Raw genomic sequence first — 144179 nt, forward strand, 5'->3', positions numbered from 1 at the left:
TGTACCATCACTCATTCATATATCTTTATGTACATATTCTTTATCCCTTTACACTTGTGTGTATAAGGTAGAAGTTTTGGAATTGTTAGGTTAGATTACTCGTTGGTTATTACTGCATTGTCAGAACTAGAAGCACAAGCATTTCGCTACCCTTACATTAACATCTGCTAACCATGTGTATGTGACAAATAAATTTGATTGGAACTAGTAGTAGTAGGCTACATGATCTGTGTCATTGTGCATGAGTGTGTCTTTCTCTGTGGTTTTCTTCCTACCTCGACTGCACCACAGAAGATGATCTGTCATTTGTCACAGACATAAAAAGCACTCGAACCAGCAGAACCAGAAATTTTTGCAAATAAGTCAGTTAATTTCACACATTTAGTAGCATCAGCCTCAAAACTTTTTTGGTCTCTAATTTATTAGGCATCACCTTTCCATTTTCCGGTTTTGACTGAGTGACTGGCAGAATCAGAGCGGGTTTCATTCTCTTTGATGATGGGTGTTTTACTTTTAATGTGAATTAACGTTTTTATATATTTTTTTGACCAGCCCACCTTAATAGAAGATGGTCCGGCCCTTCTGGCATTTGCCAGAATTGCCAGACCGCCAATGCTTGAAAATGGTTTTCGCAGATCAGGGGGCTCCTTGCTCCCCACAGCCCCAAATCGAAATCTATGCACTGTATTGTGACGTTCTATTGATAACGGCCTATGCAGCAAACTAATAAAAATCATTGTAATAAATGACTTGCACTGGTAGCATTTTGGCTCTGCAAGCATCTTCCTTCCTTTAAAAAAAAAAATATCTTTCTTCCTTTTTCCCCCCTGTTGGTAAAAACTACACGTCGAGTTCTGATTGGACATGGAGCGGCACAGCCTGCGGAGAACCAATCAGCGTGGGCCACGGTAATATTTTGTCGCCCTCTCTTCTAGCGCTGTGCATGACAAGAAATTAGAGAGGTGCACAGGGAACCATGAGACTTTTACTTGGTAAGAAAGTCTAAACAGCTTGTGTTCGGATGTTTTTGTATTATAACTAGGTTAATATCATGGTGGCCATAATACGATGTGTGCAAGATTGCTTACGTTAGCTAGCTATTGAATCAGGTTACAGTTTGCTTCACTGTAGCTAACCATATGAATGTTCGTGGCCTTGTAAACGAACTAACAGTAATGACAGCTACAGGATGGCTTAAAAGACGACCAGCAAAATGAATACCCGATGACGGCTCAAACAGCTCCTGTATTCTAAGCTAACTAACTAGTTAAATAGTTATTTGCAGTTTGGCTTGATGTGCCAACTTTTGTAGCGCTAGCTACCTATGCTAACTAACTAGCTAGCTAGATAGATAGATACTTATTTTTTTCTGCTGAACTGTAGACAATGGAATTGTGCTGTTGTGTTAGTTTGCTTATGTATGCAATATGACAATGTGAACAGACGCATCTCACATTCAGCTCCTTCCTATTTCCCACCAGCTCTGTTGGGGTGTTCCCTGGTCTTTATGGTCCAAGGCTTCTACTCTGCTAGCGATGATGTGGTTGAACTCAACCCCTCCAACTTCAACCGGGAGGTTCTTCAGAGCGACAGCCTATGGCTCATCGAATTTTACGCACCTTGGTGAGTGGTCAAGTCTTCCCTGGGCCCAATGAAATACTGAGAACTTGCTCGAGAGTGAAATTGTCACCAAGCAGTAGTTAGTGTTGTACGTAATCTCCTTATCCCAATATCCTGTCAAGTAGGGACAACCAAAACTGTAGACCTGGGGGCGCATTCAGGAGGGTGTAACATTAGAAAATGTTTAGATTGAAATGTCTGGTGTAGAATGGATTACATTGTCTGTCAGGCAGAATAGGGAATTGTGTCAATTACATTTCTGCAGCTTTCTGATCACGGCACCTCACTAAATACCCCCCAGTTTATAAGGGTCAATTATGACAATGATAAAGAAGTTGATATATTAGTAAACCCATATTCCCTTTGACATGATCTTGAAGCCACTGCACGCATCCTGTCTCAACAAACATCTGTTGCAGGTCTATGCAAAACCAGAATTACTCACTATCCCTCCGATTGTTATGAAACTCTTTGCATGGGATTTGTGTAGACTTCACTTTGTCGATTTTATATCAGGCTGTGTGTAGTCTGGTGCCTCAGACTTAACTGTTTCTCTCCACAGGTGTGGCCACTGCCAGAGTCTGACTGCTGACTGGAAGAAAACAGCTACAGCCTTGAAGGTAAACTGCACATTTGTTATTGCAGTGTTATGACACTGTCTTTTGGTTTAATTACACCAAAATGAGATCAACTTAAGATGTTTTATTACAGTGCTATGTCACTAGAGACAAAGACTGCACATTACTACAGTGAATTCCACATACAGTGATCACAGCTGTGCAGGACAATTTGATCACTACAACTGAATTCACAATAAACGGAGTGTACCTTTTCATGACAACTTTGTGAGATTGCTATGGCCTGGGTGTATATCTTTCTAGTTTTGAGTACAAAACAAATGGAACTCACTAGCACTCTATGAGCTATACCAATGACAGTAACCTCTCGCTTTTTTCTCTTCCCTCAGGGGATCGTTAAGGTCGGTGCGGTGGACGCCGACCAGCACAACTCCCTGGGTGGTCAGTACAGTGTCAAAGGCTTCCCCACCATCAAGATCTTTGGTGCCAATAAGAACAAGCCCGACGATTACCAAGGTACGTCTAATAGCTTGTCAATTAAAAAATAAATACATCTGCATTTCTTATTGGTTCAGGTAGTCCCTCCCTGTTTCAGTCCCATTTTCTTCCTTTTTGTGCCTAATGAACACAACCCTGGGTTTGTATTCATTAGTGCACACCCATAGCAAAAGGTTTTGCAATGGAAAACAAAAATGAGTTCAGTTTATCATCCCTATTTTGGTTTTTATTTTGGTGTCTAGTGTAGTGGCTTCCAAACTGTGGGGCGTTTAGGAAACTGGTGTTAATAATCTTTCTCCCTCCCTCAGGTGGGCGCAATAGCCAGGCCATTGTGGACGGTGCCCTGAATGCTCTTCACACTCTGGTGAAGGACAGGATGAGTGGCAGGTCGGGTGGCTCTGACTACAGTAGACAGGTAACTAACTACTACTTACACCTAGGCTGGGTCATGTTAAGTAGGAAGAAAATGTTTAGAAATGGGGAGTTACTATCTGATCTCGTCCAATAATAACAGATTGTTTTTTTCTGTTACAAAACGTTTTGCTACGTTGTACCCTATTGCACATGACTCCAGTGTCCTACAACATTTAGCCACCTGTTGAAAGAATTTTAAAATGACAGTGTGGGTTTTAAGAATCATGTCAAGTCTCTTTTTGTTGAAACATACAGTGCCCTCTGTAATTATTTGGACAGTGATACATGTGTTGTTTTGGCTCTGCACTTCAGATTTGAAATGATACAATGACTATGAGGGTAAAGTGCAGAATGTCAGCTTTAATTTGAGGGTATTTTCATCCATATCGGATGAACTGTATAGAAATTACAGCACTGTCCCCCCCATTGTTTTTAGGGCACCAAAAGTATTGAGACAAATTCACTTATTGGTATTGTAGTAGTCCGATTTTGGTATTTGGTTCCATATTCCTAGCACACAATGATTACAGCAGACTTGTGACTCTACACACTTTTTTGTGCCAAAGGAAAGGAATGGTAAATAATGTGTCATTTTGGAGTCACTATTATTGTAAATAAGAATAGATGTTTCTAAACAACCAAAACAAACAGCAAATGCATTTAACGAGATTGTAGAGTCAGTCACAAGCTTGATGTAATTGTTGCGTGCTAGGAATATGGGACCAAATACTACACTTTTGACTACTTTAATACACATATTTGAATTTGTCCCAATTCTTTTGTTCCCCTAAAATTGGGGGATTATGTACAAAAAGTTCTGTAATTTCTAAATGATTCACCTGTATATGGATGAAAATACCCTCAAATTAAAGCTGACAGTCTGCACTTTAACCTCAGTCATTGTGTCAGTCAGTTGAAATCCACAGTGCTGGAGTACAGAGCCAAAACAACAACAGCGTGTCCCTGTCCCAATAATTACGGAAGGCACTGTATATTTTGAGCAGAGTGTAAGCGGTGCGTCTAAGTTAACGTATCTTCGTGGTTGTTTTTCTCTAGAGTGGTGGTGGCGGCGGCGGCAGTAAGAAAGATGTTGTGGAGCTGACCGACGACAACTTTGACCGGCTGGTTCTAAACAGTGGTGAAGTGTGGCTAGTGGAGTTCTTTGCCCCCTGGTGTGGCCACTGCAAGAGCCTGGAGCCTGAGTGGGCGGCTGCAGCCTCGGCCGTCAAGGAGCAGACCAAGGACAAGGTCCACCTTGGAGCAGTGGATGCCACTGTGCACCAAGGTCTGGCCAGCCGCTATGGGGTGAGCAGAAAACACCCACCAAAACATCACAGCAGTCAGATACTATCAGTGTAGCCTCACCACTGATGAGCTGTGCACCACTGTCTGTTCATCTGTACACAACAGCAGAAAGTTTAGGAATCACGTTCGCCTATTCATGACATCTCTATCGGCAATGTTCCACCAAGTTTGCCAACTGAACGTGGCCATGGACTGAGGTTTGTCCTGTTTCTCTCTCCGTATCTGCAGATCCGTGGATTTCCCACCATTAAGATCTTCAAGAAAGGGGAGGAGCCTGAGGACTACCAGGGGGGAAGGACCCGAGGTGACATCATTGCCGGGGCTCTGGACCTGTTCTCCGACAATGCAGCTCCTCCGGAGCTGCTCGAGGTCCGTGTCTGCGAGTCCGTGTCTGCATGTACAATATGATAATTTATTCTGATGGAGAGCATAAAAACAAATGTAAATGTTTTTTTTCATTCCTCCACAATTTCGTGATTATGATCTTGTCTCATCGCTGCAACTCTCCAATGGGCTCGGTAGAGGCGAGGGTCGAGTTATGCGTCCTCCGAAAAAACATGACCCACCAAACTGCGCTTCTTAACTTGTTATGGCTGCAATCCCGATATCGGGATAAGTGTCATCAACAACCGCTGAATAGCAATATTACTACAAATATTTATATTCATGAAATCACTAGTGCAATATAGGAAAACACAGCTTAGCCTTTTGTTAATCCACCTGTCGTGTCAGATTTTGAAATTATGCTTTTCAGCGAAAGCAATCCAAGCGTTTGTGTAAATTTATCGATCGCACTACAAAACATTAAGTACACTTAGCATCAGGAAGCTTGGTCGCGAAAATTAGAAAAGCAATCAAATTAATTGTTTACCTTTGATCTTCGGATGTTTTCACTCACGAGACTCCCAGTTACACAACAAATATTCAGTTTGTTCCATAAAGATGATTTTAATATCCAAAATACCTCCGTTTGTTTGTCGCGTTATGTTCAGAAATCCACAGGAAAGAGCGGTCACGACAACGCAGACGAAAATTCCAAATAGTTTCCATAATGTCCACAAACATGTCAAACGTTTTTTATAGTCAATCCTCATGTTGTTTTTAAAATATATAATCGATAATATATCAACCGCAAATGTCTTTCACAGTAGGAGAGGGGAAAACAATGGCTGTCCAAAACTCATGTGACCATTTGACGCGTTGTTATCGTTCTGGCTCACTTTTCAAAATAAAAGCCTGAAACTGTCTGAAGACTGACACCTTGAGGAAGCGATAGGAAAAGGAATCTGGTTCATATCCCTTTAAATCCAGCAGAGGCTATGGAACATGGAGTTTTCAAAATAGAAGCCACTTCCTGTTTTGATTTTCCTCAGGGTTTCGCCTGCAATATCAGTTCTGTTATACTCACAGCCAATATTTTGACAGTTTTGGAAACTTTTGTGTTTTCTATCCAATACTAATAATAATATGCATATATTAGCAACTGAGACTGAGGAGCTGGCCGTTTACAATGGGCACCTTTTCATCCAAGCTACTCAATACTGCCCCTGCAGCCATAAAAAGTTATCTCGATTAACCCGGAAGCCTGCCTCACCAATGTATCAGAGAAAACAACTGACGACCGTAGTCAGCCTGCACGCGCACTGCCCACCACAAGGCGTCGCTAGAGTGCGATGAGCCAAGTAAAGCCCCCGGCACCTGTCTAAGGATCATGCTTTTTAATCAGTTTCTTGATATACCACAACTGTCAGGTGGATGGTTTATCTTGGCAAAGGAGTAATTCTCACTAACAGGGATGTAAGCACATTGTGTACAATGCTTTTTGTGCATTCAGAACATTTCTGGGATCTTTAATTTCAGCTCATGAAACATGGGATCAACACTTTACATGTTGCATTTATATTATTGTTCAGTATATAAATCTAAACACGAGGCCTATAGGCTATGCCTACGCTCCGTTGTATGCCATTGCCTCATGAGTAAATTCTGAGCTGAAAACATTGTAGGGTATTCTGTTAAAACAACTACAGCCTATGCGCACGTTGTAATCAAAATTATAATCTTAATTGGTGATTTCAAAGTATTCTTTTGTGAGGTGCAACCGGGACCAGTAGATGGTGGGATCGATAAACCAGAATTGGAGAGGATCCTACATAATTGTTTAAATCTCCATATTTGGGAACATATATTTTTTAGGGGGTAGATCAGCTTTAATATTGCAGATTGTGCCTTCCATTAATGTCATTTTCTGCATCATTCCCAATCCCCCATATTTAAAAAAATAAATAAAAATAGATTGTCCTTTATTTTCCCTTAACCCTACCACCCTTTTGGGGACATTTTGGCTGCACAGTCGCTTACAATGGCGATGGACAGAGTTGTAGATAAGATGTTTGTATGTTCTCCACTGTTCAACAAGAATAGCCTATGCAGCTTGTTGTTGTCGCCAATCACAAGTCATCAAAGTGCCACTACAGTCATTTTGTATTATTTATTTTTTTCACCTTTATTTAACCAGGTAGGTCAGTTGAGAACAAGTTCTCATTTACAACTGCGACCTGGCCAAGATAAAGCAAAGCAGTTCGACACATACAACAACAGAGTTACACATGGAATAAACAAACATACAGTCAATAATACAGTAGAAAAAGTCTATATACAGTGTGTGCAAATGAGGTAGGAAAAGGGAGGTAAGGCAATAAATAGGCCATGGTGGCGACGTAATTACAATATAGCAATTAAACACTGGAGTGATAGATTTGCAGAAGATGAATGTGCAGGTAGAGATATTGGGTGCAAAGTAGCAAGATAAATACAGTATGGGTATGAGGTAGTTATGGCTGTGTACAGGTGCAGTGATCTGTGAGCTGCTCTGGCAGCTGGTGCTTAAAGCTAGTGCGGGAGATATGACTTTCCGGCTTCAGTGATTTTTGCAGTTCGTTCCAGTCATTGGCAGCAGAGAACTGGAAGAAAATGCGGCCGAAGGAAGAATTGGCTTTGGGGGTGACCAGTGAGATATACCTGCTGGAGTGCGTGAAACGGGTGGGTTCTGCTATGGTGACCAGTGAGCTGAGATAAGGCGGGGCTTTACCTAGCAGAGACTTGTAGATGACCTGCAGCCAGTGGGTTTGGCAACGAGTATGGAACGAGGGCCAGCCAACGAGAGCGGACAGGTCGCAGTGGTGGGTAGTAATGTGGGGCTTTGGTGACAAAACGGATGGCACTGTGATAGACTCTACTGGAGGCTATTTTGTAAATTACATCGCCGAAGTCGAGGATCGGTAGGATGGTCAGTTTTACGAGGGTATGTTTGGCTGCATGAGTGAAGGATGCGTTGTTGCAAAATAGGAAGCCGATTCTAGATTTAAATTTGGATTGGAGTTGCTTAATGAGTCTGGAAGGGGAGTTTACAGTGTAACCAGACACCTAGGTATTTGTAGTTGTCCACATATTCTAAGTCAGAACCGTTCAGAGTAGTGATGCTGGATGGGTGGGTAGGTGTGGGCAGCGATCGGTTGAAGAGTATGCATTTAGTTTTGCTTGCATTTAAGAGTAGTTGGAGGCCACGGAAAGAGAGTTGTAATGGCATTGAAGCTCATCTGCAGGTTAGTTAACTTCATTGGGATAGGGGGCAGCATTTTCACTTTTGTATGAAAAGCGTGCCCAGAGTACCTGCTACTCAGTCCCAGATGCTAATATATGCATATTATTAGTAGTATTGGATAGAAAACACTCGGATGTTTCTAAAACTGTTTGAATGATGTCTGTGAGTATAACAGAACTCATGGCAGGCAGAAATCTGAGAAAAAATCCAACCAGGAAGTGGGAAATCTGAGGTTTGTAGTTTTTCAACACGGCCCCTATTGAAGATAGTGGGATATTGGTCATCTTGCACTTCCTAACGCTTCCACTAGATGTCAACAGTCTTTCGAATGTTGTTTCAGGCTTCTACTGTGAAGGGGGGCTGAATGAGACGGGAATGAGTCAGAGGTATGCCAGCAGCCACGAGCTTGTGACGCGCGATCATGTGAAAGTTACCTCGCGTTCCATTGCTTTTCTACAGACAAAGGAATTCTCCGGTTGGGACATTATTGAAGATTTATGTTAAAAACATCCTAAAGATTGATTCTATATATTCTATTCGTTTGATATGTTTCTACGACCAGTAATATAACTTTTTTGACTATGTCTGACCTTTCCTCTGGAAACGCACGCGCGTTTGAATTTGTTTACCAAAAGCCCTAACAAAAGGAGGTATATGGACATAAATGATGAACTTTATCAAACATTTTTTGTGGAACTGGGATTCCTGGGAGTGCATTCTGATGAAGATCATCAAAGGTAAGTGAATATTTATAATGCTATGTTGACGACACAACATGTCTATACGGAACTGGTCGTCCTCGGGCCTGTTCGGAACGGGTCTCTATATTGAAAAATGTATTAATACATATTTGTTCTGGTGGGAAAGCCCGACGTCCATTTCGGAACGGGTCCAACTTTTTAAACTTCAAGAGGCCCAATTTAATGACCCCTGTCACAACAGACAATGCCGGTGACTTTGTGAATGATGTCACAAACTGTACTTGGGCCAGAAATAGGGTGCTTTTTAATTTAGCCAAATAAACTACAATTAACTACAATAACTGTTGGAATTTCATTTTTCCGCAGTGCTACACCCGAACCGTGACGTACTGAACTGTGGGTTTGGTGAACCGTTACACCGTTATTGTTTTATGCTCTCCGGATGAAAGTTAATTAGAACAATAACATATTTTAAATGGATGTCTTCTAACTTTGATGTTTAGTGTGTTTTTCTTCTGACAGACAGATTCTGAATGTGTGTGTGTGTGTGTGACTCTCAGATCCTTAATGCAGATGTCCTGAAGAAGACCTGCGATGATTACCAGCTCTGTGTCATTGCTGTGCTGCCCCACATCCTGGACACAGGTTAGATGGAACTACTCTCTTCAGTTAGTCCCCTGATCACGTTTATGCTTTTATTCTCAGGCTGTTTGATATGGCACGTGGCGTTGTACCTCATGACGGTTCATTGATTTTTGCAATTTTGAATCTGTACAAAACTGTCCCTTTCTTGACTCGTTGCAGGTGCAGCAGGCAGGAATGGCTACCTGGAGGTGATGATGAAGATGGCAGAGAAGTACAAGAAGAAGATGTGGGGGTCAGTATATAGAAAGAGCCTGCATTTGAACACATCACCGACTGATATACAAGTTATTTTATCCTATGTTAGTACTCAATAGGATTTGTGGATTAGCCAATGCAGTTGATCTCAAACGCACACAACTGTCTATGAATGATTTTGATCTGACTGTGGATTAATTAATTTAACCCAGTATAAATTCATCCATTTAGTTTGATTAGCAATGCAAGTCTTCTCTCTCTAGCTGGCTGTGGACTGAGGCTGGTGTTCAGATGGAGCTTGAGGCATCACTGGGCATTGGAGGGTTCGGATACCCTGCCATGGCGGCCATCAACGCCCGCAAGATGAAGTTCGCCCTGCTCAAGGGCTCGTTCAGCGAGACTGGCATTCACGAGTTCCTCAGGTAGGGGCGCCCATTTAGTGTTTTATACAGTATAGTATAGACCATGGATGCATCCTAAATGGCACCCTATTCCCTATATAATGCACTACTTTAATAGTGCCTATAACTGGAATAGGGTGCCATTTGGGACGTAGTCCATACCCAACCCTCTTCCTGTAGAGCTACTGGGTCACAAAGGCTTTTGCTCCAACTTGATTTAGCTAATTAGGGTCCTGGAGAGCAGCTAATCAGGTGTGGTACAGTATCATTTTAAGGAAATTTCTCTTATTTTTTTTTTTTTTAGGGATCTGTCTGTAGGCCGTGGCTCCACTGCTACCGTCGGGGGCGGGGCTTTGCCTAATATCAACTCTATCGAAGCCTGGGACGGCAAAGACGGCGAGGTGAGTGGGAGTGGTCAAAGGTCACATGTGATCCTCCGAGGTCCTCGTACCATAATACAGTTTTGGCTGGACTAGGTGATTTGAGCTTTACCCAAGTCTTGCCTCGGGCCAGTTCATGACGATGTAACGTTACAGAACATCCAGATAGAGATCGTGTAGAACCAATAAGATGTCCAAGAGAATAGTTTCACCCCACTGAATACACCACAGGGTCTTATTCATTTGTGCACATCATTGGGAATATTTGGGAACAGAATAAGTTGTGCAAAAAAGTTAACCCCTCCCAGTTTTGGTTCGCTTTCTTACGTTTGGTTTCTAATGAATATGTTATATTGTTTGCCTGCCCAGTCCTCGATCCTCTCTCTCTCCTCTTTTATCCCCAGCTTCCCGTGGAGGATGACTACGACCTGAGTGACGTGGACCTAGACGACAACTTTGGCAAGGACGAGTTGTGAGCCCAGCGTTCCGGTTTGACGACATCTTGTCTGTCTGGTCTACCTCGGCATGGCCAGTCTCTCCTCTCCCGTGGAGCAAGTTGGAGACTGGGTCGCCCCGTTACTGAAATACCCCAGAAGATAAAATACATTTAAGAGAGTGTGGCCCTGTTGAGAAATGCATTCTTCCCTCTGTTTCCTTCAGGTTAACACAGATCTATAAGCGATTAGAGAGGTGTTAGGAAGCTTACCACCCGTTTACTTTCATCAGTCCAACAAATTCAGATCTGTGAGTACTTCAAAGAAGGTTGGAAAGACGCAAGGATGCATTGCTGAAGTAATTGAACCACAGGAGGCTGCTGAGGGGAGGTTGGCTCATAATAATAGCTGTAACGTTACAACCATGTGTTTGAGTTCGATACCATTCGACTTCTAACGTTCCAACCATTACTGTGAACCCGTCCTCCCCAAGTTAGATGCCACCAACCTCCTGTGAATTGAACAGGGTCAGAAAGTCACCTGCAGCTTCTCACATCGGCCGAGTTCCACTGCTTAGATATTGCAACGCCTGGATAGGTAAAATACTTATGAGCTGTCGATGTCTGTAAGACTCCGCCTCACAGACCTGCTGAATATTAGTCACTGCATTAATTATGCAGGCCCTACCTTTTTGGAAAGAGTGGAGGCGTTTTCTGGATATGGCTGTCCAGTTGGAACATTCCTTTCTGCAACCGTCCCCTCTTCCTTGTTTCGCCACTCTGACGTCAAGCTAATCAGACATGGTTGTATTCGATTTCACTTTCATGCCCGGCCTGATGTGACTATATATATTTGGGGGATTTAGTTGTCGTATTTTTATTTTATTCTGTCGGTGTCTGTGCAGGACAAAGGGCAATACCGTGGGACTTCTTGTTTTTCTTATAAAACTTTATTTAGATTGTGTGAAAACAAAATGAAATTTTTGTTACAAAATAAAAAGAGAATACTGTTTCATCATTATTTATGTATGTGTATTCTGTGTTGTGAAATGACCAGCTTCACTGTCAATGTAATTTTAGCTAGGAACACAAAATAATTGAGTTTCTCACTTTAACAATGTACCATTGCTGTAGCACAGGTATTTTGAAAAATAAATTTTTATGGCCCCCAACTGTACTGGTAGTTCCAGTGTATTAAAACCAGTATGTTGTCATCTTTTGCAGATACTGGTTTGTTTAACTCCACAGGGATAGAGGTCATTCACAGCCATGGCCGTAGTGAATCTCTAACCCTGAAACTAGACTGCAAAGGTTGCATATGTTTTTCGGACTTTAGTCGCCTGTAATGGACACGCTAGCTACAGAAACCATAGAAGCAGCATTTCACCGAGACTTGTGTTGCATAATCTTTTTACAGTACAAGTCTACTTCTAGCACAAAGACGTGTGTCTGAGAAGTGAACAACTGATAGTTGCTTATGTTTTTTTCCCCTATTCTGATGCTTCTGGTGGAGCAAGCTAAAAACAACGCTAAGGGAACGCACACATTTGCATTGTAGTCTTCAGGGTGCGTATCCCCAGTGTTTCCTTATTGGAAATGAGTTTATCCTTTCGAGTTAAACAAACCAGTGACTGCAAAAGATGACAAGATACTGGTTTTAGTACACTGGAACTGCCTCTACAGTTGGGGGCAATAAATTCATTTTCGAAATACCTGTACATTGTGAAAAACTCTTGTTCCTAGCTAATATTACAATAAGAATAAGGATGTTTAATATACAAAATATTAGTTTTGGTTGATTTCGTCTTACCGTAACACGTCCATAATACATACAAGTGTAATACATTCAGTACAAATATTACGATTATTAAGCACTTCACTTTGACTGAAGTAAGGCAAGTAAAAATAAAACCTTAAGCATTTAAACATTTGCAAGGAAATGTAAGAGTCTATCAGTGGTACTGTGGATGCAGAATGGGATGTTTCATAACGGAAAACATTATTCGCTGTAGGAAGCATTTTTCAGACTGCTGCATTTGGGATATGGGAAACTGCCAGTTTGGTCTCAGATCTGTTTGCATGGAGTTGACAAGACAGCACAAACAGATCTGGGATCAGGCTAGGGAACTACTGCTAATGTAAACAATAATACATGGAATAAGGTATGAGTGTTGTAACGACAACTGAACCTCTTCCACCTCTTTCTTGTGTGAACTGTGGTTGTGTGTGTTGGATGGGGGATGATACAGGGTCCATCTGTCCGCTTTCCTGTGTTCAGGACTGTGTGTGGTTGTCCATTTGTCTTCAGAACTAGCGAGAGGTTCCCTGGTCAGATTGCAGGAGCCGGACGATGGAAGGGTCACTCTTGGCACCTTTGATGAACTCCTCCAGAGAGAGTTTGCCTGCATTCCAGAAGAGACCCCGAGTTAGCAACATACAATAGACTATGGACATCAATCTCATTTTGCATAGCGGCAGGCAGAATATTTTGAACGAGGACACCAGAAATGTCATATAAGAGCCCAAGTGAAATACCCATTCAAGACAATACAGTGGGGCAAAAAAGTATTTAGTCAGCCACCAATTGTGCAAGTTTTCCCACTTAAAAAGATGAGAGAGGCCTGTAATTTTCATCATAGGTACACTTCAACTATGACACAAAATGAGAGAAAGAAATACAGAAAATCACATTGTAGGATTTTTTATGAATTCATTTGCAAATTATGGTGGAAAATAAGCATTTGGTCACCTACAAACAAGCAAGATTTCTGGCTCTCACAGACCTGTAACTTCTTCACAAAATGATCACAAGAACAGTGAGCAAAAATCCCAGAACCACACGGGGGGACCTAGTGAATGACCTGCAGAGAGCTGGGACCAAAGTAACAAAGCCTACCATCAGCAAGGGCATTGAAGATGAAACGTGGCTGGGTCTTTCAGCATGACAATGATCCCAAACACACCGCCCGGGCAACGAAGGAGTGGCTTCGTAAGAAGGATTTCAAGGTCCTGGAGTGGCCTAGCCAGTCTCCAGATCTCAACCCCATAGAAAATCTTTGGAGGGAGTTGAAAGTCTGTGTTGCCCAGCAACAGCCCCAAAACATCACTGCTCTAGAGGAGATCTGCATGGAGGAATGGGCCAAAATACCAGCAACAGTGTGTGAAAATGTTGTGTAGACTTTCAGAAGACGTTTGACCTCTGTCATTGCCAACAAAGGGTATATAACAAACTATTGATATAAACTTTTGTTATTGACCAAATACTTATTTTCCACCATAATTTGCAAATAAATTCATAAAAAAATCCTACAATGTGATTTTCTGGAGAATTTTTTTATCCTTTTGTCTGTCATAGTTGAAGTGTACCTATGATGAAAATTACAGGCCTCTCATCTTTTTAAGTGAGAACTTGCACAATTGGTGGCTGACTAAATACTTTTTTGCCCCACTGTATAGGCTTGGGGTTTTGACAGTAGACTCAAGTTTACACTGTAAATTCAGTGCCACTAAGTTCCAGCTCGGGAATAACGGGTAATAACTATGTATTTACTAGGTAATTAGCTAGTACACCTTGAGTGGCCTAGTTACAGGATGCACCGGAGCTCCATTGAGTCTCATAGCTAAGGGTCTGAATACTTATGTAAATAAGCTATCTGTTTTTTATTTTTAATACATTTCCAAACATTTCTAAAAACCTGTTTACGCTTTGTCATTATGGAGTGTTGTGTGTAGATTTGAGGAACATGTTTAATCAATTTTAGAATAAGGCTGTAACGTAACAAAAACTGGAAAAAGTGAAGGCGTCTGAATACTTTCCAAATGCACTGTATGTCCTTGTAAAATGACACAAAATTGCTATGGCGTGACAAAGCCCAGTTGACATTATTCGCTTTATGCTAACCAAATGTAGCTTTCCTAAACGCTAGCTAGCTCTAGGAAAGTGGGTTTCAGGTACTGTTAGCTTAGAAGGTTTAGAAGGTAATGGTTGTAGCATTGTTTAGCACAGGCCTCCAGTCATTTGTAGCTTTTGAAAATTGACACACTATATACAGTGGGGAGAACAAGTATTTGAAAACTGCCGATTTTGCAGGTTTTCCTACTTACAAAGCATGTAGAGGTCTGTAATTTTTTATCATAGGTACACTTCAACTGTGAGAGACGGAATCTAAAACAAAAATCACATTGTATGATTTTTAAGTAATTAATTTGCATTTTATTGCATGACATAAGTATTTGATCACCTACCAACCAGTAAGAATTCCAGCTCTCAAAGACCTGTTAGTTTTTCTTTAAGAATCCCTCCTATTCTCCACTCATTACCTGTATTAACTGCACCTGTTTGAACTCGTTACCTGTATAAAAGACACCTGTCCACACACTCAATCAAACAGACTCCAACCTCGCCACAATGACCAAGACCAGGGAGCTGTGTAAGGACATCAGGGATAAAATTGTAGACCTGCACAAGGTTGGGATGGGCTACAGGACAATAGGCAAGCAGCTTGGTGAGAAGGCAACAACTGTTGGCGCAATTATTAGAAAATGGAAGAAGTTCAAGATGACGGTCAATCACCCTCGGTCTGGGGCTCCATGCAAGATCTCACCTCGTGGGGCATCAATGATCATGAGGAAGGTGAGGGATCAGCCCAGAACTACACGGCAGGATCTGGTCAATGACCTGAAGAGAGCTGGGACCACAGTCTCAAAGAAAACCATTAGTAACAAACTACACCGTCATGGATTAAAATCCTGCAGCGCACGCAAGGTCCCCCTGCTCAAGCCAGCGCATGTCCAGGCCCGTCTGAAGTTTGCCAATGACCATCTGGATGATCCAGAGGAGGAATGGGAGAAGGTCATGTGGTCTGATGAGACAAAAATAGAGCTTTTTGGTTTAAACTCCACTCGCTGTGTTTGGAGGAAGAAGAAGGATGAGTACAACCCCAAGAACATCATCCCAACCGTGAAGCATGGAGGTGGAAACATCATTCTTTTGGGATGCTTTTCTGCAAAGGGGACAAGACGACTGCACCATATTGAGGGGAGGATGGATGGGGCCATGTATCGCGAGATCTTGGCCAACAACCTCCTTCCCTCAGTAAGAGCATTGAAGATGGGTCGTGGCTGGGTCTTCCAACATGACAACGACCCGAAACACACAGCCAGGGCAACTAAGGAGTGGCTCTGTAAGAAGCATCTTAAGGTCCTGGAGTGGCCTAGCCAGTCTCCAGACCTGAACCCAATAGAACATCTTTGGAGGGAGCTGAAAGTCCGTATTGCCCAGCAACAGCCCCGAAACCTGAAGGATCTGGAGAAGGTCTGTATGGAGGAGTGGGCCAAAATCCCTGCTGCAGTGTGTGCAAACCTGGTCAAGAACTACAGGAAACGTATGATCTCTGTAATTGCAAACAAAGGTTTCTGTACCAAATATTAAGTTCTGCTTTTCTGATGTATCAAATACTTATGGCATGCAATAAAATGCTAATTAATTACTTTAAAATCATACAATGTGATTTTCTGGATTTTTTGTGCCTATGATACAAAATTACAGACCTCTACATGCTGTGTAAGTAGGAAAACCTGCAAAATCGTCAGTGTATCAAATACTTGTTCTCCCCACTGTATATATATATAGAATATAATGTAGCCTCTTGATGGTTTTTACAATGCAAATATATTTTGCTACTAAATACTACTGATTGAATAACCTCAGATTATATGGAATATTGATTTGAACATTAGTGATAGGTAATATGTGAATGTGTAGATGTATGGCAATAGTTTTTTGAATTTGTGACCTTTATTTTTTATACTGAAATGTGGAATGTAACGACGTAATACTACAATGCAATTGTAATGTGTAATTGATTTTGACAACAAAAATATTTAAAAAAGAGAACAATATTTTAATAAATCTTGGAGAAGGCCTACTATTGAATAACACTACCGTTTCTCTGTCTCATAATTTTATCCTGTTAATTCATGTTTATTATTTGCTGACCACTTCCGAGGTGTGTAACACTTACAGCATGATTATAGCGGGTTTACTAACGTGTTATCTCTAGTAGCTATGTTGACTATGACGTTAGCTAAATATGGCTGTGTGAAGTGTTTAGCGGTTATGATAGGTTTTGCTTGGAATATTTGTTTTGCCTGGTCACAGACAACTGATGTGTTGTGCACTGAAGTCCACAAGCAAAGAGAAAAGGTGAGAGGAGCAGAGCGTGTAGATGCAAGAAGGAATTATAGAACAAGAAAAGTGATCATGCAGTTTGTATGTGGCTGCCTTGAAAGTGTGTTTGCATATGATCAGGGGTATATTCATACCACCAAATCTGTTGAAAAACATTTCTTAAATGGAAGAAAACAGAATGAAATGGGGATAAACTTTAATTTGTTCAATAGAAACTCTCGTTTGCAACTGTTGTAATGATTGCACCCTACATGCAGGCAAGAGTGTGCAAGGTGGTATTGAATGTGTCACTGTCTGTCACCTTGATTACTCCAATTTTTCAATGGCTATAGTTCTTACATGTTTTACGTTTAAGCTGCTTTTGAAAGCAAAAGTCGAATTGAAAACATTATTGGCTTAGCTGAATTAAATGTTCATATTACCAAGCTAAGATGGGTGGTTTAATTAGCTAAACTAGCAAGTCGTTGTTTGGTTAACAAGGCAACTGTCACGAATACCACCGAAGGTGGCTCCCCTTCCTGCTCGGGTGGCGCTCGGCGGTCGTCGTCGCCGGTCTATTCGCTGCCACTGATCCCTTTTTCCTTTTCGTTTGTTTTTGTCTAATTGTTTTCACCTGTTCCTTGTTGGGGTTTTGGGATGGGTGTTATTTAAGTTTGTTTTGCCCGCTGGTGTTTGTGCGGGCTTGTTGGTTGTTACGTTTGGTGATGTATCGTGTTTTGGTTTTGGGTTTTTCGCTGTCCAGTGTGTGTCTAGGTTTTGGGTTGGTTTAGCGCCAGTGTTTTGGGCATTCACCCATGTTTTGGACCTGTTACGATTTGAAGGACATTAAAGCGTTTTCCCGTTCATTTCACTCTCTGCATCGGACTCCTCACTCATTTCACTCACCCGTCGTTACAGAAGCCCGCACCACCAGATGGAGTCAGCAGGAGCAGCGACCACCCCTCTCCCCACGTTGGAGGAGAGAGTCCTTCAGCATACGTCCATCCTCCATCGCATCGGATCAGCAATAGATCAAATGATGGAGAGGATGGATCGTTGGGAGAGGAGTGGTCTCCCTACTACCCCACCTACTTTCCCACCAGTAACTCTACCATCTCCTCCAGCGGGATCCGGTGCCAGCGCTCTGCGCATCACGCCTCCGAGGGAGTACGATGGAGCGGCGGCGGGGTGTCAGGGCTTTCTGCTACAACTAGAGCTCTACCTGGCCACCGTTCGGCCTGCTCCCTCGGACGAGGAGAGTGTGAGTGTCCTCGTCTCCTGCCTGACAGGTAGGGCCCTGGAGTGGGCCAACGCAATTTGGAACAGGCCCGACTCAGCGAGGGGCGATCATGTGTGCGATCATCCTGTGTCATCATCCTGTGTCATCCTGTGTGCGATCATCATGTGTGCGATCATCCTCCGGAGGGCCGAGCGGCGGGTGAGAGGTTGTTCCATCTCCGGCAGGGGACGAGGAGCGTGCAGGACTTTGCTTTGGATTTCCGGACTTTGGCCGCTGGGTGGAACGACAGGGCCCTGATAGACCATTATAGGTGTAGCCTAAGAGAGGACGTCCGCAGGGAGCTGGCTTGTCGGGACACTATGCTCAGCTTGGATGAACTGATCGACATGTCTATCCAGCTAGACCATCTGCTGGTGCTGGTCTGCAGTGTGCTGGTCTGCTGCTCGCGGACGTTCTGAAAGGGTCCTGTCTTTTCCACCACCTGCCCCCCCCCCCCCCCCCCCCCCTCCTGCTCCAATCCCGATGGAGCTTAGGAGGGGCTGTGTCTAGGGAGACGGGAGGAGGAGGCTCCTCCTGTACCCATTGTGGCCGGAGAGGGCACACTTCCGGTCGGTGCTGGAGGAGTCCATCTGGGAGTCGAGAGGGCAGGCAGAACACTCCTCGGTCACCCCAGGTGAGTCAGCACCACTCTCTCCCAGAGCTTCTTGTTGGACACATGTTTTTGTTAATCTGTTTCCTTAAGTTTTTCCCCTCTCTCCAGCATAAGGCGCTAGTCGATTCAGGCGCAGCGGGGAATTTTATAGATCGCGGACTCGCTCAGAAGTTGAGGATTCCGTTAGTTAAGGTAGACCCCCCCTTCCCCGTGCACTCCTTAGATAGTCGACCGTTAGGGTCAGGGCTGGTCAGGTAGGCCACAATTCCTCTGGAGATGATTACGCAGGGGGATCATAAGGAACGGATTAGTCTGTTCCTTATCGATTCACCTGCGTTTCCGGTGGTACTGGGGATTCCCTGGCTGGCTATTCACAATCCTAAACTTTCGTGGAGACAGGGAGCTCTCCAGGGGTGGTCTGATGAGTGTTCAGCCAGGTGTTTAGGAGTTTCCATCAGTGCGAAAACGGTGGAGAGTTCAGACCAGGTTTCCACCGTGCGCATTCCTGCTGAGTATGCCGATTTGGCTATCGCCTTCAGTAAGAAGAAGGCGACCCTATTACCACCCCATCGACAGGGGGATTGCGTGATAAACCTCCAGATAAATGCTGCACTGCCCAGGAGTCACGTGTATCCGTTGTCCCAGGAGGAGACTTTGACTATGGAGACATATGTCACGGAGGCTCTGGGACAGGGGTACAGTCGGCCCTCCATGTCACCCGTCTCCTCGAGTTTCTTTTTCGTGAAGAAAAAGGAGGGTGGTTTGCGTCCGTGTATTGATTATCTAGGTCTAAATTCCATCACTGTGGGTTTTAGTTACCCACTACCTCTCATCGCTACGGCGGTGGAATCATTTCACGTGGCGCGATTTTTCACGAAACTGGATCTCAGGAGCGCGTATAATCTGGTGCGTATTCGGGAGGGAGATGAGTGGAAAACTGCATTTAGCACCACATCTGGCCATTATGAGGTTATTAAACAATGCTCCAGCCATCTTTCAATCCTTCGTTGATGAGATTCTCAGAGACCTGCACGGACAGGGTTTAGTGGTGTATATTGACGACATCTTGATCTACTCCGCTACACGCGCCGAGCATGTGTCTCTGGTGCGCAAGGTTCTTGGGCGACTGCTGGAGCATGACCTGTATGTGAAGGCAGAGAAATGTGAATTTTCCAAACGAGCCGTTTCCTTCCTGGGTTATCGCATTTCCACCTCGGGGGTGGTAATGGAGGGTGATCGCGTCAAGGCCGTGCGTAATTGGCCGACTCCCACCATGGTAAAGGAGGTGCAGCGGTTCTTAGTGTTTGCCAATTACTACCGGAGGTTTATCCGGGGCTTTGGCCAGGTGGCGGCCCCTATTACCACTGCTGAAGGGGGGGCCAATGCGTTTGCAGTGGTCAGCAGAGGCGGATGGAGCGTTCCGCCGTTTGAAGGCGCTGTTCACCGAAGCGCCAGTGTTGGCGCATCTGGGCCCTTCTTTGGCATTTGTAGTTGAGGTGGACGTATCCGAGGCTGGGGTTGGAGCTGTGCTCTCCCAGCGCTCGGGTACGCCAACGAAGCTCCGCCCCTGTGCTTTTTTTTTTCGAAGAAGCTCGGGCCAGCGGAGCGGAATTATGATGTGGGGGATAGGGAGTTGTTGGCCATGGTTAAGGCTCTGAAGGTGTGGAGACACTGACTTGAGGGGGCTAAGCACCCTTTTCTCATCTGGACTGACCATCGTAACCTGGAGTATATCCGATCAGCTAGGAGACTGAATGCTCGTCAGGCAAGGTGGGCCATGTATTTCACCCGATTTTGTTTTACGATCTCGTATCGACCAGGTTCCCTCAATACTAAGGCCGACGCGCTGTCCCGCCTATACGACACTGATGACCGGTCCATCAATCGTACTCCCATCATTCCGGCTGCCAAGCTGGTAGCACCGGTAGTATGGGAGGTGGACACGGACATCGAGCGGGCACTAAGGGAGGAACCTGCGCCTCCACAGTGCCCGGAGGGTCGTAGGTACGTGCCGCTCGCTGTTCATGATCAATTGATTCGATGGGCACATAGTCTACCCTCATCAGGTCACCCGGGTATTTCGAGGACGGTGCGAAGTCTTAGAGGGAAGTACTGGTGGCCTACCTTGGTGAGAGACGTGCGATTCTATGTCTCCTCCTGTTCGGTATGCGCTCAGAGTAAGGCTCCTAGACATTTGCCACGAGGGAAATTACAACCCCTCCCCATTCCACAATGGCCGTGGTCCCATCTATCGGTGGATTTTCTTACGGATCTTCCCCTGTCTCAGGGGAACACGACGATCCTGGTCATTGTGGATCGGTTCTCTAAGTCCTGCCGTCTTATCCCATTGCCCGGACTCCCTACGGCCCTGCAGACTGCGGAGGCACTATTCACCCATGTCTTTCGGAACTACGGGGTGCCCGAGGATATCGTTTCTGATCGGGGTTCCCAGTTTACGTCCAGAGTATGGAAGGCGTTTATGGAGTGGACGGCAGAAGAAGAGCGCTGACCGTGTTTGCACCGGGGCACAGGGTCTGGCTCTCGACCCGAAACCTGCCCCTCCGCCTGCCCTGCCGGAAGCTGGGTCCGCAGTGTGTAGGGCCATTTATAGTCCTGAGGAGAATAAACGAGGTGTGTTATCGATTGTTACTCCCTTCGTATTATCGCATTAACCCCTCATTTCATGTGTCTCTCCTCAGGCCGGTGGTAGCTGGTCCCATGCAGGAAAGTGAGGTTCCGGAGGTCCCTCTGCCCCCTCTGTACATCGAAGGACATTAAAGCGTTTCCCCGTTCATTTCGCTCTCTGCATCTGACTCCTCACTCATTTCACTCAAATGTCGTTACAGCAACTAGCTACTGTTGCAATCAAGTAAACTTGCTAGCTACTTCAGTGGATGTTGAACACATTTCTACCTGCAAATGAACACATTTCTAGTGGGAAATGTGTTAAATTATAGCCTGATATGAAAGATAATCAACTCGGGCCTCTTGATTAAAATAAATAATAATAATAAATAAATAAAACGAGCTCAAACTGGGAAACATCGTTTTGAACGATCATCCAACTCGGCAGTCCAAGGGCCCGGTTTCCTAAAAGCATCTTAAGTTCATCGGTAACTATAAGTTCATCGTTATCATTATAGTTCATCGTTAACTATAAGATTGTTTTGGGAAACCAGGCCCTGGTTGTAAACTGTGCTTTGTTTGTCATGTCATAGCAATTGTGTGTCATTTTACAATGACATATATAACTGCTAAGTTATGTTTGTTATGGGGAAGGGATATAATGGTTGAACTATTTCCAGGTAACAACCATGGGCTGGTTGGGATATTTAAAGGGATAAAACGGTAGAGAAAAAGGTAATGTTGCATTTTCCAGCACTGTTCAGCGTTATTACATAGAACTACCATCTCTGTTTCCAGGTAACAACCATGGGCTGGTTGGGATATTTAAAGGGATAAAACGGTAGAACTAAAGATAAACAGGTAATGTTGCATTTTCCAGCACTGTTCATCGTTATTACATAGAACTACCATCTCTGTTTCCAGGTAACAACCATGGGCTGGTTGGGATGTCAGGAAAGAGGATTGGTTGAAACAACATGGTAACTACTAGTGGTAATTACATAGTTCTTACCTGGTTATTACCAAGCTGGAATGTAAATTCTTATGTCACTATAAAAAGTCGAATTAGAGGTTTAAAAACAAACAAGACTCACCATCATTGTCTACATCCATCTGTCTGAAGATCTTATCTGTCCGTTTCTCCGGTGTCGACTCATCTTCTGGCATCTTCATCACTGAGGACACCATCTTGTAAATCGCCTGCAGAAGGAAGAACAATTGACCTTGGGTAAGAGAGAGTTGCACAAAGCTCATAAGGTTTTAGAAACAACATTCTTGAATGTGTATACAGTCTACCACTAATGACCATTAAACAACAAAGTAACTTCCAAATAGTGCCTTTAACAAATAATACAATATTCTCTGTCAGAATGGAACTATTCTACTAGTTACCTATGCAGTCAGGTTACCACCTGGAAAATTCATCACGGTTCTCTGGCTTTATAAAAAAACAAGGTATTTGAGCCTAACACCAATGAGACGGGAACTGAAATTTCCATCCCTAACTATAACATTTTCTGACAAGATAGAACTGCCAAAGGGGACGGAGTTGCAATCTACTACAGAAATAGCCTGCAGAGTTCTGTCATACTATCCAGGTCTGTGCCCAAACAATTCGATCTTCTACTTATAAAAATACACATTTCCAGAAACAAGTCTCTCACCGTTGCCGCTTGTTATAGACCACCTTCTGCCCCCAGCTGTGCCCTGGACACCATATATGAATTGATTTACCCCCATCTATCTCCAGAGCTCGTACTGTTAGGTGACCTAAACTGGGACATGCTTAACACCCCGCCCGCCCTACAATCTAAAGTAGATGCCCTCAATCTCACACAAATGATCAATGAACCTACCAGATACAACCCCAAATCCGTAAACACGGGCACCCTCATAGATATCATCCTGACCAACCTGCCCTCCAAATACACCTCTGCTGTCTTCAACCAGGATCTCAGCGATCACTGCCTCATTGCGTGCTTCTGTAATGGGTCTGTGGTCCAACGACCACCCCTCATCACTGTCAAACGCTCCCTAAAACACTTCAGCGGGCAGGCCTTTCAAATCAACCTGGCCCGGGTATCCTGGAAGGATATTAACCTCATTCCGTCAGTAGAGGATGCCTGGTTATTCTTTAAAAGTGCTTTCCTCACCATCTTAAATAAGCATGCCCCGTTCAAAAAATGTAGAACCGGGAACAGATATAGCCCTTGGTTCACTCCAGACCTGACTGCCCTTGACCAGCACAAAAACATCCTGTGGCGTACTGCATTAGCATCGAATAGCCCCCGCGATATGCAACATTTCAGGGAAGTTAGGAACCAATATACACAGGCAGTGTATATTTTTTTTCAAACAGAAATGTGCATCCTGTAGCACAAACTCCAAAAAGTTCTGGGACACTGTAAAGTCCATAGAGAATAAGAGCTGAGGCTAGGAAACACTGTCACCACCGATAAATCCACCATAATTGAGAATTTCAATAAACATTTTTCTACGGCTGGCCATGCTTTCCACCTGGCTACCGGTACCCTGGTCAACAGCCCTGCACCCCTCAAAGCAACTTGCCCAAGCCTCCCCATTTCGCCTTCCCCCAAATCCAGATAGCTGATGTTCTGAAAGAGCTACAAAATCTGGACCCCTACAAATCAGCCGGGCTAAACAATCTGGACCCTCTCTTTCTAAAATTATCCGCTGCAATTGTTGCAACCCCTATTACTAGCCTGTTCAACCTCTTTTGTATTGTCTGATATCCCCAAAGATTGGAAAGCTGCCACGGTCATCCCCCTCTTCAAAGAGGGAGACACTCTAGACCCAAACTGTGACAGACCTATGTCTATCCTACCCTGCCTTTCTAAGGTCTTCGAAAGCCAAGTTAACAAACAGATCACTGACCATTTCGAATCCCACCGTACCTTCTCCGCTATGCAATCTAGTTTCCGAGCTGGTCATGGGTGCACCTCAACCACACTCAAGGTCCTAACGATATCATAACCGCCATCGATAAAAGACAATACTGTGCAGCCGTATCATCGACCTGGCCAAGGCTTTCGACTCGGTCAATCAGCACATTCTTATCGGCAGACTCAACAGCCTTGGTTTCTCAAATGACTGCCTCGCCTGGTTCACCAACTACTTCTCAGACAGAGTTCAGTGTGTCAAATCGGAGGGCCTGTTGTCCAGACCTCTGGCAGTCTCTATGGGGGTGCCACGAGGTTCAATTCTCGGGCCGACTCATCTCTGTAGACATCAATGATGTCGCTCTTGCTGCTGGTGATTCTCTGATCCACCTCTACGCAGACGATACCATTCTGTATACTTCTGGCCCTTCTTTGGACACTGTGTTAACTAAACTCCAGACGAGCTTCAATGCCATACAACTCTCCTTCTGTGGCCTCCAACTGCTCTTAAATGCAAGTCAAACTAATTGCATGCTCTTCAACCGATCACTGCCCGCACCTGCCCGCCTGTCCAGCATCACTACTCTGGAAGATTCTGACTTAGAATATGTGGACAATTACAAATACCTAGTCATCTGGTTAGACTGTAAACTCTCCTTCCAGACTCACATTAAGGATCTCCAATCCAAAATTAAATCTAGAATCGGCTTCATATTTTGCAACAACGCATCCTTCACTCATGCTGCCAAACATACTCTCGTAAAACTGACCGTCCTACCAATCCTTGACTTTGGTGATAGCCTCAACACTCTACTCAGCAAATAAGATGCAGTCTATCACAGTGCCATCCATTTTGTCACCAAGCCCCATATACTACCCACCACTGCGACCTGTATGCTCTCGTTGGCTGGCCCTCGCTTCATATTCATCGCCAATCCCACTGGCTCCAGATCATCTATAAATATTTGCAAGGTAAAGCCCCGCCGTATTGCAGCTCACTGGTCACCATAGCAGAACCCACCCATAGCACGTGCTCCAGCAAGTATATTTCACTGATCACCCCCAAAGCCAAATCCTCGTTTGGCCACCTTTCCTTCCAGTTCTCTGCTGCCAATGACTGGAACAAATTGCAAAAATCACTGAAGCTGGAGACTCATATCTCCCACACTAACTTTAAGCATCAGCTGTCAGAGCAGCTCAGAGATCATTGCACCTGTACAAACTCATCTGTAAATAGCCCATCCAACTACCTCATCCCCATATTGTTATTTTTTTTTGCTCCTTTGCACCCCACTATCTCTACTTGCACATTCATCTTCTGCACGTCCATCACTCCAGTGTTTAATTGCTAAATTGTAATTATTTTGCCACTCTGGCCTATTTATTGCCTTACCTCCCTAATCTTACTTCATGTGCACACACTGTATATAGAATTTTCTATTGTGTTATAGTCTATACGTTTGTTTATTCCATGTGTAACTCTGTGTTGGTGTTTGTATCGTATTGCGTTGCTTTATCTTGGCCAGGTCGCAGTTGTAAATGATACTTGTTCTCAACTGGCCTATCTGGTTAACTAAAGGTGAAATAAAAATACATAAAAAAATGGTCTGAGGACTTTAACAAGAGAATGTGTTCACTTGTGTCACCACCACACACAATCGCCTGAGTCAACACTGATACGGGACATGCTGCTCTGGCCACAGTGCTCAGTTTCTAATCCATTGAACCACCGGAACCAACTCATTCTCATCTCAACTCACCTGTACGATCTCCAGCATCTCAGCCCGGCTGATGTAGCCATTCCCATCCAGGTCATACATGCTGAAGGCCCAGCGCAGCTTCTGCTCCAGGCCGCCGCGCGATGTGACACTCAGCGCGATGATGAATTCCCGGAAGTCGATGGTGGCATCGCCGTTGGTGTCGAACGTCCGGAAGACGTGCTCAGCAAACTTGGAAGCGTCGCCATACGGGAAGAAGTTGGCGTAGATCTTCTTGAACTCTTCGACTGTCAGGTGGCCCGTTGGGCAGTCTTTGAGGAAGCCTCGGTACCACTCCTGGAGCTCATGGTCGGAAAACTCTGTGTTTTCGCGCAGGTCGTTCAGCACTTCAGGCCGCAGTTTGCTGTTCTGTTTCCCCATGACGGCCCACTGGAACGGGGTTTCAAACCTCAAGGGCCTTTTCTGGTTAAAGGAAGGTGAAATTAAATGTGGAGCCTCTCACAGTCAGCTCTGCTATTAGTCTTGGAACCTTATCTCCACCACGCAGGACTGTAGGTCCCCTTCTGCTCTCCTTACGATGTCTGTCTGCTGGCTGGCTCGCTGGCTGCTCAATCTGCGTCCTCTTCCTCTGTTCCTACGGGAGATTGAACACTCTTATTAGGAACATCAAGTGAAACACTCAAGTGATAAATTGGTTTAATCTAAACCGCATCTGGATGTTGCATTATACTGTAACTCGAGAGGTAGAAGAACCACCTCAAATAGCCCAATGTTGATTCATATTGAATTATGGTTATTATAATGTAGAGGCTTTAAACAGCCTATGAGCAGCAGCAGAGTGAAAATGATAAGATGACAACTGAGATGTTCTGAGTGCCACATGGGAGGGTGAGGCCTGGTCTCCATGGACACCATTTACATCCCCTCGCAATGTGAGGATTTATTTATTGACCGTTCGCCAAGTGGTGGAAGGAGAGTGTCCGGGATCATTCTAGGCTTCAATAACTCAGTCTGTTGCCTCAAAAGGTCAGCACGGCACAAGAAGCTAAGGTTGTTACTTCAGAACTCAGGTAACCATTAGAAAATCCAGGCACCTAAGTTAGGATGCCACATGGGAGACAGTCACACACACAGGCATGCGTTTTCAGCTGTATGTGTAATAAATGTTACTGGAAAAGTAACACATAGGTGGAAAAACCATCATGCATGCACATGGCACACATTTAATGACACGTCATATAACACTTCCACTCCCTCCGCTTTACCCATAAAGCTTTTATTGGCCAGAGAGAAAAACGGTCACGTGACCCTGTTCTTGCTTTACCTCTCTTTCTCTCTCTCTGTTTGTCTTTTTTTCTCTCTCTCCTCTCTGAGATTATTGGCCCAGGACAGATTATATCAGAGACCTGAGCGGAGGACAAAGGAGGGCAGCAACTAATTGTTTGTTTGTGTCTGACTGTGCTCCAAGAGCTTTCTAGAAAGAGTCGAGTTCACTCCGAAATCTTTAATGTAATTTCCTGCAGTTTCCTCGGTCTGAGTTGCAATTAACAATGCAAGATGAGAGCTCTAAGGGGGAAAGCGGACTGGGAGTTGCCTACATTCCCTCTGACACACCAACACCACCCTTAGCTTGGTTTGCCAGGCTTACAGGAGTGCACAGCTGGGAATGAGACACCACACAAACACACAGCCACAAACGCACACACACACACACGAGCACACGCCCATCCAGAACCCGACCACACCCCCTGGCCCAGAGCATAACAGGACCAGGATGCAACTGGCAGCACGTCCCCTGGACTGGGTCGCATGGTCACATGGACAGTTTTCCACTAAATCTCACTGTGGTGGCAGGGCCAGGACAGACATAAACACGGGCGTTGCTATTTATTCTCTCTCTGCACACAAACCCACAGAACATCCAAAAAGTGGTGGATATCCCCGGTGGCTGGTTTGTTGTTCTAATTTTAAAGTTGGGTAGAAGAACACTTACACTCCAAAAGATGCCCATGGAGTTATACACTTATACACTTATTATACAGTTGTATGATAATGCATTCCATTTCTATTGCAAAAATAGCATGTTGTATTTTCAAAGATTGCTTGATAACAATGCAGGTTCACACACAGTGCAGGACAAAAGATAACCGAAAGGTTGATAGGCATAGGTTTGTAAAAAGCAATGGGAGACAGGCGCAGGAATGCGTAATATTTTTTTTTACTGTACCCAAATTATGGTGTGCCATGTAAAGGCAAGGGGACGAAGACCAAACAAACACGTAACAAAAACACAGGGTAGTAACCCAAAACAAAAGAGCGACGAGTACCTTGAATAAATAATACACTCGCACGATGATTAACACACGGGACGAGACCCGTAATCATCTGCGCAATCCACAAGGGCACGAAAGCACAAAACACACAGCACAGGTACTCACACGCACCAACGGACATTGTAACAATAATCGACCCCCAATGGAAACCAAAGGGCACATATATACAAATACTAATCCGTGGGAATAGGGGACAGGTGTGTGTGATGAAAGTTCCGGAGGGATCCGTGACATGTTTTCATAGCTGGAGCCTTAGCCTAATATTGGCAATTCCAATTAAGTATTCAGTGCAGTGAACAGCAGTAGGGATAGCAATCTAGCCCTGTTTTCTTGTGTATAGAAAGTATTTGACCAGAATTCAAACAAACCGTAATGCGCAAAATGGCACTGCCCTTAACAAATAATTCAAGCTTGAGCAGACATCAACAGCTTTTACCACGAGAAATTGCCTTAAGTCAAGTTTAGTGCGACATCAGTCCAATACGGTTTGTTTGCATCCCCGTCTTTGTTAGAGAACTTGGGACTATAAGGTTCTATCTGTATTTTTGTCCTGTTAGACATAGCCTTATTCTATTCAATGTTCTCTATCTAAATTCAGTAGGACTCCATTTCGTGCAGACGGTTTGTTGCGCTATCTGAGGTAAGATTATACTTTTCCACTCAATTCAATGTTTTTTTTGGTTAGTGTGTGTTTTTATTTGTGGATAGAACCACAGTTTGTGTATGTTAGGGGGAAAAGAACAGGCCTTACTAAATTCACATATGACCGCCAATGAAATCCATTAGGCCTTTGTTTTGAGATTGTGAAACAGGTTATCCCTAATGAGCCTAGATTCCTTCCTCAGCCCTATGGTCCATGGTCAAAAGGAGTGCACTACATAGAGAATAGGGTGCCATTTGGGACACAGAACACATCTGCTTATCCCCTCAGTTACACTGCAACAGTCTTTCCCTTGTCGGTCTGGCTCTGCCACTTACTGTAGTCTGAAGAAGCCGCCCTGCCCCCATCCCTCTCAACTCTTCCCCAATAACTATGGCTGTTATGGTTCCACTTTTTCCACTAGCTAATGAGAATGTTTCACACAGCTTCCAGATTCCACACACTCACACGGCATGTGTTTCCCCTAAGGCCAACTGGGAGTCCTTGCCCTGTCCCACCTCTGACTCCCCTAAAGTTCCACTTGCAGGCATACAAACATAGTTTTTCCCTTGGATGCCACCAACAATAGGATCACACAAGACAATCATTAGCCTTAATGTGTCCAAGCTGCCAGAGCTAATTTATCCATGCATCCAGGAAAACCCCATAAACCTAATTTTAGTTAAAAAGTGTGCATGTTTGCCTGTGTACGTGCGTGTGTCCGCATCCTCTCACACTGACAGGTATATGAAATATCATCATGTCCAGTAAATTATACATTAAACATGACTCTAGTAACCCCTAACCTCAGTATCGGTGATCGTTGCCTTAGAGCTTGCTATGCTAAACATATCCCCTGGCTACAGGTAGGCTTAGTGACATCATGACATGACAGTGTCAAAATATCCCCCCCCCCCCCCCCCCCAACGTAAAGCACCATATTTCTCCAACTCCATTCAACCAGATGACCAGTTAAAACAAACAGCCGGCTGCATACCCCCGGAATAGCATTGTTGTTAATGGCGCTCCATTTAATGATGTCTGTCAAGGGGGTCAACATGTACATCTCCCATCGCTGAATACTGCTGCCGAGATGGATTGAACTGAGAAAATATTTGGGCCGTCTGTATTTATGGTAGCGTCTTGATAGGAATGCAAATGACGTAGTTTCATGTGATGTGCTTTGGGCAGAGAACCAAGCTTGAAATATTCTGAGTAACAGTCTCTAGCTAACATTCCATTTCAGCAATCTCAACATTCAATATGTGCTGGATTTACAGTGGAGTTGCTCATTGGTTGTTGGAAATAACATTCATATTTTCCATGAAAACATGTGGAGCCTCAAAATTACTGCAATTCCTAAAAAGGTTGGAATTGCAGTATATATTTACTTTGGACAGATTGGTTTCATCTGGACAAACAAAAAATGGTTGCTTAGCATACAGAGTTCAAATATTTGCATAATCGTTGTGATTGGAGGATAGCTGTAAAGGTGATCGAATCAGGATCAAATCCTTGGTTCTCCTCGAGCTCATTAATTATATAATATTCATACTTAAAGATGGCAGATAGGCCAGTCTTTTTGGCGAATGGCATGAAGTACAGGGAGTGAATTAGCTAAAGAGACTAGTACACAGGCTAAATTTGACAGCCTTCTAGCATTGAAAAGCTCATTACTTTAGCGTGCTGTGAAGCCGACTGTGCTTCAATGATGTAGGACTAGGATTTTATTGGTAATGTGTAGGGTACTAGGGCCCGATTCCGACTCAGGAAATTACGGCTTTCTTACACAAGCCTTTCCTACGCATTTCTCAGTAGTTGGTATTCAGACTTACCTCATTAACGTGCGTAACAGGCTTTGAGTGCACTGAATATATGTAATTAAATCGCTTAAAACCCTCCCACTTGCTGACCAACAGATTTTCTCGTGGAGTTTTCATTCAATAGGGTTTTCAGTATATTTATTGCCATCCCTTTAAATACAATGTACATTTAATTACAATTTTGTTGACAGATTAGAATACATTGAGAGAACGGGTTCAGAAAATAGGGATCAAAGAAAGAATGCCATCTATGCATCTTTTTCTCCGTTTCAGCACCAACTGGTAGATTTAAAAAATACTCTGTTCTTGTAAATTATTTAGGCAAGTTTTAGGGTTAGGAAAGTATATACTGTATGAATCATTAAAGATGCAGAAGTCGCTCCCGCCATTTCCTGGTTGCTAAAATTCTAATAGTTTGCCTAATTTCAGTTTGTGACAAATCAAGCAAGTATAGTGTTGACAATCATTGTACCATCTAAACCGCTGTGAAATATATTTTCCATAACCAAAAATATTGTATTTTTAGCTGTTTGAAGCTGGTGTACAAACCTGAAAGTAAAAGACACAAAAAGAACGGGAAGCATATAAATAGTGCACATATAACAAATCTACTGCTTCTTAGACTTGCTTTTGATGAGAATGACAGATCTATAACTCACATTTCTATGTGAATTTTGTCAGGTCGCCCAAAAAGTTACACAATGCAGATAAAAAAAAAGGTTTGGAGAGCCTTGACATACAAAATATATGAATGAATAAATAAATACAGTGGTTTGCTTCATCCTGAAATGTGTCATATTCAAGTTCAAGCCATGAAATATTTGAAGGTGCAAAAAAGTGTACAATAGAGGTTGAACAATAGTCCTATAAATCTAGCCTAATTCTCACTAATAATAGAACTGTGTGACAACGGTCCAGTCATCGTGAACCGTGCACCAGGCTTAACCTGCCACGTGTGGTCTGAGTTCCATAATGATTCAAATAGGCTACTTATGCTAAATTATTGCACGTTAGCCTAAAATGATCCAGACGTGACAGAAGAAAGATGAACGGAACGTATTGGAAGGATGCAAATGGAAGAAAACTAATACTAAGTGACAGTTATAAATGGATTTGGGTATTACTGGCAGTAGCTCCCGATAGTGGCAAATATTTAACATGATTATTTTACAAATTGTAAAAGAAAACGGAGAAAAGCCCGAGCATAGGCTATAATTAAAACATTCTAAAGAGCTTACATCAACTCAGCAGGTTCAGCCATACATAAACCTAGAGCTTGGGTGTTCAAATTTCATCCATACAAATTATGAGTGCACACAATTAAAATTAGGAAATAATGGCACAGCTATTTAGAGCCTATTTCACTGTGGAGAAGGGGCCGCAATACATGTCATGTTGATATGATTTTCAGTTTGCTTCCATGTGGCTGATTTCACATTCATCTCCAGTGATCATAAGGAAACATAATCTAAAACAATTGCTGTTTTTCACAATCCCCTTCTCCAAAGGGATTACTTATTTTCCTAGCTCTTTTAAATAGCTCTTATCCATTTATAAATTGCACTGCATGGAAAATGCTGTTATTTCTATCAGAAAAAAATAAAGTAGAGTCTTTTTCCACTTGGAACCGGCAGGTTCGCTCAACCTTATTCATGGTTTGCTCGCACATAAAGGTGGTGGAGTTATCAGGGAATTAAGTCTTGGTCAGAATAGACACACCTCCACCACACCTTCATTTCTTAGAGCTCCATCCGGAATGAATAGCGGGGTGAATAGCATGCTATTCTAATGCTTAAGTTGTGGGTAAGAATGTGCCTAGAGAGAAAGGTGCATAAAAAGGGTATAATGTTCAAAGGTCGGAATCGGGGCCTAATGAACTGATATATGGAGCAGGAGGATGGTGGCACCTTAATTGGGGAGGACGGGCTCGTGGTAATGGCTGGAGTGGAATTTGTGGAATGGTATGAAATACCTTAAACCCACTGTTTCCATGTGTTTAATGCTATTACATTCCATTAGCTCCATTCTGGGCATTATTATGAACCGTTCTCCCCATGGCAGCCTCCACTGATATGGTGGATTAACTTCAAAGTGACTTGGTCACACCTCTCCATCAAAGTTGACTGTGAAGAGACTTTTGAGAAAACTAGGGAAGGAGGTGGGTGACCCAGTATTTGGTTGAGAAGGAGAAAGGGCATTTCCTAATCATTCTCACTTCCATCCGTGAGTGTGAGGTTTACTGAGGCAGTGTCAGAGAAAACCATAAACTGTATCGGGAGTAGCCTATAGTCCCTTGACACACCCGTCTCCACGGCAACACCAGCAGTGCTAAGGCTGGTTTATGCAAGGGTAAGAGGCAGTAACTACCCAACTGGGGCACAACTTCAACAGGGCACAGCGTTCAATTCATTGCAGACAGAAATGGAGCGTATAGAACCGCATAGTAGTTAAGTGTGTTATTTCTATAAATTATACTTGTTCTGTCTCCAAATAAATTATAGTGACTTGAAAAAAAGACTGTCAGATATGACACAATGTGACAATATATGCTGGAATACGACACATCATCATCAGTGAAGTGGTAAAAAAATAGGTGGTTAAACTCTGATCACCAGTCGCGGATAAAAAAAAGTTTCGCTCCCTATAGGCCTCCTTTCAAAGCAATTTTCCCCAAAAGGTGGATAAATGGTAGGTCAAAAAAGTGTGTAAAATGAATTTACCCTCCACTACACCACTGACTTCATCCATAATATTCCCACATTTTGGGATTATAAATCCCTTTATAATCACTAAAAAAACTATAACATACATTTTGACAATTGCCACAACAGATAATATGCCATTCTATTTTCCTGGTCCATAACCCCATATGAGATTCTCTCTGCTCCAGGCAAAAACACCACTGTGCCAAGATAAACTACATACGCATATCAGATACTGTTTCTCACCATGGCAAGAAAGTTTCCATTTTTTTAAACTAGTCTGAAGGACGCGTAATTACGCACGTAAATGCATCGCCAAATTAGTCACTGATTGAACCAACATCGAGTACATAAACCGACAAAAATAGATATCGAACTGTCAACAAATTCAAAGTTTTATACTTGGTCCTGGCTTACGATGTTGTATTATCCTTTGAAGACGGTTAGGGCTATCCAGTCCTGTCGTGTCCAAGATCCTGCTCAATACCGTTAACGTTTATTTCTAACGCTTCAATAGAAAACTCAATTTAAGCCATTGGCAAAAGTAAAGTAAGGTTGCCCAATTACCTTGAGATGGTATAAGCAAACTTATACAACTATCTTTGAAGGAAGTTTTCAAATATATTCAGAGATCGGCATAAAATGCATCGTTCTTCATGCAGCGCAGTTTCATCATTTTACAGAGATTCGACTTGCACGGCTGTTCGGCTTTCACCGGACTCGCCCAGTTCTCTGGTGGGGGATGGCCGTTCCAACAAATTGCAGTCGTATTTAGTTTAGCTGCCTTTGAGTGGCATTTGTTAGGCTATAATAAACGAGCATTTTCCGTCAATGGAATCTGGCTATTTATGTACTGGCATACAATAATAAATACTCGAATATGTATGTCCAATAGGCCACTCATGCTTGGATATAGAACAATCCACACTCATATACAGATACAGTAGTGGGAATGTAATTGCTGGGTCAAATATGTGGTCAAATGGCAGGTTAGCTGATAGGTGTGGGTATTTAATTGCACATTCTGGATTTGTTTAAACTTTAGGTTTTAGTCCTGCAACCGTCGATTATTGCACTCATTATTAATGTTATAAGAAGTTCGGACTACTTTACTATAGTAAATAGTTAAACACATGCCCTGGGACTTTGGAAAATTGTGCTAAACTATGTCAGTGTTTTTTAAACCTCACGTTTTGGGCTGGGTGTTTGTGTCAGTGTGTATTTCATGCATGCATAATCTATGAGCAGAATTACTGGGGTGTTCCGCTGCCCAGGCCCTGAAACCTGCCAGATCTTACAACGCCTGGATAGGTACAGTGCATTCAGGAGAAAGCATTCAGACCCCTTGACTTTTTCCACATTTTGTTATGTTACAGCCTTATTCTAAAATGGATTCAATTGTTTTTCCACCTCTCATCAATCTACACACAATGACAAAGCAAAAACAGGTATTAAAAATGAAAAATCATATTTACATAAGTATTCAGACCCTTTACTCAGTACCTGGTTGAAGCACATTTGGCAGTGATTACAGTCTTGAGTCTTCTTGGATATGACTCTACAGGCTTGGCACACCTGTATTTGGGGAATTTTCCCCATTCTTTTCTGCAGAGCCTCTCAAACTCATTGCTGCACAGCCATTTTCAGGTCTCTCAAGAGATCGGGTTCAAGTCCGGGCTCAAGTCCGGATCGGGTTCAAGTCCGGGCTCTGGCTGGGCCACTCAAGGACATTCAGAGACTTGTTCTGAAGCCAATCCTGTGTTGTCTTGGCTGTGTGCTTATGTTTGTTGTCCTGTTGGAAGGTGAACCTTCGTCCCCGTCTGAGGTCCCGAGAACTATGGAGCAGGTTTTCATCAAGGATCTCTCTGTACTTTTCCCACTTCATATTGCCTCGATCCTGACTAGTCTCCCAGTCCCTGCCGCTGAAAAACATCCCCACAGCATGATGCTGCCACCTCCATGCTTCACCTTAGGGATGGTGCCAGGTTTCCTCCATATGTAATGCTTGGCATTCAGGCCAAAGAGTTCAATCTTGTTTTTTTCAGACCAGGGAATCTGGTTTCTCATGGTCTGAGAGTCTTTGGATGCCTTTTGGCAAACTCCAAGCGGAGTGTCATGTGCCTTTTACTGAGGAGTGGCTTCCGTCTGGCCACTCTACCATAAAGGCCTGATTGGTGGAGTGTTGCAGTAATGGTTGTCCTTTAGGAAGGTTCTCCCATCTCAACAGAGAAATTAGAGCTCCGTCAGAGTGACCATCGGGTTGTTCCTCTCCAAATGTCTCTCATCCTCTGCAAGCCCTCTTGACCGTGCATCTAGACCTAATAGAATTAAATGCATCAGTCTTAAGTCATGCATATTCATATAATTCATATATAATCTGAACTGTATCCCTTCAAACATGTAATAGGGCCATGTATGCACCAGGAGTAATACAGGAGTAACAAACCTAGTGTTACACGGAAACTACTTTTATAAAACGGCTTCCCGCGTTCTCCTTTGGCATCCCTTCTTTGCATTGTTTCTCAAAATAGTGTCTGTAAAAAGAGCATTAAGCCTTTGAATCACTCTTTTTCCGTGTTTGTATGAACAGAGAAAATTAAGTAAAACATTAACATCCGGGGACATGTTCGTGCTCTTTGACATCACAAAGACACATTGTATCGCTGTAGCTCGTCCACCTTCCACCTCAGATGCGAAAGGCCAACATAGGCAGATGTGGTGGATTGAGACACAGGCCATGCAAAAAAACATATCTCCAGCTTAAATTGAAGGATTTTGATGCAGATTTTTTTATTATGCAACTGATGATGCTTGGGTGCGCCAATAGACCATTTTTAACTGATAATTAACAGACATGGTGGTGTAGCAGGAAGATCTTAATGCCATGAACCAGGAGGTTGTGAGGTTCAAATCCCAGGTGAAGACGTGTTGAATCATAATTACTGTGTAAATGAACATGCTCAATGTAATCATGTATGTCAAAGTGTGTAAAATATGTAAGATGAAAGCACTGTGTGTAGGTATCCCTTACCTTGCCAATAGACACGTTCACAAATCAGGTCCTTGATGGGCTTGGCAACAGTAAAGAGGCGTAATGTGAATTACATTTTTTTGGTAGAACATTTCTTTGGGACCATCAAGTGACGTCCTGACAACTGATTCACAGAAGTGGTCGAGCAACGTTTCCATGAAAAGTGTCTAGAACATTAATAGCTTAGATTCTGAGAACATGGCAACCATGTTCTGTGTATGTTTGGTGGGACGTTGATGAAATATTCTCCTAACCCTCAGAAAACTGGACAGATAAATGTTCTCACCACGTCCCAGAAAATGCATCAAGAACATTAATGTTGTATATTGTAACCACGTTCAAGACAAGTTCTTCTTGACATTAAGGGGATGTTCTCCTATTTTTAACACCAAAAAACATGCAAAACAGTTCTCAGAATGTTTTTGCTAACATAGAATGTTCCCCCAACTAAAAGCACTATGGGTACGTTACAGGTAACATTACAAATATGTTCTCTCTTCCTATAATTGTTAGCTGGGAAGTTCCAACTCATTTCCAATTAATCCATATCTTCCAATAAAACAACTTGAGAGTTCTTGATTGCAGTTATTCACACATTTATTACTCACAAGGTCTAGTTGGTCACTCATTTCCAAGGTTTGGGTAATGAAGACATTGATTGTAAGAGGGTTATTTGAAAAGATTCGAGAACGATAAATGATGAGAAAAAATAAACTTAAAAAGAGCACAAAATGCCTCAACAAAAATGCTAAATCAAAAGAAAACATAAGATATGAAATAAAAAGGACACGGTTGAAAACGCTATCTCTGCTTGGCGTCTATGAAAGTCAGTTCCACCTGTTGCATTTATCTGACTGCAGCCCTCTTCCCAGTTATCCCATTAACCTCTCTGCGCACCGAACCGTTACCGTTACCGGGATTATATTCGACAACATACGGTGATCGCTACATAAATGGTCATATTAAACATTCATGAAAATACAAGTGTCTCACATGGGTCGAAAGCCTAGAATCTTGCTAATCCAACTGCGTTGTCAGATTTAAAAAAGGATTTACTGCGAAAGAATACGATGCGATTATCCGTAACATCACAAATTGCAATAAAATAAATTGTTTACCTTTGACGATCTTCCTCTGTTTGCAATCCCAATGCTCATTGTTACACAATGAATGGTCTTTTGTTTGATAAAATCCATTTTTATAGCCTAACACGAAACATTTTGTGAACCGCTTGTGTCGTGAATTCCGTCTCATTCCATTTTTGAAGACACATTTGCTGTAAATACACACACTAAACGTGACTTTTCCAGTCATGTTTGGTTTCATTGCAATCAACTGGTTTGTTTGTAACACAGCCAAACCTGATGGGTCATTTCGCAGGACGTATTGACTGAAAGAAACCGATTTGAAGACAACAAGTAATCACATCATTGTGCACCAATGATATGACCGCTGTTTCGTTGATTGACTGTATTTTAACCCAATGACCACTGATCGTCTTGAAATATAGCTGCGTAGATAGCCAATGAGCTGAGGTAAACGGCAATATGTAATGTTTATGTGTTGGAAGACCAACCCATGTACTAAACTCCGGCGTAAAGAGGGTCATTCGCCATTGAAGATTCATACCGGAAGGAGCCACGCATGTTACGCACAGCATTGTTTTGGTAAAGCGCATCTTCAGCTGTTTATATATCAATCAGTATGGCGACTAAATCAGGGAAAGCTAAATCTAAGTCTAGATATACAGACGTACACACAAGAAATTGATCGGGAAAGTGAGAATATTCCTCCCCTAATGGATAATATAATGGAGAATATTCCTCCCCTAATGGAGGAATATTTTTTGAACGGAGAGGACATCGTTTTGGACTGATAAGTTCTTCTCATGCTAATGCCGTTGTTTGAAATTAACAATATAAAATATTTTTTGTGATTTTTTTTTTTTTTTAGTAGCAATATATACAAATGTAATGTAATGAAATGTGAGATGCGTGTGTCTGCCGCCCCACCCCACCCCCACGTGAGCCTATTTGAGGCTGTTGAGGGGAGGGCAGGCCCACAACAATGGCCAAAGTGAAATGGAGATAGCAGCTGGTCTGTTGTAATATAATAAAGACAGTAGATCTAGCTGGTCTGTCATAATATAATAGAGACAGTAGATCTAGCTGAAATGTCATAATATAAAATAGACAGTAGATCTAGCTGGTCTGTCATAATATAAATGAGACAGTAGATCTAGCAGGTCTATAATAATATATTCAACCATATGTTCCCTGTACTCTATATATCTGTTTATTATAACTGTTGATACAGGGCTCATATGTGAAACTCTTCTAACTGAACATTTTCTTTCACAGTGACACTGACTCCGAATGGGAGCCCCCAGTGCCAAGGTGTCCATATATTTTTTTCATGTTTTTTTGTCATTTTTGGGGGAGGGTGTGTTAGAATACAATTTTGATAATTTGTATATAGTTATTCCATTCAAAATGTATAACTTCACCAATTTGGTCACTTGGGTACATTTGGGCTACTTGTGTGGAACACCTGGGTGACTTCATGATAAATGTCATGTAGCACACTAATTTTGGAAGTTATCATTCTAAAACTTTGCACAAGTACTGTTGCCCTCTTATGTTTTTCACAGAAATTGTCCCCATCATCCTATCTGAATGTTTGTTTATTCTTGTTCATTTTAAAGATGATGATACAACAATAAAAATGAAAAAAAAAAAAAAAATTCCATTGTATTATCTAAACCAGATCTATTTTGTTGTAGACTCCTACATTCAATTCACATTTACACAAACTTCAGAGTGTTTTCTTTTAAATGAAACCAAGAATATGCATATCCTTGGTCCTGGGCTAAGTCATTAAAACTCGTTTTTCAACCACTCCACAAATTTCTTGTTAACAAACTATAGTATTGGTAAGTTGATTAGGACATCTACTTTGTGCATGACACAAGCAATTTTCCAACATTTGTTTACAGACAGATTATTTCATTATAATTCACTGTATCACAATTCCAGTGGGTCAGAAGTTTACGTACACTAAATTGACTGTGCCTTTAAAAGGCTAGGGAAATTACAGAAAATTATATCATGGCTTTACAAGTTTTTGAAAGGCTAATTGACATCATTTGAGTCAATTGAAGGTGTGCCTGTGGATGTATTTCAAGGCAAACCTTCAAACTCAGTGCCTCTTTGCTTGACATCATGGGAAAATCAAAAGAAATCAGCCAAGACTTCAGAAAAAAATTGTAGACCTCCACAAGTCTGGTTCATCCTTGGGAGCAATTTCTAAATGCCTGAAGGTACCAGGTTCATCTGTACAAACAATAGTACGCAAGTATAAACACCATTGAACCAAGCAGCCGTCATACTGCTCAGGAAGGAGACGAGTTCTGTCTCCTAGAGATGAAAGTACTTTGGTGCGAAAAGTGCAAATCAATCCCAGAACAACATCAAAGGCCCCTGTGAAGATGCTGGAGGAAACAGGTACAAAAGTATCTATAGCCACAATAAAACAAGTCCTATATCGACATAACCTGAAAGGCCGCTCAACAAGGAAGAAGTCACTGCTCCAAAACCGCAATAAAAAAGCCAGACCATGGTTTGCAACTGCACATGGGGACAAAGATCGTACTTTGAGAATTGTCCTCTGGTCTGATGAAACAAAAGTAGAACTGTTTGGCCATAATGGCCATCGTTATGTTTGGAGGAAAAAGGGGGAGTCTTGCAAGCCGAAGAACACCATCCCAACTGTGAAGCACAGGGGTGGCAGCATCATGTTGTGAGGGTGCTTTGCTGCAGGAGGGACTGGTGCACATCACAAAATAGAAGGCATCATGAGGTAGGAAAATTATGTGGATATTTTGAAGCAACATCTCAAGACATCAGTCAGGAAGCTTGGTCGCAAATGGGTCTTCCGAATGGACAATGACCCCAAGCATACTTCCAAAGTTGTGGCAAAATGGGTTAACTTCACTAGGGTAGGGGGCAGCATTCTGAATTTGGGATGAAAAGCATGCCCAAATTAAACTGTCGGCTACTCAGTCCCAGAGTATAGGATATGCATATAATTCGTATATTTCGATAGAAAACACTCTAAAGTTTCCGAAACTGTTAAAATAATGCCTGTGAGTATAACAAAACTGATATGCCAGGCGAAAACCAGAGGAAAATCCAACCAGGAAGTACTATTATTTTGAAAGGCTGTCTTTCCATTGAATGCCTATCCACCATACAAAGACTTAGGACCAGTTCACGAGCTCTGTGTCTTCCTCTACACGTGACCAGTCTTTAGGCATTGTTTCAGGCTTTTTCTCTGAAAAATGAGAGAGATACAGCACTTTCAATCAGTGACCAGTGGAAGTTTCCATTCATCAGCCATGCGCCCTGATCGTGAACGTGCCTTTCTTGTTTCTCCTTTCCTATTGACGAAGCCTTTGTCCGATTTAAATATTATTGATTATTTATGACAAAAACAACCGGAGGATTGATTTTAAACATTGTTTGGCATGTTTCTACTAACTTTTATTGTACGTTTTAAAAACTTTTCATCCTGGAATTAGTGCACGTGCCTTCTGCATTCGGATTACTGGACAAAACGCGCAAACAAAAAGGAGGTTTTTGCTCATAAAGAGGGATATTATCGAACAAAACAAACATTTGTTGTCTGACATGGAGTCCTGGGAGTGCCACCAGATGAAGATCAAAGTTATGTGATTAATTTTAATGCTATTTCTGATTTTTGTGACACTCTTTGGCTGGAAAAATGTCTGTATGCGTTTCTGTGGCTAGCTAACATAAGCACAAAGTGTGCTTTCGCTGTAAAGCGTTTTTGAAATCTGATACAGCGGTTGCAACCTGTTAGGGATAGGGGGCAGCATTTTCACTTTTGGATAAATAGCGTACACAATTTCAACTTCCTGCTACTCATGCCAGGAATATATTATATGCATATGATTAGTAGGTGTGGATAGAAAAGACTGAAGTTTCTAAAACTGTTTCAATCATGTCTGTGACTATAACAGAACTTATGTAGCAGGCAAGACCCCGAGGAATAACTGTTCAGATTATAATTTTTTTGCCTCTGACCGTTCCTTCTGTTGTCTTTGCCAAGGGATATTTGATAGCAACCATTTTACAGTTCCTACGACTTCCACTGGATGTCACCAGTCTTTGGAATTTGGTTGAAGTTAATCATTTGTGCAACGAAGAAGAAGCACATCCTGGAACAACGTTACACTGTTGAGAGTTACTCAAGATGAAAAAAGGTGCATGGTTTGTTTACTTGCTGTATTGAATGCAGATTGCACCGTCCACAATTTGATCGATTATTAACGTTTAAAAATACCTAAAGTTGTATTACAAAAGTAGTTTGAAATATTTTGGCAAAGTTTATAGAAAACTTTTGAAATGTTTTGTAGTGACGTTGTGTTTTGGCAAGCTGTTTTTTTCCGGATCAAACGTGCTTTATAAATGGACATTTTGGGTATACATGGACGGAATTAATTGAAAAAAGGACCAATTGTGATGTTTATGGGACATATTGGAGTGCCAACAAAGAAGCTCGTCAAAGGTAATGCATGTTTTATATTTTATTTCAACGTTTTGTGTAGCGCCTGCTACGCTAGTTCTTTTGTTTACTACTGGTTCAGATGGGTGCATGCTATCAGATAATAGCTTCTTATGCTTTCGCCGAAAAGCATTTTTAAAATCTGACATGTTGGCTGGATTCACAACGAGTGTAGCTTTAATTGAGTATCTTACATGTGTAATTTAATGAAAGTTTGAATTTTATAGAATTTTATTTGAATCTGGCGCTCTGCATTTCCCCAGGCAATTGGCCAGTTGAGACGCTAGCGTGTCCATATCCTCAAGAGGTTTAAGGAGAAGTTTATCTATATTTCCATGAAAACACTGATAAACATAGTTTATCAATGCTTATGATGAGTATTTCTGTCATTTTATGTGGCTCTCTGCAATTTCACTGGATGTTTGTTTGAGACAATGCATTTCTGACCTCAACGCGCCAATGTAAACTCAGATATTTGGATATAAATATGAATTTTACCATGCAAAACATACATGTATTGTGTAACATGAAGTCCTATGAGTGTCATCTGATGAAGATCATCAAAGGTTAGGGATTATTTGTATCTATATTTCTGCTTTTTGTGAATCCTCTCTTTGGCTGGAAAAATGGCTGTGTTATTCTGTGAATAGGCACTCACCTAACATAATCATTTGGTTTGCTTTCGCTGTAAAGCCTTTTTGAAATCGGACACTGTGGCTGGATTTAAAACAAGTGTATCTTTAAAATGGTGTAAAATACATGTATGTTTGAGGAATTTTAATTATGGGATTTGGTGCCCTGCAGTTTCACTGGCTGTTGACGAGGTGGGACGCTACCGTCCCACGTACCCTAGAGAGGTGAAGAACTGCAAAGTCAAGGTATTGGAGTGACCTCAATTTCATTGAACATTTGTGGGCAGATCTGAAAAAGTGTTTGCGAGCAATGAGGCCCACACACCTGTCTCAGTTACACCAGCTCTGTCAGGAGGAATGGGCAAGCTTGTGGAAGGCTACCCGAAACGTTTGACCAAAGCAAACCATTTAGAGGCACTGCTACCAGATACTAATTGAGTGCATGTACACTTCTGACCCACTGGGAAAGTGTTGAAAGAAATAAAAGCTGAAATACATCATTCTATTTACCATTATTCTGACATTTCACATTCTTAAAATAAAGTGTTGATCCTAACTGACCTAAGATAGGGAATATGTGCTATGATTAAATGTCAGGAATTGTGAAAAACTGAGTTTAAATGTATTTGGCTATGGTGTAAGTACATAAGTACAACTGTACATAATCACCTGGGATTTGAATTTACTGGGAGCTAGACACAGGCCACCAGAGTACATTCCTTTGGACCATCACACGGCGTCCTAAGGACTGGTAAAATAAACTTTGAGAATGTCCTCAAAAGGTCCTGACATGGTCCTCAGTGACATCCTCGTAGACAAAGGTCCGCCATGGAACGTTCATTTGGGACCATCACTCGATGTCCTAAGAACTAGTACATTTAAAGTCCTGCAAAATCCTCAAAAAGGTCCTGACATGATCCTCAGTGACGTCCTGGTAACTTACAGGGGACTAGTCAAAGGTCTCCCAGAGAACGTTGCCTTGGGACCGTAAAGCGATGTCCTAAAGACTAGTAAAATTAAAGTCTTGAGAACGTCCTAATAAGGGCCTGACATGGTCCTCAGTGACGTCTTGGGAACTAACAGGTAACTAGACAAAGGTCTCTCAGAGAACGTTCCCTTGGGACCATCAAGCAACGTCTTAAGAACTAGTAAATGTTATGTACTGAGAACGTCCTCAAAACGTCCTGAAATGGTCCTCAGTGACATCCTGGTGACCTACAAGGATCTAAATAAAGGTCTCCCAGAGAACATTCCCTTGGGAACTTCACTCAACGTCCTAGTAAAATAAAAGTCCTGAGAAAGTCCTCAAAAAGGTCCTGACATGGTCCTCATTGACATCCTGTAACCTTTTTGGGATAGGGGGCAGCATTTTCACTTTTGGATGAATAGCGTATCCAGAGTGAACTGCCTCCTACTCTGTCCCAGATGCTAATATATGCATATTATTATTAGTATTGGATAGAAAACACTGTGAAGTGTCTAAATCTGTTTGAATGATGTCTGTGAGTATAACAGAACTCATATGGCAGGCGAAAACCTGAGAAAAGGTTTTAGAGGTTTGTAGTTTTTCAAAGCTCGGCCTACCGAGTACATATTGAGATATGGATGAGGTTGCATTTCCTAGGGCTTCCACTAGATGTCAACCGTCTTTAGAAACTGGTTTGAGGATTCTACTATAAAGGAGGGGCTCATGAGACCTCAGTGGTCTGGCAGAGGGACTTGGTCTCATGACGCACGCTCCCGACAGAGTTACCTCTCGTTCCAGAGCCTTTCTGAAGACAAAGGAATTCTCAGATTGGAACATTATTGATGTTTTATGTTAACATCCTAACGATTGATTCCATACATCATTTGACATGTTTCTAAAGGACTGTAACGGAACGTTTTGAGTTTTTGTCTGGATGAAATGCTCGCACCTCATGAAGATGGATTACTGGGCTGAACACTCTAACAACAAGTGGCTATTTGGACATAAATGATGGAACTTTATGGAACAAATCAGTCATTTATCCCACATATGCTCTCTCTAATTCTCTCTTTCTTTCTCTCTCTCGGAGGACCTGAGCCCTAGGACCATGCCCCAGGAATACCTGACATGATGACTCCTTGCTGTCCCCAGTCCACCTGACTGTGCTGCTGCTCCAGTTTCAACTATTCTGCCTTATTATTATTCGACCATGCTGGTCATTTATTAACATTTGAACATCTTGACCATGTTTTGTTATAATCTCCACCCGGCACAGCCAGAAGAGGACTGGCCACCCCACATAGCCTGGTTCCTCTCTAGGTTTCTTCCTAGGTTTTGGCCTTTCTAGGGAGTTTTTCCTAGCCACCGTGCTTCTTCACCTGCATTGCTTGCTGTTTGGGGTTTTAGGCTGGGTTTCTGTACAGCACTTTGAGATATCAGCTGATGTACGAAGGGCTATATAAAATAAATTTGATTGATTGATTGATTGATTGTGGAACTGCGATTCCTGGGAGTGCCTTCTGATGAAGATCAAAGGTAAGTGACTATTTATAGTGTTGTTTCTAACTTTGTCGATTCCAAAATGGCGGCTATTCCTCGGCTGTTTTGGGTTCTGAGCGCCATTCTCAGATTATGCTTTTTCTGTAAAGTTTTTAAAAAATCTGACACAGCGGTTGCATTAAGGAGAAGTCTATCTTTAATTCTGTGAATAACACTTGTATCTTTTATCAATGTTTATTATTAGTATTTCTGCAAAATCACCGAATGTTTTGGAATCAAAACATTATTGCACGTAAGGTGCCAATGTAAACTGAGATTTTTGATATAAATATGCACATTATCGAACAAAACATACATGTATTGTGTAACATGATGTCCTATGATCAAAGGTTAGTGATTAATTTGATATATATTTCTGCTTTTTGTGACTCCTATCTTTGGCTGGAAAAATGGCTGTGTGTTTTTTTCGACTTGGCGGTGATCTAACATAATCATATGTTGTGCTTTAGCTATAAAGCATTTTTGAAATCGGACACGATGGGTAGATTAACAAGATGTTTATCTTTCATTTGCTGTATTGGACTTAACGTGTGAAAGTTACATATTTCAAAAAAATGTTTTTGAATTTCGCGCACTGCCTTTTCAGCGGAATGTTGTTGAGGTTTTCCGCTAGCGGTATCCCTGCGCTAGAAAGGTTAACTTACTGGGAACTAGACAATGGTCTTTCAGAGAATATTTCCCTGGGACCTTCACGCGACGTCCTATGGACTAGTAAATTTTATGTTCTGAGAACGTCCTCAAAAGATCCTGACATAGTCCTCAGTGACGTCCTTGTAACTTTCAGGGAACTAGACAAAGGTTGCCCAGAGAACGTTACCCTGGGACCATCCCGTGGTGTCTTAAGGACTAATACATTTTAAGTCCTAAGAAAGTCCTGAAAAGGGCCTGATATGGTCCTCAGTGACATCCTGGTAACTTACAGAGAACTAGACAAAGGTCCCCCAGAGAACATTTCCATGGGACCGTCATTCAATGTCCTAAGGACTAGTAAAATGGAAGTCCTGACAATGTCCTCAAAAGGTACAGACATGATCCTCAGTGACATCCTGGTGACTTACAGGGAACTAAATAAAGGTCCCTCAAAGAGCATTCCCTTGGGACCATGACTCAATGTCCTAAGGACTAGTAGTATAAAAGTCCTGAGAACGTCCTCAAAAGGTGTGTGCATGGTCCTCAGTGACATCCTCGTAACTTACAGGAAACTTGACAAAGGTCCCCCATAGAACGTTCCCTTGGGACCATCCTGCAAAGTCCTAAGGACTAGTAAAATGAAAGTCCTGAGAACGTCCTTAAAAGGTCCTATCATGGTCCTCAATGACATCCTGGTAACTTACAGGGAACTATAACAAGGTCCCCAGAGAACATTTCCATGGGACCGTCACGTGATGTCCTAAGGACTAGTACATTTTATGCCCTGAGATTGCCCGCAAAAAGATCCTGACATAATCCTCAGTAACGTCCTTGTAACTTACAGGGAACTAGACAAAAATCCCCCAGAGAACGTTCCCTTGGGACTGTCACACAATGTTTTAAGGACTAGTGCATTTGAAGTCCTGAGAAAGTCCTGAAAAGGTTCTGACATGGTCCTCAGTGACATTCTGGTGACATTCAGGGTACAAAATAAAGGTCCCCCAGAGAACGTTGGACCATCCCGCAACATCCTAAAGACTAGTAAAATGAAAATCCCGAGGACATCCTAATAAGGTCCTGACATGGTCCTAAGTGATGTCTTGGGAACCTACAGTTAACGGGATTGCAGCCATAACAAGTTAACGGGATAATTGTCATCAACAACCGCTGAATAGCATAGCGCTACATTCAATGAATATTACTAAAAATATTTATATTCATATATAGGAAAACACAGTTTAACCTTTTGTTAATCCACCTGTCATGTCAGATTTTGAAATTATGCTTTACAGCGAAAGCAATCCAAGCGTTTGTGTAAGTTTATCGATCGCACGACAAAACATTATGTACACTTAGCATTAAGTAGCTTGGTCACGAATTTCAGAAAAGCAATCAAATTAATCGTTTACCTTTGATGATCTTCGGATATTTTCACACACGAGACTCCCAGTTACACAACAAATGTTCCTTTTGTTCCATAAAGATTATTTTAATATCCAAAATACCTCTGTTTGTTTGGCGCATTATGTTCAGAAATCCACAGGAAAGAGCGGTCACGACAACACAGACAAATTCCAAATAGTTTCCATAATGTCCACAGAAACATGTCAAACGTTTTTTATAATCAATCCTCAGGTTGTTTTTAAAATATATAATCGATAATAAATCAACCGCAAATGTCTTTCACAGTAGGAGAGGGGAAAACAATGGCTGTCCAAATTCTGTTGCGCGAGCAAAACTCTTGTGACCACTTGATGCGATGTTATCGTTCTGGCTCATTTTTCAAAAATAAAAGCCTGAAACTATGTCTGAAGACTGTTGACACCTTGAGGACGCAATAGGAAAAGGAATCTGGTTCATATCCCTTTAAATCCAGCAAAGGGAGGCTATGGAACATGGATTTTTCAAAATAGAAGCCACTTCCTCTTAGTTCTGTTATACTCACAGACAATATTTTTGACAGTTTTGGAAACTTTAGTGTTTTCTATCCAATACTAATAATAATATGCATATATTAGCAACTGAGACTGAGGAGCTGGCCATTTACAATGGGTACCTTTTCATCCAAGCTACTCAATACTGCCCCTGCAGCCATAAGAAGTTAACTAGACAAAGGTTTCTCAGAGAACATTCCCTTGGGACCATCCTGCAAAGTCCTAAGGACTAGTAAAATGAAAGTCCTGAGAACGTCCTTAAAAGGTCCTATCATGGTCCTCAATGACATCCTGGTAACTTACAGGGTTAGGTCCCCAGAGAACATTTCCATGGGACCGTCACGTGATGTCCTAAGGACTAGTTTTGGAAACTTTAGTGTTTTCTATCCAATACTAATAATAATATGCATATATTAGCAACTGAGACTGAGGAGCTGGCCATTTACAATGGGCACCTTTTCATCCAAGCTACTCAATACTGCCCCTGCAGCCATAAGAAGTTAACTAGACAAAGGTTTCTCAGAGAACATTCCCTTGGGACCATCAGGCAACGTCATAAGGACTTGTACAATTTAAGTCCAGAGAACGTCCTCAAAAAGGTCCTGACATGGTTGTCAGTGACATCCTGTTGACTTACAGGGAAATAAATAAACATCCCCAGAGAACTTTCCCTTTGAATGATGGTCCCATGTCCTAAGGACTAGTAAAATAAAAGTCCTGAGATTTTCCTCAATATATCCTGACATGGTCCTCAGTGAAATCCTGGTAAGTTACTGAGAACTAGACTAGGTCTCTCAAAGAACGTTCCCTTGAGACCATCACGCGACATCCTAAGGACTAGTACATTTCATGTCCTGAGAACGTCCACAAAAGATCCTGAAATAGTCCTCAGTGTCGTCCTTGTAACTTACAAGACAAAGCTCCCCCAGAGTTCTGAAGTTCTGTAAAAGGGACGTCTTTGACTAGTGAGACTACTCTGTGAACATGTATGACTTGTGAGGTTAAGCCAAAAGCCTTTGGTGTGAATTGTTTCGGAAGGGTTTATGACTAGTGATGCTGAAACTGATTAAAACTCTAGGGTGTAGGATATTATCAGTGATTAGATCAAATATAGGTAATGTAAATGTATGAGTTACTGTATCCCAGGAACTAACCCTGAGATAAAAATACAGGTAATACATTGAATAAAACAACACATTGATTAGTGTGTTTTGGGAACAGTACTATGTGAATGTGATATGTGAGAGAATTTGAATTTTGGATAAGAAGAGATTTACATTTGCATAATAAACTGATTGAAATTTGAATAATACGTTTCTATATACAGTGGGGCAAAAAAGTATTTAGTCAGCCACCAATTGTGCAAGTTCTCCCAATTAAAAAGATGAGAGAGGCCTGTAATTTTCCATCATAGGTACACTTCAACTATGACAGACAAAATGAGAAAAAAAAAATCCAGAAAATCACATTGAAGGATTTTTAATGAATTTATTTGCAAATTATGGTGGAAAATAAGTATTTGGTCACCTACAAACAAGCACGATTTCTGGCTCTCACAGACCTGTAACTTCTTCTTTAAGAGGCTCCTCTGTCCTCCACTCGTTACCTGTATTAATGGCACCTGTTTGAAATTGTTATCAGTATAAAAGACACCTGTCCACAACCTCACAGTCACACTCTAAACTCCACTATGGCCAAGACCAAAGAGCTGTCAAAGGACACCAGAAACAAAATTGTAGACCTGCACCAGGCTGGGAAGACTGAATCTGCAATAGGTAAGCAGCTTGGTTTGAAGAAATCAACTGTGGGAGCAATTATTAGGAAATGGAAGACACACAAGACCACTGATAATCTCCCTCGATCTGGGGCCCCACGCAAGATCTCACCCCGTGGGGTCAAAATGATCACAAGAACGGTGGGCAAAAATCCCAGAACCACACGGGGGGACCTAGTGAATGACCTGCAGAGAGCTGGGACCAAAGTAACAAAGCCTACCATCAGTAACATACTACGCCGCCAGGGACTCAAATCCTGCAGTGCCAAACGTGTCCCCCTGCTTAAGCCAGTACATGTCCAGGCCTGTCTGAAGTTTGCTAGAGAGAATTTGGATGATCCAGAAGAAGATTGGGAGAATATGGTCAGATGAAACCAAAATATAACTTTTTTGGTAAAAACTCAACTCGTCGTGTTTGGAGGACAAAGAATGCTGAGTTGCATCCAAAGAACACCATACCTACTGAAAAGCATGGGGGTGTAAACATCATGCTTTTTCTGCAAAGGGACCAGGACGACTGATCTGTGTAAAGGAAAGACTGAATGGGGCCATGTATCGTGAGATTTTGAGTGAAAGAAAACCTCCTTCCATCAGCAAGGGCATTGAAGATGAAACGCGGCTGGGTCTTTCAGCATGACAATGATCCTAAACACACCGCCCGGGCAACGAAGGAGTGGCTTCGTAAGAAGCATTTCAAGGTCCTGGAATGGCCTAGCCAGTCTCCAGATCTCAACCCCATAGAAAATCTTTGGACGGTTGAAAGTCCGTGTTGCCCAGCAACAGCCCCAAAACATCACTGCTCTAGAGGAGATCTGCATGGAGGAATGGGCCAAAATACCAGCAACAGTGTGTGAAAACCTTGTGAAGACTTACAGAAAACATTTGACCTCTGTCATTGCCAACAAAGGGTATATAACAAAGTATTGAGAAACTTTTGTTATTGACCAAATACTTATTTTCCGCCATCATTTGCAAACAAATTCATTAAAAATCCTACAATGTGATTTTCTGGATTTTTTCTCTCATTTTGTCTGTCATAGTTTAATTGTACCTATGATGAAAATTACAGGTCTCTCTCATCTTTTTAAGTGGGAGAACTTGCACAATTGGTGGCTGACTAAATACTTTTTTGCCCCACTGCATAATGGTTATCTAGGGGTTTCCATCCATCACTGCCCATTTTAGTAATATCACAAGGTACTGCAACGTCCGGGACACCAAAGTCTTTGGGTTCCTGGGGGAATTATGGTTGCACAGCTCAAACTTTGCAGCAGTGGAGAGTCATTGGAATGCACATGGAGTGGTGTTGACGTAAGTAGCTAAGATTGGAACGTTATATATGGATTCTGTGCAGGCATGAAGAAAAAAAAAGAAATTGTATGTGTGTATAATCGATTACTGGAGATATTAAGTAATAATAATAATAATAATAATAATAATAATAATAATATGCAAACTTGCACATACCCCTAACCTATAAAACTATAAATGCTTATGGTATTTCCCCCGTCCTGATAACTCATTTTGAAAAAACATATGCCCTGTTAAATGGAATCATTGAAATGTTGAACATGTTCCTGATTTCATGTCTACACCGTCTCAGGCACCAGCCTTATTATGGTCAAAGATCGCCATCTAATGGGGACTGATGGACAGTGCAAAGCCAGTCATAGTGAAAGTTATAATCAGAAAGAAACCTAGTCTCGAGAGCTACCTTAAGTAAACTCCCTCCAAAGTTGAGATTTTCCCTTCTGAAATTGGCAAATGTATTTTATAAATTTGGCGCATTACATGTTCATCTTAAAATAATAGACATACATTTTTTTTTCAATTTAACATTTTATTAAGTTTTCTTGTTTTTCAATCAACCAACAAAACACATTCCACATTCACAGATGTGACAGGCTTTAAAAAAATAAAAAATAAAAAAATAATGATACTTTGAAAAAATAAAAATACAATTAAAATGAATGATAAAGTCAAATAAAAGCATTTATTTTTCTTAATCTATATATTTTCCTTGGTACATATATATATATATACATACATACATACATACATACGCACATATACATACACACACACACACATACGCACACGTACTCAAAAACTAAATTAAAATAAAAACACACACAAAAAAAAACATATAACACTTGCAGCAGCACTATCAAGGTTCTTATCAGCTATTTCAAGCATTCGCTGAGACGACGGGCCAATAATTCGTTTTTAGGTTTTACAGTACCTTACACAACATGTATCTGCGCATTTCCCTAGTCACCCCGTTCACTCTGTCCAGTTTGAAATATAGTTGAATAGTGGAGACCAGAGTTTATCAAACTTGGGCTGTCTCTTGTGGAGGTCATAAGTGAGCTTTTCAAGAGGAAGAAAGTCAACAATCTGGTCAATCCACATTTTAAATGTAGGAGGGGTATTAGAGGCCCACAATAGAAGAATACATTTCTTAGCAAAGTATGTAATAGTCATAAGCAAATTTTCTCTGTCAGGATCAAGAACAAAGTCCTGCTGGGCATTAAGAAGATAGATACACGGGGTCATTTCAAACTGTACATCTAGTATTTTCTGTGCAGCAGTATGTACAGATTGCCAGAATCTGGCAATCTCCCTACAGCTCCAAAATACATGCATATAGGTTCCACTTTCAGAGGTACATCTTTTACAGTTAGGAGACATATCTGTTTTCATTCTATGGAGTCTCAAAGGAGTATAATAAAATTTGTACAAAAATTTGTAATTAGATTCTTTCATTTTTCCACTGGTAGAGGAGCAGTATACCCTGTCGCAAACCTCCGCCCATAACTCATCACTGATAGTCAGACCAAGGTCCTTTTCCCAGATTATTTTCAAAGGAGTAAAGGAGGAGCTTCCTTTCTCAGAAAGGAGTCTATAGATGTAAGATATTTAGCCTTTAATGGATTGTGCTGTGACAAGAAGGGTTTCAACTTCATTCAACTGAGTTCTAAACCTCCTCTTGGAGGTAAATGAGGAAATGACATGTCTAATTTGAAGATATTTTAAAAAATGGTATCTTGGCACATCGAATTCACTGCAGAGCTCTTGAAAGGATTTCAGTGTAGTGGTTTTCTGATGAAATAGGTCTGAAAATGTCCTGATTCCTAGAGTATGCCAAAGATTAAAGTTGGCATGCCTCAGGGCTTTTGGCAAGTCTGGGTTGCCTACTATAGGCGAGTGAGAACATATTTGGGAGGAAATGCCCAGGTATTTCTTAGAGTCCCTCCACGCTAGTAGGGTGCTGTAAATCGCAAAGGTTTTGGCTATGTTGCCCACTTCACTAAAGTTATTAATGAATACAATTGAGCTTAAGGGCAATGAACCACAGGATTGGGCTTCTATCTGAATCCACGTTGACTCTTGTCTGTTTGTGATCCATGTTAGCATGTTGCGGATTTGGGCAGACCAGTAGTACAGTTGAAGGGAAGGAAGGGCAAGACCACCTTTAGATTCAGGTTTTGATAAAGTGGAAAACTTGATCCTAGGTTTTTTATTGCCCCATATAAATTTGGTGATGCTTTGGTTAGTTGTTTTTAAGAAGGAAACTGGGAGATAGCATGGGAGAATCTGAAATAAGTAGTTTAGTCTAGGGAGGACATTCATTCGGATTACATTAATTCTGCCTACTAAGCTAATTGGGAGGGAGATCCAGGTTTGGAGATCGTTCTTGATTCGATCCAGGAGTGGAAGATAATTTTCCTTAAAAAGGCTATTCAGATCTGGTGTTATGAAGATCCCGAGGTATTGAAACCCGTGTGTTTTCCATTGGAAAGGACAAAGTGTCTTCATAGAGCTGGTGAGTGTAATATTGAGAGGGCAGACAGTGGATTTGTTAAAATTGATCTTATAACCTGAAAACTTGCATACTGAGCAATTGTGTCTAAAATGAGAGGGAGGGATTTCTCAGGGTTGGATATGTAGAGCAAGACATCATCCGCGTAAAGCGAAATCTTGTGCTGCAGGCCACCTGCAGAAACACCCATAATACTTGGATTGCTCCTTATCAGCTCTGCCAGAGGCTCCGCCCCCAACAAGTAGAGCAGCGGGGACAGCGAGCACCCTTGTCTTGTGCCCCTCAGTCCATTAGTAGTCACCATGGCATTTGGATGAGAGTATAGTGATTTGATCCATTTAATAAAATTTGGGCCCATATTGAACTTTTCTAAGACTGAAAACAGAAAGCTCCACTCCATCCTGTCAAACGCCTTCTCAGCATCCAGTGAAGCGTTTACTTGATCAATAATATCAAAAAGACGGTGAATGTTATCAGAAGAGTATCTGTCTCTAATAAATCCAGTTTGGTCCGCTTTTATTATTTTGGGAAGAAGAGTGTTTAGTCTTTTGGCGAGCAATTTGGTAATTATTTTATAGTCGAAATCCAACAAGCTTATGGGCCGGAAGGACGAGCAGGATAGGGGGTCCGTGTCCTTTTTTTAGCAACACTGTAATGCGAGCTGTGTGCATTGAGTCTGGGAGAACTCCGTTTTTGCAAAAATCCTCCAGCATTGGCATGAAGATAGGGCTGAGCTGGGGCCAAAAAGCTTTGTAGAACTCTCTGGGGAATCCATCTGGGCCTGGGGACTTATTAGGTGGCATGGAGATAATTGCCTCCAGGATCTCCTCAGGAGGGAAGGGGGAGTTGAGATCTTCCTGGTCGGTCTCTGATAGTTTAGGTAGCGAGATTCCCTCTAGGAAAGAGTGGAGTTCTGCCTCTGTGTGTTCTCTCAGAGGTATATAGTTTGCAGTAAAAATCATGAAAAGTTAAATTGATCTTTTTTGGGTCATATGTGACCTCATCCTCTGCTGTTCGGATAGCCATGATTGTACGCTCTGACTGCTCCTTTTTTAATTGGTAAGCAAGCAATCTACTGGGCCTATTGCTATACTCATGGTATTTCTGTTTAGTAAAGAAAACTTTTTTTTTATCTCCCGAGTGTAGTCCAAATTCAGTTTGGCTTTGGCTGCTTTAAGATGACTCCAGGAGGTGCTGTCTAGGGATTGTTTATGTATTTTTTCACAGCATTCCAGCTCCCTCTCAAGATCTAGCCTGTGTGCTTCCATTGCTTTTTTCTTAGAGGAAGCATATGCAATTAGATTACCTCTTAGTGTGGCTTTAGCAGCGTCCCACATTGTGGCCGGAGAAACAGGAGAGTCTTTATTGTCTTGTGTGTAGTTGTCTATCCATGTAGTTACCAATGTATGGAACTCGTCATTTGATAGCATGGAGGTGTTGAATTTCCAGCTCTTTGACCTCGGGATGTTTTTGCAGCGGTCAAAGCAGAGGTGGACAAAGGCGTGATCTGAAAGTGCTATGGGTCCGATTGTACATGTGGCTGAATTTAGAGCTCGCCCCTCTGCCTCGTCCAGGCGCCCCGCGTTTATGGTTATCTTGTTGTTGATGTCAGGCAAAGCGTTTTCCAGGATTGTCACCTTGCCCCCTATCGCACTGAGCTGAGAATTAATGGCATCTAATTTAGTGTTTAGTTCTGTACATTGGGATCTCAACTCAGTAAGGATGTCTTCGACAGAGTGCGAGGTTGGCATTCGTTGTGCCTCGTGGGGGAGCGGGTTCTCTTGCTCCTGGCTAATGGCGCTAGTTTTTTCTGAAGCTAGCTTCTTCTTGGAGGCTTTTTCCGTCACTAATACTCGAGTCCGGGTAAAAATGTCACCTGTAGTGTCGCCTTTTGTAGCCGCCATGACTTTTATTTAATAAAGCTAAATGAGTGTGAACTTGGAGTGGAGGTAAGATTAGGAATTGGAAACTACTTGTGCGGAGCTCTTAGTTCATGCGGCCATCTCGTTCAAAGGTCACGTGATCCCCCCAGATATACATTTTTAAAAGGGGAGGACAGTGGCCTCCCTGTTAACAGAAGTGTCATGTTTTGTTTTGTCTATAATTTAAAACTTTTTGTTCACCTGGTTAAGTAACCTTCGACGGAGAGATTGTAGATGGAAACAAGTATTTGAGTGGAAGAGAATTGTACTGGGTGATGGTGATTGAGAGGGCTTCTGAGTTGAAGTAAACAGATAGATACGTAGACTTGTGAAAGTAACAAAGAAATTGGGAAAGAAAGGAAATGGGAAGTTAGTTGGAAAGTAAGAATTACAATGTTGAATTGTTTAGACTGATTAAGATTTCACTAAATGTTTATTTTCTCTTTAGGATAGGATGTGGTGTCCAAATCTCTCCCTTTGAAAAGTTTCCGGAGGCTGTTGCCTTGGGAGAGCAGTTAGTGAAATTCTGCAGTTCTATTAGGCATAAAGGTACGCACATCTGGTCATAAAGGGAGCTCCCAATTAAGTAAGGCCTGGCTATTTGTTTGTTTTTGTCCTATGTTTTACCACACATACACCAGCACACACACACACACAACCCATCTTTTATGAAAGGTTTTTTAGTAGTGTTAATACTATGTTTGATTTATTGTATGGGGTCTTTTCATTTGGTTTAGGTGGGTTTTTCACAGGTTAGAGAGGGTGTACCTTAAGGGGCACACCAATTGAATGTTTACACATTTTTATTTTCAGAGTTTTAATTGAACACGTGAATTATTCCTAGGGAAAAAACTATGTAAACCTGGTATACAACATGTATGAAATGTTTGAAATGTTTTTTAAATAATGAGTGAGTTAGAGGGAGAGAAAGAGGAAAGAAACACTCACTTAATGGGGTTGAATGACCTCTGACCTCTGTTCTGACTTTCTGGTGAGGCCTGATCACCCTCACTAGAGAGCCTAGAGATGTTAGGTGAGATGTGAACTACAGTTTGTAAACACCAATAAACACTAGTCAAATTTTACTATTACCTTATGGGATATAATTATTTATTTATGGGGTATTAATTATATTTTGATTTGTTATTTTTATTATTTTTAATTAACCAGCAGTGTTTTTATTTTTTACACATTAATCACAATGTGAGTCATGTGTCAAAAGGGGGGATTACCAGTCCCCTGAGGCTTCATGGTTAAATATGCTGAGAGTTTTGTTCACATGCCTGCCTGTAAAAGGAATAAGTGTATCGAAGGATATATGCAGAAGCGTATGGCTGTTTGTTGTGTTTGTTCTGTTTCTGCCTTGCTTTCATATAAATCTCACCAGATTGGGCCTGCTGGATGGTTGAGATTTCTCCCTAAGAATTAGCCGTCTCCCTGAACCTGTAACTCTGCGGTGAGGTCATCGATATGATTGGGGAGTGTAAGCCAATTTAAAAAATAATAATGCTTTCAACTATGTGTTGTTATTCTCTTTGACATGTGTCTTAGAAATTTGTAATAAGAATATTGGTAGAAGTAATCATTTGTCATACAGTAAATAATTTGTCTGGATTTCTTGAATCAGAAATGCGCTAAACTAAACTGTTGTTCTGATCTGTCCTCTCTCGAGGTTATGGTGAAGGTGACCACAGATGGTATCTAGATGCATAAAATGGACAATTTGATCGAGAACAGTGTGAACCTAAACTCCCTCTAACCGGCTGAAGCAACGGCAAAAATGGCGTTCAGTATGGTCCTTCACCACTTCTACCGTGAGACCTGAGTCCGAGTTGGCCACCTGTACACAGTATCCAGTCAAAGCTATCAACTGCCTGTTATCTCATGCCTTTCTCTCAGGAGTGCGACAAGAGTTCCCGTGGAGTGAGCATGGAGAGAGATCCGTTACAAACTTCTCTCATGTTGCTGGTATACTGGTTGGCTAATGAACAAGACATAATGGACTGTAAAGGTGAGAGACATTATCAAGGGCCATCCACTTGGAACATGTGTGCTATTGGGAAGATGAACTGTAAAGCTATCTGAAGAAGAAAATGAAGAGACACCAGAAGATTGAATACCGGGGCGGGGGGGGGGGGGGGGGGGGGGGGGGGTTTGGTCAACTGTGCCCGTATTGGGGTATGAAGTTGATTGTAGAGGTCTACACACTGCAAAATGTATAGTAATTTAGACTAAGAATGGATTGAGATACTGATCTTTCATTGTCACGTGATGAGAGAGTTAATGCTAGAATTATGGATAACCAGTGGCGTGCCGTGGGCCTGGGGCCTGGGCCTTCAGTGAGGTCCTACACAGTCCCACCCGAATTAATCCACCTCTTATTGCCATCATTATGATGCCATGGCTCTAGTAACTATACATTTAGACAGAAACGCAGTATAACCAGGCGTTGCGTCACCTTGAAATTGACATTTTTATTCAGAGAATTGCAGGGGAAGAGTACAATACAGTACAGTTCAACTAATAGGCAAGAACATAGTCGAGTGCAACAGAGTTATATTAATATTCTTCTTCTATCCATTTCTGGTCCACAAGCTTTGAGCTTTAAGTCCCCCCAAAAATAATACAGTTCCTGTTTACCCAAAAACATGACACAATCAATGAGTCTTTTCAATATTTCCCTATTTTTCTTCACCTTTTCATTGTGCAGCTCCGTTGCCCTGTGCGCTTGTTCGTTGAGCTGTAGATCCACTCGGGTGTCCCCAAAAGTTTTCAAAAGCACCATTGCTTGTAAGTGCCCAGCCGTACTTTGGTGTCTCGTTGCTGCCTTGGTTAGACAACTCAAATTTGCAAAGCCAGTGTGGCTCCAAACACCAAATCGATCACTTGCAAATAATAGGCATTCCCAGCAGTACAGTTTGCAGTGCTTCTCGGAGCCTGTGAGCCATTGATAGCGCTCGTAGTTGGAACTTTGAAAGTGGCGAACAAACCCCTTTCCCGCCTGTGACAGGCTTTGTAGCGTCGGCGTCGGGTGACCTCTCCTTACAATGTCTAACTTTTCTTGAAAAGTTCGTCTTGAGAATGGCGTTATAATTATATCCTCGACCAAATCGATATCTTCTCCTCCTTCCGCCATTGTGGGTTGAAAAAACAGCTTAGTAGTACGCAAATTAATTTGTTTATCAAATTCAGTTTCCTAGTTCTGCATAGACCTGCCCATAGGACTTGCCTCTCAATCTTGGTAATCCAATCAAAAGACGTGCACACACTACGCCTGCTAGTTGGCTCCTGTGTAACACTGGAGCCAGCCAGCAGGCGTACAATAGACAACTCTAAAGCTGATTGGTTGACACTAAATTTTCATTTCCATTCACTTTAAGCTACAAGTGCACGCACTGTTGATTCTGAAGGCCTGAGGGAAGATTTTAGACCCCTTGCAACACATGATGGCTGAATATGATTGGATAAAAGATCTAACAAAGACCAGCCCTCCAAATCTCAACCTGGGGCTGGAAGCAGTGCAACGAAGAGGAAAGCTATGAAATGAAGAGTATAACTCTTACTCTGGGGAATAATTTAATACATATTTGTGGGAAAATATATTTAAAAAATGTTTATATTCTGATGATGTTTAGGCCAGCAGAGAATGCCTTGCTGGCCCTGACGGCCCACCACTGTGGATAACTATACTGCATGTTCTTGTAAAATCTGCTTGTGCCAATGTGTGCTAAGTTGAGGGTTTGAACTTTTAGTGATAGAACCAACGTGAATCACTGAGCAATGTCATTCTAAATTTGGGTTCGATAATTAATTGGGTTTTAATTATGATTTGGAAACTGAATGACTTCCCTGACCTATTCCCAATTCCTGATAACATCTCTGATGACGTGGACCCTGAGGATAAGGACCCAGATGTAGAGCTCATGTTCCACACTGTGTGTACAAAGTGCACAAAGAGGAGTCTCTGTCAATAGTATAGGAAAGGTTCTAAACGAGATGGACATTTCCATCACGCTGACCCCTCTATGTCCTGGGAAATGTTCTTGTTACTTATAACCAACCTCATGCTAATCGCATTAGCCTACGTTTGCTCAACCGTCCCGAGGGGAATCCACCAACAAGATAAAGGTTAAATAAATAAATAAATGTAAACATTTAATAAACAAACTACTTAATATTAATTAATTTTCTCCATATTCTTGCTTTTTTACTCGGACTGGGCGAAAAGATCATGGATGTCCTTGCTGACCCCACCATTGCAACAACTCATGGTGACTACACTACTATGTTTTGCAACTACAAGATGGATGCAGTCATGACTGGCATGAAGACAAGCATGCAAGGAAACATGATCTTTGATTTCAACAGCCATCTGCCAAGGAGATCATGCTTGAGACTACCCCGAAGGCATTCGGCTATAACATGGACATTTTGGAGGTATGAAAAAACAGAAGTATGTTTTTATGTCTAGTAACAGGTTTTCTAGTGTGATTTTTATTATGTATACTCCACATTGCATTGTTCTTTTGTCTATAGATTATCCACAACTTCAACAAGATGGCGAATGACCTTCAGGCTCAGGAGTCCCCGGAAGCCATGGCCTACCTGAGGATCATGGGAACTGACCTTTGATACATCAAGTGCAGTGAGCTGAAGGGCATTGCCCAATATGCAGCCATGTATGCTGAGATCCTCCTCAAGACCATGCCCACAGAGGTAATTCACCTGCATACATCAACCTGTACCTCCAAGTGTGAATAACTCTGGTTTTATGCTATTTCCTGCTGAGAACAATTTAATGTACAACATTTATTATCATAACATTATTTTGAAAAAAATTCTGGGTTCAGGTCATGCAGAAGATGGTGGCAAGCACAAACAATCAATTGTTCGCCCATTATATCATCTTCACGGTGTCACGCCCTGGCCTAGTATTCTGTGTTTTCTTTACTATTTTGGTTAGGCCAGGGTGTGACATGGGTGATTTATGTGTCTTGTCTTGTCTAGGGGTTTATAAGATTTATGGGGTTGTGTTCAGTATAGTTGTCTAGGAAAGTCTATGGTTGTCTGGAGTGGTTCTCAATCAGAGGCAGGTGTTTATCGTTGTCTCTGATTGGGAACCATATTTAGGCAGCCATATTCTTTGGGGTATTTTGTGGGTGGTTGTCTCCTGTGTCAGTGTTTGTACCACACGGGACTGTTTCGGGTTTCACGGTTCTTGTTTTTGTAGTTTGTTCATGTATATTTTCTAGTTATTAAAGAACCATGAACTTCAACCACGCTGCGTTTTGGTCCTCCTCTCCTTCCCATGAAGAAACCCGTAACACACGGACAACAATTTCTCCCTGTCAACTGCCTCTGGCTTCCCTCTTAAGTTCTCTCTGTCTGGTACCTTTCCCCCTGGAGCTAAGGGAAGCCTATGCAGTCAGCGTAACATGGTAAATATCCCACTCTCTGTTATCTACTATCTTTCAGAAAATACTCATTCAATTTTGTATTTTCAGTAACAGTAGTTATAGTTTTTAAACATTCTCAAGCATTTATAACATACGTAATAGTAATACATGAAATATTTACAAGAATTTATACATATAACCAAGTTTTCTAATATACCTGTCACTGCTGTTTTAACAGCAGGAAGTGTCCTTCATTCCCTCTGTGGGAGAGGAGTTTGTCACCCAGATGGGAGTCCACATCCCTGAGTTTCATCTCCGCTGTGGAGATGCACACTAACATGTACCACGAGAGCACAGTCAATGCCAAGATCATGGAGCAGTTCCAGATCAAGCTGAGAATTCCCGCTCCTCGGGGCTCCACCCAGAAAATGTAACTCAAAAAATAAAACAAATGGATTTTCTATTGAGTAAATGTATCAATTGTCATGTGATTTTGTTCATCTGCACTTCTTCAAAAAAAGTAATAGAATGCTGATGGTGACCTCTGGTCAAGCTACTCTGATCACCCCCCATGGATGAGGGCAGGACCAATGTAGTGCAATGCAGCCCTCTCTTCTCTGAAGTGAAGTACTGCACCACCGTCCATTACAACATTGCTGGTGACAACGCTGCTGCTGTCACTCCCTATTTCCCTCTCAATGGAGGGACTAAGTAAGTACAACATTTTTGGGATTTTTGGATGTGTCTATCAACAGTTATTGCTAATTTGCCATATTTGAAGATCACACTAGCAAACTAAACAGTCTCTTAGGTTCGATGTTGACATCCAAGGTACTACGAAGTCTTGGAGTACACTGCCACCACCTATGAGCACCTCCGCGAGGGCAATGAGGGACGCCAAAAGGTTTACACTGTGACAATAATCCTGAGAGCAGAGGGTAGGAACATATCTGTACATTTTCCATTGTTCATGCTTTGGTATTTATCAGCAATATATAGCAGTGGTATTTACTTAAGAATCAAAAGTGAAAGTATAAATAATTTCAAATTTCTTATATTAAGCAAACCCGAAGGTACCATTTTCTTGTTTTAATAATTTATGGATAGCCAGGGTCAGGCTCCAACACACACTGTTTAGTGAGTCTGCCAGTTCAGAGGCAGTAGCAATGACCAGGGATGTTAACTTGATAAGTGTGTGAATTAGACAATTTTCCTGTCCTGCTAAGATTGCAAAAGGTAATAGGTACTTTTGCATGTCAGGGAAAATGCAATGAGTAAAAAGTACAAAACTGTCTTTAGGAATGAAGTAAAGTAAGTTGTCAAATATAAATAATAAAGTACAGATTCCGTGAAACTACTTAACCTTTTGTGACTAGGGGACAGTATTTTCATTTTTGGAAAAATAACATTCCTGTAGTAAACGGAGATTTTGTCAGGACAAGATGCTAGAATATGCATATAATTGACAGCTTAGGATAGAAACCACTCTAAAGTTTCCAACTGTAAAAATATTGTCTGAGAATAACAGAACTGATGTTGCAGGCGAAAGCCTGAGAAATCCAATCCGGAAGTGCCTCATGTTCTGAAAGTGCTGCGTCCCTATTGAGCAGTGAATGGGCATCAACCAGAATCCTTTTTCTCCGTATTCCCCAAGGTGTCTACAGCATTGTGACGTAGTTTCACACCTTTATGTTGAAGAATACCCGTAAGTGGCTACATTGTGCAGTGGTCACCTGATGCTCTGAGTGATTCTCGTGTAAAATAAAGAGGTAGCCATTTTATTCCAATCGGTCCTACTGAAAAACCAATTGTCCCGGTGGATATATTATCAAATAGATATTTGAAAAACACCTTGAGGATTGCCATGTTTCTGTCGCTATTATATAGTTAATTTGGAATATTTTTCGCCGTTTTCATGACTGCAATTTCCGGGCAATTTCTCAGCCAAACGTGAAAAAAAATATTATATTTTTGGAAAAAAGGAACATTGGCTATCTAACTGGGACTCTCGTGAGTGAAAACATCCGAAGCTCATCAAAGGTGAACAATTTAATTTGATTGCTTTTCTGATTTCCTTGACCAAGTTACCTGCTGCTAGCTGGACAAAATGCTATGCTAGGCTATCGATAAACTTACACAAATGCTTGTCTAGCCTTTTAGAGATACTGGTTCCCAGTTGGGAACCAACCCTCCCACGTTCAGCTGGAACGGTGGCGCATGGAACGCAAAAATATTCTTAGAAATATTTGACCTCCACACATTAACAAGTCCAATAGCTCAAATGAAAGAAACACCTTGTTCATCTAGCCAGCAAGTCAGATTTCTAAAATGTTTTACGGCGAAAACATAGCACATACATATGTCAAACCACCACCAGACACAGCTCATTTGAATAGCCAAAACATGCAATCAACAAACGCAGGATTAAAAAATAAATAATTCACTAACCTTTTGAAAATCTTCATCAGATGACAGTAGGACTTTTTTTCTCGCAATAATATGCCATTTATATCCATAAATGTCCATTTACATTGAGTTCATGTTCAGAAATTACTCAAAAATGTCCGCAGGAAATCTAGGTAGCGCGGCAAGATAACGTAAATAGACATCATAAACTTTGACTAAATATACATGTTATACATATAGTTAGAAAGATGCACTGCTTCTTTATGCAATCGCTTTGTTACATTTATTTTTAACGTTACAGAAATCGCACACTATTCAATATTCTGAGACGGCGCTCAGATATAAGCTACGTTTCTCCGTAATGTTGGAGTCAACAGAAACACAGATTTCAGCATAAATATTCCCTTACCTTCGATGGTCTTCATTCAGAATGTTCTGGAAGGCTTCATACTTACCCAATACATTGTTTGGTTTCAAGTCTTGTGCCTTTGTATTAGCTACTGCTAATAACATCAGCTGAAATGCACCCAAAATGTCCTCTGGTCCGGAAAAGTTGCGCATCAACTTCAAAATTACATATTATATGTCGACTAAACAGGTCAAACTAAGTGCAGAAGCAAGCTTTATGATGTTTTAAACACACAAAACAAATTTCAATTCAACCGGTCATCGTTAGCTCTTCCCAGAAGTGCTGGAACAAAGGAATGACCGGGACCAATTCGCGCCCCAACGCACAACATATTTTCTCATGGCACACACTAATTTCACTCCCATAGGGCCAATTCTCGCACGACTTGAACGATTAAAAGCTCTACTGAATGAGGACATCTAGTGGAAGACATAGAAAGTCTCCCCAGATTCATAACTGGTTGGGAAGGGTGGGGGCGACGACGTCAAAGTTGCTCCAACTTTCATGACCACAAACTAGTTTGGAAGAATGCCTGCCCTGTGAGTTCTGCTATACTTACAGACATAATTCCAACGGTTTTAGAAGCTTTAGAGTTTTCAATCCAATAATAATTATTATATGCATATATTAGCAATTTGACAAATTTATTTTTCAGTTTACTAGGGGTACCCAATTCCTCCAAAGGGGGCATAAGTCAGCCATATCCTCAACAGGCTAGCTTTGGCTGTAAAGCATATTTTGAAAATTTGAGCTGACAGGGTGATTAACAAGGCTAAGCTGTGTCTCAATATATTTCACTTGTGATTTTCATGAATAGGAATATTTGAGGAATATTTATGTCTGTTGCGTTATGCTAATTAGTGTCAGTCGATGATTATGCGGGATGGGGAGTCACTAGAGGATAACAATAGTGGGGCTATATACAGGGTGTACCAGTACAAAGTCAATGTGTGGGGGCACCGGTTAGTCGAGGTAATATGTACATGTAGGTAGAGTTACTAAAGTGACTATGCATAGATAATAAGTGTGTTAGAAGCTGTTTAGAAGCCTCTTGGACCTAGATTTGGAGCTCCGGTACCGCTTGCCATGCAGTAGCAGAGAGAACAGTCTATGACTAGGGTGGCTGGAGTCGTTGACAATTTTTAGGGCCTTCCTCCGCCTGGTATAGAGGTCCTGGACGGCAGGAAGCTTGGCCCCGGTGATGTACTGGGCCGTATGCACTACCCTCTGTAGTGCCTTGCAGTTGGAGGCAGAGCAGTTGCCATACCAGGCAATGATGCAACCCGTCAGGATGCTATCGATGGGGGCAGCTGTAAAACCTTTTGAGGAGCTGAGGACCGATGCCAAATCTTTTTAGTCTCCTGAGTGGGAATAGGTTTTGTCGTGCCCTCTTCACAACTGTCTTGGTGTGCTTGGACCATGTTAGTTTGTTGATGTGGATGCCAATAAACTTGAAGCTCTCAAACTGCTCCACTACAACCATGTCGATGAGCATGGGAATGCTTGGTCCTCCTTTTCCTGTAGTCCACAATCATCTCCTTTGTCTTGATCATTTTGAGGGAGAGGTTGTTGTCCTTGCACTACACGGTCAGGTCTCTGACCTCCCTATAGGCTGTCTCATTGTTGTGGCATCAGTAAACTTAATGATGGTGTTGGAGTCGTGCCTGGCCATGCAGTCATGAGCAAACAGGGAGTACAGGAGAGAACTGAGCATGCAACCCTGATGGGCCCCCATGTTGAGGATCAGCGTGGTGGATGTGTTACCTACCCATTCCACCTAGGGGCGGCCTGTCAGGAAGTCCAGGATCCAGTTGCAGAGGGAGGTGTTTAGTTCCAGGGTCCTGAGCTTAGTGAGGAGCTTTGAGGGCACTATGGTGTTGAACGCTGAGCTGTAGTCAATGAATAGCAGTCTCACACAGGTGTGCCTTTTGTGGATCTGTTGGTGCGGTATGCAAATTGAAGTGGGTCTAAGGTTTCTGGGATAATGGTTATGTGAGCCATGACCAGCCTTTCAAAGCATTTCATGGCTACAGACGTGAGGTCTGTAGTCATTTAGGCAGGCTTCCTTGGTGTTCTTGGGCACAGAGACAATGATGTTCTGCATGAAACATGTTGTTACAGTTATAGTTTACAAGCCCTGCCACATCCGATGTGCATCGGAGCCGGTGGAATAAGATTTGATCTTAGTTCTGTATTGACCCTTTGCCTGTTTGATGGTTCGTCGGAGGGCTTAGCAAGATTTCTTAAACATTTCTGAGTTAGAGTCCCGCTCCTTGAAAGTGGTAACTCTACCCTTTTGCTCAGTGCGAATGCTGCCTGTAATCCATGGCTTCTGGTTGGGAAATGTACGCACAGTCACTGTGGGGACGACTTCCTCTGGACTTATTAATAAAGCCAGTGACTGATGTGATGTACAGTGGTTCCTCCTTTAAAAGTTAGAGGTACCCAGTGTCACGGTTTCATTGCTCGAATCCACCGCAAAGGGGAGTTGGAGCACTCATTATGCATTTGGGTCCAAAGGTTTTTGTATGACCAATCATATCGAGTGGTTCCAATGACGAATTTGACGTTATGCCACCCGTCGCTGGGGACTTTTTTCAGCAAAGATGTCTGACCAAAAACATTAGTGGAAGCAAATGTAAGTAATTATAACGTCATAGTGAGTCAAGCAAAAAATGTACAATTGAGAGGAATATGTTAGATAATGTAGAGACAAATGATTGTGCATATTTTTCTGTCGTAAAGTTAATTTATGAAAAAGCATATCCAATACCAGGTGTATCAAACTCCATTCTTTGAATGATTCTGTGTCTGCATGTATGTATTACAATTATACATTTCAACAGTGTTTACCGCTCCTGGGACATCAATGATTACACATTGTAACTATGCAATAGACTAGAAACACTTTAAGTAAAGGCTGATTTGTAATTCATATATACAGGAGAAAAACAGTACACTACACTTCCTATGCATATCTAACTCCCTTCATCTGCATTAATCTGAGGAGGTTCTCCCAGCCATGTCAACGATTGAAATCAGGGCAGCAAAGTTTGTTTGTCACCAGAGCCGTTTGGATAATATTACTATTTGCCTGTGAATAACCTTACCTTCATACAAACGTGCTATGCTGAATTCTTGACGCACAACTGAAGATGCTGCCATATGCTGCCAGCACGCCACTCAAGCGGATAATGACGTGTGGAAGAGGGCGAGGAACGAGATGGGAGTAACAATCCAGGCTATTTGCTCTGAGACCGGCATAATAATGTAATGAAACAAGCAGTGAGCAGGTTTCGAAACCTCAACATTCTAGCCCAAAGTCCAGTACGCTATCGACTGTGCCCAAATGTATTAATTGGTTGGGGCCAATTGTGGTTAAACACTATCAATTGGAAAGGGGACAAAGTATTATTAGTTTTTCACAAGCGTAGCAGGCTGTGAATTCTGCTGACAATGTTACTAGGATGGGCTATTAGCTAAACAATAGACTATTCAACCTTTACTAAATAATTGTCTAATAGCCAAGCTAGGTGACACCCCCCTTCCCCAACTTGCAACAAATAATTTGTATACCTTTCCACATCTACCAAAAGTGTGTGTGTGTGTGTATATATATATATATACACACACATCATGGCTCCCGAGTGGTGCAGCAGTCTAAGGCACTGCATCTCAGTGTAAGAGGCATTACTACAGTCCCTGGTTCAAATACCAGCTGTATCATGATTGCGAGTGCCATAGGGAGGCGCACAATTGGCCCAGCATCATCCGGGTTTGGCCGGGGTAGGCCAGGATTGTAAATAAGAATTGCCTAGTTAAATTAAGGTTACATTTTTACATTTAAAAAAACAACTGGTGGCAACCGCAGCGCAATCAGTAGGAGGTGAACAGTGGTTGGTGCTGAAAATATAGCTAACTTGTTATGCAAGTGTTGCACACCAACAGATGGAGAATACCTACACCAGTCGAGCTATTCATTAAAACAATAATTTTAATTTGACTTTACGTACATCAAGAGGACTTAATTGGAGTCTATCATCTATTGCAATTTCTGCTGTTTTTTTTGCTTTTGGCATAGTTTGGATTTATATCGCTGCCGAGGTCAGCGATCAATCTGTTCGTGGGTGAGTTCACTAATTAGCAGGGGAATGGGGGCCTCCCTCTGATAGCTTGCACAGTATTATTATAATAAAAGTTTTTTTGGGGGGGGTTGTCATTGGAAGTGAAGTGAATGAATCATCAACACTGGATCAGTAATGTGGGAGTTGGATGTCAATGATTATTGACTATTTGTATTTAATATGGATCCCCATATGCGGTATGTTTGTTGCTTCACAGTCCCCTGTTTTTTTTTATCTGTTTATTAAATCTAATTTTACTGCTTGCATCAGTTACTTGATGTAGAATGGAGTTCCATGTAGTCATGGCTGTATGTAGTACTGTGCGCCTCCCATAGTCTGTTCTGGACTTGGACTGTGAAGAGACCTCTTGTGGCATGTCTTGTGGGGTATGCATGGGTGTCCAAGCTGTGTGCCAGTAGTTTAGACAGACATCTCTGTGCATTAAACATGTCAATACCTCTCAGAAATACAATTAGTGATGAAGTCAATCTCTCCTCCAAATTGAGCCAGGAGAGATTGACATGCATGTTATTAATATTAGCTCTGTGTACATCCAAGTGCCAGCCGTGCTTCCCTGTTCTGAGCCAGTTGCCATTGTCCTAAGTCCTTTGTGGCACCTGGCCACACGACTGAACAGTAGTCAAGGTGCGACAACTAGAGCCTGTAGGACCTGCCTTGTTGATAGTGTTAAGGCAGAGCAGTTGCTAAATCTGCTCCTGCTATGCCCTCTACTTCTCATCCTGTCTCCCTAACCTGACGCCACTCCCCCAGTGCTCTCTTCCTCTGTGTGTGATTGTGTGGGTGGAGACGGGTGTGTTGGAGGCAGATCCCCACCTGCTGCAACCTGTTCCATAATCAAGACTTCTACAAATACTCAGCCCTGCCACTTCCACGCTGCCAGATTGTAATCTCTGCTCAGTCAGTCTGCGTTTTTTAACAGTTTGTTCCTGCTTAGATCCTGTTTTTGTGTTATGCCTGTTTTCCCTTACCTGACGCCGTTGTCCTCTCCGCTATAGTTCTGCCCACTCTTACTTTGGCACCTGTCTCCAGTCCCATGTCTCGGCAGTCCTGCTACTCTGTCCTGGACCCCCCCACCCCACTGCGTCCTTGGATTCTTCTGCGGACCTGCTTTCCCAATCCCAACTCCCCTTGCTCCAGCCTCAGCCTCTGCACCTGGCTTCCTGAAACCCGCCTGAGCTTCCCCTGGCCTGCACCCCGTCTTCCCCCTGTCTTTCAATAAATACCTTGGTTACCTTATCCCAGTCTCCTCGTCCAAGCTTGCTCTTGGGTTCACCAGTTCTGCTCCACGTGATAGTACGATCTGGGTTTAAATCTAGGCCAGCACTCAGATTCTCTCCACCAAACCCTCGCCACTCAAGGCACCCAGCTCGAGCAGCATGACCAAGTCCTGAAAACACTTCTGGAGCACGTCAAGGAGATTTCACGGAGCCTTTCGGACCTGCAGGGCTGAACCTTCACCCAGAGCTTGCAACCAGCCCCGAGTCCCTCTTCTCTGTCCCGTGAGCCGTTTGTTCCGACCCCCGAGCGTTACAATGGCAACCTCAGAGCTTGCAAGGCCTTTTTGGTACAATGCTCATTAGTATACGAGTAACAGCCTTACGCTTATGCTAGTGAACGGGCCAAGATTTCCTTCCTGATCGGCAGCTTCCGACAGTCCCACATCTGCTCCTCCTACTCCAGCTTCACTGAGGAGAGTCTTCGACCATGCTGTTTGCTGTAGGGAAGCCGCTAAACAACTCCTGTCCTTCCGTCAAGGCTCCCATAGTGTCGCTGATATGGCGATCGAGTTTCGCACCCTCACCACAGAGATGCTACCTGAAGGACCTCATTCGAGCATTTCAGCAAGCTCTCACTAAGACCATCAAGGATTAGTTGGTGTTCAGGGATGAGCCGGATGGACTCGAAGAGCTCATCTCCCTCGCCATCCGCATCAACAACCGTTTCCGTGAGAGTCGGAGGGAGAGGGCAGGTAGGGTTGCATGCCCCATCACGACATCTGCTTCTTTGCTTGGTCCTCCTCCAACTGCCTCCCTTCCTAAGTCCCTTCCTGAACCCATGCAGCTCGGCCGGGCCTGTCTTTCAGTTGAGGAGAGGTAGCGGCGAATCAGCACTAGGAGCTGCCTATACTGTGGCCAGGTTGGTCACTTCGTCTCCATTTGTTCCCTGCAACCATTAAAGGAAGATGGCTCAGCAGTTGGGGGGATACTGTTGAGACAAATCGCCAGCCCATCTCCCCAGTCCCTGCCGCACCCCTGTGTGGCAAAGCCAGGCTTTTCCTCGGGCACTGACGAGTTTCCTGGACTGAGATGATGTTATCCAGTTGGACATGGACTCTGTTCCACTCGATTCACCCCTCGATGCCAATGCTCAGCTCCTTGCCCGTGTCTGTGAACTGTCCCTTTAATCCTGCATCTCTCTGGGAATCACCAGGAAAGAATCTGTCTCCACATAATCGTTCAGCAAACACCACGCCCTGTTGCTGCTGCCTCAGCCTTACGAGTGCTGTTTTCCAGAGCCTAGTCAATGATGTACCCAGCGATGTGATTGGATGCTTCGTTTTTGTCTATTTGGATGACATTCTGATTTTTTTCGAAGGACTCTGAGGCTCATCAGCAACACGTTCTCCATCGGTAGTTGGAGAATACGTTTTTTGTTAACTTCTTGATTCACCCATTCCGGTAGCGGGATCATTTTCGTCAACCACCGCTGAATTGCAGTGCGCCAAATTCAAATGAAATTACTAAGAATATTTCATTTTCATGAAATCACAAGTGCAATATAGCAAAACACAGCTTAGCTTGTTGTTAGTCCACCTGGTCTGTCAGATTTCAAGAGCCTTTCGGCGAAAGCATACCAAGCGTTTATGTAAGCATCTATCTCAGTAGGCAAAATTTTACAAACAGCTAGCAGCCAAGTAGATTGGTCACAAGTCAGAAAAGCAATAAATTAAATCGCTTACCTTTTGATCTTCGGATGTTTGCACTCACGAGACTCCCAGTTACACAAATGTTCCTTTTGTTCCATAAAGATTATTTTTATATCCAAAATACCTCCACTTGTTTGGCGCGTTATGTTCAGAAATCCACAGACTTGAGCGGTCACAACATCGCGCAGACAAATTCAAAATAGTATGTGTAATGTTCATAGAAACATGTCAAACTTTTTTATAATGAATCCTCAGGTTGTTTTTACAGTATATAATCAATAATATTTCAACCGGAATGTAGCTTCTTCAGAGAGGGGAAAAATGGATGCTCCAAGCTGTTGCGCATACAAAACTCTGCTGTCACCCAGCCATACAATGACGCGATCTTTCTTGCTCATTTTTCAAAATAAAAGCCTGCAACTATGTCTAAAGACTGTTCATACCATGGGGAAGTCATATCAAAAGGAATCTGGTTGACATCCCTTTAAATTGAGCGAAGGCAAGCTATGGAACAAAGCTTTCAGGAAAAACAACACTTCCGGGTTGGATTTTCCTCAGGTTTTCGCCTGCAATATCAGTTATGTTATACTCACAGACAATATTTTGACAGTTTTGGAAACTTTAGTGGTTTCTATCCTCATCTGACAATTATATGCATATTCTAGTTTCTGGGCCTGAGAAATAGGCAGTTTAATTTGGGTATGTTTTTCATCCAAACAACAAAATACTGCCCCCTACACTCAAGGTTAAAGCTGATGCATTTGAGTTCCATGCTTCCTGTGTCTTTCCTGGGTTACATTATTGCACAGGGATGGTTATGCATGGATTCCGCCAAGGTCTGGGTAGTCACAGAGTGGTCTGCGCCCTCAAACCTGAAGCAGCTACAGCGTTTCCTGGGGTTTGCACATTTTCACAGAAGATTCATCCGCAACTCCAGCCATCTGGCAGCACCGCTCACCACTCACCTCCACCTCACTCTGTTCCACTGGACTTCTGAAGCAGAGTTAGCATTCCTGGAACTCACTTCCACTCCAGTCCTCACTCATCCAGACCTAAATCTACAGTTCATCGTGGAGGGTGATGCCTCCAACACCAGGGTAGGTGCTGTTCTGTCCCAGGGGTCCCCCTCTGATCAGAAGCTCCACCCATGTGCATTCTTTTCCCGTAAGCTCTCACCTGCCAAGATATTTTTACATCGATAACCAGGAACTCCTGGCAGTGAAGCTAGCTCTTGAAGAATGGCGTCACTGGCTGGAAGGTTCTATCCTCCCCTTCATCGTGTGGACGGACCACAAAAACCTATCCTACATCCAGACCGCCAAGCATCTGAATTCCCGACAAGCCAGGTGGGTATTGTTCGGGAAATTCAACTTCATACTCACTTATCGCCCCGGTTCTAGGAATACCAAGCCTGACGCCCTCTCCCGCCAGTTCAATGCCGACAACACTCGTTCAGAGCCAATGTGCCATCCACCTGCATCGTCTCCTGGGAGATCGAGTCCCGCATTCGCCAGGCTCAGCAGAACCAGCCTGACCCTGGTAATGGTCTTAGAAATGCTCTGTTTGTTCCAGATTCAGTTTGCTCTGATCTTCAGTGGGCCCATTCTACTCAACTAACCGGACCCTCACATTCCTGCATCAGCGCTTTTGGTGGCCCACCATGGAGAGAGATATCCGGGAGTTTGTCTCAGCCTTCTCGGTCTGTGCCCGGAATAAGACCTCTTCTAAACCTACGTCCGGCCTGCTTCAGCCTCTTCCCATACCCAGATGCCCCATGTCACACATAGCTCTGGACTTCCCCCGTCCAACGATAACTCAGTCATCCTCACCATAATTGACAGATTTTCCAAAGCGGCTCACTTCATTCCCCTCTCCAAGCTTCCGTCCTCCTGGGAGACTGGACCTGCTAGTGTTCCATGTGTTTAGTCTGCATGGCATTCCTACTGACATCGTTTCTGACAGGGGACCCCAGTTCACATCCCAGGTATGGAGATCCTTCTGTTCAGCACTGGGTATCAATGTCAGTCTTTCATCTGGATATCAGGACTAGCAGGACTCAGTCCCAAGCCAACCGTTACCGGGCCTCATCCCCAGTCTACACCCCAGGGTAAAAGGTATGGCTCTCATCAAAGGACCTGCCATTGACGGTGGCATCAAATAAACTTTCCCCCCGAATCATTGGCCCCTTTGAGATTGACCGTTTCATCAACCCCTCAGCGGTGTGCCTGAAATGGCCAGCCTTTCTCAAGATCCCCCCTACCTTCCACGTATCCCTCATCAAACCTGTCAGTTCCAGTCCCTTGTCTCCTTCTTCCAACCCCTCGGCTCATCGATGACCATCCTGCCTATACCGTCCGGCAGCTTCTGGACATGTGCTGTTGGGGCCGCGGCTGGCACTACCTGGTAGACTGGGAGGGATACGGACCTGAGGAGCGCTGCTGGGTTCCCCGTTGTCATATACTGGACCCCTCCCTCTTACGTGCTTTCTACACCTCACACCCAGATAAGCCTGGTCGGGCGCCAAGGGGCACCCGTAGAGGGAAGGGTACTGTTACATCTGCTCCTGCCACACCCTCTACTTCTCATCCTGTGTCTCCCTAACCTACCACCACTCCCCCGGTGCTCTCTTCCTCTGTCTGTGTGTGTGTGATTCTGTGAGCAGAGACACGCTCCACGTGACAGCAGTGTTTTATTATGGACATACTTCAGTCCGGAGCCCCCAGCGACGGCCTCCGGTCCGGGGTCCGCAGCGAGGGTCCCCTCACCAGAGGCGCCACCGCAGATGCCCACCCGGACCCTCCCCTATAGGTTCAGGTTTTGTGTCCGGAGTCCGTACCTTTGGGAGGGGGAGGGTACTGTTACGCCCTGACCTTAGAGCCTTTTTATGTGTCTAGTTGGTTTGGTCAGGGCGTGATTTGGGTGGGCATTCTATGTTCTGTTTTCTATGTTTTTGTATTTCTATGTTTTGGCCGGGTATGGTTCTCAATCAGGGACAGCTGTCTGTCGTTGTCTCTGATTGGGAATCATACTTAGGCAGCCTTTTTCCCTTTTGTCATTGTGGGAAGTTGTCTTTGTTAGGGGCACTATATCCCTTGTAAGCTTCAGTCGTTTTTGTTATTTCTTGTTTTGTTGGACATTTGACTAAATAAAAGGAAACGTACGCTCACAATGCTGCACCTTGGTCTTCCTTGAACGACGGCTGTGACAATTACTGCATACAATAGCTGTAGGATAAATAGAAGTATTCTGTCACGTCCTGATCTGTTTCACCTGTCCTTGTGATTGTTTCCACCCCCTCCAGGTGTCACTTATTCTCCCCAGTGTATTTATCCGTGTGTTTCCTGTCTCTCTGTGCCAGTTCATCTTGTATGTTAGTCAAGTCAACCAGTATGTTTTTCCCCATACTCTTTTTGATACGTTTTGACCCCTGCCTGACTATGGACTACTTTCCCACCTGCCTGATCATCCTGCCTGCCCTGACCTTGATTCTGCCTGCCCTTCGGTACCTTTTGGACTGAACTGGTTTTGACCCTTTTGCCTGTCCACGACCATTCTCTTGCCTTCCCCTATTGGATAAGTAAATATTGTAAGACTCCAGCCATCTGCCTCCTGTGTCTGCATCTGGGTCTCACCTTGTGTCATGATAGTTGTAACTGGCCATGACAGACCCTGCAGACTTGGACCAGCTCCACTACGCTGTCTCCCTGCAGGGAGCCACCATTGGGAGACAGGAGTTGTTGCAGGGCCCTTTTGGAAGGGCTCAGTTCCTTGACGGAACGCCACGACCATGGGATAAAGGCTATTAGGGAGCAAATCAAGGAGTTAGCTCAGAGGCTGCCTGCCACCACTACCACTTTTCCCTATCTGTTTGTACAGCCGATCCCGGCTCCTCGAGAACCCTGCTTACCACCTCCGGAGCGATATTCGGGGAATCCTGGTACCTGCCAGGTTCTCAGTGCTCACTTATTTTCGAGCTACATCCATCTTTGTTTTCTTCAGACCAATCAAAGATAGCGTATATAATTATGTGAATGTTGAGAATGGCACTCTCCCGGGCTACAGCAGTTTGGGAACAACAATCTGCCATTTGCGGTAATTTGGAGAAATTCATGGCAGAGGTGAGACAAGTTTGTCTCTGGTATCCGGGAGAAAGGCAGCCAGCAAACTGCTTGATTTATGTCAACTCCCGTAGTGTGGCAGACTATGCGGTAGACTTTAGCACATTGGCTGCCGAGAGTGCTTGGAATCCGGAGTCTCATTTCGATACTTTTCTGCACGGATTATCTGAGGTAAAGGAACTGCTCGGGAACTGCCGGTGGACCTTGACTCCCTTATCGCCTTAACCATTCAAATTGATGGACACCTAAGGAAACGCAAGAGTGAAAGGTGGTCTGGTCTCAGGCACACTCGTGCACCCGATATGGTGAGTTCACCTCCTATGGAATCCGGAGGTTTCAGAAGGTAGCTCTTCCGAGAGGAGTCGAAGCCACTCGAGCTCTCGTGAATCTACGACGGGTGGGTTGGATACTCCTGAGCCTATGCAGTTATGAAAAACTAGGCTCAGTTTGGGAGCGCTCACGGAGGCTGAATAATAACCGTTTTCTGTACTGTGGAGGGGCAGGACATTTTTATAGCTATCTGCTCTATTAGGAAAACCTTGTCCCTTGTGGGTACCAGTACTAAGGTGAGTCAGACTGGGTGTTACCTAATTCCCATCAACCCCACACCCTTTGGTCTCCCCACAGCACAAGGACAAAAATCTAAGTCTCTCCTAGTGCTCATCGACTCTGGGGCTGATGAGTTTTTTTTATTTTTATGGATGCCACTATTGTTTCGGCACTTGGTATTCCCACTCACCTGCTCTCTGTCCCCATGGATGCTAGGGGCACTGGACGGCCTGGATAGGGGAAGTCACCCATAGGTACTGTACCCGAATTAAACAAACAGGCATTCTATTTTTGCTCTATTATAGTGGCCACTAATTGACATCGATCAAGTGCACAAGGCTACATGTGTGCAAAAATAACATTTACATAGTAAAAAAATATATAATTCCCCCTCACTCAGACACAAGTGGTACTGTGAAGTACAACAACAAAAGCAATTTCTTTGAGCTACACTGCAGGTTACTACATTGTACACTTTTTACCTGTGGACATCTGTTCTACAATGTGCCAGCAGAGCATGATACCCTTGTCATAATTGATCTCTTTCAGGCAGAGTACACCTGGCATACCCCTATTTATCCATTGTATTGAGAAAGTGTGGTGTTCCTTTCACCTCTATAGTGGCATCCAGCTTAAGCCAGGCCCAGCTCCAGCTACACTTGATCCCTGAATCCACTTGAAAATGAACCACATATTGGGAGGGAAAGGGAAAACATGAGTTCACAGACAGTAGTTAGTTCGTTAGCTAGTTAACTAGTCAACATTTCACACATTGCCAGGGTCCAGTAAGCAACTAATGCAAAGAACGGCAAGGAGTTGTAACGTTATACCAGTTAATACTATAGCGAATTGGTTAGATTACTGATGTTAGCTCATCTGATGTTGTACCGTTAGCTAGCTAAAGTTAGCTGTCTGACTTTATTAGCCAGCTAATCTTCACACCATAAACTCAATTATTTGATCAGTTAAGTTTGCTCAGTTAAGTTTGCTAATGTTGCTCAACATTTCTCTGGCTAGCTAATGGAGAATTCAATTCAGCTAGCAAGATAACGTCACTTAACAATGCTAACAATACTTGTTCCATCACAGTTTCTCCCTCACCTCAAACTTTCCAAATACCAGTTATTTTTCAGTTACTGCTCATGAAGTATGCTTCATCACCTTTGTCAGCCCTGTCTCCGTGGTCAGGCTTCTCACCTACCTCTTCGTTATTGTTCAGGGGACATGCTGCTGTAAATGGCAAACTGCCTTTCTACTCTGTCTTTCCGCTGATGCTGTAACTAGCAAATTGGTTGTCTAATCTCTCTTCAGTTGCATGCTGCATTCTGTTATGTGAACAATTGGTGTGAGCCTTGGACACCGGTCAGTATTGTTCCAAACATTCATCACTCGTTCGCATACAGCCAATAGTTTGTGAATGCTATCCCATCTGGTTTGGTTAGTTCGGGCTTAGTCCCACTATCATTTGTTTTTCAACAGGACAATGACCCCCCCCCCCCCCCCCCCCCCCCCCCCCTCTTGAATGAGTAGGTATTCTAAAACTTTTGACCGGTATTGTATGTTTAAAACCTGTCTACGATACTGGTTCCCAATTGGGGATCAACCCTCCCACGTTCAGCTGAAACGGTGGCGCATGGAACGCAAAAATATTCTTAAAAATATTTGACCTCCACACATTAACAAGTCCAATAGCTCAAATGAAAGAAACACCTTGTTCATCTAGCCAGCAAGTCAGATTTCTAAAATGTTTTACGGCGAAAACATAGCGCATATATATGTAAAACCACCACCAGACACAGCTCATTTGAATAGCCAAAACATGCAATCAACAAACGCAGGATTAAAAAAAATCGCTCACTAACCTTTTGAAAATCTTCATCAGATGACAGTAATATGACATGTTACACAGTACATTTTTTTTTTCAATAATATGCCATTTATATCCATAAATGTCCATTTACAGTGAGTTCACGTTCAGAAATTACTCAAAAATGCCCGCAGGAAATCTATGTAGCGCAGCAAGATAACGTAAATAGACATCATAAACTTTGACTAAATATACATGTTCTACATATAGTTAGAAAGATACACTGCTTCTTTATGCAACCGCTGTTAGATTTATTTTTAACGTTACAGAAATCGCACACTATTCCATATGCTGAGACAGCGCTCAGTTCCAAGCTACATTTCTACGTAATGTTGGAGTCAACAGAAACACAGATTTAAGCATAAATATTCCCTTACCTTCGATGGTCTTCGTTCAGAATGTTCTGGAAGGCTTCATACTTACCCAATACATCATTTGGTTTCAAGTCTTGCGTCTTTGTACTAGCTACTGCTAATAACATCAGCTGAAATGCACCCAAAACGTCCTCTGGTCCGGAAAAGTTGCGCATCAAAACTTCAAAATTACATATTTGTCGACTAAACAGGTCAAACTAAGTGCAGAAGCAAGCTTTATGATGTTTTAGACACGCAAAACAAACTTCAATTCAATCGGCCATCGTCTGCCCTTCTCCTGAGTGCTGGAACAAAGGAATGGCTGGGACCAATTCGCGCCCATACGCACAGCCTATTCTCTCGTGGCATGCACTAATTTCACTCCCATAGGGTCAATTCTCGCGGGATTTGAACGATTCAAAGCTCTACTGAAAGAGGACATCTAGCGGAAGAGATAGAAAGTGTCCCCAGAATCATAACTGGTTGGGAAGGGTGGGGGCCATGACGTCAAAGTTGCTCCAACTTTCATGGCCACAAAAACTAGTTTGGAAGAATGTGAGTTCTGCTATACTTAGACATAATTCCAACGGTTTTAGAATCTTTAGTGTTTTCTATCCAATAATAATAATTTTTATTTGCATATATTAGCAATTTTTGACATTTTTTTTCCAGTTTACTAGGGGTACCCAATCTCTCCAAAGGGGGTGTATGTCTGCCATATCCTTAACAGGTTAATTGCTTCTTATGCCTGCAGGGGCAGTATTGAGTAGCTTGGATGAAAGGTGCCCAGAGTAAACGGCCTGCTCCTCAGTCCCAGTTGCTAATATATGCATATTATTATTATTATTAGTATTGGATAGAAAACTAGGAAGTTTCTAAAACTGTTTGAATGATGTTTGTGAGTATAACAGAACACGTATGGCAGGCAAAAACCTCGGAAGAAATCCAAACAGTGAGAAATCTGAGGTTGGTTGATTTTTTATTTTAATTTTTTTTTTTTTTTTTTCCAACCCAGCCCCTATTGAATTCACAGTGAGATATGGATGAAGTTGCACTTCCCAGGGCTTCCACTAGATGTCAACAGTCTTTAGAAACTTGAATGAGGCTTCTGTGTTGTGGGGCTGAATGGGAGCTGAATGTGCCAGGTGTCTGGCAGAAAGCCAAGGGCTGGTCACGTGCAATTCACATGATGGCGACCTGCGTTCCATGGCTTCTCTACAGTCAAAGGAATTATCCGGTTGGAACTTTATTGAAGATTTATGATAACATCCTAATAATTGATTTAATACTTAGTTTGAAATGTTTCTGGACCTGTAATATAACTTTGAAGTTTTTGTCCGACATTATGCTGGACCTGCACGAGCGTTTGGATTTGTATACCGAAGCCCTAACAAAAGTAGCTACTTGGACATAAATAATGGACATTGTCGAACAAATCAAGCATTTATTGTGGAAATAGGATTCCTGGGAGTGCATTCTGATGAAGATCTTCAAAGGTAAGGGAATATTTGTTATTTTTGTTAACACCTTCGACTGCCTTCGATCGCTGTTTCTCTGTCGGAACCAGCCCTCCTTAGGAAGGGTGTTGGGCCTTTCAGCATTTCGCTTGTATGGCTCTGATTGTCCAAAAGGCATCTCCCCTTTCCCGTCTTCTACTGTTGTTCACTCTGGAAGATGCTCCTTGGAAGATAGCTAGCCAGCCGTGTCAACAGTTCCCATTAGTAATGAGAGTAGTAGGACACAGTGGTTTTGAGGAGAGTAGTAGGATGGTCCCTCTTAAATTAGTTTTTCTAGATATTTGACTTACAACAGCTTAATGAATGCTGAGGGTAGCAGTGCAAGGTATTTTTAAGCAGATTATTTGGATTATTAGCATATGAACTACTTGCAATTTGATAGCTGGACAATCGACACCACCCTTCCAACCCATTTATTCAGATCTGGCAGTTCAAAGAGGATAGTTTCAAGGTAATGGATTGGGCCTAGTTATTGTTCATTAGCAGCACACGTTTGCCTTCATTCTCTTAAATATCTTAAAATAGCCTATACTCTTGTGCAATGTATTGTACTGTTTGTTGGTCTGCCTGGCTGGTGAGTTAATAAAATACTAAAATAGTCTTCAGTTTGTGTGCCTATTATTATTCACCTGAGTGTCCTCACCAGCCACAGTAGGGCAGCACTTTAATTCACGTCACTTCATGTTGAACGCGGAAAAAGGGAGATCTCGATTTGTTTTGGAAAGTTTTGAAACTATATTAAAAAGTTTCTTAATAGCTAGCTACCTTGTGAGTTTGGATCCCGCGTGGTTGGCATCCGTTATTGGGACTACTACTATCTGTCCAGTGATTCTGCTGACCAAGGTCGGGTCTGAGGAGCTGTCTTTCAAAAACAAGGACTTTTGAATGGTTTGTGTTATGGCTTCTCAACCTCTGCCATATCGTGGATTCAGAGGTATATATCTAATAACTCAAAGGGTTTTCTTTAATGGAAGCTTCTCTAATGTCAAGCATGCAAAGTGTGATGTACCACAAGGCAGCTCTCAAGGCAGCTCTCAAGGCCATCTATTTCTTACCAATGACCTGCCACTGGCATTAAACTTAGCACGCGTGTGCATGTATGCTGATGATTCAACGGTATACGCATCAGCAACCACAGCTAATGAAGTCACTGAAACCATAAACAAAGTTTAGTTGCAGTCTGTTTTGGAATGGGTGGCCAGTAATAAACTGGCCCTGAACATCTCAAACTAAAAACATTGTATTTGGTACAAATCATTCCCTAAAATTCTAGACTTCAGCTGAATCTGGTAATGAATGGTGTGGCTGTTGAACAAGTTGAGACTAAATTACTTTGCGTTAGCTTAGATTGTAAACCGTCATGGTCAAAACATATAGATCCAATGGTAAAGATGGGGAGAAGTTTGTCAGTAATAGAGATTTTTTGCTTTTTTTTACACCACACTCCAGAAAGCAAAGTCCTGCAGGCTGTAGTTATCTTGATTATTGTCCAGTCGTGTGGTCGAGAGCTGCAAGGAACACCTATGTGAGAATGCTATTCACTGACTACAGGTCAGCGTTCAACACCATGGTGCCCTCAACTCATTACTAAGCTAAGGACCCTGGAACTAAACACATCTCGCTGCAACTGGATCCTTGACTTCCTGACAGGCTGCCCCCAGGTGGTAAGGGAAGGAAACAACACATCCGCCACTCTGATCCACAGGGGTGCTTGCTCAGTCCCCTTCTGTACTCCTTGTTCACTCATGACTGCATGGCCAGGCACGACTCCAACACCATCATCAACTTTGCAGATGACACAACAGTGGTAGAACTGATCACCGAAAACGATGAGAGAGCCTATAGGGAGCTCAGACCTGGTCGTGTGGTGCCAGGACAACAACCTCTCCCTCAACGTGATCAAGACAAAGAAGCTGATTATGGACTACAGGTAAAGGAGGACCGAGCACGGGACTGTAGTGGAACCGGTGGAAAGCTTCAAGTTCCTTTGTGTCCATATCACCAACAAACTAGAAAGGTCCAAACACACCAAGACAGTCGTGAAGAGGGCACGACAAAGCCAATTCCCCCTCAGGGGACTGAAAAGATGTGGCATGGATCCTCAAAAGGTTCTGCAGCTGCACCATCGAGCATCCTGATTGGTTGCATCACTGCCTGGTATGGGAACTGCCCGGCCTCTGTCTGCAAGGCATGACAGAGTAATGCGTACGGCCCAGTACATCAACATGGCCAAGCTTCCTGCCATCCAGGACCGCTATATTAGGCGGTATCAGCGAAAGGCACAAAATTGCCAAAGACTCCAGCCACCCTAGTCATAATCTGTTCTCTCTGCTACCGCACGGCAAGCGGTACCGGAGCGGCTAGTCAAGGTCCAAAAGGCTTAACAGCTTCTAACCCCAAGCCATAAGGTTCCTGAACGGATAATCAAAGGGCTACCCAGACCCCTCTTAAGCTGCTGCTACTCTCGGTTTATAATCTATGCATAGTCACGAACTCTACCTACAATTAGGTTGGAGTCATGAGAACTAATTTTTCAACCACTCCACAAATTTCTTGTTAACAAACTATAGTTTTGGCAAGTCGGTTAGTACATCTACTTTGTGCATGACAAGTCATTTTTCCAACAATTGTTTAGACAGACAATTTTAAGTGAAATAATATCACAATTCCAGTGGGTCAGAAGTTCACATACACTAAGTTGACTGTGCCTTTAAACAGCTTGGAAAATTACAGAAAAGGGATGCCATGGCTTTAGAAGCCACGCTTCCAAACGCCTGAAGGTACCACGTTCATCTGTACAAACAGTAGTACTGTTAGTGTTTAAATACTGGAGAGTTGAGACCAAATCACAGACGCTGGACAGAGTGGATTTCAGTTGTAACAAAATAGTTTTAATGAGTCAAATACCTTGTCCCGCAGTTTTACGTGCACGGATCTAGTTCATATAACTCGGCAAGGAGTCAGGTGAAAAAGAGGCCTTATACAAAGGTTACATAAATTTTTATACATAGAATAAAGTAGGTGGAGTCTTGTCGTTTTGGTCTTCTGACTGGTCACAAAGGGTTGGAGGCGGGCCTTGCTCTAGCCAGAGCGGGCCCCATTGGTGCACAGCAAAAGTCCTTTGCTCTTGGCACCTGACCAGTAGGGGCGTGAGATGTGTTTATACTAGGAGATGTTTGTGTCAGGGGTTTGTGGTAGAGGGGCAGTTTTTATGGCTGGGTGTATGTGTTCATGTGATGGAATGTCTGTTTCCTGGGGTCGGGGGACAACAAAGCTGAGGGGATAGTGTTAGGGGGGTAGTTTTATTGCTGGCTGTGTGAGCTAGTTCCTGTTTTAGCAAGGGTACGTAAAATGACTTGAGTCAGGCGATTTAGCTTAGCGCTGTATAATATGAGCTATGTGTATGAATATTTATATAACAGTACGCAAGTATAAATACCATGGGACCACGCTGCCGTCATACCGCTCAGGAAGGAAATGTGTTCTGTCTCCTAGAGATGAACATACCTTGGTGCCAAAAGTGCAAATTAATCCCAGAACAATAGCAAAGGACCTGGTGAAGATGCTGGAGGAAACGGGTGCAAAAGTATCTATACCAACAGTAAAACGAGTCCTATATCAAATCTATTTATACAGCCCTTCATACATCAGCTGATATCTCAAAGTGCTGTACAGAAACCCAGCCTAAAACCCCAAACAGCAAGCAATGCAGGTGTAGAAGCACAGTGGCTAGGAAAAACTCCCTAGAAAGGCCAAAACCTAGGTGAAACCTAGAGGAACCAGGCTATGAGGGGTGGCCAGTCCTCTTCTGGCTGTGCCGGGTGGAGATTATAACAGAACATGGCCAAGATGTTCAAATGTTCATAATTGACCGGCATGGTCAAATAATTAATAATAATAATAATAATAATAATAATAATAATAATAGATGCAGCAAGTCAGCACCTCAGGAGTAAATGTCAGTTGGCTTTTCATAGCCGATCATTAAGAGTATCTCCACCACTCCTGCTGTCTCTAGAGAGTTGAAAACAGCAGGTCTGGGACAGGTAGCACGTCCGGTGTACAGGTCAGGATTCCATAGCCGCAGGCAGAACAGTTGAAACTGGAGCAGCAGCACGGCCAGGTGGACTGGGGACAGCAAAGAGTCATGTCAGGTAGTCCTGAGGCATGGTCCTAGGGCTCAGGTCCTCCGAGAGAATTAGAGAGAGCATACTTAAATTCACACAGGACACCGGAGAAGTACAACAGATAACAAACTGACCCTAGCCCCCCGACACAAACTACTGCAGCATAAATACTGGAGGCTGAGACAGGAGGGGTCAGGAGACACTGTGGCCCCATCCGATCATACCCCCGGACAGGACCAAAAAGGAAGGATATAACCCCACCCACTTGCGCAAAGCACAGCCCCCACACCACTAGAGGGATATCTTCAACAACTTACCATCCTGAGACAAGGCTGAGTATAGCCCAAAAATATCTCCGCCACAGCACAACACAAAGGGGGGCAACCCAGACAGGAAGATCACGTCAGTGACTCAACCCACTCAAGTGACGCACCCCTCCTATGGACGGCATGAAAGCGCACCAGTAAGCCAGTGACTCAGCCCTAGTAATAGGGTTAGAGGCAGAGAATCCCAGTGGAGAGAGGGGAACCGGCCAGGCAGAGACAGCAAGGGCGGTTCGTTGCTCCAGAGCCTTTCCGTTCACCTTCACACTCCTGGGCCAGACTACACTCAATCATATGACCCACTGAAGAGATGAGTCTTCAGTAAAGACTTAAAGGTTGAGACCGAGTCTGCGTCTCTCACATGGGTAGGCAGACCATTCCTTAAAAATGGAGCTCTATAGGAGAAAGCCCTGCCTCCAGCTGTTTGCTTAGAAATTCTAGGGACAATTAGGAGGCCTGCGTCTTGTGACCATAGCGTACGGTTAGGTACAGTGCCTTGCGAAAGTATTCGGCCCCCTTGAACTTTGCGACCTTTTGCCACATTTCAGGCTTCAAACATAAAGATATAAAACTGTATTTTTGTGAAGAATCAACAACAAGTGGGACACAATCATGAAGTGGAACGACATTTATTGGATATTTCAAACTTTTAAATAAAAAAACTGAAAAATTGGGCGTGCAAAATTATTTAGCCCCTTTACTTTCAGTGCAGCAAACTCTCTCCAGAAGTTCAGTGAGGATCTCTGAATGATCCAATGTTGACCTAAATGACTAATGATGATAAATACAATCCACCTGTGTGTAATCAAGTCTCCGTATAAATGCACCTGCACTGTGATAGTCTCAGAGGTCCGTTAAAAGCGCAGAGAGCATCATGAAGAACAGGGAACACACCAGGGAGGTCCGAGATACTGTTGTGAAGAAGCCGGTTTAAAGCCGGATTTGGATACAAAAAGATTTCCCAAGCTTTAAACATCTCAAGGAGCACTGTGCAAGCGATAATATTGAAATGGAAGGAGTATCAGACCACTGCAAATCTACCAAGACCTGGCCGTCCCTCAACTTTCAGCTCATACAAGGAGAAGACTGATCAGAGATGCAGCCAAGAGGCCCATGATCACTCTGGATGAACTGCAGAGATCTACAGCTGAGGTGGGAGACTCTGCCCATAGGACAACAATCAGTCGTATATTGCACAAATCTGGCCTTTATGGAAGAGTGGCAAGAAGAAAGCCATTTCTTAAAGATATCCATAAAAAGTGTCGTTTAAAGTTTGCCACAAGCCACCTGGGAGACACACCAAACATGTGGAAGAAGGTGCTCTGGTCAGATGAAACCAAAATTGAACTTTTTGGCAACAATGCAAAACGTTATGTTTGGCGTAAAAGCAACACAGCTCATCACCCTGAACACACCATGCCCACTGTCAAACATGGTGGTGGTGGCAGCATCATGGTTTGGGCCTGCTTTTCTTCAGCAGGGACAGGGAAGATGGTTAAAATTGATGGGAAGATGGATGGAGCCAAATACAGGACCATTCTGGAAGAAAAACCTGATGGAGTCTGCAAAAGACCTGAGACTGGGACGGAGATTTGTCTTTCAACAAGACAATTATCCTAAACATAAAGCAAAATCTACAATGGAATGGTTCAAAAATAAACATATCCAGGTGTTAGAATGGCCAAGTCAAAGTCCAGACCTGAATCCAATCGAGAATCTGTGGAAAGAACTGAAAACTGCTGTTCACAAATGCTCTCCATCCAACCTCACTGAGCTCGAGCTGTTTTGCAAGGAGGAATGGGAAAAAATGTCAGTCTCTCGATGTGCAAAACTGATAGAGACATACCCCAAGCGACTTACAGCTGTAATCGCAGCAAAAGGTGGCGCTACAAAGTATTAACTTAAGGGGGCTGAATAATTTTGCACGCCCAATTTTTCAGTTTTTGATTTGTTAAAAAAGTTTGAAATATCCAATAAATGTCGTTCCACTTCATGATTGTGTCCCACTTGTTGTTGATTCTTCACAAAAAAACAGTTTTAGATCTTTATGTTTGAAGCCTGAAATGTGGCAAAAGGTCGCAAAGTTCAAGGGGGCCGAATACTTTCGCAAGGCACTGTATGTACGGCAGGACCAAATCAGAAAGATAGGTAGGAGCAAGCCCATGTAATGCTTTGTAGGTTAGCAGTGAAACCTTGAAATCAGCCCTTGCCCTCTTGGAACTACCCATCCCGGATCCGGGAGAATTATCAAATACACTAATTAGCATAGCGCAACGGTCAAAATATATTACTAGAAAATATTCATATTCATGAATCACAAGTGAAATATAGTGAAACACAGCTTAGCCTTTTGTTAATCACCCTGTCATCTCAGATTTTGAAATGATGCTTTACAGTCAACAAGCGTTTGTAAGTTTATCGATAGCCTAGCATAGTATTATGTCCAGCTAGCAGCAGGGAGCTTGGTCACAAATCAGAAAAGCAATCAAATTAACCGTTTACCTTTGATAATCTTCTGTTTTCACTGACGAGACTCCCAGTTAGACAGCAAATGTTCCTTTTGTTCCTTAAAGATTATTTTTATACCCAAAATACCTCTGTTTGTTTCACGTTATGATGAGAAATCCACCGGAAATAGCGGTCACGACAACGCCGGAAAAAAATTACTAATTATAATAGACAGAAACATGAAACAAAACAATAGTGCCCCCTAGTTTCAAGACAGGAAGCCAGTGTAGGGAGGCTAGTACAGGAGTAATATGATACTTTTTTGGGGTGCTAGTCAGGATTCTAGCAGCCGTATTTAGCACTGAAGTTTATTTAGTGCTTTATCCGGGCAGCCGGGAAGTAGAGCATTGCAGTAGTCTAACCTAGATTAATTCTGCATCCTTTTTGGACAAAGTTTCGGATTTTTGCAATGTTACGTAGATGGAAAAAAAAAGCTGTCCTTGAAACAGTCTTGATATGTTTGTCAAGAGAGATCAGGGTCCAGAGTAACGCTGAGGTCCTTCAGTTTTATTTGAGACGACTGTACAACCATAAAGATTAATTGTCAGATTCAACAGATCTTTGTTTCTTGGGACCTAGAACAAGCATCTCTGTTTTGTCCAAGTTTAAAAGTAGAAGGTTTGCAGCCATTCCACTTCCTTATGTCTGAAACACATGCTTCTAGCGAAGGCAATTTTGGGGCTTCACCATGTTTCATTGAAATGTACAGCTTTGTGTCATCCGCAGCAGTGAAAGTTAACATTGTGTTTTCATCCAAGAGGTAATATATATATATATAATAGTGGTCCTAAAACGGAACCTTGAGGAACACCGAAATTTACAGTTGATTTGTCAGAGGACAAACCATTCACAGAGACAAACTGATATCTTTCCGACAGATAAGATCTAAACCAGGCCAGAACTTGTCCGTGTAGACCAATTTGGGTTTCCAATCTCTCCAAAAGAATGTGGTGATCGATGGTATCAAAAGCAGCACTAAGGTCTAGGAGCACGAGGACAGATGCAGAGCCTCGGTCTGATCCCATTAAAAGGTAATTTACCACCTTCACAAGTGCAGTCTCCGTGCTATGACGGGGTCTAAAACCAGACAAGCATTTCGTATACATTGTTTGTCTTCAGGAAAGCAGTGAGTTGCTGCGCAACAGCCTTTTCTAAAATGTTTGAGAGGAATGGAAGATTCGATATAGGCCAATAGTTTAAATATTTTCTGGGTCAAGGTTTGGCTTTTTCATGAGGCTTTATTACTGCCACTTTTAGTGGGTTTGGTACACATCCGGTGGATAGAGAGCCGTTTTATTATGTTCAACATAGGAGGGCCAAGCACAGGAAGCAGCTCTTTCAGTAGTTTAGTTGGAATAGGGTCCAGTATGCAGCTTGAAGGTTTGAGGCCATGATTATTTTCATCATTGTGTCAATAGATATAGTACTAAAACACTTGATTGTCTCTCTTGATCCTAGGTCCTGGCAGAGTTGTGCAGACTCAGGACAACTGAGCTTTGAAGGAATATGCAGATTTAAAGAGGTCTAATTTTCTTATTATCATTTCCTCAAAGAAGTTCATGAATTTATTACTGCTGAAGTGAAAGCCATCCTCACTTGGGGAATGCTGGTTTTTAGTTAGCTTTGCGACAGTATCAAAAGGACATTTCGGATTATTTTCCTCAATTAAGTTTGAAAAATAGGATGATCGAGCAGCAGTGAGGGCTCTTCAATACTGCACGGTACTGTCTTTCCAAGCTAGTCGGGAAGACTTCCAGTTTGGTGTGGCGCCATTTCCATTCCAATTTTCTGGAAGCTTGCTTCAGAGCGCGGGTATTTTCTGTATACCAGGGAGCTAGTTTCTTATGACAAATGTTTTTAGTTTAGGGGTGCAACTGCATCTAGGGTATTGCGCAAGAGTAAATTGAGTTCCTCAGTTAGGTGGTTAACTGATTTTTGTCCTCTGACGTCCTTGGGTAGGCAGAGGGAGTCTGGAAGGGCATCAAGGAATCTTTGTTGTCTGAATTTATAACATGACTTTTGATGCTCCTTGGTTGGGGTCTGAGCAGATTATTTGTTGCAATTGCAAACGTAATAAAATGGTGGTCTGATAGTCCAGCATTATGAGGAAAAACATTAAGATCCACATCATTTATTCCATGGGACAAACGAGGTCCAGAGTATGGGGTGGCAGCGTAGCCTAGTGATTAGAGCGTTGGACTAGTAACCGCAAGTTCAAACCCCTGAGCTGACATGGTACAAATCTGTCGTTCTGCCAGGCAGTTAACCCACTGTTCCTAGGCCGTCATTGAAAATAAAAATCTGTTCTTAACTGACTTGCCTAGTTAAATAAAGGTAAAATACATTTTAAAAATAATAATATGACTGACAGTGAGTAGGTCCAGAGACATGTTGGACAAAACCCACTGAGTCTGATGGCTCCAAAAGCCTTTGAGTGGGTCTGGACTTTTCCACGTGAATATAAAAGTCACCAAAACTTTGCATATTATCTGCTATGACTAGAAGGTCCAATAGGAATTCAGGGAACTCAAAGAGGAATGGCCCAGGAGGCCTGTAAACAGTAGCTATAAAAAGTGATTGCATAGATTATGACTAGAAGCTCAAGACAAATATATTTTTTTTTTTCTTGAAATTTGCTATCGTAAATATTAACACCTCCTCCTTTGCGGGATGCACGGGGGATATGGTCACTAGTGTAACCAGGAGGTGAGGCCTAATTTAACACAATGAATTAATCAGGCTTAAGACATGTTTCAGTCAGGCCAATCACATCAAGATTATGATCAGTGATTAGTTAATTGACTATAACTGCCTTTGAAGTAAGGGATCTAACATTAAGTAGCCCTATTTTGAGATGTGAGGTATCACGATCTCTTTCAATAATGGCAGGAATGGAGGAGGTCTTTATCCTAGTGAGATTGCTAAGGCGAACACCGCCATGTTTAGTTTTGCCCAACCTAGATCGAGGCACAGACACGGTTTCAATGGGGTTATATAGACATAACCTGAAAGTCCACTCAGCAAGGAAGAAGCCCCTGCTCCAAAACCACCATAAAAAAGCCATACTATGGTTTGTAACTGCATATGGGGACAAAGATCGTACTTTTTGGAGAAATGTCCTCGTCTGATGAAACAAAATAACTGTTTGGCCATAATGACCATCGTTATGTTTGGAGGAAAAGGGGGAGGCTTGCAAGCCGAAGAACACCATCCCAACCGTGAAGCTTGGGGGTGGCAGCATCATGCTGTGGGGGTGCATTGCTGCAGGAGGGGCTGGTATTGGAGTGGCCATCACAAAGCCCTGACCTCAATCCCATAGAAAATATGTGGGCTGAACTGAAAAAGTGTGTGTGTGGGCACAGAGCCCTACAAACCTGATTCAGTTACACCAGCTCTGTCAGGAGGAATGGGCCAAAATTCACCCAACTTATTGTGGGAAGCTTGTGGAAGGCTACCCAAAACGTTTGACCCAAGTTTAACAATTTAAAGGCTAATTGAGTGTATGTAAACTTCTAACCCACTGGGAATGTGATGAAAGAAAAAAGCTGAAATAAATCACTCTACTATTATTCTGACATTTCACATTTTTACTAGGATTAAATGTCAGGAATTGTGAAAAATGTGGCATCCTGTGGCGCCCAGCCCGCCACAGGAGTCGCTAGTGTGCGATGAGACAAGGATATCCCTACCGGCCAAAACCTCCCTAACCCGGACTACGCTAGGCCAATTGCGTGAACCCAGAGTCTCTGATGGCACAGCTAGCACTGCGATGCAGTGCCCTAGACCACTGCGCCACCCTGGAGGCCTGTAATGAGTACTTTTGAGTGTCAAGGAAAATGTATGGAGTAAAAAGTCCAATATTTTCTTAAGGAATGTAGTGAAGTAAAAGTAGTCAAAATATAAATAGTAAAGTACAGATACTCCAAAAAACTACTTACGTAGCTAGCTCATTAACTTTAGCTATTATTTTTGCCTCAATCACACTAGACCTGTATCAAATGATAAAACCAGCAGCCAAACGATTGAAGATATTCAGAAATGTTTTGACAGCGCAATGTGAGCTTTTATTAGTCAGTATTACTGACTAATTCCCTACTTTTCACACTGACACGGTATAAACATATCTACAGGCTACATTGTCATGGTGCACAGTCAGTACACAACCCTATGCTCATGTCTTAGCAAGGTCAGATGGTGACAGGTGTCCCAGCAGGGTCAGACAGTCAGTGAAGACCAGTCTACGGAGCTCAGGTGAGTTTTGCAGTATATTATATTAATCAGTGTATAGATATAAAGTTCCATCTTGAGTTGATGGGTAGGCAACACTCCGGCGTCTGGGAATAATGGACATTTCAATGATTGAACCCATTGATTATATTCTTGGATAATATAATGTATAAATGTACACCAAGGTAATTCTTTGTCATTCCTCATCTGAGAAGGAAAAGATGGTGACAACTGTCTCAGCAGGGTCAGGCAACCAGGGAAGACCAGTCTGACGGCACTGAGGTGAACTTTTGCAGATACAACACAACAAACAGCGCAGCAAACACTGGACAAGACTGAAACTATTTTAAATGGAGCAATGGGAGGCTATGGAACATGGAGTTTTCAAAATAGAAGCCACTTCCTGGTTTGATTTTTCTCAGGGTTTCGCCTGCAATATCTGTTCTGTTATACTCACAGACAATATTTTTGACAGTTTGGAAACTTGAGTTTTCTATCCTAATCTATCAATTATATGCATATTCTTGCATCTGGTCCTGAGAAATAGGCCGTTTACTTTGGGAATGTTATTTTTCCAAACATAAAAATAGTGCCCCCTAGCTTCAAGAGGTTATTAAACAGACACAACTAACATTGAGTGGCTGCTGCCAACACTGACTCAACTCCAGCCACTTTAATAATGAAAATTGATGGAAATTGATTTAAAAATATCACTAGCCACTTTAAACAATGCTACTTAATATAATGTTACATACCCTACATTACTCATCTCATATGTATATACTGTACTCTATCATCTACTGCATCTTTATGTAATACATATATTAGCCACTTAAACTATGCCACTTTGTTGACATACCAAACATTACTCATCTCATATGTATATACTGTACTCTATACCATCTACTCCATCTTGCCTATGCCGTTCTGTACCATCACTCATTCATATCTTTATGTACATATTCTTTATCCCTTTACACTTGTGTGTATATAAGGTAGTAGTTTTGGAATTGTTAGGTTAGATTACTCGTTGGTTATTACTGCATTGTCGGAACTAGAAGCACAAGCATTTCGCTACACTCGCATTAACATCAGCTAACCATGTGTATGTGACAAATAAATTTGATTTGAGGTAATTATGTACATGCAGGTAGTGTTATTAAAGTATCAAAGCATAGATAACAAAGTAGTAGCAGCGGGGGGGGGGGGGGTGCAAAAAGTCCAGGTAGCCATTTCATTAGCTGTTCAGGAGTCTTATGGCTTTTGGGGTAGAAGCTGTTTAGAAGCCTCCTGGACCTAGACTTGGCGCTCCGGTACCATGTGGTAGCAGAGAAAAGTATATGACTAGGGTGACTGGAGTCTGACAATTTTTTTGGCCTTCCTCTGACACTGCCTGGTATAGAGGTTCTGAATGGCAGGAAGCTTGGCCCCGGTGATGTACTGGGCCGTACGCAGTACTCTATAGTGCCTTGCAGTCAGAGACGGAGCAGTTGCTATAACAGGCAGTGATGCAACCCGTCAGGATGCTGTAAAATCTTTTGAGGATCTGAGGACCCATGCCAAATCTTTTCAGTCTCCTGAGGGGGAATAGGTCTTGTCGTGCCCTCTTCACGACTGTCTTGGTGTGCTTGGACCATGTTAGTTTGTCGGTGATGTGGATGCCAAGGAACTTGAACCTCTCAACCTGCTCCATTATAGCCCCGTCGATGAGAATGGGGGAGTGCTCAGTCCTTTTCATGTAGTCCACAATCATCTCCTTTGTCTTGGTCACATTGAGGAAGAGGTTGTTGCCCTTGCTCCACACGGTCAGGTCTCTGACATCCTCCCTATAGCCTGTCTCATCGTTGTCGGTGATTTTTAATTAATTTTTTTATTTCACCTTTTATTTAACCAGGTAGGCAAGTTGAGAACAAGTTCTCATTTACAATTGCGACCTGGCCAAGATAAAGCAAAGCAGTTCGACACATACGACACAGTTACACATGGAGTAAAACAAACGTACAGTCAATAATACAGTAGAAACAAGTCTATATACGATGTGAGCAAATGAGGTGAGATAAAGGAGGTAAAGGCAAAAAAAGGCCATGGTGGCAAAGTAAATACAATATAGCAAGTAAAACACTGGAATGGTAGATTTGCAGTGGAGAATGTGCAAAGTAGAAATAAAAATAATGGGGTGCAAAATAAATAAATAAATAAAATAAATAAATACAGTAGGGAAAAAGGTAGTTGTTTGGGCTAAATTATGGGTGGGCTATGTACAGGTGCAGTGATCTGTGAGCTGCTCTGACAGCTGGTGCTTAAATGAGGGAGATAAGTGTTTCCAGTTTCAGAGGTTTTTGTAGTTCGTTCCAGTCATTGGCAGCAGAGAACTGGGAGGAGAGGCGGCCAAAGAAATAATTGGTTTTGGGGGTGATCAGAGAGATCTACCTGTAGCATGCGCTCCAGTAGGTATGTGATGCTATGGTGACCAGCGAGCTAAGATAAGGGGGGACTTTACCTAGCAGGGTCTTGTAGATGACATGGAGCCAGTAGGTTTGGCGACGAGTATGAAGCGAGGGCCAGCCAACGAGAGCGTACAGGTCGCAATGGTGGGTAGTATATGGGGCTTTGGTGACAAAACGGATGGCACTGTGATAGACTGCATCCAATTTGTTGAGTAGGTTATTGGAGGCTATTTTGTAAATGATAGACAAATTCGAGGATTGGTAGGATGGTCAGTTTTACAAGGGTATGTTTTGCAGCATGTGTGAAGGATGCTTTGTTGTGAAATAGGAAGCCAATTCTAGATTTAACTTTGGATTGGAGATGTTTGATGTGAGTCTGGAAGGAGAGTTTACAGTCTAACCAGGCATCTAGGTATTTGTAGTTGTCCACATATTCTAAGCAGTCCAGAGTAGTGATGTTGGACAGGCGGGCAGGTGCAGGCAGCGATTGGTTGAAGAGCATGCATTTAGTTTTACTTGTATTTAAGAGCAATTGGAGGCCACGGAAGGAGTTATGGCATTGAAGCTTGCCTGGAGGGTTGTTAAGTGTCCAAAGAAGGGCCAGAAGTATACAGGATGGTTTCGTCTGCATAGAGGTGGATCAGAGACTCACCAGCAGCAAGAGCGACATCGTTGATGTATACCCGGAAGAGTGTCGGTCCATGAATTGAACCCTGTGGCACCCCCATAGACTGCCAGAGGTCCAGATGACAGACCCTCCGATTTGACACACTGAACTCTCTCAGAAGTAATTGGTGAACCAAGCGAGGCAATCATTTTTAGAAACCAAGGCTGTCGAGTCTGCCGATGAGGATGTGGTGATTGACAGTCAAAAGCCTTGGCCAGGTCAATGAATACGGCTGCACAGTAATGTTTCTTATCGATGGCGGTTAAGATATCGTTTAGGACCTTGAGCGTGGCTGAGGTGCACCCATGACCAGCTCTGAAACCAGATTGCATAGCAGAGAAGGTATGGTGAGATTCGAAATGGTCGGTAATCTGTTGACTTGGCTTTCGAAGACCTAAGGAAGGCAGGGTAGGATAGATATAGGTCTGTAGCAGTTTGGGTCAAGAGTGTTCCCCCCTTTGAAGAGGGGGATGACCGCAGCTGCTTTCCAATCTTTGGGAATCTCAGACGACACGAGAGTTTGAACAGGCTACTAATAGGGGTGGCAACAATTTCGGAAGATCATTTTAGAAAGGGCCCAGATTGTCTAGCCCGGCTGATTTGTAGGGGTCCAGATTTTGCAGCTCTTTCACGACATCAGCTGACTGGATTTGGAAGAAGGAGAAATGGGGAAGGCTTAGGCGAGTTGCTGTGGGGGTTGCAGTGCTGTTGACCGGGGTAGGGGTGGCCAGGTGTAATGCATGGCCAGCTGTAAAAAAACGCTTATTGAAATTCTCAGTTGTAGTGGATTTATCAGTGGTGACAGTGTTTCCTATCTTCAGTGCAGTGGGCAGCTGGGAGGAGGTGTTCTTATTCTTCATGGACTTTACAGTGTCCCAGAACTTTTGAGTTAGTGTTGCAGGAAGCAAATTTCACACATACACAGGCAGTTAGAAAAGCCAAGGCTAGCTTTTTCAAGCTAGCCTTGGCTTTTCTAACTGCCTGTGTATAATGGTTTCTAGCTTCCCTGAAAAGCTGCATATCACGGGGGCTGTTCGATGCTAATGCAGAACGCCATAGGATGTTATGGTGTTGGTTAAGGGCAGGCAGGTCTGGGGAGAACCAAGGGCTATATCTGTTCCTGGTTCTACATTTCTTGAATGGGGCATGCTTGTGTAAGATGGTTAGGAAGGCATTTAAAAAAATAACCAGGCATCCTCTATTGACGGGATGAGATCAATATCCTTCCATGATACCCCGGCCAGGTTGATTAGAAAGGCCAGCTCGCTGAGCTTTATCAGGGAGCGTTTGACAGTGATGAGTGGAGGTCGTTTGACCGCTGACCCATTACGGATGCAGGCAATGATCGCTGAGATCTTGGTTGAAGACAGCAGAGGTGTATTTAGAGGGCAAGTTGGTTAGGGTGATATCTATGAGGGTGCCCGTGTTTACGGCTTTGGGGAGGTACTTGGTAGGTTCATTGATAATTTGTGTAAGATTGAGGGCATCAAGCTTAGATTGTAGGGTGGCTGGGGTGTTAAACATGTTCCAGTTTAGGTCGCCTAGCAGCACGAACTCTGAAGATTGCCCCCCATCCATCAGTTCACATATGGTGTCCAGTGCACAGCTGGGGGCAGAGGGTGGTCTATAGCAGGCGGCAATAGTGAGAGACTTGTTTTTAGAGAGGTGGATTTTTAAAAGTAGAAGTTCAAATTGTTTGGGTCCAGACCTGGATAGTGCAGGCTCTCTTTGCAGTAGATTGCAACACCCTTTGGTGTTGCCCCCTAGACTGCCCCCATTGGCAGTTCTATCTTTTCAGAAAATGTTGTAGTTTGGGATGAAAATTTCAGAATTTTTGGTGGTCTTCCTAAGCCAGGATTCAGACACAGCTAGAATATCCGGGTTGGCAGAGTGTGCTAAAGCAGTGAATAAAACAAACTTAGGGAGGAGGCTTCTAATGTTAACATGCATGAAACCAAGGCTATTACGGTTACAGATGTCATCAAAAGAGAGCGCCTGGGGAATAGGAGTGGAGCTAGGCACTGCAGGGCCTGGATTCACCTCTACATCACCAGAGGAAAAGAGGAGGAGTAGGAAAAGGGTACGGCTAAAAGCAATGAGCATTGGTTGTCTAGAACGTCTGGAACAGAGAGTAAAAGGAGGTTTCTGGGAGCGATAAAATAGCTTCAAGGTGTAATGTACAGACAAAGGTATGGTAGGATGTGAATACAGTGGAGTTAAACCTAGGTATTGAGTGATGAGAGATATTGTCTCTAGAAACCAGGAGATGTTAACGCATGTGTGGGTGGTGGAACTAATAGGTTGGATAAGGTATAGTGAACAGGACTAGAGTCTCTACAGTGAAATAAGCCAATAAACACTAACCAGAACAGCAATGGACAAGGCATATTGACATTGAGGAGAGGCATGCTTAGTTGAGTGATCAAAAGGGTCCAGTGAGTAGTGAGGTTGGTTGGGGTCATGGCGATTCAGACAGCTAGCCGGGCTATCGTAGCAAGCTAGCATAGGATGGAGGTCTGTTTTTAGCCACCTTGTGCGTTTCCGTCGATAGGATTAGTGGGGTTCCGTGTGGTGGAGGGGATCAATCCAATTCGCAAATAAAAAAAGATAGTTATAGAGGCCCAAGAAAAAAAGAAAAAAAATTGTCTGATAGCTGTCTTATCGGCTGCTATCTGAATAGACCTAACGATTAGCGGACCGCAGATGGGCGTTCAGGTAATGTCGCGACGGAGGAGCCAGCTGGAGAACTCACTCGGGCAGATAACGTCGGTAGTCCAGTTGTGAAGGCCCGGTGGGGCTCCGCGTTGGCAGTAAAACGGGTCCAGATAGGTGATTGTAGCCCAGGAGTGACTGATGGAACTCCTCAGTTGGCTAGCTCCGGAATAATTTATGTTTGCTCCGGAATCGACGTAAGCAGATAGTCACACGGATAGCAGCTAGCTAGCTGCGAGATCCAGGTATAAATGTCCAGAGTTTGCGGGTTGAAATCCAGGGACATGGAGAGAAAAATAGGTCCGGTCCGAGCAGCGCCGTGCAAAACTGGCGATAGATTTTCGAGCTAAAGGATAGCTGATGACTACAAACCGTGGTTAGCCGACTACTAACAATTAGCCAGTAAAGAAGCTAACTAGCTTCTGGATTAGCTTCTATGGAGGATTATTTGAGGTAAATAATACTTTAAAAAAACATTAAATTGGTGAGGCGGGTTGCAGGAGAGTTTGAAGATGAGTTTATGGAAAATAAAAAAATATATATAAAAAAGGTATGCGAAGAAAGTTGTAAATATACATACATACATACATACATACTGCTCAAAAAAATAAAGGGAACACTTAAACAACACAATGTAACTCCAAGTCAATCACACTTCTGTGAAATCAAACTGTCCACTTTGGAAGCAACACAGATTGACAATACATTTCACATGCTGTTGTGCAAATGGAATAGACAACAGGTGGAAATTATAGGCAATTAGCAAGACACCCCCAATAAAGGAGTGGTTCTGCAGTTGGTGACCACAGACCACCTCTCAGTTCCTATGCTTCCTGGCTGATGTTTTGGTCACTTGAATGCTGGTGGTGCTTTCACTCTAGTGGTAGCATGAGATGGAGTCTACAACCCACACAAGTGGCGCAGGTAGTGCAGCTCATCCAGGATGACACATCAATGCGAGCTGTGGCAAGAAGGTTTGCTGTGTCTGTCAGCGTAGTGTCCAGAGCATGGAGGCGCTACCAAGAGACAGGCCAGTACATCAGGAGACGTGGAGGAGGCCATAGGAGGGCAATAACCCAGCAGCAGGACCGCTACCTCCGCCTTTGTGCAAGGAGGAGCAGGAGGAGCACTGCCAGAGCCCTGCAAAATGACCTCCAGCAGGCCACAAATGTGCATGTGTCTGCTCAAACGGTCAGAAACAGACTCCATGAGGGTGGTATGAGGGCACGACGTCCACAGGTGGGGGTTGAGCTTACAGCCCAACACCGTGCAGGACGTTTGGCATTTGCCAGAGAACACCAAGATTGGCAAATTCGCCACTGGCGCCCTGTGCTCTTCACAGATGAAAGCAGGTTCACACTGAGCACATGTGACAGACGTGAGAGTCTGGAGACGCCGTGGAGAACCTTCTGCTGCCTGCAACATCCTCCAGCATGACCGGTTTGGCGGTGGGTCAGTCATGGTGTGGGGTGGCATTTCTTTTGGGGGCCGCTCAGCCCTCCATGTGCTCGCCAGAGGTAGCCTGACTGCCATTAGGTACCAAGATGAGATCCTCAGACCCCTTGTGAGACCATATGCTGGTGCGGTTGGCCCTGGGTTCCTCCTAATGCAAGACATGTGGCTGGAGTGTGTCAGCAGTTCCTGCAAGAGGTAGGCATTGATGCTATGGACTGGCCCGCTCGTTCCCCAGACCTGAATCCAATTGAGCACATCTGGGAATCATGTCTCGCTCCATCCACCAACGCCACACCACAGACTGTCCAGGAGTTGGCGGATGCTTTAGTCCAGGTCTGGGAGGAGATCCATCAGGAGACCATCCGCCACCTCATCAGGAGCATGCCCAGGCGTTGTAGGGAGGTCATACAGGCACGTGGAGGCCACACACACTACTGAGCCTTTTTTTTACTTGTTTTAAGGACATTACATCAAAGTTGGATCAGCCTGTAGTGTAGTTTTCCACTTTAATTTTGAGGGTGACTCCCATTCCAGACCTCCATGGGTTGATACATTTGATTTCCATTGATAATTTGTGTGATTTTGTTGTCAGCACATTCAACTATGTAAAGAAAATGTTCATTCAGATCTAGGATGTGTTATTTTAGTGTTCCCTTTATTTTTTTGAGCAGTGTGTGTGTATGTGTATATAATATATATATATATATGACACGACAAAAGACGTCTGACTGCTATGCCATCTTGGTGACATATAATCAGGCCTACCACTGTTGTGTCATCAGAAAACTTAAGTGTTGGAATTGTACCTGGCTGTGCAGTCTTGAGTGAACAGGAAGTACAGGAGGGGACTGAGCACACACTCCTAAGGGACTACAGACATTAGTGCTACGGGTCGGTAGTCATTTAGGCCGGTTACTTTAGTGTTCTTGGGCACAGGGACTATGATGGTCTGCTTGAAACATGTTGGTATTACAGACTCAGGGAGAGGTTGAAAATGTCAGAAGACACTTCCCAGTTCACATGCTCAGAGTACACGTCCTGGTAATCAGTCTGGCCTTGTGAATGTTGACATGTTTAAAAGGTGTTACTCACATTGGCTGCGGAGAGCGTGATCACACAGTTATCCGGAACAGCTGATGCTCTCATGCATGTTTCAGTGTTACTTGCCTCGAAGCGAGCATAGAAGTTTTTCAGCTCGTCTGGTAGGCTTGTGTCACTGGGCAGCTCTCGGCTGTGCTTCCTTTTGTAGTCTTTAATGGTTTGCAAGCCCTGCCACATCCAACGAGCATCGGAGCCGGTGTAGTACGATTCATTCTTAGTCTTATTGACCCTTTGCCTGTTTGATGGTTTGTCGGTGGGCATAGCAGGATTTCTTATAAGCTTCCGGGTTAGAGTCACGCTCCTTGAAAGCGGCAGCTCTACCCTTTAGCTCAGTGTTAATGTTGCCTGTACTCCATGGCTTCTGGTTGGGGTCTGTATGTTGTAGGTTATATTCGGTCACCAATGGTTTGTTATTTATTTTTTACAATTTGTTTTTCCATGGTACATAATCAAACATATTTAAATATCTTACATTGTCAATAGATATCGTTTTCCTACCCCCTCCATGTTTGGTGAATTGACCAACCAGACCCTCAAGACTGCCATGGGCAAGTCTTTTGATACCAGGAAGGGTGGGAGAACAACCTGAAGGTAATTCTTTGCAAACAACATCAGCATCCAGGCCAAGTACGGATATGAGCCGCAGCTGTTGACTGAGGTAAACGATGCAATTGTACATAGAATTATTGCATATACTGTAGTCTTTCAAATTTGTGATTGACTTAGTGTTGTTTGTCTATTGCTCTTTTTGAATAACGTACTTTCAGATCACTGAAACCTCACCTGATGTGGGTTTCAGGCACGGACTGAGATTACCCGCTGTTAATTTATTTTGTAACACCGCACTAATCCATCAATCCATCAAATTTTCTCCTGTGTGTTTGCTTGTTTACGTCTCTCTCTCCTACCTTGTTCCCTATAACTCTGCTCTTGTTCTCCAGGAGCTAGGTGTTCTGCCCAAAACCCAGACGTGGATCCACCTGATGTCCTCCATTACAAACCACCCAACTTTTCATTACATCATCTACAGCTACTGTTGTCATTATCTGCTAAGAAAGTTCTTGCTCTACCATACTGGGCACATAATATGTGAGATACACAGATTAACTAAACACTAGCACTACAAACACAGAACAAAAAGAGCAGCAGTGCCTGTCTCACTCTTCAAGTCCCCCTTCAAGTCACTCTGGCTGCCTGTTGAGAACAAGTGACAGGTATAATTCAACACACCATAATTCAGAATTTTAGTCTATGATTGCAATGTGATTGTACAACAAATCTGTGAAAATAAAATAATGACAACTGTACCAAAAACTATAAAAGTTCATGTATTAAAATATTAAATATTGCCAGGTTGGTTTTCACAGCTGTTTCACAAGCTTTATTATTGTAAGTTGTATGGTATTTATTTCTTCCACATTATTCATTGTTGTGTCCTAGGATCTACAATAGACACAGTTGAAGTCAAACGTTTACATACATCTTAGCCAAATACATTTAATGGCTTAAGGACAATAAAATCAAGGTATTGGAGTAAACATCACAAAACCCTGACCTCAATCCTATAAAAAAAATGTGTGGGCAGAACTGAAAAAGCGTGTGCGAGCAAGGAGGCCTAAAAACCTGACTCAGTTACACCAGCTCTGTCAGGAGGAATGGGCCAAAATTCACCCTACATATTGTGGGAAGTTTGTGGAAGGCTACCAGAAAAGTTTGACCAAAGTTAAACAATTTAAAGGAAATGCTACCAAATACTAATTGAGTGTATGTAAAGTCTGACCCCCTGGGAATGTGACGAAATAAATAAAAGCTGAAATATATAATTCTCTACTATTATTCTGACATTTCGCATTCTTAAAATAAAGTGGTGATCCAAACTGACCTAAGACAGGGAATCTTTACTTGGATTAAATGTCAGGAATTGTGAAAATTCAAGTTTAAATGTATTTGGCTAAGGTGTGTAAACTTCCGACTTCAACTATATATGAGCTATGCTATAAATAATCAAAATAGAGGACTACTGAAATGATATTATTTCAGTGTAGATAAGGGTTTTGCAGGTGAAAATTAAAACATGACAGCTAAACAAGCCAGTGTATGAATCAAATGTATTTGCAAATAATTGGAGTGGAAATTAGCTGCCTTGGTGATCTGTGAGGTAAGTAACTTTAATGGTGTCAAGCAGATTACACGTTTTCTTTGCCATTTCCGAAATGTACAGTGGCTTGCGAAAGTATTCATCCCCCCTTATCAATTTTCCTATTTTGTTGCCTTACAATCTGGAATAAAAATAGATTTATTTGGGGTTTGTATCATTTGATTTACACAACATGCCTGCCACTTTGAAGATGCAAAATATGTTTTGTGAAACAAACAAGAAATAAGACAAAAAAAACTGAAAACATGAGCTTGCATAACTATTCACCCCCCAAAGTCTATACTTTGTAGAGCCACCTTTTGCAGCAATTACAGCTGCAAGTCTCTTGGGGTATGTCTCTATAAGCTTGACACATCTAGCCACTGGGATTTTTGCCCATTCTTCAAAGCAAAACTGCTCCAGATCCTTCAAGTTGGATGGGTTCCCCTGGTGTACAGCAATCTTTAAGTCATACCAGAGATTCTTAATTGGATTGAGGTCTGGGCTTTGACTAGGCCATTCCAAGACATTTAAATGTTTCCCCTTAAACCACTCAAGTGTTACTTTAGCAGTATGCTTATGGTCATTGTCCTGCTTGAAGGTGAACCTCCATCCCAGTCTCAAATCTCTGGAAGACTCAAACAGGTTTCCCTCAAGAATTTCCCTGTATTTAGCGCCATCCACCATTCCTTCAATTCTGACCAGTTTCCCAGTCCCTGCCGATGAAAAACATGGATGGGGATGGTGAACTCGGGGTGATGAGGTGTTGGGCCAGACATTGCGTTTTCCTTGATGGCCATAAATCTCAATTTAGTCTCATCTGACCAGAGTACCGTCTTCCATAGAGTTGGGAAGTCTCCCTCATGCTTTTTGGTGAACACAAAATGTGTTTGCTTATTTTTTTATTTAAGCTCTGGTCAGAGATTAAAGTGGTCCTATGGACAGATAGTCCAATCTCCACTGTAGAGCTTTGCAGCTCCTTCAGGGTTATCTTTGGTCTCTTTGTTGCCTCTCTGATTAATGCCCTCCTTGCCGGGTCCGTGAGTTTTGGTGGGCGTCCCTCTCTTGGCAGGTTTGTTGTGTTGCCATATTCTTTTCAATTTTTAATAATGGATTTAATGGTGCTCCGGGGGATGTTCAAAGTTTTGGATATTGTTTTATTACCCAACCCTGATCTGTACTTCTCCACAACTTTGTCCCTGACCTGTTTGTAGAGCTCCTTGGTTTTCATGGTGCTGCTTGCTTGGTGGTGCCCCTTGCTTAGTGGTCTTGCAGACTCCGGGGTTCTTTCAGATCATGTGACACTTAAATAAAGTCCACCTGTGTGTAATCTAACTAATCCTGTGACTTCTGAAGGTAATTGGTTGCACCAGATCTTATTTAAGGGCTTCATAGCAAAAGGGGTGAATACATATGCATGCACCACTTTTCAGTTTTTAATTATTTTTTTATTTTTTATTTCACTTCACCAATTTTGACTTTTGTTTATGTCCATTACATGAAATCCAAATAAAAATCAATTTAAATGACAGGTAGTAATGTTAACAAGGTACCCACAAGTAGTTCAAATTAATGTTTTCATTTTATTAGTTAAAGAAAACTTGTTTAAACAGTGGAATTGCTGTGGAAATCAGCCTTGTTTGCATAGTGATGATGAAAATAACGTAATTTTGTCTGCAATGATCTCCAAAATTTGAATCATTAGGTCATCATACCGTTGATATAGCAACGGACGCTAATAGTTTATCGAATCCCATTGTGACATAGAGGGGGACAGTATTTGGCCGGGGGACATTATTTTGCATGACAGGCCCTTATTTTGTAGTATGTGCCTACAATTAACCCTTCTAAGTCCGAGCGGTTGTGAGAGAGATAGATAATGTGAGAGAGAAAGAGGTGTCATTTCATGGCCCTTTCTGGATGTAGATCATGGCTCCCACTCCTCTCTCACTCTCTCTCCTAACCAAGGTTTTTTACCTCAGGTCATAAATACCAGGTAGAAACTGCCATGCAGTCTTGAGGGAGAGAGTCTCCCAGAACAAAGCCTAGGCCAAACTCCAAATCCCCAAAATGGGAGAATTAAACAATATTTCTACTGTTGAGAATGTGGGAATGGTCCGCAGAACTTAAGGGACAGTTATGACGAGTGTGTTTCATTTGGTGATCTCATGAGGGCCAGGAAACACACATATCTGAATGTGTCCATTTCTCAATTATGGGGTTTGCTTCTAATTCTTGTATAAAATGAATGAGAAAATATGAAATTATGTAAATGTGATGTTAACCTTTAAATTGAGAGAATTGTCTTCCATGTAAAGTTTAACTAGTCAGTGGCCATGCCCCTGTGAGCACAGACATGACCCAGCGTCATGGAACGCTATTCCCAGAACAGTATAAAATCACTTGACGAAATTTACATTTGTGCAAAAGAGACCCACAGTAAACTGGACGTCTCGAATGGTTAAGACCTTTACAAACTATAAGACTAGAAAACTATCCCACGTGGAGCTTTGGCTACACGGCTGGAAATGGTTCAACTCTGAGACTATCGATTCACTACAGAATAAGTGAGAAATTATAGAAGACAAGAGAGAAATAGTCCTATAAATAATATATTAATTACAACCTAAAATCTCTTACCTTGTCAAAAGGAACCACCAACTTTCATATGTTCTCATGTTCTGAGCAAAGAACTTAAACGTTAGCTTTTTAACATGCCACACATTACTCTCTTCTCCAACACTTTGTTTTTGCATTATTTAAACCAAATTTAACGTTTCATTATTTGAGGCTAAATTGATTTTATTGATGTTTTATATTAAGTTAAAAAAGTGTTAATTCAGTATTGTTGTAATTGTCATTATTACAAATAAAAATCATAATCAGTTGACCTCTAGTTACTAGTCTACAGCTAGAAATGACGTAAACCTAGAACAAGGATACAGACAACCGCCGAAACATCTATCCTATGAGAACATTTCCGAATGGTACTCTGAAGTATCCATTCTAACAACCGCAAAATACTCTGATCTTCGGGTAAACTCAACCAGAGAGACTTCGATGAACTCTCTAGCAGATGGACCGGATTCCAACAGAGAAGACAACAACGACATATGGGCATAAATATAAATTGCAATTTATTTTCGAATGAGCAGTCGTTCATGTAAAGTATTAGCAATTTCTATGAGTGTAGTAATCCTTTGCGTTTCCCGCCTTTGAACCGCCCACACCTTTCTTTTGCCTACCAAGCAGTCATATCGGTTTAGTCCGCTAGGGACTTTTTTCTTTGTATCATTGTTAGTAACCAATAATATCCACTGTTTGTTTGTTATGCATTTCTGAGATTTGATTAGTTAGTAAATAAATAATTAAGCCAATTTGTATATCGCAGATTCATAATTTAAACTAGGGTCCGTGCAGATAACCAAGAATTGTATGACGTTTGGAATGAGACTAACAAGGTAATAATGACGATTAATAATTGACTATTGATATAAAAGATCTTCAGATCTTTTAGAGTGGATTCTGGAGATAGCCGCTCTGTATAAACTAATGCTTTGTGGTGCCAGAGGATTCATAATGAGTTAGTTATTGCCTGATTTAATTAAATCACGTAATCAATTAACGTTAGGTAATCGATTTGATAAAATAGCAAGTCATCACATTAAGGATACTAAAGACACGACAGTTTCAAAAAATATGGATAAGAATAAGAGATGAAATTAACCTGCTTCATTATTTATTGATGAAGAACAACTCCAACTTTATACATCATTGAAATCATGTGTCTCGTCATTCTTAGTTTAGATACACGGTATAGTCGTTGTGCTTTCGTAAATTCGTTCTGGCTAGCTACAGGCTGGACAATAGAAGGAGTTAAAATTCACCCAAGGCTGAAAAACGGCTTAATAAGAACGTTGACTAAGCATAGCAAATTAATGGAACCGAACGTTCGCAGACATCGTTTTGACTGGAGTGATGCTTAGGATTCCATTAAAAATCTATCCCATTTTATTTTACCACTACAATCTGTTCGGACGAAATTGGAGGAAATAAACTAGTGTAGAAAGTAAACATCCGCACCTCGATGGTGTCAACTTTGCTTATGTCTGCGTAATGAAAAATACAAATTCTGGCATAGCGATCGATGACAAATAAAATGGTGCCCGTGTAACAGTTTTACTTTGCACACATAGACAACAGTTACCCATCGCTCCACAAAAGCAGCGGCCCTTGCAGAGTAAAGGGAACAACTACGCTATCCATGCGCAACCCCCAAACTAGCTAGCCCTTTCACACCGGTTCACCCAGCTATACACATAACCCCTCATTCAATTAAGTATGAGGATTCTGTGTTATGCACTATAGCCCGTTACCATATGTGATTGAATATTATCTGCTGTTGGCCTGTGTGGATGAATGTGTTATGCAACATAGCTGACTTGAGACATTGTTAACAGTTTCAGGGCCATGGGCCATTCTCATGATGGAAAAATACAGAATAACATGAAGACAGGAACTGTGCAATGAGTTGGGGGGAGGCACATTCAGAACGTAGTGTTGCGAGAACAAATGGTATTTTGTTAGATAACAGGAGCCAGGTGCGAGATAACGGTATCGAGCATGAGCGCATAGATATTCTTCACAGCAATAGTTACATCTATCAACTGAAGCGCATAAGGGGCTGGGACCAGCCTCTGCGCCAACAATCAACGATAGGCTGGGTGAGTGTAAACCACGCCCAGTCTCTACTCTGACAGGCCGGCTCGGAAGCAGGAACTATTTCTGTCAGAGTATATTTATAATATCTTTGTCAAGAACAAGTCAGTTCTCTGTTTTGCCCTGCGAGGTGGGACAGAGAGCCCGTACATACGAAAATCGCATTTACCACTTAAAAATACATAGTATACAATCGGTGACTCAGTGTCATACTTATCCTGGTACCAGATTCGAATTGACGCAACTCTAACACACCGGTTCACCCAGATATACACGTAACCCCTCATTCAATTACACCAGTGGCATACAGTGAAATGTGAGGAGCAGGAACAGCTATAGCCCTCAAACTCACCTCTGGGTCTCAAAGCCAGTTCCTCTGCATTTCTTCATTGTTCTCCTTTAATAGGGGACTGATCTAGACCTGGGACACCAGGTGGGTGCAATTCATTATCAGTTTGAACAGAAAACCAGCAGGCTCGTAGGGCAGAAGGGGCAGGGCAGCGTTTCCCAAACTTGGTGTTCATTTTGATTTTTGTCCTAACACTACACAGCTGATTCAGATTAACAAAGCTGGATGATTATTTGAATCAGCTTTGTAGGGCTAGGGGAATAAAAAGAAAATGTGCAGCCCTTTGGGGTTCAGGTGACTGAGTGTGGGAAGCCTTTGTCAGAGGGTAAAAGTTGCATACCCCTGGGCTGTAGGCTGCACACCTTGGGTCAAATATTAGATTCTGTAGCTGTGTATTTTATCGAAACAATTCTGTTCTACAATGGTTCTTTTCCTTAGCTCAGGGTAAGTAGTAGCAGGCCTAGAACAGTCTTATGCGATGCAAACATTTGAGTTGTGTTCTTCCTCCTTTTAATCAATCATAATAATTTGTCAAATGCCTTACAGGTTGTTTTGCCTCTTGATGGCAGCTGTGGGCATACAACAGACACCTTCTAATAAGTATGCATTTTGCACCTTTCAAATTCAAGCACTAAGCATTTGACAATATATATTTTTTGAATTTTAACTAAGCTTTCCAATTCCAGATGACCTCCACGCTGAATGCCTTGGTAACGTTATTCGTTTGAGTGTCGCTCCTCTCTTTGAAGAGGTTGATGCTTTCTTCAGTGAGTTTGCCTCTTATGATTCTCTTTCTCTCCTTTCATAATTCATGGCTTGATATTGCTTGTCAACTATTGTGTTCACACCATCTCCATCCCTTCCAGATGACACACAAATCATTAACCTGACGCCTGGCCTTGCTACTCAGTGTGGATTCAGCTTTAAATTTGACCCCATGGGGAATGCCATGTTTTTTGCTTCTCTTCAAAACTGCTTTTCCCAAAACATGGTAACCGTAAGCACTGTAGTGTTTACTTGAACTTCAAATGGACAGTTTGCCTTTCAGTGTCACTGCATTTGCAACCCATAATGTAGCAATGTCATTTTATTTAACCTTTGACCTGGAGTCATGCTGAGACCAGGCTCTTTTACAGATGAGCCCTGTATACACAAAGATGCAAGTCAATATTTGCATAACTAGATGGAAAAATGAAATCATTGAAAACAAACACATTCTTCAGTAAAAAGGTCCTCAATAAGCCCAAGTTGCCGTAGAGGTGGTAATTCATACAATTTTAGAGCATGGAGGTTATTAGAAGTACGGTGCCAGAAACATTGAAGCAGTTTTACTGAACTCTGTGGCCACCCCTGGGTCTGGTGTATCTTACCTCTAAGTTAACGATGACGGAAGGTACAGCAGAAGTTTATGGAGGGCTTTCAGAGGGCCAGCCAACTTTCTGTAGTGTGGCTTCAATACAGTGGCAGCTGCATTCATATAGCCAATTTTGCCACAGTCTATTACTTGCATGACTGTCACCTGAATTATTTGTTTTTTTGTTATATAATGAAAGGCTTTTTTTCCCTTCCCCCTTCATTTTAGGATGATAAGATGTTCAGCTTGGTCATGCAGTTCAGGCTGCCAGGAAACCACATGACCGAAGACCCTGTGTATAGAGTGGGCAAAACCTGTAGCTACACCCCCTGGACCTCCCGAGAGATTCTGTGCGACCGCAACTACATGGAGGCAAGTGAGCAGAGCATGCCCTAATGGACATGTTTACAGTCAAACTTGTCATACTGCCTGTATAAATGATCTGTCTAGAGCTACAACTGTCCAGTGTTTCATTTCTTCTGCGACACAACGTAGAGGTCTTGACTCTCTCTCTCAATTCCACTCGCCTCTTCAAAATGCACATAGGACAACTTTAGAGGTGAGGAATCTTGGCCTATTCTCAATGCATTTAAGGAGGCGAGTGGACAGATTGAGAACTGGCCCTTGATTTCCTATTGTCTGGGAGGGAGAAAATGCATAGGGAATAATGGCTTTTCTTCTCTAGGTGTCTGTCAGAAGGACTCTTCCAGACATCCAAACCGTCCCCGAACAGCCCACTGGGGGCCCGAAAGCAAGGAGCGCCAACTTCCGGAGAGGAGCTGAGGTAGCCATATTTCACTACAACATGACAGGATGGCGCTAAACAAAATGTGCGTTTGTTGACAATTTTGTTTAATTCATGTTTCCATTTCCTGAGACAGGCTGTTGCTTCAGGATACAAAATGACAGCAGTCGTCTTTAGTCCTAGCAAGAAGGTCATGAATGTGGATGAGGTCCAAAGAAAGGGCTATGCGATAGCCAACACTCCCACACGGCTGGTGTTAAGAAGCCCCCATAATGCAGAGGAAACATACCTCCAGAATGTAAGCTGACTTCCTCCATGAACTGGGTCATGTTCAGTAGAGCAAACATTTGGAAAGCGTGGCCCTACCTGAACTCTGCAACATATTGTTAATACGGTTTGCCCTACTGAACACGGCCCTGGTGTGGTTGCCCCCTGAACAGGTAGCTGGGGTTCCGATGCGGGTGCTCTCAACCTCAACCTTCTTTGAGCAGAAGTGGCTGGTTACTCGAGTAGATGCCATGGCTGTTTGTCCAACACCAGGTTGAGTGTGAAATCATTTAAGATCCTTTAAACCCAGTTCTTAATTGGCTCCAGACAAGACTTTCATTTGTGTTATGTAGTGTTCAGTTGGGAAAATGTTTTGGGGTGAACTGTTTCCAAATAATGGCACATTTGTTTTCAGTTGCAAAATGTTCTGTTATGATGTGCACTTGGCTTCTTGTGTCACTGCAGAGGCAGTGGTCTTTACTCCAGAAGTGATCACCTGGTACATGCCCAAGCACATAGACCCACTTTTCTCCTCTGATGCCTTCACTATGTTGGAGGTGTACATGGGAATTGACGCTAAGAGGCTGGACACTGAAGAAATGGCTGCCAGAAACTACTCGGTTTTAGTCACGGAGGCTCATATTATTGTTGAAATTCCGGTGGGGGCGGTTGGCGGCTATTTCAAGGTCAGCGTTGGATGAGTAAAATGTTCCTGTTTAATTTCTAAATCTTATTTGTAGAGCCTTTCAGTGCTTTGCAGTAACCCTTTGCCCTCTCTCATGGGTAAACTCCTAGAAATGTTGTCTTGTGTAAAATGTTTCTTATTGGGCAATTGTCTGCTTAATCAGGCTAATATACAATGGATTGCAAATTGTGTGAATGCTGCATAAAATGACACTTAAACATACTCTACCGCTTGTCTTTGCAGTTTGTCCTTTAGCCGCTTGACATTTGAGACCAAATATCCACACTAAAGTATTGTTTACCGGACTTTTTAGGGAGCCGGTAGCTTTGCCACTGTCAACTGAATGCAAGCAACACTCGGCTGCTGTTTACATATTGTGCAAGTGTTTACTTTGCGTGTCAGTTGCTTTGAAAATGCACACCGCCGGAAATGCAAGTTGACAAGCGTATACCTACCAGCTCTCTAAAGTCTGGTAAACAATACTTTGGATATTTTGTCTTAAATTACGAGCGGCTAAAAGACAAGCGCTAGAATGATTGTATTTAACTTTCTGGCTTATAAGGAACATTGACCTGTTTTTGCACTCCAATTGTGTATTACAGCCTGACTGCATCACTCGTCTCCCTTACAGAGCCATATTCAGGATGACCAGTACTTTGTCACTTACACCATTGAGCCCATGCTTGAGTTGCTGTGGATCGAGGAGGTCGCACACGAGGACACCAGCTACAAAGTCCTCTTCCCTATCACAACACCTCCGATGGCCAGGCCTCCACAAGTTCGCAACTGTGAGTCTGGTTTAGTTAAACAGTGCCTATGGTAATTTGGGATGCCTGGGTTGTTCATTAGGCACGACGAAACAGAAGAAAATGTACTGAAACGGGGAGGCAATACCCGGACTTATCCAATAACAAATGTCCATTTTCAACTTCCATTGTACCGCATTTCAAAATGTTTTCCTTTGTTTGCCAATGAACAGACACGCCCTTAGACACAGTTCCTGAGCAGGCAGTGTTTGTGCTTGAGTTGGGGACCTTCAACCTTGATGTGGAGCTGCTGAACATCACCTTTCCCACCATGGTGCTAACTGTTGCAGAGTGCAACGCCAGAGGCTTCAATGTTCAGGAGCAGAGATCCCCGGACAACACCTTGAAGACCTTCAGGATGGAGGTGCCCTTCTCAGACCTGGTGGTCGTCAAGGAGGTGTGTTTCTGTTAAATGCAAAGCCACACGCAGTGATTTGTACATGCCCTAATAAGTGGGCCACCAACAAAATAGAAATAATGGCACAAATGTACTTTGTATCCCTCATTTACTCAAGTGTTTCCATTATTTTGGCAGTTGCCAATAGTGCTTGATTTAGAGGAATGAGGGCAACATTACTTTAAGTATATAGTTTGTTTTAATAGTCCCCATATGTACTTGTCACTTGATGTTGAGTAAGGTTCTGTTAGCATTATTGTTGTATCAATTGACCAATGCTTTTAACTTCACTACAGAGAAGGGCGGAACAAGGTGTCACAACCTTCACTCTTCAGCTGATCTACGGCCTGGTCGTCTTTCCAGAGTACGCTCCTTTCTCTCACTCTGCCGTTGTGGACGCTGTACTGCTGGACATTGGTATGTCTCTGGACTACGCCAAACTACTGTTGAATGGTTTCCTCTCGTTAATGATTGCCCTGAAAGGAAATTGTCAGTGGAAGCCCAACTAGCCATACTGTAGGTTTTTCCTATGCGGTCTCTCTACAAAGAAAATGTTAAGCTTTAGAGTATTTGGACCCCGTTGTCCTGTTCCTGATTTGCCAGGATCGTGTTTATTCAGGCCCACCGTTGCAAAACAAGGGCTTCTTCTTGGACAAGTTCAAGTAGTACCTTCCTGTTTTTTGTGCTTAATGAACACAACCCTGTTTGTCCTTGTAGTGCCACCCTCAGTCACTGGCAACTGTGATCAGGAGAACTTCCACATCACTGTGGACTACAGGAACCAAGATCCCTTTTTCGTGGTCTTGGTTGGCAAGCGGCTGCTTAACCATGAGCTTGCTCAACAGTATTTAACAGAGGGCGACGCAGACTTCACCATCACGTTGCCCTTCTCTTCGCCGGACGCAGTGTTTGAGGTACGACGCTCTCCCAAAACATGTTAACCTAAATTGCTGCAGCTACCCTGTATACTTGCGTACGATATTGGACTAATGAACTCTCCCATTGGTTCCCAGTCGGTTCACTCGTCCTCTGTCAGGAGCAGACTGGATGTGGCTCTGTTGAATCCTTACAACAACATGACCATCAAATACTTTTCCCTGGCTTGCAGCTTCCTCAAAACGCTGACTGGTTGGTTCTCAAACAATTGCTTCCGATAAATAGTCGTTTGACATGGTTACCAAACCTGGGTTCCTTGCAAATACTGTGAGTCTAATAGTAGTGCCACAGATGGGCATGGTTTGCACTTTTGGTGCTATTCCATTGGTTCAAGCTCAATTAAGTGTCACAAATACAGAACCCAGGTCTGATGGCTACCTGTCTTTTGCTCCCCCACCTCCAAGAGTGTTTCTCTAACGGAACGATGACTGCGCTGGCGGTGAAGGTGGAGTCTGCTCCCGGTCTGAACCCCGGTCAGCTGACCCTGAGCGACCCCGCCTGTGGTCCCACCTACAGCGACGATCGCTTCGCCTACTTCCACTTCACTGTGAACTCCTGTGGCACCACCAGGAAGGTAAAATGACGATTACCCTGAGGTGATACGGACTGTTTGCTTCTGCAGGCTGTAATAAGCAATTCCCCTCTACTACAGTTTATCAACAATGTCATGCTGTATGAGAACGAAATCTCCTTGCCAGATGAACTTGAGGTGAAGCTGAATGCCACGGTGTCTTCAGAGGAGGAATATCAGTAAGTGTATTACGCATCCCAATTGTGGCATTGGCTTTTATTGGGTGTTTTTTTTTTTTTTCCTTCGCCAATTGCTCAATGCTTTGTATACAGGGAAAATGTGCCTCTACTACCAGTGTGTCCACTCCACTGCTTGAAGTTGCCTACATCCCTCTTTTTAGGTTAAAGGTTTCCTGCTACTACGTGGCCAACACCACTCGCACATTGGCCTTCCTGACCAGGCCGCGTGACCACGAGCCTTTTGTCGAGACTGGGACGGGTCGACTAATGGTCAGAATGAGACTCGCTCAGGGTAAGCGTGCACAAATTCAGAATTTCAACTTGACCCCTAGCCTCTAAAAGAATCTTGGATTTTCTCCTTTTACAAAACACTTCCCAAAAAATGTAAGCCTTGCGTTCTGAGATCTACAGGTGTGGCTATGGAGTAACGGTGAGGAGCTGATTTGGGATGGTAGTGTTGGCTATAAATTACTTGTGTTCATCGGGGCACAACAGGATATGATAAACGAGCGTTTCTTAATGGACAAGTTCAGATGGTGCCCACTGAACACGATCCCCGGTTGTCTTGTTCTGTGTTCCAGACGCCTCGTATAACACGTTCCACCAGGAGGAGGACTATCCAGTGGTGAGGTACCTGAGACAGCCTCTGCACTTTGAGGTGGAGCTGACCACGTCCTCTGACCCCAAGGTAGCGCTGGTGCTTGACCACTGCTGGGCCACCCTCAACGAGGACCGCGACTCCCGACCCCAGTGGAATCTCATCATTAATGGGTAACATGTTGTTTTTGGGCCTAAACAAGTGTTATTCCACAGGTGTGGTTCCTGAGTAATTAGCAACCTATCATGCTTGGCAGGCCATTTACTTTGGCTACCGTGGCTATGCCCCCACCCATAGGTCCTGAGTGGTCACAATGCTTAAAAAGCCGTGTGCGGTCTGTCACCAGATCGTACGCACCAGAATTGGGTGGCGATCACATTTTTGTGGTCCCTGCAGCGTACCAACGGAACGCATGCTGCAACAAACGACTCTAAACCGCGTTGTCTGAAAAGCATCTAAACAATGTTTTGTACTGATGAGAAATAAAGGTCTTCACAACTTTATTCCACCTTAAATGTTAACGTTATCATCTAGTCTAAATAACAGGTTGACTTGTTTTTCAATGTGATGCGGTACAAGGGAACCATGTAAATCTAGTTTAGAAAATATGGCATGCCGTTCACTGCGCCCGTTGCCTGAGATCTTAACTTAGTTTGGCCACTTCAGCATGTGACAAATCTTTGTACTTGTTACGGCGTACACATGACAAGTAGTTTACAGTTAACCAATCAAAAAGCCAATTGTCACCTCCCCAAATACAACCGTAGCTCGAAAGCTACACAGAGTTGCAAGATATACCCCCCCCCCCTAAAAAACGGCTTGAGCTAAGGTATTGTGGAGAGGATGATGCAGGAAATATTACTAAGATGGGGGATTTATCAACAGTTTTAAGCTAAATACCCCTGGAAAGGGGGGTCTGATCTGGCAACCCTGAGGTACCATAGTTTACACTCTGATGCCGTGTTCAAATCAACTAACGACTTCAGTGCATTCAAGACAATGGGGGTACTCCAGTTGAGATCACCATAAGTCAGTCGAGTCTGACAGACGCTTACGTGATAACCGACTGCATTGTATGGCGCTAGCATTAGCTCATATGCAGTACCACCTTCAAAAGTGTTTTACACATGTGTCATTACAATCTAGGCAAGAATCAGAAAGCATGAATAGAAAGTACATAATACTTACGGTACGCTACAGTAGAAACGACAACACGTTACGCAGAAAATAAGGCACTTCGAAAGGAATGCACGCATGTCCACAGTTATTTGGAAGGCAATAAATGTGCAAGGCCTGTATACCTGATCTGGGGAAGTGCTTGGAGTTTCTTTTGAAGGAAAGTTTGTCCGGCTCATTAAATTCTCAAATAGAAATGGTCTGCAACAGTGAAATGGGCTACTTTTGTGAAAATGAGAAGTTGAAACGGCCTATAGAAAATTAGCAGGTAGTGTGCCTTGGTTTGAGGTCAACGCGGGTTAACTGTGCACATTTTGGAGCAGGGAGTGCATTGTGACGTCACGCGCATAAAATCAACTCCCACTGCTGGGGCGACTGTTGAAGATATTTGGAACTCGCGTGTGAAAAGGTTGTTGGCGTTACCTACACCTTTTTACTCAATGTTATCCTTTTGGTTTGCTACAGTTCAGTATTCAGCCGAACTGATGGTCAGTCGAATGGAAGTCAAGAGCGGCTGGCAAGCTTAGCTTGCCTTTCCGATTGGTTTCATACAACTGCTCTTAACACTGACTGAATGCTTGTTGGTTTTGGGTTGAATTCAGGCACAAGTCTCTTGTGTTGAAAACAGTTATTGCACTAAACATAAAGGATGGTTCACACGCCTGTGCAGCATGGATGTTTGAAACGGAATAGGATCAGTTGACAGGACGCCGCTTTCAATGGAATTTCCTGTCCTAGAGGAATGCGCTAATTGGGAGTTGCTAAACATGAACAAATACTACGGTCAAGTGTAGCAGCTTGCTAGCTAATGTTCATATTTTAAAAAATGTTACTACATTTTTGATTTGGGTGAGCACTTTGCCACAGATGGACACCGCTGGCCTAATTTTTATCTCAAGAATTTAAATTGGGTAACTATTGAAAGATGACTTATTTTTCCTACATTGTAATGGACTTATGATTATGCATGCTGCAAATGACACTTTATTTTGCGGGTGCCTTTTCAGTATCTGGAGACATGTTACACCAAGCAGTGTAGTGAAGCAACTTTATTGGTCAAAACCATTCATTTGGGGGATCGGGTTTGCAAAATGCTATCAAACCACGCAATTTTACCTTTTTAATGAAGTGGTCACAAAAACCTAAATTTGGCCATGTGGACACGGGAGTAACTTTGCAGCTGTTTATTAAATCAAATGTCACAGCAGTTTAAAAAAACACGAAACATTCAGCCTGTATCATAGAAACCACATTCACATGGCTGTGCATGAAATGGGCAGTTCAGATTTGTCACTTCAGCTGCAACTATCGTTGTGCAAAATCCTGACCATCGTCTGTCGGCTCAAGTGGCTTTGTACTGGTGTGAGCGTTTGTCTCAATGTAACGTCCTCAGATTTCACAATTCCCTTTTTGCTAATATCTGGCAGTTAAACAGTAAATGATTAACCTCCCAAAGATGCAAATGTAAAGTAGGCCTAAACTGTCAATGCGTAGGTTACTTTGTATAGTAGAGCTACGTGTGAATCCGATGCCATGGGTGTAGAATTTATTTTGAGACCACTTTCCGACAGCGGAAGAATTGCTTTGGCGCATTGCATGAAATTCTTAATTAAAATGAATTACTTATTTTGAAAAATATGATTGCCTTGTTGATACCGACTGTCTATTCGGCAACTTTGGTTAAACCACAGTCAATTGATCAATATTCAGGTCGCCTGTAGTCTGATCATTTAGAATTTTAAGAACCATTTAGAGGGACATCTCACCTCATGTCAATGTAATTGAATATACATGTTTGACATCTGTCATTTAACAAGCTATAAAAGCCATTGCAGTAGACAAGGTAATGTTGGTGAGAAATGCTAAATGTGCATTGTTTTTCAAATAGGCAGCCCAATTTCTGTTCTTTAAAATAAATAAAAATGTCCTAAATCAGATTCATCCAGGTCTGATGGGCCAAAAGATCAGAAATTAAAACCAACAAACCACTGTCGTGACGTGACCTTGAATTCTGAGGACTGTTTAATTGTTAGCCGACTCTAAATGAATCATGTTAGGATTTGGGGTGCCGAGGAAGCGGTTTTAAAGTTACCGTTTCCCTACTTAAACTCGACGGTAGAAATCTATTCCATTGAAAAAGTCAACTTCTATCCATGACATCGTATCCTCCTTGCAGCTGCAAAACCCCAACCTTATGATTCAGTACTATACAAATTGAATTACTAGCTAACTAAACACAGGCTAAACACACAGGTCCCTAGCGGACTGACACAATATGATGGCTTGTTACAAGATGTCTCTACCCCCCCCCCCCCCCGGTTCCATAAGGGACACTTATCGTTGATACATTTTTTTAACACACAAACCAGCGTCGGCTTGGAGTAAAAGCATTTATGTGGGATGGTGCCGTGGAAAGGTAGGTGGTTGGGTCTTCTCTCTGGCCGTGGCTCCAATGGCTAGTCTTGAACAGAACTACAGGATGGATTTTCCTTTCACTCGTTCTGGAAGATGGGCTTATCAATCCTGTCGCTGATTCCTCAGTGGGTGATGAGAGTAGGATGGTTTGGATATAGTAGCAGAATGGTCCCACTTAAGGTTGCTTTTCTAGGTACTTGTGAGTTTAGGAAAGTTTCAAACGTGTAGCTTGCGCCTCACGGTTTTCTGGTCTAATGTTAATTTCTGTTACCAGTCCTTTTATGCACTCTGGCTGCTGGGGACGGTTCCGTCAGTCTGACCCACTCTCTGATGTCCCTCCTGGCATGGCTACTTACTATGCACATTTTCTAGGGGAGTTTCTCTAACACGTTCAAAAGTGAATACTGAAACAATATTTCTAACATAAGACTGGTCAGAGATTAGCTATAGAAAATGAATGTCATATTGGTTTTTATTTTGCGATTTTTACTAGAAAGGTGCTCACTCTACAGGTAGGAAGTCTCGAGCCTTTATATTGTATATGAAATATGTTTTTTAAAGATATGGTGATTTTTGGTGGGAAAAGCCTGTTAACAAAGACATACCTTTAGTTCATACTGGAGGGGGAGAAAGAACCCACTTCTGCTGTAAATTGATCTGATCCTCACAGGACTTTGTACACAAGGAGGTTGGGGTTTGCAGCGTTTTCTTGTCACTAACTTAGTCCCCCTCTCTACACTGGCAGCTGTGAGAACCCCGAGGATCCATACCGTGTGGTCTTCCACCCGGTGGTAGCTGACGCCAGGGTCCACTTCCCCCCTCACGTCAAACGCTTTGAGGTCTATATGTTTTCCTTCACCGAGGATGCGGGTGAGCCGAGTGGCCAGGTAACAATCTTTATTGGTTAATTTTGTGTGAGTGGCAATCCTCCCTTTTTTTTAAATCTTTTTTTTCTGAAACCATCAAATCTTTGATTCCTAGGTCTTTGTCCATTGTGATGTGGGCATCTGTGATGCCAGTAGTCCCTCTGGCGGCCCCTGTAGTGGACAATGTGTGAATCAGGACAACCCGAAAAGAGGTTGGTCTTGTTTTATGCTTTTCAGACCCTGGCAGACCATAACTGAACTAATAGCTTCTCTCTCTCTCTCAACAGGACAACGACATGTCAAAGACCTCTTTGAGGAGCGTCATTTATATGTTTCTTTTGGATACATTCTTTGGGTGTAATGTTTCTAACATGTCAAATGAAGTGTTCTATATAAAACAATCCTAACCGTTGGACTACCTTAATTGTATCTGATTTGCATTTAATACCAAGGCGCATGTAGTAGGCTTGTCATCTGACGTGTATCAATCAACCCTTTTGTAAGCATGGAACTCTGAACCATCCACCGGAGGGAGATAAGTGTTGCACACCAATTTCCTGTCTAGGACAAACAATGGGTGTCGAAACAAATGCTTTCCAATGTCCAGTAGGATGAACTGACTCAATGTTATTGCAGATGGTGTTTTGCCAAAGTGAGGCCAGCAGGGCTGGTAATTTTCAACTGAAATTACAACTTTCCTTGATACTTCTCACTAGCTTGGTTTCCATCCAAATATGGCCATCTTCTTTAATGATATGCATGTCAATCTCTCATGGCTCAAATGGGAAGAGCTTGATTTCATCACTACTTGTTTTTAGAAGAAGTGTTGACCAGCTGAATGTACCGAGCTGTCTTTTTAAAACTACTAGTGCACAGCTCGGACACCCATGCATTCTTCAATCTCCAAGACCGAACTACAGAAGGTACAAACGTATGTGCGGCTATATTTGTCTAAGTTAAATTACGAAAATTGGTATTTAGCAAGCTACATGACTAGCTAGTTTTAAGAGTGAATTTGTAACTTGTCTTTTAGGGACTCCTGAGAACCAGCAAACCAGGCTGTTGTCTTGTGAAACAGTGAATTTAAATCTAGCTGGCTAAAGCATTGACTGCACAATTGTAAGCTTGCCTTGTAATGCAGCTGAAGTAACATGCTTGTGTCGGATAAATAACTATGGAGCCGATCTGGTATGGACCATAAAATGTAACGTTCTGAACTAATATTCATACCATTCTATGTACAGTGCCTTGCGAAAGTATTCGGCCCCCTTGAACTTTGCGACCTTTTGCCACATTTCAGGCTTCAAACATAAAGATATAAAACTGTATTTTTTTTGTGAAGAATCAACAACAAGTGGGACACAATCATGAAGTGGAATGACATTTATTGGATATTTCAAACTTTTTTAACAAATCAAAAACTGAAAAATTGGGCGTGCAAAATTATTCAGCCCCTTTACTTTCAGTGCAGCAAACTCTCTCCAGAAGTTCAGTGAGGATCTCTGAATGATCCAATGTTGACCTAAATGACTAATGATGATAAATACAATCCACCTGTGTGTAATCAAGTCTCTGTATAAATACACCTGCACTGTGATAGTCTCAGAGGTCCGTTAAAAGCGCAGAGAGCATCATGAAGAAGGAACACACCAGGCAGGTCCGAGATACTGTTGTGAAGTTTAAAGCGGGATTTGGATACAAAAAGATTTCCCAAGCTTTAAACATCCCAAGGAGCACTGTGCAAGCGATAATATTGAAATGGAAGGAGTATCAGACCACTGCAAATCTACCAAGACCTGGCCGTCCCTCTACTTTCAGCTCATACAAGGAGAAGACTGATCAGAGATGCAGCCAAGAGGCCCATGATCACTCTGGATGAACTGCAGAGGTCTACAGCTGAGGTGGGAGACTCTGTCCTTAGGACAACAATCAGTCGTATATTGCACAAATCTGGCCTTTATGGAAGAGTGGCAAGAGAGCCATTTCTTAAAGATATCCATAAAAAGTGTTGTTTAAAGTTTGCCACAAGCCACCTGGGAGACACACCAAACATGTGGAAGAAGGTGCTCTGGTCAGATGAAACCAAAATTGAACTTTTTGGCAACAATGCAAAACGTTATGTTTGGCGTAAAAGCAACACAGCTGAACACACCATCCCCACTGTCAAACATGGTGGCAGCATCATGGTTTGGGCCTGCTTTTCTTCAGCAGGGACAGGGAAGATGGTTAAAATTGATGGGAAGATGGATGGAGCCAAATACAGGACCATTCTGGAAGAAAAACCTGATGGAGTCTGCAAAAGACCTGAGACTGGGACGGAGATTTGTCTTCCAACAAGACAATGATCCAAAACATAAAGCAAAATCTACAATGGAATGGTTCAAAAATAAACATATTCAGGTGTTAGAATGGCCAAGTCAAAGTGCAAAACTGATAGAGACATACCCCAAGCAACTTACAGCTGTAATCGCAGCAAAAGGTGGCGCTACAAAGTATTAACTTAAGGGGGCTGAATAATTTTGCACGCCCAATTTCAGTTTTTGATTTGTTAAAGTTTGAAATATCCAATAAATGTCGTTCCACTTCATGATTGTGTCCCACTTGTTGTTGATTCTTCACAAAAAAATAGTTTTATCTTTGTTTGAAGCCTGAAATGTGGCAAAAGGTTGCAAAGTTCAAGGGGGCCGAATACTTTCGCAAGGCACTGTATTTAACCCAATATCCTTGAACATTATAAATATGGTATTGACACTGACCCTGGAACTATACAGTTGCTTACTTACGTTCTCGTGTTCATCTTTCTATTTATTGTGTGTTTTTGTTCTACTTGACTTTTTTATAAATGTATAGTTCTACTGATATTGATTACTGCATTGTTGGGAAAGAGCAAGCAAGAAAGACATTTCACTGTACTTGTGTAAGTGACAATAATAACTGGAAACTAGGCTTCCTGGGTGGCGCAGTGGTTAAGAGCGCTGTACTGCAGCGCCAGCTGTGACTCCTGTGGCGGGCCGGACGCAGTGCGTGCTAACCAAGGTTGCCAGGTGCACGGTGTTTCCTCCGACACATTGGTGGTGCTGTGTTAAGAAGCAGTGCGGTTGGTTGGGTTGTGTATCGGAAGACGCATGACTTTCAACCTTCGTCTCTCCCGAGCCCTATTTTATGTGGATACACTACTTGACCCCCAAGCATCATTACACACATTACACATGTTGATATTAAGATTTTTTTTAAATTTCATATAGTTTGCTCCAACATTTGATTACTGGGAATAAAACAGCAAAAACATAAGTCATCAGCCGTATGTTGATTCACAGGCAATTTTAATGTGGTACTGTAAAGGTAGGGCTCCAAAAACATTAAAACACAGACTTTATTGAGACACTCTGACAAAGACCACATATCAAGACATGTTGCAATTAACTGAGTACCTTCTCAAACATTCACTATGTAACTCATTTTTGTTGCTTTCAATTGAACACATTTCACCTCTTATAGTTGAAGTCGGAAGTTTGCAACCACCTTAGCCAAGAACATTTAAACTCAGTTTTTCACAATTCCTGACATTTAATCCTAGTAAAAATTACATGTCTTAGGTCAGTTAGGATCACCACTTTATTTTAAGAATGTGAAATGTCAGAATAATAGTAGAGAGAATTATTTCTTTCAGCTTTTATTTCTTTCATCACATTCCCAGTGGGTCAGAAGTTTACATTCACTAAATTAGTATTTGGTAGAATTGCCTTTGCATTGTTTAACTTGGGTCAAATGTTTCAGGTAGCCTTCCACAAGCTTCCCACAATTCCTCCTGACAGAGCTGGTGTAACGGAGTCAGGTTTCAAATCAAAGTTCATTTGTCACGTGCGCCGAGTACAACAGGTATTACATTGAAATGCTTACTTACAGGCTCTAACCAATAGTGCAAAAAAGGTGTTAGGTGAACAATAGATAAATAAAGAAAGAAAACAACAGTGAAAAGACAGGCTCTATACAGTAGCGAGGCTTTAAAAGTAGCGAAGCTACATACGGACACCAGTTAGTCAGGCTGATTGAGGTAGTATGTACATGTAGAAATGGTTAAAGTGACTATGCATATATGATGAACAGAGAGTAGCAGTAGCGTAAAAGAGGGGTTGGCGGGTGGTGGGTGGCGGGACACAATGCAGATAGCCCGGTTAGCCACTGTGCGGGAGCACTGGTTTGTCGGCCCAATTGAGGTAGAATGTACATGAATGTGTAGTTAAAGTGACTATGCATATATGATAAACAGAGAGTAGCAGCAGCAGCATAAAAATAGGGGTTGGGGGGGCACACAATGCAAATACTCCGGGTATCCATTGTTCAGGAGTCTTATGGCTTGGGGGTAAAAACTTTTGAGAAGCCTTTTTGTCCTAGACTTGGTACTCCGGTACCGCTTGCCATGCGGTAATAGAGAGAACAGTCTATGTCTGGGGTGGCTGGGGTCGTTGACAATTTTTAGGACCTTCCTCTGACACAGCCTGGTGTAGAGGTCCTGGATGGCAGGCAGCTTAGCCCCAGTGATATACTGGGCCGTACGCACTACCCTCTGTAGTGCCTAGTGGTCAGAGGCCGAGCAATTGCTGTACCATGCAGTGATGCAACTAGTGTTGCTCTCGATGTTGCAGCTGTAGAACCTTTTGAGGATCTCAGGACCCATGCCAAATATTTTCAGTTTCCTGGGGGGGAATAGGCTTTGTCGTGACCTCTTCACGACTGTCTTGGTGTGTTTGGACCATTCTAGTTTGTTGTTGATGTGGACACCAAGGAACTTGAAGCTCTCAACCTGCTCCACTACAGCCCCGTCGATAAGAATGGGGGTGTGCTCGGTCCTCCTTTTCCTGTAGTCCACAATCATCTCCTTAGTTTTGGTTACGTTGAGGGATAGGTTGTTTTTCTGGCACTACCAGGCCAGGTCTCTGACCTCCTCCCTATAGACTGTCTCGTCGTTGTCTGTGATCAGGCACTGTTGTGTCGTCTGCAAATTTAATGATGATGTTGGAGTCATGCCTGGCCATGCAGTCGTAGGTGAACAGGGAGTACAGGAGGGGACTGAGCACACACCCCTGTGGAGCTCCAGTGTTGAGAATCAGCATGGCAGATGTGTTGCTACCTACCCTCACCACCTGGGGGCGGCCCGTCAGGAAGTCCAGGATCCAGTTGTTGAGGGAGGTGTTTAGTCTCAGGATCTTTAGCTTAGTGATGAGCTTTGAGGGTACCATGGTGTTGAACGCTGAGCTGTAGTCTATGAATAGCATTGTCACATAAGTGTTTTTTTTTGTCCAGGTGGGAAAGGGCAGTGTGGAGTGCAATAGTCTGTTTGGGCGGTATGCAAATTGGAGTGGGTCTAGGGTTTCTGGAAGAATGGTGTTGATGTGAGCCATTACCAACCTTTCAAACCACTTCATGGCTACGGGTCTGTAGTCATTTAGGCAGGTTGCCTTTGTGTTCTAGGGCACAGGGACTATGGTGGTCTGCTTGAAACATGCTGGTATTACAGACTCAATCAGGGACATGTTAAAAATGTCAGTGAAAACACCTGCCAGTTAGTCAGCACATGCCCGGAGCGCAAGTCCTGGTAATCAGTCTGGCCCCGCAGCCTTGTGTATCTTGACCTGTTTAAAGGTCTTACTCACGTTGGCTATGGAGTGCATGATCACACAGTCGTCCGGAACAGCTGATGCTCTCATGCATGCCTCAGTGTTGCTTGCCTCAAAGCGACATTGAAGTGATTTAGCTCATCTGGTAGGCTCGTGTCACTGGGCAGCTTGCGAATGTGCTTCTCTTTGTAGTCTGTAGTAGTTTACAAGCCCTGCCACATAAGACGAGTGTCAGAGCCGGTGTAGTATGATTCAATCTTAGCCCTGTATTGACGCTTTGCCTGTTTGATGGTTCGTTGCAGGGCATAGCAGGATTTCTTGTAAGCTTCCGGGTTAGAGTCCCGCACCTTGAAAGCGGCAGCTCTTCCCTTTAGATCAGTGCGAATGTTGCCTGTAATCCATGGCTTCTGGTAGGGGTATGTACGTACAGTCACTGTGAGGATGACGTCCTTGATGCACTTATTGATAAAGCCAGTGACTGATGTGGTGTACTCCTCAATGCTATCGGAAGAATCCCGGAACATGTTCAGGTCTGTGATAGCAAAACAGTCCTGTAGTTTAGCATCTGCTTTATCTGACCACTTTTTTATAGACCAAGTCACTGGTGCTTCCTGCTTTCATTTTTGCTTGTAAGCAGGAATCAGGAGAATATAGTTGTGGTCGGATTTACCAAATGGAGGGCGAGGGAGAGCTTTGTACGCGTCTCTGTGTGTGGAGTACAGGTGATCTAGAATGTTTTTCCCTCTGGTTGCACATTTAACATGTTGATAGAAATTTGGTAGAACTGATTTAAGTTTCCCTGCATTAAAGTCTCTGGCCACTAGGAGCGCCGCCTCTGGGTGAGCTTATTTCTTTATACAGCTGACTGAGTGCGGTCTTAGTGCCAGCATCTGTCTGTGGTGGTAAATAAACAGCCATGAAAAGTATAGCTGAAAACTCTCTAGGCAAGTAGTGTGGCCTGCAATTCATCACAATATACTCGACTTCAGGCGAGCAAATCTAGAGAATTCCTTAGATTTCGAGCACCAGCTGTTGTTTACAAATATGGGCGCCCGTTAAACTACTGCCATTTCTTCCGGTGCCATTTTTAGGTTTGTAGGCCTCCTTGCTCGCACACGCTTTTTCAGTTCTACCCACACATTTTCTATAGGATTGAGGTCAGGGCTTTGTGATGGCCACTCCAATACCTTGACTTTGTTGTCCTTAAGCCATTTTGCCACCACTTTGGAAGTATGCTTAGGGTCATTGTTCATTTGGAAGACCCATTTGCGACCAAGTTTTAACTTCCTGACTGATGTCTTGAGATGTTGCTTCAATATATCCACATAATTTTCCTGCCTCATGATGCCATCTATTTTGTGAAATGCACCAGTCTCTCCTGTGGCAAAGCACAACCACAACATGATGCTGCCACCCCCGTGCTTCACGGTTGGGATAGTGTTCTTCGGCTTGCAAGCCTCCCTCTTTTTCCTCCAAACATAACGATGGTTATTACAGCCAAACAGTTCTATTTTTGTTTCATCAGACCAGAGGATATTTCTCCAAAAAGTACAATCTTTGTCCCCATGTGCAGTTGCTAACCATAGTCTGGCTTTTTTATGGCGGTTTTGGAGCAGTGGCTTCTTCCTTGCTGAGCAGCCTTTCAGATTATGTCGATATAGGACTCGTTTTACTGTGGATATGGATACTTTTGTACCTGTTTCCTCCAGTATCTTCACAAGGTCCATTGCTGTTGTTCTGGGATTGATTTCCACTTTTCGGACCAAAGTACATTCATCTATTGGACACAGAACGCGTCTCCTTCCTGAGCGGTATGGCGGCTGCATGGTCCCATGGTATTTATACTTGCGTACTATTGTTTGTTCAGATGAACGTGGTAACTTCAGGCGTTTGTAAATTGCTCCCAAGGATGAACCAGACTTGTGGAGGTCTACAATTTGTTTTCTGAGGTATTGGCTGATTTATTTAGATTTTCCAATGATGTCAAGCAAAGAGACACTGAGTTTGAAGGGAGGCCTTGAAATACATCCACAGGTACACCTCCAATTGACTCAAATGATGTCAATTAGCCTATCAGAAGCTTCTAAAGCCACAACATCCTTTTCTGGAATTGTCCAAGCTGTTTAATGGCACAGTCAACTTAGTGTATGTAAACTTCTGACCCACTGGAATTGTGATACAGTGAATTATAAATGAAATAATCTGTCTGTAAACAATTGTTGGAAAAATTACTTGTGTCATGTACAAAATAGGTGTCCTAACCGACTTGCCAAAACTATAGTTTGTTAACAAGAAATTTGTGGAGTGGTTGAAAAATGATTTCTAGACAATGTATTGTAGTTTTACAATTATTGTGTAATATATCCTGACAGTTCTCTTGATAGAACCATCCCATAACCATCCCCATTTTAGAAACAAAAACTGTCTATCTTATCTCCCTAGTTTAAACCAATAACGTACACAACACAATAGAAGTGGCAAGAATTGTGTCATTATTGTCTTAAACCACTAAGCTGACCACTAGCAGACCACCTTCACATTTAGTAGGCTTACCAGTGCTTCCAGTCGTTTCTATGTAGTTGGGGTGTAATGGAAAGCAGTCTCCCAGTCATCCTGTTTGCTCTGTCTTTATCTGTGTGCTCTGTCCTTTGAGCTCATTTCCTCTTATTGTGCTGTAATACTATTTCCAGTATTGTTTTTTTCTGTTTTATTTCTCCTCTTGCTTTTGATAGCTTTCCACACCACCTAACCGCTTCCTGCATCAGGGGTAGTTGGTCTTGTCCTGAATTGTGTTGCCATTTATCCTAAACAAGGCTGAAGTGAAAACATGCATGATGTGGGTGAGCTGCTGCCAGCAGTAAGCTATAATTGCATTACATAAGTTGATTGCTTTGTGACCCTGAGGAATACGAGACACATAGGTCAGGGTTGAAATATTTTTGGGGGGGATCTCTATATTGACCTTAAATTCCTGACTTCGGAGTTAATTCTTGCTATGATGACCCACTATGAAACTGTCCCTATCAATTATGGGACAGATAGTTATACACAAAAGTAAAATAATGAGGTTTTCCCATGTGCATTTACAGTTTACATCCCCAGCAGAGGCCAACCATATGGAATTCAACTGGCACTAGGTTATACATTATGATCATATCTTTATTTAAAAACAATAGAAATAACTGTGACACAAACTTGAAGACATAAAAACATATTGCACTATTGGGGTCTTTTTGATTTGATTTGATTTGATATTGCACTATTGGGGTCTTTTTGAAACTCCATATACAGTATGTGAAATAATTGCATTCATTCTTTACACCGTGCTGCAGACCCTGTCATCTTAATGCAATGTCAACAATTTACAACAAAAAAAAACCCCACTGGAGGCAGGATGGACAGCCTTTTGGATCAGTTTGAGAGCAGCTTGGCCCCCCAAAAATGTAGTCTAAGGCTTACAATTCAAAACAATCATGTAGGCTCCAACACTTTGAGTAAGTAGAATCTTGGCTTGAAAACTGGACAATAACCTCTTTCACATGAATAATGCAATGTGACCATATAAGGGGATAAAGCCTAAAACTCGAGGTTGTACGTTGCTTTTCCCTTCCCTTTTGAACACCGCTTTCAGCTATAGGCCTATATTTCCCTCCACAGATTCCATAAATTGCCAAACACACTGGTTGCATATCAACAAGCCTTGGCCCCCCACACTCAAGTAGGCTACTTGGAACAAGATCCTCAAAGACTACAGCATAATTTCAGGCAGCATCTTGAATATTTGACAAACGTATTTCTTCAGTAAATTATAATCACAGTGTCCGTTGTACTTGTATTTGATTATATATTCGAGTCAAATAAGGTAAATTGGTCAGAATAGATCCAGATGATGATCCATAATCGGATTATCATTTAATTTGAACATTATGCTACTGGCTCGCAAGAAAGTCTTTAATGAGAGGCACGCATAGAGTTGTTTTTATTTTTTACTTTTCAAGCACAAGGACAACAGGTCTTGATGGTGTTGGCAGCCGTGGGCCTATTTTATCGCTTACGTCAGCCGTTTATTCAATCACAACAACAGACAGCAGTTTACACAACCGTTGGAGGGTTTTGATCTCTTCTGTAAAGCTGCACGTGTCGCAGTGTCGAACACCTCCCGAATACCATCCTTTGTTTTAGCAGAACACTCCAAATAGTCATATGCACTAATGCGCACGGCCATGGCGCGCCCGTCCTCTGTTTTCACGGGTTCCTGTTTCATTCTGGACAGCTCGGTCCTAACAATCTCGTCGTTGCGCAAGTCTCTCTTGTTGGCGACTAAAATAATTGGCACGTTGGGACAAAAGTGCTTAACCTCTGGAACCCATTTCTCGGGGATGTTTTCGAGGGAGTCCGGGCTGTCCACGGAAAAGCACATCAGGATGACATCGGTGTCCGGATAGGACAGCGGGCGAAGGCGGTCGTAGTCCTCCTGTCCAGCCGTGTCCCATAGTGCTAGTTGGACTTGCTTGGTGTCCACTTCAATGTCCGCCACATAGTTATCAAATACAGTTGGCACATAGACCTCAGGAAACTCGTCTTTGCTGAATACAATCAGCAAGCAGGTTTTCCCACACGCGCCGTCACCGACGACGACCAGCTTTTTTCGTATCTCTGCCATTTGTTGCTTTTGACACTGATAGACCACTTTCCCTTGACTCTAGCTTTTAAACAAATATGACATTCGAAAATAATTATGTATCAGCTGTCTTTGTGTTAGCTAGCTACGAATTCTGACTATGAGTCTTGTTAAACTTCCCTGAAGGTATGCTAGCGCGTTTAGCCGCTCGATTCTATAATTCGCAAATATGTATCCCTGTCTAACCACTGAAGCGCTGGCTTTATAAAGAGCACGGCGCTTTCCTAATATAGCAATCCAATCGTATCTACCGAGGTGATATCATCATTTCGAAAAAAGGAGGTGATTGGATCCCAGTCCTGCTTTGTCGGTAGGGGAGGGTAGTGTACCACGAGGATCATGTCTCGCCCAGATACCAACCTGGGATCAACTAAATAAAATTTGATTTGATTTGATTTGAACTAATTTGGCAATGTCTTTGGCTTATTTCCTACATTTTTTTCAATAAATGTTTCCTCATTCACAATCACATAACTTAATGTATGAATAGTCATTTGACATAGGCCTATATGCCACTATCCATATGACAAACACATAAGGCCTATACTAATGTAGAGCCAGCTCCAGGCCTACAAAAAAACATGTTTATATTTCAATAAATTGTGGGTCGCAGCTGGCCATCAAATAACAAAATAACAATTCCCAATGCGATGTTTTTTCCAGGACCTACGCACGGGCAGGCCTATGTACCCCATGAAACAACTTGCCTTCTCTCCACATGAAACAAAGATGATGAAATATTGCAAAATTGCTCAAACCAATAGGACTATTTGAAATTAGCTCATGTAGAGTAATGTTTCATACTGCGCGTGCCATGATGTGTTCCCATTCACAATAATCATGTTGTCGTTCCAAAATGCCTAGCATATACATCATATTGTTGCGATTTAAGTACAATTGATTGAGATAGGAGCATATGAAGTTGAGTCTTAATTGGTTTTTGCTACACCTATGGAATTAGTCGTATTGATTAAACATCATGAACAATATTGATCAGCATTATTGAAATTTTACACTGGACTGACTCCCTAGTAGACTTTAATTGATACAGAGAAATCATGCATACTACATGTAAATAATTGAGAAATTATGAGTGGGTAATTTCATAGTCTATTTTATTATATAGTCTATTTTATTATAATCGCAAATATTGGCTCGTTTGACATGTTAGTGCGCAGGTCTAATGTACAACATGCATATAGACTGCAGGGAGGGCACTAGCGTGATAGTCAAACTCCTTCATTGCACGTTCAATCGTAGCTAATCATTAAAACACCGATCTCCACGGAAACAAAACAATATACATTTCAACCACTGACATTTTGTACAAACATCGCTCTTCACTCTAAAAGACAGCGCGTGAGTATCTAAGTTTATATAATGCGATGTATTACGCATTCTCACTATTTTAAGTGTGGATTATTGCCTTGGTCGTTGAGTATATCCCCTTTTGTTTAGCGGGTAAGGCCCCTCTGGAACTTGGAGGGGGGCCATGTTGTTAGTGTAGCTAGTTACCCAGCAATGGTGTTTTGTTAATACAGCTCACCAAGCGGCATTTGTATGTTTCACTCGGTTATCAAGGTTTGCTTACTGTTCAACGGCGTGTGCACAACGAAGAGTTGTGCCTTCATTGTATGCACTTATTAAACTGCACTAGTAATTTTACAGCGCTGATTTTATCAAACTGAAAAGGTAAGGGGCCTCCCTTACTCTGCCTAGCTAGCTAGGCTAGTAGCTAACAAACAAATTAAACGTTGACGCTAGATTTGTAAGTGAACTGGTAACGTTAGCTAGTTAACTTGGCTTCTGTCTACTGTTATTGTAACGAACAAATGTGATAGCCAGGTAGCTAGGCATTATAGCTAATGATCTAGTTATCTAAGTAGTTCACGAAGGGTTGTTTTGCTAGTCTGAACCAATGACTGGTCTGAACTATGAAGCCAGTTGTCATGAACAGGGAAATCGTGGACGTAGCTAGCTACTGTAGTTAACTGTTTTTCTGACGTCAGTTTCATGCTAAACTAACCGAGTCTGCAAGCTATACAGTAGACATAGTTTGTAGAGTTGGTTTAGCTAGCTAGTTAAAGTAGCCAGCTAGGTACATAACTACTCGTGGTATTCAACATTTTCGTGAAAGCAATAACCACACACCAACATTAACGTTCGCTAGCTAGTAATCTAGAGACTCTATGCGCCGAATTACCAGCTAACGTTCGCTAGCTAGCGAATGTTATCAATTTCGCGTAAAACGTGTTTGAATGACGTTACTACTAGCTAACGGTAGGTAGTTAAACTAACGTTAACGAACCATGTACAATATGTGGCTAACGTTAGCTAGCTACTAACTAGGTACACCGGCTTTCTACACTAATACAGTGTGTAATATTTATTTAGCAAAACACACACCCGACAACGGCGACTTGAACACTCCAGCCAGACATTCATTGTTCGAAGGCTACGCTAACAAGTTAGCTAGCTAAGTAAGCTAGCAACGGTAGGCTAGCTTGCTATCCATCTATCTAACATTGTTTTGCTAGCTATATCCATAACGTTACATTGGTTTCTGTCTGTGATGTAGGTAGTGTATGTTCACGATTGATGTTAGTTAGTTAACTTTAGCTGTTTGGCTAAGAAGGCCAAAGCGCATATTACACGGACTTTAGGGACACTTCCGCAGCGTAATGGAGTTAGCTAGCTAACTTTTCATAGCTAATTTAGCTTAAAATACGTTAATGTTAGCAGTGTAATAAATACATTGTCTAGATAGCCAGGTAGCTAAATCAAACAAGGGGCATGTAACGTCCCCAGAGAAGATTATGTTGCTGTTGCTAGCTAGAGACGATGCTCATTTATGACGCTGACAGTGCTTCTGCTGCAGTTCTGCAGACATTTCAGCTAACTAATTTCAGCTAACTAACTAGCTACAAATAAAATAACGAAAACTGTCTTAACGTTAGGGACCAAAAAAAGTATATATCGATATTTATTTTACTAGCTACAGTTGATACGTGTATGTTTGGTTGGTTCAATAAGCTTACATTCAATATCAGAAACCTCAACCTAATGTTTGACAAGTGCTATCCATAACCAATGTAAAGCAACCCTCTGACATGTTCTATTATTTCCCCCTTCCATAGGCTTCCCCGTGGAATGAGCATTCCATGCAGCATCCTAAGTATGAATGACGTGGCCTGGCAGGAGACACGGGGTGGGATGCTGCACACAAACGGTGCCCCTGAAGCTGGGGGCATCAGAGTTCATGGAGGGGGTTCCCTGGCAGCTGTAGGGGGAGCAGGGCAGGGTCCCGGGGGGCCACACCCTCTGCAGGGCATGGATAGGGGCCCCAACCCCACCCCAGGCACCCCACAGCCTCCACTGAGTGGGCGCTCTCAGGACGATGCCACAGTTGGCTACTTCTTCCAGAGGCAACCTGGTGAGCAGTTGGGAGGTTGCACCCCTAGCAAGCACCGTTGGCCTACAGGAGATGGCAACCACATTGACCAGGTATGAACATTTTGCCAGGGCCAAACTGCTTTCTGTTTGAAAAAGGTACAGTATTTGAATGAAGCAAACCTTAGACGTTTTAGAAACTACTTTACCACCGCAGAGACCTTATGCCGTTTCAGCCCCAAGCATGACAGAAATTTCACCGGTCATGCTTGTCTACAGGTTAATTTGCATAAATTAGTGCAATTAAGTTGGCACGTGTGCATCTTCGTTACTTTATCCTGTGTCTTATTTATCACACATGCACAGCGTTTAGAGCCTAGTTTGAGCAGAATAATATCACCTGTCAGACAGCGAGAGCTGCTGCGTGAGTGGAACGTGCTCTTAGAAACCCAGTCATTGCGCTGCAAATTGTAAATGCAATCGTGTGTTAACACTTGATGGCCACGGCTTTCTAATGCTACTATTTTTTTATTTCTCAACTCCTAATTGAAGCCCGTGCTCCATTCGAGTGCCTAGGCAATGAATACGGTAGGTAGGCTACCAGCGTGTCACCAACCACCTTGCAATTGGAGTATGCATTGTTTGAAACCTGGATGTTTTTTATTTCATATTGTGAGGCATGTCTTACCTTGCTCCAAAGTAGATGAGGCGAAATCCCATGACAGAAACATGGAGTCAATTATTTTATAAAGACTCCCTCATTTGCCATTGAAACCAGCATTTATCTCCTGTTCTATTGGTTTTCATATCAACTTTCTTTCGTTGTCCGGAAGCCAAAGGCACAATTCTAGTTATTCTTTTTGTTGCATCTTTAGATTCCCCCTCTAATTTTAATCTCACATGGAACTGTTTGCATCAGGTGTGCTATTTACAGTGCCTTCAAAGTATTCACACCCTTGACTTTTTCCACATTTTGTTAAAGCCTGAATTTAAAATTGTTTCAATTGTCAAATTAAAAATGTGTATTTAGACCCCCCCCCCCCCCCCCAAAAAAAAATGAAAAGGTTCAATGTCTTGTCAATAAGTATTCAACCCTTTTTTGTTATGGCAAGCCTAAATAATTTCAGGAGAGTAAATTTGCTTCACAAGTGGAATGGACTCAATCTGTGCAATAATGGTGTTTAACATTACTTTATTTAATGGCTACCTCATCTCTGTACCCCTGACATACAACAATCTGTAAGGACCCTCAGTCGAGCAGTACAGTTCAAAAACAGATTCAACCACAAAGACCAGGGAGGTTTTCCAATGCCTTGCAAAGAATGGCATCTGTTGGTAGGTTGATAAACAAGCAGACTTTGAATATCCCTTTGAGCATGGTGAAGTTAATAATTACAATTTGGAGGGTGTATCAATACACCTAGTCACTACAGAGATCCATGCGTGCTACCTAACTCAGTTGCCGGAGAGGAAGGAAACCACTCAGGGATTTTGCTATGAGGCTCATGGTGACTTTAAAACAGTATAATTGCTATGGTAGGAGAAGAAAAATGAGGATGGGTCAACAACGTTGTAGTTACTCCACAATACTTACCTATTTGACAGAGTGAAAAGAAGGAAGCCTGTCTAAAGTACAAATCTTCCAAAAGATTCATCCTGTTTGCAACAAGGCATTAAAGTAATAATGCAAAAAAAAAAAGTGGCAAAGCAATTAATTAACCTCTCTGGGATATGTGGGATGCTAGTGTCCCACCTGGCCAAAAGCCAGGGAAATGTAGAGGGACAAATTAAAATAAATTACTATAAAAATCAAACTTTCGTTAAATCACACATGCAAGATAGCAAATTAAAGCTACACTTGTTGTGAATCCAGCCAACATGTCAGATTTTGAAGCTTTTCGGCAAAAGCAAACAATGCTATTATCTGAGGATAGCACCTCGGTAAACAAAGAGAAACCATATTTCAACCCTGCAGGCGTGACGCAAAACACAGAAATAAAAATATAAATCATGCCTTAGATTTGACGAGCTTCTTTTGTTGGCACTCCAATATGTCCCATAAACATCACAAATGGTCCTTTTGTTCGATTAATTCCGTCGATATATGTTCATTTATTTGGCGCGTTTGATCCAGAAAAACACCGGTTCCAACTTGCTCAACGTGACTACAAAATATCTCGAAAGTTACCTGTAAACTTTGCCAAAACACAACTTTAGGTGCTTTTTTGTACGTAAATAATCAATAAAATTGAAGACTGGATGATCTGTGTTCAATACAGGAAGAAAACAGCCTGAAGCATGCCTTCTGGTCACGTGCCTCTATCTAACAGTACACTTCAAGTGACCCTCGTTCAAGATGGCCGTACTTCTTCATTACACAAAGGAATGACCTCAACCAATTTCTAAAGACTGTTGACATCCAGTGTAAGCGATAGGACCTGCAAGAAGGTCCCTTGGAAATCTTGATTCCCAATGAAAATCCATTGAAAAGAGTGACACCCCCCCAAAAAAATCTGAATGGTTTGTCCTTGGGGTGTATCTGCTAAATAAGTTCTGTTATACTCACATACATGATTCAAACAGTTTTAGAAACTTCAGAGTGTTTTCTATCCAAATCTACTAATAATATGCATATCTTATCTTCTGGGGATGAGAAGCAGGCAGTTGAATTTGGGCATGCATTTCATCCGGATATGAAAATACTGTCACCAAGAAGTTAACCTTTTGTCCTGAATACAAAGTGTTATTTTTGAGGCAAATCCAATACAACCACGCTCTACATTTCCAAGCATAGTGGTGGATGCATCATGTTATGGGTATGCTTGTAATCGTTAAGGACTGGAGAGTTTTTCAGGAACAAAAAGGAAACTGAATGGAGCTACGCACAGGCAAAATCCTAGAGAAAAGCCTGCTTCAGTCTGCTTTCCACCAGGCATTGGGAAATTAATTCACATTTCAGCGGGACAATAACCTAAAACACAAGGCCACATCTACACTGGAGTTGCTTACCAAGAAAAAAGGAAAGGAAATGTTCCTGAGTGGCCTAGTTGCAGTTTTGACTTAAGTCTGCTTGGAAATCTATGGAAATACTTAAATGGTTGTCTAGCAATGATCAACAACCTATTTGACAGAGCTTGAAGAATTTTGAAAATAATCATGTGCAAATATTGTACAATCAGGTGTGCAAAGCATTTAGACTTACCCAGAAAGACTCACAGCCGTAATCACTGCCAAAGGTGATTCTAACACACACTACAAGTCAAAAGTTTGGACACCTACTAATTCAAGGGGTTTTCTTTATTTTTACTATTTTCTGCATTGTCAAATAATAGTGACGCCATCAAAAACTATGAAATAACACATGGAATCATACAGTAACCCAAAAAGTGTTAAACAAATCAAAACATATTTGAGATTCTTCAAAGTAGCCACCCTTTGCCTTGATGTTTCTTTCTTTCTCAGTTGTTGTGACATGGTATGGGTGGTATACAAAATATAGCCCTATTTGGTAAATGACCAAGACCATATTATGGCAAGAACAGCTCAAATAAGCAAAGAGAAACAACAGTCCTTTACTTTCAGACATGGTCAGTCAATCCGGAAAATGTCAAGAACTTTGAAAGTTTCTTCAAGTGTGCAGTCGCAAAAACCATTGAGCGCTATGATGACACTGGCTCTCATGAGGACCGCCACAGGAAAAGAAGACCCAGAGTTACCTCTCCTGTAGAGGATAAGTTCATTAGTTACCATCCTCAGAAATTGCAGGCCAAATAAATGCTTCGGAGTTCAAGTAACACACATCTCGACATCAACGGGTCAGAGGAGACTTTGTGAATCTGGCCTTCATGGTCAAATTGCTGCAAAGAAACCACTAGAGGACAATAATAAGAAACTTGCTTGGGCCAAGAAACGCAAGCAATGGACATTAAACCGGTGGAAATCTGTCCTTTGGTTTGAGTCCAATTTTTTTCACTTTGGTTCCAACCGCCCTGTCTTTGATGCAGAGTAGGTGAACGGATGATCTCTGCATATGTGTTTCTCACCGTGAAACATGGAGGAGGTGTGGGGGTGCTTTGCTGGTGACACTGTCTGTGATTTATTTAGAATTCAAGGCACATTTAACCAGCATGGCTAACACAGCATTCTGCAGCGATACGCCATCCCACCTGGTTTACGCTTAGTAGGACTTTCATTTGTTTTTCAACAGGACAATGACCCAACAGACCTCCAGGCTGTGTAAGGGCTATTTCACCAAGAAGGAGAGTAACGGAGTGCTGCATCATATGACCTGGCCTCCACAATCACCCGACTTTCACCCATTTTGAGATGGTTTCAGATGAGTTAGACCACAGAGTGAAGGAAAAGCAGCGAACAGGTGCTCAGCATATGTGGGAACTCCTTCAAGACTGTTGGAAATGCCTTCCAGGTGAAGCTGGTTGAGACGATGTGTGTGCAATGCTGTCATCAAGGCAAAGGGTGTCTACTTTGAAGAATCTCAATTACAAAATATAGTTAAAATAAAGATACCGTTGAATGAGTAGAAAGAAGTGTCTGAACTTTTGACTGGTGCTGCAGTATATAAACTCAGGGGTGTGAATACTTATGTAAATGAGATTTGTTTAATTTTCAGTAGAGTTGCAAACATTTCTAAACAGGTTTTCACTTTGTTATTGTGTGTGTAGAGGGGAGATCGACTTGAATCAATTTTGATTTCGGTCTGTAACACGTGGAATAAGTCAAGGGGAATGATTACCTTCTGAAGGCACTGTATAGAAAAGTATTTTCCTGCGAATTGCATTGGCAAATGTTTGAAATTATCTTTTTACATTTGTTGCTTCATTACAGTAGTTGTATGTTCCATAATAAATCATTTTGGCTGTGAGATGATTGGCTTTCCACTGCATGTTTCAATTAACCTCTGAAAATGTTAAATTCCTTGTATGTATGCATAGTGTTTTCAATTGGTCACATTATTTTACCCTTTGCTAAAAATGACCTGTTACCGGTTAACAGGGTTAGGTTAGTCAGCAGAAAAATTGACTGAAATTTGCATCCTAGTTAAAATCTTTTTCAAATTTGAGTGCAAGTTTTTTTTAAAGTTTAGGTTCCATTCCCAGGAAACACCCAGCTTGTACACAACAGACTTGGGTTTGTGTGTAAAGGGGGGGGGGGGGGGGGTCTCAGTCAGTGATATCTCGCACAAGGGTATAGACTTGGCTTATATCTAACACGGAACCCAAACCGGCTTTGCGCGTGCGCAAACTTATTTTGTCCCCCACAAAACGCGATCAAGACACGCAGGTTAAAATATCAAAACAAACTCTGAACCAATAGGGTATGTGGGACGCTAGCGTCCCATCTGGCAAACATCCAGTGAGATTGCAGAGCGCCAAATACAGAAATGCTCATTATAAAAATTCAGAAAACAAAACATATTTTACATCATCTTTAAACCTAATTTCTTGTTAATCCAACCAGTGTCAGATTTATAAAATGCTTTTCGGTGAGAACATACCTAGCCCAGAACATAACCCAGTTGACAAATTATTACAAACAGTAACCAGCCAAGCAGAAGCGTTACAAAACTCAGAAATAGAGAGAAATTAATCCCGTACCTTTGATCTTCATATGGTGGCACTCAGAAGACATTCATTTACTCAATAAATGTTACTTTTGTTTGATAAAGTCTCTATCCAAAAACCTCAGTTTTTGTTTGTTCGTTTTCTTTAGTAATCCACAGGCTCAAACGCAGTCAAAACAGGCAGACAAAAAATCAAAATTGTATCCGTAAAGTTCATAGAAACATGTCAAACAATGTTTATATTCATCCCTCAGGTTGTTTTTAGCCTAATCTATAATATTTCAACCGGACAATAACGTCGTCAATATAAAAGGTAAACAAGAAATGCACTCTCTCGGGATTGCGCATGAAGAATCTCTGCGACACGGTAGGGTCCACTCATTCAGACTGGTCTTACTCCCTCATAAGAATACAAGCCTGAAACAATTTCTAAAGACGGTTGACATCTAGTGGAAGGCATAGGAACTGCAAATTGAGGTCTAAGTCAATGGATACTGTAATGTCATTGAAAGGAAAACTACAAAACCAACAAAAAAAACTACTTACTGAATGGATTTTTCTCAGGTTTTCGCCTGCCAAATCAGTTCTGTTATACTCCGACACTATTTTAACAGTTTTGGACACTTTAGTGTTGTCTATCCAAATCTACCGTATCATATCTTCTGGGCCAGAGTAGCAGGTTGTTTAATTTGGGCATGCAGTTCATCCAAAATTCCAAATGCTGCCACCTACCCTAGAGAGGTTAAACATGTATGGCAATTTAGCTAGTTAGTTTGCACTTGCTAGCTAATTTGTCCTGGGATATAAACATTGAGTTATTTTACCAGAAATGCACAAGGTCCTCTACTCTGACAATCCACATACAAAACGGTCAACCGACTCGTTTCTAGTCATCTCTCCTCCTAGGCTTTTTCATCTTTGAATTTATATGGTGATTGGCATCTACACTTTCATAGTATTACCACAACAACTGGCAAAACAGTTTGGTTATACCCACATGGGTTATTGAAAGACAATAAGGAAATGGTACGGGGGTACCAATGAGATGGGAGAGGCAGGACTTGCAGCGCGATCTGCGTCAGAAATAGGAATTACTTCTATTTTAGCCCTAGGCAACACAGACGCTCGTTGGCGCAATAATTGAATAACATATTCCTAAACTTATTTTGCAACGCGAACGGTTTAGTCAGGGTATAACGTCAATTACTTACAAAGGGGAAAATAACATCTATTGTGTCTAGGGATGTTAACCGCTTATCGGTCTATAGTTTAATTTGCACAATTTAGTGGAAATAATTTGCCTCGTTGTTTTCATTAGTCATCATGCATCTTATCACGCGCACAGCATATAGAACCTAGTTTGAGGAGGGGGATGGCCTATCACTTGTTTTGACAGAATGAGAGCATCCTCAAAGCTAGTACGGGAGTGATGTGCTTCTAGAAGCCCATTCATTGCACAACAAATAACAAATCCCAATGGAATCGCATTTATTTTTTTTAAAGCTTATTTCTCAACTCGTAGTTAAAGCGTGTTTCCCATTCGCCATTTGAGTGCATAGGCTACTGCTGACTATCAGCACGTCACCCACCACTTTACAATGTGAGATTGAGGCATTATAATTGTTTGAACTGATAAAAAAAAATACATGTATTAAAAATAAAAAAATCCTTCAGATATTGAGCCTTGCCTTGCTTCAAAGTAGCGTAGCCAAAATCCAACCATTAAAAATGTGAAGGAAAGTCCGTCTCTCGCTTTATTTGAATTTAATCTTATGGAGGCTTTGTGAAGCCTTTATTAAGGCTTAAGAACTACAGATTCCTCACAAATCATCTAACTGTATATTATGCTCTAAAGAGTAACAATATGACACAACCAATTTATTTGTTCACATTTATTAATATTTTATAGAGCACGAAGTACGGTTATAGATTTGACCTATTTATGCAGTGCTTTATCTCAAATATTTTTCATTGTGCTCCTTATTTGTGTGCGCAGAGCCCTGCTTGAATAATGCAACGCGGCATGTAGAAATGTTGCAACTGTTAACTGTTTGCAAAAGTAGATTCATTACAGGCTTTAACACTTTACAATGCAAGAAGATACCAGTAGCTTCCAGTTTTGTAGTCTTACCTACCGTAGTTGGTTTCAGCTGAAGCCATCATCAATTCATTACCCTAGTACTTTGTTTGATAATATACATAATTCAAAATATGGTGATTTCAAAGCTGATTGTCATTGCCACTAACTTTATTCATTCACTTTGTATCCCTCAAGTCCTTCACAGTGAGAGAGAAGTGACATCATTAGGTCTTAATGAGACAAACACATTTATTTTTTATAAAACATGCGGTTGCTTCATATGAAGAAATGTTGATCAGTACAATAAGTCCCATTAGGAAGGGGAACATCTGTAGCCCCATGAAATCAGCCAAAACAAGCAAAATAACTTGATGCATGCACACCTGTATTGAATATGCATTCTACGGTATTGTGAATTGGCTAAGCTTCATCTTGATTTACCCAGTTTATCAATACAGATTTACCATTAAATATTAATGTACTTTGTTTATACAAACAATTTGACGTTGGTTAAAAAAACTGACACCGGTCATGTCCTTGTTGGTGCGACCAAATCATGTGCTGGTGCCATCAACTGAAAGTTGGTAGCACCAGTGGAAAAAGTTTGTCTTAGAACCCTGGTAAGTGATTTCTATATTACTTTTCAATGAACAGGTTAATTTATTTTAGACTCTTAATGTTGACTCATGTTGACCAATAAAATGTCAATGTGTGACGTTTTATAGGAACCTTGCAAGTGCTACAGGAGTTGGCATCCATTTGCTTTCTTCCAATTTTGTTATGTTGTCCTACATAAGGGACATGGGTGGCATTTCCATGTTATGATTGATTAAGGATCTCCATATTGCAGACGTCCGCGGGAGTTATTAAAATAGGCCGACGGCCTCAGGTTGTCCCCCAGGCTCCGGTATTCTGGGAAGTCGTCAAATAGTCACTACGTCATTTAGTTTCCGCATTACACATTTCTGTATTTTGACATTTTTCTGCTGTACCGGAAAAGGCTGTATATTGCAAATGGACATGGCCGTTTTCTCAAACGGAAAAGACTTTGAAGACAACTTGGTGAGCAAAGTTTTGGCCAAATGTACTTTTAGCCCAGAAACAAGATGGAGGCGGTCTCAATGCTCTGAGTTAATCACATTTTCCAAAATCCCAGAATCACACGGCTAGGTGCATTGAAACCGCCTCGGCCCATATAGACGACCATAAAGTTTCTGTCCGATAGCTCTTTCAGGGACCCCGAAGCAACGCCTGGGGAAAAAGTGAATTTTCAGCACTAAGTAAGGTCGCTGCTTGGGCTCCGAATTGCCCACAGTGCCTTGCGAAAGTATTCGGCCCCCTTGAACTTTGCGACCTTTTGCCACATTTCAGGCTTCAAACATAAAGATATAAAACTGTATTTTTTTGTGAAGAATCAACAACAAGTGGGACACAATCATGAAGTGGAACGACATTTATTGGATATTTCAAACTTTTTTAACAAATCAAAAACTGAAAAATTGGGCGTGCAAAATTATTCAGCCCCCTTAAGTTAATACTTTGTAGCGCCACCTTTTGCTGCGATTACAGCTGTAAGTCGCTTGGGGTATGTCTCTATCAGTTTTGCACATCGAGAGACTGACATTTTTTCCCATTCCTCCTTGCAAAACAGCTCGAGCTCAGTGAGTTTGGATGGAGAGCATTTGTGAACAGCAGTTTTCAGTTCTTTCCACAGATTCTCGATTGGATTCAGGTCTGGACTTTGACTTGGCCATTCTAACACCTGGATATGTTTATTTTTGAACCATTCCATTGTAGATTTTGCTTTATGTTTTGGATCATTGTCTTGTTGGAAGACAAATCTCCGTCCCAGTCTCAGGTCTTTTGCAGACTCCATCAGGTTTTCTTCCAGAATGGTCCTGTATTTGGCTCCATCCATCTTCCCATCAATTTTAACCATCTTCCCTGTCCCTGCTGAAGAAAAGCAGGCCCAAACCATGATGCTGCCACCACCATGTTTGACAGTGGGGATGGTGTGTTCAGCTGTGTTGCTTTTACGCCAAACATAACGTTTTGCATTGTTGCCAAAAAGTTCAATTTTGGTTTCATCTGACCAGAGCACCTTCTTCCACATGTTTGGTGTGTCTCCCAGGTGGCTTGTGGCAAACTTTAAACAACACTTTTTATGGATATCTTTAAGAAAGGGCTTTCTTCTTGCCACTCTTCCATAAAGGCCAGATTTGTGCAATATACGACTGATTGTTGTCCTATGGACAGAGTCTCCCACCTCAGCTGTAGATCTCTGCAGTTCATCCAGAGTGATCATGGGCCTCTTGGCTGCATCTCTGATCAGTCTTCTCCTTGTATGAGCTGAAAGTTTAGAGGGACGGCCAGGTCTTGGTAGATTTGCAGTGGTCTGATACTCCTTCCATTTCAATATTATCGCTTGCACAGTGCTCCTTGGGATGTTTAAAGCTTGGAAAATCTTTTTGTATCCAAATCCGGCTTTAAACTTCTTCACAACAGTATCTCGGACCTGCCTGGTGTGTTCCTTGTTCTTCATGATGCTCTCTGCGCTTTTAACGGACCTCTGAGACTATCACAGTGCAGGTGTATTTATACGGAGACTTGATTACACACAGGTGGATTGTATTTATCATCATTAGTCATTTAGGTCAACATTGGATCATTCAGAGATCCTCACTGAACTTCTGGAGAGAGTTTGCTGCACTGAAAGTAAAGGGGCTGAATAATTTTGCACGACCAATTTTTCAGTTTTTGATTTGTTAAAAAAGTTTGAAATATCCAATAATTGTCGTTCCACTTCATGATTGTGTCCCACTTGTTGTTGATTCTTCACAAAAAAATACAGTTTTATATCTTTATGTTTGAAGCCTGAAATGTGGCAAAAGGTCGCAAAGTTCAAGGGGGCCGAATACTTTCGCAAGGCACTGTATTTACCCGAAACTCCGGATTCGGGGTTGACTCAGCTAGGCCTACACACAATGTCAGAACTGGACCCACAGCTCGAAAATAAATTACTTTTTGAAGTTTTGTTTTAAATGGTTTTAACAGAAGGTGCTATGAATTGTGGGCCGGCTCTGAACTCGAAAAGAGTTGGACAAAGTGAGTTTGGTGTCAGTATGTCTTATTGACTGATGGCTGACTTGATGGCAGTATATGTTGGCATTGTACATTTTTATAATCCAAATGGACAGTGTACAGTTCCAATGTTTTTAATGAGTGATTTACCATCACTAAATGGACTGGCTGAAATCAACACCCAACAAGCGATGGAGAGGAATCACTATCACTACTACTACTCGGCCACCCCGAGTTCAACGTGCCAGTCAATTGGGCATTTCTGCAGTATATTAGAGCATGTCCAATTCGTGTTGATAAATGCCCATTGTAAGACATTGCAAATGGACAGTTTACATTTGTCCATTTCCAATGTATTTAATGAGGTATTTTCCATCACCAAATGGACAGGCTGAAATCAACACCAACGAGCGATTGGACAGTGTCCATTACACACATGCTATATTGTCAGTGTGAACATGCTCTTCTGCAAGTTGACTGTGCCCATTGCCAATAAATATCCATAAGGAGTTCCCATTACGAAATGGACATGCTGAGTCAACATCAACAAGAAATTCTTACTTCCTATGATCAAACATGACAAGTTGACCTTCTAGGGTGATTCAGGGCTTAACTTATATGCCATTTGGACATGGTTCATTGACTTTTGGGTTCGGAAGCTGACTTCCTATGATCATATATGGCAAATGGACAAACTCAATAAAATAAGAGCTGTCCATACGGTTACTACATATGTATAATTTAGCAAAAAAAATCGGTCCCAAACAGTTTTTATGAGGGTTTAAAATTGTGAAAAGAAATTGATTTTCAAAATGTCACCCTTAGGACCTGACTTTGACCATTTCCCATATGAAATCCTATGGTGGAGTGCTCTCTCCACCTTTGGGATTTTTGGAGTATGACATTTGCCATGTTGCGCTTGCAATATGTTTTTGATCAACTGCCGTCCATTTGAGTGGTATTTGCAATTGTGTATATGGTTCGCCCAATGCCAATAAGATGCCATTCATTTTTGTCCATTTCATGGGGGTCTTGCCAAAACTAGCCTATTACGAATAAGGATACCATATTCACCGTGTCGAAGTGTGTGTGTGCTGTAACTGTCTAAAGGAAAATATTTGTTCCTATCTCAGGTTCGCACTGTGGATGAGATGAACTATGGTTTTCAAGCCCTTGCTTTGGAGTCCAGGGGCATGGGTGAGGTAGGTTGAGATCTGCCACATTGCAAGTTTCTTCCCCGTAAACTTAGGATAGGTTTTGTGCTACATCTTTCATTGAAGTCTTCCTGAATGTTCAAGTTTCCTTTTTGCCTTGTCTTTACAGATGCTGCCAGCAAAGAAACTGTGGGATTCGGATGAATTGTCCAAGGATGGAAGGAAAGGGATGCTCCTTGGAGAGGAGTGGAGGGTGAATGCCTGGGGATCTTCTCGTGAGTAGTTTTCTGTGCCTCTGCTGGTCTGTTTGTTTTACCCTCAGGTTTTTAGAGAACCGCAATGACGAAGTCTGTCGATCTGCTAGCAGATAACCACAGATTTGAAGTCATTGTGCTAACCCTAGTTAGCATTGGCTCGCAAAACTGCATAACATTCTTCATACTGGACACAGACATAAACATGGTATCTATGAGTTCATCTGACTCAGGGGCAGTACCAAAATTGCCAATTCAACCCAAAATCAAAATGTCCTATGCATAAATAAATAGTAGGCTTGGCCCGTATCCAGCTTATCCTACCTTCATTACCGACCTTGTGCCGTCCCGGGATATCCTGAAATACCGGCACTAAACACAAGTGCCGCTGTTTACAATCTGCACTGTCTGTAGATTTTCAATACCTTGCTGGCTTATGTGCTACGCCACTGTTTATTATAATAATAATAATATTTATTATTATTATTATGTGTTAAATCATATCCAGCTCAGGGTTCCAGATATGCATTTGAAGGTCTCTATGCTGACCTTTTTTACAAGGAACATGCGTGCGCCTAAGTACATTTTTTTTTTTTTTTATTCCATACTTCTAACTAGATCACCACAACCATGAGTGACTCACAAGACTCTGGTCTTGCATCGTTGTGTGCTCGTAAACAAAACGTGACTGGGGACCACTGGCAAACTTCAGAATAAAAAATTGTGACCAGTGAAATTAACACGATCCACTTTATCTCCTAATGTATTCCATGAGTTGACTGCAAGTATTTACTTAAGTAGCAAAAAAATTCAAAAGATTTAAATAAAATAATTGTAAAAAACTTTTTTTTTTTCAAATAAATAGTTTCAACGGTATTGATGATAGGGGAAAAACCATCCCATGTCTATTTCCAAATACCCCGGTACACCGCCCAAGCCTAACAAATAGCCTTACAGTTTAGTGCTTGAAATTAAAGTACTGCATTTACTACTCAGTTCAACTGGTACCATCAAGACCATGCAGATAGCTTTTTCAAGAAACATGCTGAAACTCAAAATCTTCTTTTGTGGAATGCTTGGTCAACGCTATCTTCCTATTATGATCATGTCTCAGTCCTTGATGTCTCTATTCTTTGCTCCACCCCCATTCCTCTGATGAGCAGATCACTCAGTGTCCCAGCCTATCATGGTGCAGCGGCGACCCGGACATGGTTTCCATGGGAACGGAGATGCTAGCTCTGTGCTGTCCCCTCGCTCTGAGGGAGGAGGCCTGGGAGTGAGCATGGTGGAGTACGTCCTGAGCTCCTCCCCCGGTGACAAGATGGATGGCCGCTACAGGAACGGTGGCTATGTAAGTCTTTCTGCCAAGGTCTCTTTTGCTCTTTCCTTTTCGCCGATCCACACAGAACCAAGAGAATACCTACATCAGGCTCAATAGATGTGTTTGCTGAC

The 144179-nt window shown here is 42.4% G+C and overlaps 5 protein-coding genes across 60 annotated transcripts in view; 3 read left to right on the forward strand and 2 right to left on the reverse strand.

Moving 5' to 3' along the window:
* Positions 1–611: 611 nt before the first annotated feature.
* LOC110522011 (protein disulfide-isomerase A6) lies at positions 612–11795 on the forward strand. The gene is made up of 12 exons (XM_021600070.3): positions 612–992; positions 1482–1623; positions 2183–2240; positions 2588–2714; positions 3005–3111; positions 4167–4415; positions 4644–4784; positions 9281–9365; positions 9525–9597; positions 9824–9982; positions 10266–10362; positions 10746–11795. Exons 1-12 carry the CDS (start codon positions 977–979, stop codon positions 10815–10817), a joined length of 1326 nt encoding a protein of 441 aa, XP_021455745.1. The 5' UTR covers positions 612–976; the 3' UTR covers positions 10818–11795.
* Positions 11706–77970, reverse strand: LOC110522014 (hippocalcin-like protein 1). Of its 5 annotated transcripts, none has more exons than XM_090232312.1 (4): positions 77675–77970; positions 26121–26712; positions 22555–22660; positions 11706–13176 (listed from the first exon to the last, which is right to left on the reverse strand). In XM_090232312.1, the coding sequence occupies exons 2-4, from the start codon at positions 26496–26498 to the stop codon at positions 13085–13087; spliced, it is 576 nt and encodes a 191-aa protein (XP_090088438.1). In that variant the 5' UTR covers positions 26499–26712; positions 77675–77970; the 3' UTR covers positions 11706–13084. The 5 variants fall into 5 exon arrangements, with proteins under 5 accessions (XP_090088438.1, XP_090088437.1, XP_090088440.1 ...); XM_090232311.1 differs by having other exon boundaries at positions 77629–77970; XM_090232314.1 differs by lacking the exon at positions 77675–77970 and adding an exon at positions 63647–63777.
* Positions 77971–106206: 28236 nt separating this feature from the next.
* Positions 106207–117289, forward strand: LOC110522008 (uncharacterized). Of its 3 annotated transcripts, XM_090232316.1 has the most exons (21): positions 106207–106337; positions 106440–106493; positions 106566–106660; positions 106760–106884; positions 107476–107619; positions 107933–108031; positions 108129–108290; positions 108433–108532; positions 108725–108945; positions 109576–109732; positions 109924–110147; positions 110444–110564; positions 110865–111061; positions 111161–111275; positions 111488–111657; positions 111736–111833; positions 111995–112125; positions 112415–112604; positions 116768–116909; positions 117004–117100; positions 117176–117289. In XM_090232316.1, exons 1-21 carry the CDS (start codon positions 106315–106317, stop codon positions 117247–117249), a joined length of 2739 nt encoding a protein of 912 aa, XP_090088442.1. In that variant the 5' UTR covers positions 106207–106314; the 3' UTR covers positions 117250–117289. The 3 variants fall into 3 exon arrangements, with proteins under 3 accessions (XP_090088442.1, XP_090088441.1, XP_036831426.2); XM_090232315.1 differs by lacking the exons at positions 106207–106337; positions 106440–106493 and having other exon boundaries at positions 106537–106660; positions 106760–106890; XM_036975531.2 differs by lacking the exons at positions 106207–106337; positions 106440–106493 and having other exon boundaries at positions 106537–106660.
* An 8358-nt stretch (positions 117290–125647) lies between these two features.
* On the reverse strand, positions 125648–127384 carry LOC110522013 (rho-related GTP-binding protein RhoB). The gene has a single exon (XM_021600072.3). The coding sequence runs from the start codon at positions 127167–127169 to the stop codon at positions 126579–126581; it is 591 nt and encodes a 196-aa protein (XP_021455747.1). The 5' UTR covers positions 127170–127384; the 3' UTR covers positions 125648–126578.
* Positions 127385–128364: 980 nt separating this feature from the next.
* The window catches only part of LOC110522005 (pumilio homolog 2), a 56435-nt gene continuing 40620 nt past the window's right edge, over positions 128365–144179 (forward strand). For 20 of the 50 annotated variants that reach the window (XM_021600048.3, XM_021600058.3, XM_021600052.3 and 17 more), the window contains exons 1-5: positions 128365–128546; positions 130325–130691; positions 142453–142521; positions 142643–142748; positions 143891–144078. In XM_021600048.3, the coding sequence (XP_021455723.2) occupies positions 130338–130691; positions 142453–142521; positions 142643–142748; positions 143891–144078 (717 nt within the window). In that variant the 5' untranslated portion in view covers positions 128365–128546; positions 130325–130337. Of the gene's footprint in view, positions 128880–129146; positions 129682–130324; positions 130692–142452; positions 142522–142642; positions 142749–143890; positions 144079–144179 lie in introns of those variants that run through there. The other 30 variants (XM_021600049.3, XM_090232343.1, XM_090232318.1 and 27 more) reach the window with 4 other exon arrangements.

This window comes from Oncorhynchus mykiss, chromosome 4 (assembly GCF_057628025.1).
Source record: "Oncorhynchus mykiss isolate SJ-2025 chromosome 4, ASM5762802v1, whole genome shotgun sequence".
Lineage (NCBI taxonomy): Eukaryota > Metazoa > Chordata > Actinopteri > Salmoniformes > Salmonidae > Oncorhynchus > Oncorhynchus mykiss.

What these genes read in the sequence shown, in the direction of transcription:
- LOC110522011 (XM_021600070.3), top strand. An exon ending in ATCGAATTTTACGCACCTTG is followed by an intron (nt 1,624 to 2,182) that starts GTGAGTGGTCAA and finishes TTCTCTCCACAG; the next exon opens with GTGTGGCCACTGCCAGAGTC. An exon ending in GCTCTGACTACAGTAGACAG is followed by an intron (nt 3,112 to 4,166) that starts GTAACTAACTAC and finishes GTTTTTCTCTAG; the next exon opens with AGTGGTGGTGGCGGCGGCGG.
- LOC110522014 (XM_090232312.1), bottom strand. Translation starts at nt 26,498, where the DNA reads ATGGGGAAACAGAACAGCAAACTGCGGCCTGAAGTGCTGAACGACCTG. An exon ending in AGATGCTGGAGATCGTACAG is followed by an intron (nt 22,661 to 26,120) that starts GTGAGTTGAGAT and finishes TTCCTTCTGCAG; the next exon opens with GCGATTTACAAGATGGTGTC. An exon ending in GATGGATGTAGACAATGATG is followed by an intron (nt 13,177 to 22,554) that starts GTGAGTCTTGTT and finishes TCTGGAATGCAG; the next exon opens with GCAAACTCTCTCTGGAGGAG.
- LOC110522008 (XM_090232316.1), top strand. Translation starts at nt 106,315, where the DNA reads ATGGTTCTTTTCCTTAGCTCAGG. An exon ending in AGGAAACATACCTCCAGAAT is followed by an intron (nt 108,291 to 108,432) that starts GTAAGCTGACTT and finishes CCCCCTGAACAG; the next exon opens with GTAGCTGGGGTTCCGATGCG. An exon ending in GCCTCCACAAGTTCGCAACT is followed by an intron (nt 109,733 to 109,923) that starts GTGAGTCTGGTT and finishes GCCAATGAACAG; the next exon opens with ACACGCCCTTAGACACAGTT.
- LOC110522013 (XM_021600072.3), bottom strand. Translation starts at nt 127,169, where the DNA reads ATGGCAGAGATACGAAAAAAGCTGGTCGTCGTCGGTGACGGCGCGTGT.